This window comes from Gymnogyps californianus, chromosome 2 (genome assembly GCF_018139145.2).
Source record: "Gymnogyps californianus isolate 813 chromosome 2, ASM1813914v2, whole genome shotgun sequence".
NCBI classification, from domain to species: Eukaryota; Metazoa; Chordata; class Aves; order Accipitriformes; family Cathartidae; genus Gymnogyps; species Gymnogyps californianus.
The window spans coordinates 37,774,910-37,910,169 of NC_059472.1; the positions used below are offsets into that span (position 1 = coordinate 37,774,910).

At 39.9% G+C, this 135,260-nt stretch overlaps 4 protein-coding genes, 1 long non-coding RNA gene and 1 other non-coding gene across 15 annotated transcripts; 4 read left to right on the top strand and 2 right to left on the bottom strand.

Annotated features, from left to right (window-relative positions):
• The first annotated feature begins 263 nt into the window (after positions 1 to 263).
• Positions 264 to 14,571, top strand: PPP1R42 (protein phosphatase 1 regulatory subunit 42). Its single transcript, XM_050892555.1, has 7 exons — positions 264 to 392; positions 2,626 to 2,792; positions 3,247 to 3,385; positions 5,560 to 5,676; positions 11,603 to 11,720; positions 13,032 to 13,160; positions 14,429 to 14,571. The coding sequence occupies exons 1-7, from the start codon at positions 264 to 266 to the stop codon at positions 14,569 to 14,571; spliced, it is 942 nt and encodes a 313-aa protein (XP_050748512.1).
• A 12,145-nt stretch (positions 14,572 to 26,716) lies between these two features.
• On the top strand, positions 26,717 to 35,528 carry TCF24 (transcription factor 24). Of its 2 annotated transcripts, none has more exons than XM_050892034.1 (5): positions 26,717 to 26,756; positions 29,296 to 29,381; positions 30,380 to 30,471; positions 31,397 to 31,807; positions 34,448 to 35,528. In XM_050892034.1, the coding sequence occupies exons 4-5, from the start codon at positions 31,424 to 31,426 to the stop codon at positions 34,559 to 34,561; spliced, it is 498 nt and encodes a 165-aa protein (XP_050747991.1). In that variant the 5' UTR covers positions 26,717 to 26,756; positions 29,296 to 29,381; positions 30,380 to 30,471; positions 31,397 to 31,423; the 3' UTR covers positions 34,562 to 35,528. The 2 variants fall into 2 exon arrangements, with proteins under 2 accessions (XP_050747991.1, XP_050747990.1); XM_050892033.1 differs by having other exon boundaries at positions 34,753 to 35,528.
• A 3,252-nt stretch (positions 35,529 to 38,780) lies between these two features.
• LOC127013727 (uncharacterized) lies at positions 38,781 to 42,285 on the top strand. The gene is made up of 4 exons (XR_007766111.1): positions 38,781 to 38,858; positions 40,286 to 40,403; positions 41,239 to 41,344; positions 41,890 to 42,285. It is a non-coding gene; the product is annotated as an uncharacterized LOC127013727 (long non-coding RNA).
• On the top strand, positions 41,722 to 41,800 carry LOC127013900 (small nucleolar RNA SNORD87). The gene has a single exon (XR_007766142.1). It is a non-coding gene; the product is annotated as a small nucleolar RNA SNORD87 (small nucleolar RNA).
• A 1,002-nt stretch (positions 42,286 to 43,287) lies between the features above and the next one.
• On the bottom strand, positions 43,288 to 52,842 carry MCMDC2 (minichromosome maintenance domain containing 2). Its single transcript, XM_050892713.1, is given in 15 exon segments — positions 43,288 to 43,500; positions 44,004 to 44,113; positions 44,672 to 44,814; positions 45,371 to 45,547; positions 45,934 to 46,014; positions 46,016 to 46,101; positions 46,369 to 46,574; positions 48,339 to 48,570; positions 49,079 to 49,207; positions 50,455 to 50,562; positions 50,729 to 50,851; positions 51,839 to 52,034; positions 52,368 to 52,427; positions 52,523 to 52,653; positions 52,743 to 52,842. Coding segments are annotated over 15 exon segments (2,049 nt in total). The 3' UTR covers positions 43,288 to 43,333.
• A 3,947-nt stretch (positions 52,843 to 56,789) lies between these two features.
• Positions 56,790 to 119,031, bottom strand: SGK3 (serum/glucocorticoid regulated kinase family member 3). Of its 9 annotated transcripts, none has more exons than XM_050891538.1 (17): positions 118,973 to 119,031; positions 86,093 to 86,298; positions 81,164 to 81,247; positions 79,138 to 79,210; positions 76,197 to 76,272; positions 70,766 to 70,853; positions 68,812 to 68,861; positions 67,416 to 67,473; positions 66,523 to 66,606; positions 66,294 to 66,425; positions 64,121 to 64,233; positions 63,868 to 63,904; positions 63,668 to 63,754; positions 61,429 to 61,524; positions 60,422 to 60,577; positions 59,224 to 59,313; positions 56,790 to 58,187 (listed from the first exon to the last, which is right to left on the bottom strand). In XM_050891538.1, exons 2-17 carry the CDS (start codon positions 86,168 to 86,170, stop codon positions 58,017 to 58,019), a joined length of 1,473 nt encoding a protein of 490 aa, XP_050747495.1. In that variant the 5' UTR covers positions 86,171 to 86,298; positions 118,973 to 119,031; the 3' UTR covers positions 56,790 to 58,016. The 9 variants fall into 9 exon arrangements, with proteins under 9 accessions (XP_050747495.1, XP_050747497.1, XP_050747498.1 ...); XM_050891540.1 differs by lacking the exon at positions 118,973 to 119,031 and adding an exon at positions 94,073 to 94,104; XM_050891541.1 differs by lacking the exon at positions 118,973 to 119,031 and adding an exon at positions 93,868 to 93,908.
• Positions 119,032 to 135,260: the final 16,229 nt, after the last annotated feature.

Sequence of the window (135,260 nt, forward strand, 5' to 3'; positions counted from 1 at the left end):
ACACTAAAAGTTTGAAAAAATTACAGCAAAAAAGGGGTAGGTTTTTATACGCAGCAAAGACTTTACATAAATGTGTAAAAAAGGGAATTGGTGGGGAAACACCAGATTTGAAGTACACATGTAAGCTTTGTTGAAGATCTGGGGTACAAGTAGTATAACATTTTCCTTTTTTGTTTTTAAGGCATTTTATAAAACTACTTACAAAAGCACATGGAATACACTATTAAAAGAAGCGGTAGAGCAGTTTGGCCTATTACAGAATTATGGTTCGACTAACAGTGGACCTAATTGCTAAAAGCATCAGTCACAAGAATCGCAATGAAGAGGACTTTGGACAGTATCTGCGAAAAATAACTCATCTGAAATTATCAGATAAAAATATAGATGCAATTGTAAGATTTATTTTTCTTTATTCCTTTTAACCTGGCTACTCAAATGTTTTGTAGTTACTGTTATGATGAGTTGTTTATAGTTGGGGAGACAAACAAGCAAAGCCAAGTTTCTATTATATAACAGCTATATTATGTTTTAAACACATATTGATTTGCAATTAAGCCTTAATAATAAATCTGTTTGGAAACATGCTTCAGCATTCACTGCTGTTATTGTGTGGAACACTGCTTGTACGTAAAAGTGTTTAAGTGGATTTTAAATGCGTGGCATTTGAAATGTGAAAATTGTCCTTCAGGTGTAACTTTTCATATAAAATATCAAAGCGGGTGACTGTAACTCCAACAGTCTGCAGGGTTTCTTATTATCGAGCTGACACTTTTTTCTTTATGTGGCAAAAATCTTGTTGAAGTATTTTACTTACCTGAAACTGTGGAAATATATATCATCTGTGTAGCAGACAAGAAGGATATTATCAGTATACTAGTTTTGCCATTATTAATTAAAATAGAAAATCTCTGTAAGCAATTACACAAGAGAGATGAACTGAAGTGTTAAAGTGAAGTATTTTTTGCAGTATTTCACAGAACTATTATGGAAATCTGCAGCTCTAAAAAAAAAAAAAATCTAAACAATTTGCTATTTTGATGATTTCGTACAGTTGCTACATTGTAAAGGAGCTTTCAGGAAGTCACCAGAATGGAAGTGATAACTCCACTTGCTTACCCCTTTAGCCACTTAAGAAAAAGAATATTTCAAATTAATCATTTAGACCTGACATTTTTCCTATAGAATATAGCCAGGCTGTTGCCATTGAATCAGTAGGTGTAGGGCTTTGACAGCAGTGCTCTAGCCCTGTTGAAATCTAGCTATAGTGTTCTTGGAGACTTTAGGTCTGAGGTTAAAAAACAAAGTTCATATTTTCAGCAACAGTTTGTTTTTTTATTTAAAGACTTGTATTTATTGATGGTTACCTTCATAAAAATGCAAACTGTGGAATAGAAGAAAATGTAAGGAACTAGTAATTTTGCAGATCAGATTTTATTTTTTTTTAAAGGAAGTAGTAAGGATATTACATACTATTAAGTGCAACACTTATTCTCATTAATGCCATATTTTTTCTAGTCTTGGGAATTTTACAGAGTTGTTAACTTGCAGCACAATCTTTTCAATCTATCTGTGATTTATTCCTTAGATTTCAGAGGAAGTCTGAGAAAGGAAAGGGGAGTTCAGGAACAGGATATAAGCCAAGTGAGGTTAACAAATTTGGACTGGTGTAGCGGCCTTTTCAAATTAGTCAGGTTAAAATCTACTTTTCTTTTTTTTTTAAATTGCTCCCTGGGGCTTATTAATTTAAAAAATAATCCATAACCTTTTCATTTTCAAAGACTAAACCTGCAAACTTAACCCAGTCCTCCTTCCTTTGAGTTTCATAATAGGAAATTTATACAGGTTTCAGTAAGTCCTGAGTTAATTCAAATCCCCTCAAGATACTGAGCACATTTTGAAATTGCTGAACCCTGAACAACTGAATTGTTGTGTATGGTGGATTTCTACTTTAAAAGTGTGATTTCAGTCAAGAAGATTGAATAGCTTGTTCTATGTGAACATGCAAGCAAATGGGTTTATTCAGCCCACTCCTAGGAATGTGCACAGCCATAGTGAGTTACTAATTTATCAGTCCATTTGATTAGGACTGGTTCATCAGATGCCATAGAGAAGTTTTACAGAAACCCTCATAAGAACATGTGACCTTTTAGTTATTTAAGAGGAATACATTCAAAGAAACTTGACATTTGAGTGGGATCTTAGACTCGGAAGTGTATTAAAATACATTGAAGTGCAAGTTTTTGTATAAATCAGTATTCCTTTGCCAAGAACTGGTTTCCATTACATCACTGAGGTTTGATGGAGACAACTACACTAACAATTGTGCTTTTCTGAAATCTACCTGATGAAGGCAGGGATGGGAATGAAGTCACACAGGACGTGGTGTACTTGCTGATGATGGCTGTAGCCCTCAGCTTCTGTACGGCAGAATAGTAATGACAGATTTCAGTCTTAAATCTGATGATTACTAACTCAGTTTTTCTAGGAAAAATAGTTGTTAAAAGTGTTAAAGGTGAAAATGTATAAATCATGCAGCAGAACTTAATTACAAAAACAATCAACAGCTTCCAGAAGCAGGCAGTGAGTGAACTCTATGTAGCATTAATTTGTTATTGTTTATTTCAGGGTGACCTCTCCTTGTGTAAAAATCTTAGAGTTCTATATTTATATGATAACCAAATCAGTCAAATCCAGAACTTGGACTTTGCTTCAAATATAACGCACCTTTACCTTCAGAACAATTGTATTTCATGTATAGAAAATCTATCATCGCTGAAAAACCTTGAAAAACTGTAAGTTGAAAGTAATGGATTTATTTTACTAGTAAAAGAACAATTATTACACTAACAAATTAAAAAATTATGTAGCCATTAAGGTCCTTTCAGCTCTTAAATTTTGCTTTTCAAATAAAAGTAATTGCTTATGATTTTTTTGATGAAGCGTTTTATGAGATAAGTAATGACATATCATCTTAACATAGTTATTTGCATTTAAATTATTTTTTTTTCAGCCATTTAATTAATAATAATAATAATAATAAATAATAGCAATATATAAAACCGCTAAAAAAAAATTGGATCTGTTAGCTGTATGTTCTACTCGCATGCTAGGTTATTTACTTTTTCTACTATAATTTCCAGGTATTTTTCAATAATACTTACAAAAATATTTTTTTAATATATTGAGGCCTTGTGTTTGCTTTTACTTTCAAAGCATATTAAATCTATTTTGTGGTCTATTCTGCAGGTATTTGGGGGGCAACTGCATCACTGTAGTAGAGGGTTTGGATAAAATAGAAGAAATAAGGGAGCTACATATTGAAAGTCAACATCTCCCTCTTGGTGAAAAGCTTCTGTTTGATCCAAGATCTCTTAGGTCCCTGGCAGTAAGTACATTTTGAGAATTTCAATGAGCTGTTAATCAGTAGATCAGTATTTTTAAGGGAAGTGATTAGGTCTTGATCACTGTGTGTTTTCCTTTTCTGCCAATTGGTGACATTCTTTCAAATTCTACCAAGGGACCCCCACCCCAATTCTCATATAAGCAAGGAGTCCAGCAGATTCTACTTCTTCATTTATTTTTCTATGAAGGATGCAAATGAGAATAAAGAGAGAGAGAGGAACTAAGGAAATGTGTGGATGCCCTATACGAACAGAATGTGAATAAACTAAAAAAGGGGTAGAAATTTATCACTGTTAGTTATCTTAGTCTACTTAGTTTGTAGTGAATTAGTTTATTGGTATTTCTCTGATTTGATTGATACATTAGTTTATTTACTGCCTTTTGTAGTTCTCTAGAGAATGCAATGGCAAAAAAAGGTGCAAACAGCTTTTTTTTCTAGATATTAAGAGCAACACAATCAAAAGCATTCAGTTTTAGTTCTGCAATTTTTCTATGTTGTGGTATGTCAAATTTCAGGAAAGTCAGCTTTTGAAGTTTTTTTTCAACATGTTAATTGCTCAGTAAACATCAAATGTATTGTTGAAGTGGTTAAAAAAATAGACTTTATTTACTAATGGATGTAGTTCTATACTAAAAAATTCATCTTGCTGTATCTCCCAAAGTGTAGTTTGGGCTTGGTGAGCTTTTTTTGTGAAGATGAAGAACTCACTGAAAAGTGAGTTCTTTTGTTCATGTGTATATCATAAACATTTGACCTAGCTCTAATTCTTTCTGTTTTGAGATTAAGTAATCCAAGACATGCATTGCCATTTTCCTTTAATAGAAATAAGCCATTCCTGTGAGAGCACTTTTACTTTGTTCCTTCTATATTGGAGAAATGATGAAAGCAGAGGGAGGTTATATAGCTATAATCTTTCCAGGATGATAAATCATATACTTTAGTGTTTTTCAGCATCCCAGCCTAGAGTCATTAGCATTTTGTTCTTCATGGCTTTTATTTAAGGTCTTTTGGTGTGGGTTTTGGGTTTTTTTGTTTTGTAAGAAACACTTTGCATTCTTGACCATGTAACATCTTTGTGGAAGCTACATGTAAAAACATTCTGTTTTTATCCTTCGAGTGCTAGGTGTTTGGTCCCTCTTTAAGACAACAGTTCTTATATCATCTTTTTCTATCTCTTTCTGGCTTTTAATGCTGTCAGAGATGAAAGAGCCAAAAACGTGGGACCATGTAGCTCTCTGTGTTCCACAAGCAAATGTTTTTATGATGACAATATCATGAATCTTTTGACTGAGGAGATTAAGTTTATGCACTGTGTGTATCAGGATGATACTGGTAATTTCTGCCTGCAATGTAGATCTTGGTCAGATTTTAGAAGGGGGTTACATTTCCTGTATACACTGCTGAAATAGACATTTTCTAACTAATGGTAAATCCCATATCTGGTAGAATTCTAAACTCACTGGATTAGATGTCCTTTTTAATCTTCTGGAGATGTAAGCTTCTTGTTCCTTTTATGTGAAACTACATTAAGTATTTCCTAAGACAAATATGTGAAACACATTTACTTTTTATCTAGAATGTAAAGATCTCTCTAGCTACTGTCTGTTAGAAAAGGCAAAGTGCATTATGTGACTCACTAGTGTTCCAAAGAAGGGGCAAGGAATAGAGGTATGTATACTGAGAGGTTTGTAGGATCAAGCCTGAAAGAAAAACAGCATAGTCCAGCTGTTAAATGAGACTACATGGGTATCAGATATGGATTTCAGCTCTATGCAGTTCAGATGTAACCTTGGAAAAGGCAGTCAATTTCTGTGTCTGTTTCATATTTCAAATGTAGAGTTAGCAGCACTTGCAGAACTCTGTAAAGCATTTGAACATGTTTAGAGAAAAACAAAAATTCTATTTACTAAGAATATCCTGAAATAATTGAGAAATAATCTTACTTTGGTTTGACTTCAAAACCAAAATAAACAGCATTTTAGGACAAGATGGAAAGCCGACATAAAACAATGTGTGAGGTATATGGTAGTTGTATTTGCATGTTTATGCTTCATATGCTTGTTCTTCCTTTAAGAGAATTTTCTGTAAGAATTTACAGCTTGACTCATGCATGGTGTGAAAAAAATAATTTTCTTTTTCTGCTTTTCTTCCTCCAGAAATCTTTGTCTGTGTTGAATATCAGCAATAACAACATTGATGAATTAGAAGAACTGGCAGTTTTGGAAAATCTTTCTTATCTTACAGCAGTTGACAATCAACTTCAGCATATGAAGGTATTAAAATAAATATCTGTTCTATTTAGTATGGGTGATAAGAAATTAGTCAAATTCATCTTTATCACTAAATAGATGAGTAAAAATAAACTTTACTTCTAGTTACTGAACCTCTGACTTTCCAAGCGTGCTGTCTTTTCCCATCCAAAAATCTTGTTGAGATTAAAAATGGAGAACCATTTATCTAGGATGTCCAAATGTCCTTTAATCCTATATAAAGTGGCAATTGTGCGTGCCTCTGTCAACTGAGTAGTAAATGCATGGAAGTTATAACTATCATATAATATGTAAAAAATGTAGAGTTAGTGTGTATGTTTTGGCCATCTGAGTGACTATCAGTGGCTTAATTTGCAAAGATGACGTGGCCATTGTTTCTTAATTAACTTGCAATATTTTACTATATTACAGTTTTTAATTCTCTATTTTAACGTAAATAAAAGCCGCTTCTTGGATATCACAACACCTGGCTGATTTTGCAGCCGTTCTAATATCAAAATGACTTTTTGACTAGTGTTGCTGGAGTAGCATAAGAAGTATTTGTCATGAAAGAATACATTGAATTTCTTTCATAAATTTCTGCTGAGGAAAGACATGTCTTCATAAGCAAGAGCTCTAACTTCCACAGTAGCAGCTAAAACAAAAGAAATAAAAGTATTTTTGCTCTTCCTTTTGCAGTAGTGAATGTGGTTCAAACAGAATGTTCTAGACTTAGAATTTCCAGCTTATCTTCTCAAAAAGGAACAGGAGTATTGGCTTTGTCACTTGTCATTATTTTTATAAGTTATGATGTCTTCTACTTCTTGACATAAAGAGCAGTTAAATAATTTTAGTGTCGTGCTAGTAACTGAATATCAAATTTATGTTGAACAGTATGCTGACACCATCATTGCATGGTGGAGGCATGGAACAAACTTTATAAATTACTTAATAAACACTGTTTTCATTTAATATAAACCATAGACATTAATGTTCTGCTTTTTTTGAAACTTATATTTTTATTAATAAATACTAAAATGAATTGGCTTAAATCATAACCCAAATCACCAGGACAAAGCCTTGATTAAAATAAAACCTTTCATTACTGGTTTGCGTATACATTCTATTTCCTTAGAAAAGTTAACTTTCATTGGTTAGTAATTATTAAAATAACTATTCTTATTACTTCTTAGAACACTTAATATCTTTTACATTAAATTTGGCAGTTCTGTTTACTAATGAGGATATTCCAGTGTTCTGTGTGCATAATCTATCAATTATCTAGGTCGATATACTTTATTTGGACTCTTAATTTTTTACATTTTAATATTAAAAAATGCTGAATGATGCAATTCTTTTTTACTAGAGGATTATTAATGTATTGTATTTCAAACTGTGTTTCTGGCTGGCAGTTGTGATTGAATTCATATTGAAATACAATTCATGTAGGCTTTTGCCGGGTAATTAAAACCATATTGAATGTGTTGGTTACATCAATATAACAGTAAGCTTTTTTAAATAGGTAGTCTCTCCAAAGCTTCCCTTTTGAAAAGGATTCCTTTTCTAAATAAAACATATTACAGTGATTTCTTTTAATTGTCTTTTTTCTTTTTTATAAATACAAAAGACTTCAGTTGTGATGATCTTAAAAGAATATTGTCTTAGCCAAAGAACCAATTATTTTTAAGAATGAGGATGCCAGTTCAGGGACAGTGTTTTCAGTGTCTCAGAGGAACAAACAGTATCTTCTGTAACAGAATAAGGAGAGGACAAAAAGACTGCATTATTCAGTAACTGTGTATATATTATTTAATCATTATTAAATTTCATTATTTCATCATCAGGAAGACCAGAGTTAATATTTACCCAAATCAATTAGACATTTAGATTTCCATGTTACACAGTCACAGCTTTTGAAAAATTATGTAGTTAGCTTTTGAGTTAGCTGCTGCTGCTGCTATCAGTTACACTTGGATCAAGCTCTGGTAAATTTTGAAAGTGACTGTCCTGTGTGTTTTCTAAACAATCTCCAAGTTTTGAAAATATGGAGCAGGTAGGGTATTTCTATTCATATCTTTGCAGACCTGTAAAATTAATGACCATATTGAATGTGTCTAACATATAGTGTAATGCAGCTGGATATCCAACTTTCCAGCTACAATTACTGTGTTTTAGAGATTACATTTTAGTAGGTGCTACTTATCACTAATATAAATTCCTATTTAAATTTAAAAAAACCCTGTTGAAAAAGCAGTAGGCCATGCAACGTATTAAAAAGAAAAGTGAGTTTTAGCTTTTTTTGAGAAGCTTTAACTTACAGTGAACATCTAGCAGGAGAACAATCTTATACATCCATTAATGGTTTAAAAAAAGAGTAGCTGAGGGAAGTTTTGAGTATGTTTCAATTTTTTTGCAACCCTGAATTTCATGATTCCATGGCTTATATTATTCTACAACTGTGATTGATAGCTGAAAGGATTTTAGGGGTTATACAATTGTACTACATATACTTAATTGTTTCTGCTGGCTGAACTTGTTACACGCAGCAAAGGCTCTTTCATTCCCACACAAGCTGCCTCCATTCTCCTCCCTCTTGCCCCTCTGTTTTCAAAACTCTGATGTATACCTCTTTTTCATGCCAAAAGCTCTATGATGTCCCCTGTTTTCCCATTCCTGCTTCCCCATCAATGCCATCAAGAACATCCCCAGGAATGTCTGGCATTGATCAGAGACTGTGGCAGTGCTGCATGACAGAGAAGTGTCGGAGAGCTCTGCACCCACCTCTGCTTCACCTGGTGGGAAGAGAAGCTGTAGAGGAGCCATACATGTCTGAGCAGGGCTGGTCAACAGCAGTGATCCGTGTAGCAGAGGTAGATGGCAGCAGGAATTATACGGAATCTTTGCAAAAGAGGAAATGTGAAAGGCATAAGAAATGCATGAAATACAATCTTCTCATGTAGACTTTTCTCACTTTTGTATATTTAGTATAATTAATTTATATCTAAACATTTATCTCAGTTTTTTCACGTTATTATGAAAACCCATGCTCCCTCGCTTTTCAACAATGCCATGTTGATTTCAGCGTAGCTGAAAATTAGGGCTAGTAAATTCAAGCACTTAAGGTTCTGGCTAATTCAGGGCATTGTTAGCATAATTAACAGACATCAAGGCATATGACCTTGTTTCACATGACTGAAGTTTATATAATGCAGTCTGAACACTAGACAGAACAAAATTAAGTAATTTTTCTCAATTCATGCAAAATAACTTACTATGACTAGCTACCATGTGTAAAAAGCATGGCTTAGGTCAGTTATCAAGAATATAATTGATTTTAATAGAATTGGCTTTTCTTGGTTTTCTATTGCTTGCTACTTCATTTATTTATCATATTGAGCTTCTGTTTTACTTTAGTCAGGTTCACAAAGACTTCTAGGCTGCAGTGTATTTGGGTTGGAATACTAAGGGAATTTTTAAAAAACACTATTCCTATTAAAAAAAATCCAGAACTATTCCTGTTTACAAAAAGCCATAACATTATTTATTTATTAATTACATTAGTTTTGGGAAGATTATGACTTGTGTGAGTATTTGGATAGATAGAGAAAATATAGCTAGAAATACCTATAAAAATCTGTATTTCCTAAGTCTTTAATTTATTCAACCTCTGCCCAGTATTGATTATGACAAGAGGATATCACAAAAGATGAATTCATTCTCTTCAGAATTGAGTCAGGAACAAGAGAAAAATTATAGATTTTCTCAAATAGATTATGACAGGTAATCAAAATGGTGACAAATTGCTGTCTGTAGATGTAGTTAGGGCAGCTGGACTAGACGTTTCCGATAAAAACTGGAGCATACTGGTCAAATACCAATTCTTAAATGGCCATCGTTAATTGGTAAGAATGTTATTGCCAGCACTACAGCTGCCTACTAAGGCGCTTGCCCTTCCCCCTCTCCCCCCTCCCCCAGCTCGATGGAATATAATTTGCTCGTCAGTATTTTGTAGCAGACCTCAAAGTGATAGCATGACATGATCATTTATCAAACGGAGACTGCCCAGAAGAGTGTCTGGTCCCTTTAGTACAGCTTATTGAAAGGCTGGGAAGTGAAAGCACTTTATTAGAGACAGGAAGGCAATGAACAACTAGAGCGTATCGAAAGGGTAATCATATTTCAGCACAGGATTAGTGTGCTCTTAGATAAACATACACTGGAGTAAGCATGTTCTGGGTCATTTATCAAGTAAGTAACAGCTAACAAAAATCTACAGGACTCTTTGTATACATTCATCAAAGTTAAACTGTATACATTTTATTTCAGTAATAGACAATTTTGTGTTGCAAAACTATTCAAAGAATTTTTTCTAGTGAAATCTAGAACACATTACAGATTTCAATGACAATGCCTGAATGCTCAGGTAAGAATAAATAAATACACTTGCTAAATGCTATTTATTTTTTAATAAGCATAGCCTAAAATATTTTTCCCCTGAATTGTTGTGTTTGTGATTAAGTGTTAGCACCTAAACTGTGGGGGTTATCATACTGCTATTCTGATACATGCTGATAAAGCTTTGCTGTGTAACTTTATGAGATTTATCAACATTTCTTCATGTGGACTGGTCCTCAGAGTTTCTTGCATTGTTTTATCAGTCTTGCTCCTCACAGAACCAGACTTTTGCTCTCTATTTTTCTAAAAAGACGTTATAATCACTGGATAACAATAGATGATAGATGATATCACCGTCATCATCGATAGACGAAAAATGATATGGTTTGGAGGCGTGAGGCTGTGCTGCCACTTCCTCTTCCATGTGATTTTTCTAAACTTGTATTATATAACCCATAGAATATTCCCAGGAGGATTTTCTACCAAGGGAGTAGAGCCTGCAAAACCAGAATTCTCCCTGTCTGTGTTACCCAGGTGATTTTCTAAATTTGAAGGAGCTAAGAGATATCTACATTGCTAGATACTTCATTATTGGCATCAAGCTACAAAATTCTACATTTAGAATCTGTTACATCATGATTAATAGGTTTTTTCCAAATTATTACAACTGTAGAACATAAATTCTCTCTCCTCTTGTATTCATACAGATTGTTTTGAATCCCTCCTTAAGCTTTTCACACATATAAGGAAGCCTGTCAAGAACGACACTTAAGTCAAATTTTGAAAAAAAGTATTTCAGAAAGCAGGGTATCTGAGTAGAAAGGACCAATCTGCTAAGCATTGCATCCTTTTAACTTGAATTTACTGTATTTAAAGGCAGAAGAAGTTTTATCTAGGTCATACTGCCCTTGGGTAACCAGACAGAAACCCCGATGGAGAAAGGTATTTCTCAAAAATTTCACTGTTTGGGCCAATACTATAACTGACCACCCACAGTTATGTAGGGGGGGGATTACTGTTTCTCCTGTAAAATACAGTTTTACATATATATAAAGAGAGAGGCAGTCTACTGTGGTTTGCATGATTTTTAGCTTTTTTTAGTCTATTCTTTCTCTGTAAAGTATTTATTCTTCCACAAATTTTTCAAAATCTAATCAGACACTGATACTCTAAGGGCTCTGTGAGACCATGGGGATGCATTAACAGACATTACATATCATACAAATTTTTTGGCTGGTAATTCCTCAGCTTTAGGTGCTTATAAGTGAGATTGTAGTGGTGATTTTCCATAGCTGGCATTACTGTATCCTTAAAATTGCTGAGTTTTCCCACTGCATCACCATTTCTTCTGTGCAATTATGATATACTCAGGGAACGCTATGCACCGCTATTTGAAAATGCACATTCTTAATGTGCATATTAATACATGAATAGTCTCATTGAAGTTATTTCTGTGAGCAGGATTTGGGCCTGGCTGAACAAATGATATTACTATTGAATTTTACTCTGGAGGGGGAAAAATAATCACAATGTTCTGGTCTTGTATCAATTGCAGGATTTGGAGGTTGTATTAAACAAATGGACAAAGCTACGCAGAATGGATCTTACAGGAAACCCCATCTGCCACAAACCAAAGTACAGGGACAGGATTGTAGTACAGTCACGAACTTTAGGTAAAAAACAAAACCAATAGCCAGCCCCAAAACTCACCCATAACCCTCACTGTTTTAGAAAATAACTGATACATTAATCGTTCTTGAATTGCACTATGTATTTTTACAGTTACTGCCATAGATATTTATGTCAAATGATAAATTTTTAATTTATGTACAGGTAATGTAGCTAAAACTGCTTATGTAATCAGCTGCACAAACCATGTTGCTTAGCTTTTGCTATTAGTAGTAGTAATCATTCATTTTATAATAGATGATTGATGAGATTATTACAAGACAATAAGACTTTTTTGTGTTCGTATTCCAGATGTTGTGAAACTGATTTTCAAAGATAAGTTTAGTCTACTCCCCTATCAGCCTGTAGTAGTTGCTTAGGTGTTTTAGTTGTACAGTTACAGTTGTACAGGTCATACCTTACCATGTTTGAATTTATTATGTAACATTTGTCCTTAAACTTAAAAGCAGTTTACACTTATGTTATGAATGTATTTGTTGATCTTAACCTTACTGTGATGTAGTTTACATTATTATTTTGAGATAATTTTAGCATAAAAGGAAGGAACTTAGTCTTCTATATGTAAGTATTCATACTGTAGAAACAAGTAAAAAATATCTGCTCATTTTTTACTTTTTAGGGTAAAGGTGGCGATTATCTTAAAAGTTGTAATTACAGAACTTGTTTTTCTTTTTTCTGAGAGTACAAAATATTGGCCGTTAAGAAAAAGCCTATCATCTGCACAATGAAAATAACAGTGCCTTAGGACAGTTCTAACACAACCTAAATTTGTGGCCAAATGTAGTATTTCATTTGGTCTGACTCAAAAATGGAGATGCAACCAAGGAAACATAGACCTTAAGCTTTACGGCACCTAAGTGAGTAAAGTTAACCTTAAAGAGCCAAATCTGTCTGTCTGTCTTCATGATCAGTAGGATTCCTTGATTGCTAAGACATGCAGTTTCTCTCTCTCAACCTGAATTTCTGCATCTATGTATATCTTGTGTAAGAGCATAGCTTTTCTTCAGAACTTTCTATAAGGTGTTCCACATTAAATGAATGTGAAATATATATATTTCCCTTGAAAGTTATAAAAATAATAGATGCTTTCTTCTGTAATTAAGATGTGTCAACTCACTCTTGTAGCTTGAATATGAAGGTCAAGCTGTATTGGGTATTTTTTTTACCAAAAGACTAAAAAGAGCAAAAAAGATTTGAAGAAAGCAAATACAGAACCAGTACACATTACATACAGCTTTATACAGCATTTTAGTTAACTTTGGGTATCACAGAAAATGTTCTCTTCTCTTTGACAGAATCCCTTGATGGGAAAGAAATTAAAGAAATGGAAAGACAGTTCCTAATGAATTGGAAAGCCTCCAAAGCTGCCAGGAAAAAAAACAAAGAAAGAATGACAAATGAACATGCAGCCTATCTACATTTTTGTAAGCAAACTAATCAATTACTTCATGCTTATTTGCTATATTATAGAAACAATACAATAGCAGCTAACAGTAAATATACTAAGAATGAGACTTGTACTGGTGGTGAGACCAAAACACAGGAGTAGAAATTTAACTTTTCCAATATAAAATTTAATTTTAGCAATAGTTCATGTGGTGATTTTTTCCTCCCATCCCAATCTCTCAGAATTATGGAAAGTTGTAGCTAGTACATTTTGAATGTTTGTAAATACTCATGATTACTTTCCGTATTAAAAAAAAAGAGAAAGTGTTGGGCATTCTAGAATAAATATGCATGAAATACATCAGACTTTTAAAATCTATTTGTTGGTACTTATTTGATCTGTCTAAATTGCCAGTCCTTTTAAAGGCCTTCACAAGATATGTGTCTAGCAGAAGTTTTAAACTTGGAAAGGAAAAAAAAAAAGTCTTGGAGAAAAAAAAGCCTTAAACCTAAAAGAAAAGGCAATATGTTTGTGAAGTGGGAAAACAAATCAGTTTTGAAACTCAAGCAAAACCTGAAATAAACTTCAAGTTTTTAAAAAAATGGTGGGGTGGGGGTTGTTGTTGTTATAGAGTTGACTGCAGATTAAAACATAAATGACTTAACAGCATGTCTTGGCATCTTGCAGGATTTGGAAACAGACATTAGACTTCAAATTACTCAAAATAGTTTGCATGACCATATTTATAAAATAGAATTGGTGGCAGTTACACTGTTGCTTTCAGAAGATAAACTGTGATATGTAACTTGGGGGAGACAGCATGTTCTTTATAGCCATACTATCTCAAATTATGAATTCATGAAATCTCATGAAGATCAGTTATTTTTTAAGACATGAAGTGAAAAGCACTCAGCCTGTCAGCCTCAGCCCCAAGAAAGTTGCAGCCTGCTCAGTGTTTGGAAGCCATATGTGAATGGCAATGGTTCTGAAATATTCAGTTTTCTGCATAACTACTGATATAAGGAGGTGCTATGTAATTGAATTTACTCCCTTTCAAATAACTCCACCTGAATGGGAATACCTGCTTTAATATTCACCTTCATCAGTGTTTGCAGCGCTTTCCATAACTTCATACAAAGTTTTCCATTCTCAATTATCAAATTTGAGGCTTTTTACCTTAAGGCTTATTACACTGTTTTCTATGACAAGATATATTGGAACCTGTGATCAATCATACTGAATATTAAAATAGATATGCTTTGACTTGGGATATTGAATTAATCCTTTTTTCTTTGTTTTCTGCAGCTGACTTTGAAACACCTTATCCTATTCTTCCCTTTCACTACAGTCACTCTGTGAAAGAAAAAACAAATTTTTTAGTTTTGTCTGAGATGCACAAAGTTAAAAGAAAACCTCTGCCAAGAATCCTGGAAAAAAAAAAAAGATGAAAACTCAGGTACGTTCCTCAGACATCTTCCTCTTAGTTCCGTTGGTTATTGCTTGTACAGCTCGTACTGAATCAGTTGGAAAATGAGTACGTGAAGGTAGAATTTCATCTGAAATCAGTTTCAGGGTTTTTTAACCATGTTGTATTTATTGTCTTTATTTCTTTGAAAGACAGGATAATAGATTTCAGTTTCTGGTTATAAATCAGTAGGCTAGCTAATAGTAATAACTTTACTCCAGTATTACTAGTTTCTGTCATATGCATTTGATTGTAATCTTCCACAAAGGTAAAATAATATCAAAGTTAATTCTTGGAATTACAGTTACTGTCAACAACATTGGTGAAGGTTGATCCCGTGCACGCAGTAGTATGCAGAAGGAGAAACAATCACTTTCCATCGTTATAGCTTACTTCTAATAGACATGTTCCAGTGTATTATATACTTAATTAGCATTTTCCTGTAGCATCAGCTCAAGACCATCAGGATAATCAAGAAAGAAAATCTGACGTATATGTATTCCTTACTCACATAAGCAGCCTTGTGAACTCTAATGCAACTGTTTGTGGAAATAAAACCTGCTCATAGGGATTTGCAGTTTGGGACCTACAGTTTTTCCAGTTTTACCTGTAGTAATAGTTTAGTTCAGCATTTGGGACCTAATATCACTCCTTCCAGATTTTTAATGCTACTTTTGAGCTAACTGTTTTATTATTTATCAGCTGTACTGGCCAACAAAAAAATCATCATTTATGCAATGCTGTAGATAAAATAAATTAATAAATTCAACTGACACAGGTATTCTTTTGTAACTAAATTACTAAATGTAGTGTTTTATTTTACATTCCAGTCAGAATTTATTAGTATGTTTGAATATTTAACTGAGCAACATTTAATACTATTTTATTCTTGACAGCTTACCACTTTCCATTCCCTTAGTTTTGTTCCTACTGATTATTTGTTCTGATTAAAAATAGCTGCCTTTCCTCTGAGAAGGGAAGAAGAATTACAAATCACAGAGCTGCTCTCTTCCAACATTTCATTTTTGTTCTTCATATGACAACAGATATATTCCAGCCTAAAAAGAAACTAAACTCGTCATATATGTGCCCATTCTTGAATTTTTTTCCTGCCGCAGAACGCACATAGCAGCGGAGAAGTTTAAAAACAAGAACTGCAGGAACAATGCACTAGTTATCACAAAATAGTACTACTACACGATTATTTTCCAGTGAATAGTCCAGGCTTGTGAAATTTAGAGGGGTACAGGCTAATACTCATGCCATACAAACATGCATGTTTTTTCTTTTAATTCCATTGTAAAATGAGTTTGTCCACATGCTCAGTGTTCTGTCAGCTTGCATTTCATCTTTATTAGCATTCTGTCTTTTAGGCCAGGCTGAATAAAACTACACTTTTCATTTACCGTTCCCCTTAGTCCTAATAAAGGATGGAACGTGTGTACAGCACCTCCCAGAAAGTTATTTTCTTCAGTGTAAGAACTTCTGCTATCTCCTTTGAGATAAAGCATTCTGATTCTACTCTACTATGTTAAAAAGCTGTCCAATTGTTGAGCTTCTCTGCTTGACAAAAATTTTCCCAGTATTAAAAAGCTGGAGTACAATCCTGGCCCTGTTGAAATCCTTTTTGACCCTAGAAAGGCAAAGATTGCATCTTCCATACTTGATTGGAATAAAATGTCTATATTTGTATTAATTTACATTTGCAAATTAAACAATTTGAGTGATTTTTTAAAATTTTTTTTAACTATTAGTCTAGAAGATTTTACTCTGATTCACATAAAGGTTAGAATACACTACAGTCAGCTGACATGCATTTAATATTTTCAAAAAACTTGTAAGTGGGACTTTTATCCTGGATGCTGAAGGTTGCTGTACATTACAATTTCATGTGTAATCATTGATCTTGAGATGTATTCTAATCTTGTTACTAGTGGAATTCCATGGAAACCAAGGAGTCTTGGGAATTAATTAAATGTTTGTGAATTCTTTTAAATGGTTTTTTGGGGAAAAAAAAAACCTCAAAATACAGAAATATTCATTCTCAGAGTATACGCAGATATGAAATAATGACATCACAGTATTACCTTGCCAGATCCAGTAATTAGGGATATGCATAAATGTGCCCACATGTAAAACGAGGAAATTTTGTCAAACTGAACGAATACTTGTATTGTTTAATTGAAATTCAGTACTGGACCAAAGAAATTAGTGAATTTTAATCCTACTGTCTGTGTTAGTCAAATAAATTATTCCAACAGATGTTTCCTCTTTTCCTGTACATGCTAGGTGATGTTTGACCTTGGCAACTGAAAAACAGGCATTAAATACCTTTTTAACCTACACCGAAGATCCACTGAGCATTACATACGGCTTGAACAATGAAAAAAGCCAGTTATTACCAGATTACTGAAATATGTCATTAATCTTTCTTTTTTGATGATATAAAAACAATAGCAATTTTATATTGGATTTTAAGTTAGTTTTGAACATTTAGAGAGAATTATGGATATTGGCAGAAAGTAATTAAAAGAAAACAAATCACTTAACTATTTTAAAGATACCTAATACCTTCCAATGGGATACGCTATTATTAATTTTCCCTGAGTAGAGAAGTTGTTGAAATTTTGATGTTGTAAACTTACCCTGTAACCAGCAGTTTCTGCCCACATTTCCTTACTCATGGAATTCAATATTGTAGTAGGTATTCGTAGCAATATCATAGCAATTCAGAATTTGGTGGGAAAGTCACCTTTTGTCTCTCCAGTGCATGTTATGTGATTAGCAATATGGTAATATCCTTAAATGGTATAGTCAGCATATAGTAAGTACAGTGGACTGTGCCAACTAATCATAAGCCGCTCTCCTAGCCACTGTGCACATCCTGCAGAGTTCAAGTTCTAGTTCAAATGGAAGGCACTTGCAGTGAGCAATGTTAGTTCTCCCTCTTCTTAGCTCTTCAGCAGGTGCTCTTATCAACATTGTATTTATTGATTTATTTATTTATTAGATATTTATAAACACCTTGAGTTGAGGTGATTTGTGTGGTCTGAAATCTACATAGAGTAATGTATATTTGATAACAGGTAAGAATGTACATGTTCTGCATGTATACTGGGCTTTTGTTTATGTGAGCCTAGCTGGCATTATAATAAATAGAATTATTAAGGCGTATTATATGACAGTTTTTTGGGGAGGGCTGATACTGAGATTATAATGAATGTATACCCAAAACATAACATTTACAATCATATGCTTATTTCATTTTACAGAATATAGTTCTCTTATTTGAGAGGGCAGTGGGGGAATATGTTACCTCCAGGTAACCTAAATCTTATTCTCTTACTGAATATCAGTTTCAGCAAACCTCTGAAAATTCAAAAATAAAAAATATTTTCAGCCTTGCAAGGAAAAGAAGAAATACAGAGTTAAGATACAAACCAGAACAGTTGCAGCTGTGCACCCTAGAGCTGGTTTTAGCTACTGAATAGCCTACAAGCACTCCAACTGTATTCAGAATTAGGTGCATTAAATATTTGGAGATACCAGCTGGAGCACTTCGGCAGAGCTGAGAGCGTGTTTTGAACAGACCTGGAGTGCCTTTGCCAGCAGCTATAGCCCATCTCACTGCCTTTCCTTGGTGATGACGTTGAAGGAAAAATGTAAATGTCTCCTCAGTGAGGTCTAGAAAGTATCAATCAGCAATTAGTGATGAAGGCTGTGGAAGAGAAATGGAAGGAATTTACTTGCCGTTGAATTATTCAGCCATGATAGAGGATATGAAAGGAGTCACTGTAATGCTAGATAAAGTGTAAGGATAAAGAGGTGAAGTGAAGTTCTGAAATGAAATAGTGTTGCTGAAGCAGAGCCATTTGAATGGAGGTCAGGTATTAGCAGTTTCTGGTTACTGTGGCCCATGTAAGGTTTCAGCAGGCAATTCAGCCCATTTAGTGGTTGGTTCCCTTTTTTCTGCAGGATATGCACTACCTGCAAAGGTGAGTGGAAGTGCTTTTGTAGGACCATAATTAACATTACAGTAACGTGTGCCTTCATGGTATTTTCTGTATCCATGTTTACAGCCTTGCTGAATGTGGTGCTGAATGATTCTGCCCATGATAATTCATAATCTGCTTAGAAGGAAAAATGTAACTCTGTCATTACAAACATGCAAGATGACATACAAATGGCATTATCTTCTGTCTAAACTTAAATTTCAGTAGTGGTAATTAAAAAAAAAAAAAAAGTCGTTTTAATATATGCCAAATCTCTAGTACTTAACACTGCCACATCATTCAGCATCCTAAAGACAGTGATAAGAGGCATCCCTTTTTGGCCATGCTCATGCCTCCCACTCCAGTTCTCTGTGCTGTTGGCTGTGCCCAAAACTGGGAAAGAGAAAGGATCTAAAATACATGAACAGAACACGTGCACTGATAGACCCACTGTGCCCTTGAAAAGAAGAAATGTTTTTTCAAATCACTGAGAGAGAGTGCGCATCTCCTGATGAGCAGATTGCCAGCTAGACCACACGTACTCCTACATGTCTGGATGACCAGATATCATATAGACAAATTCTTGTCGGGAGGTATATGCCTGCTGATTGGCAAGCTGGCAGGAGCACATTTGCTTGCATTAGTCTGCTACCTCTTCCAGGAGATACGTGCTATTTCCTAGACCTTTAGAAGACCAAATGGCACGTCCAACTTGTCAGCCAGTAGTAGGTCAAAAAATTACCGGGGCACATCTGGGTCTGCAGGCTGTAATACACTTTCAAGAACATTGAAACACAGACTGTTTGAAACCTTCTACATAAAATACATGACTATTTAGAATCATTTAGGTTGGAAAAGACCCTTAAGATCATCAAGTCCAACCATAGGTCAATAACATTTTAAACAGAATGCATATAGAGAGACAGCTATTCAGTGACTTCAGAGTGAGTTGCATCACGTAAATGGCTCCATCAAAATTGTATCAGGAATGAAGTACTACTTTAGGATGGTACAATAAACAAAAAGCAAACCCAAATCTTTGCATATCTGTTTTTCAGGTGTTACATGTTCACTATAATAGTTATTAAATAAATGAAACAGACTTTTTCCCTATCCTTAGATCTTTGTTGTCAGTACTTTTAGACTACTGTTGAGATAAAACCTCAAAACTTCATAACATTTTTAGTCTGTTGCGTTAGCATTGCACATTTTTTGTTGCGTAACTAATTTACAAAATTATAAAAATCACTTTGTTAATTTGATTCATACTTTGTGGATATAAAAGTAAAGAAATAATGCTGTGTTTTCAGGTTTTTGAAACAGATATCTCCATGGGAGATTTAAAAAGTAATTTGAGGTTAAAATAAAGACTGCTACTTGAATAGGGATATATAAATAAATTCCGTAATAACTTCAGTATAACCCTGGAAGCTATTCAGTTGAAGTCAGTTCCAATAAACTAATTTACTGCAATGATATAAACACTGTTTCAATATTTGCCTTCCTGTATCCTATCACACATTGTGTAGGCATGCTCCCATATCTGAAAAGTTGAAAGCAGCTGCTTTAACAAACTGGAGGTCAAACGCAATCTTTTTGCCCTCATCTAGCAAGATGAGATGCTACATTTTGGAGGACAGCATTACAACCACTAGTTACTTAGTAACAGCTATACCTCCTCAAATTCATTTCCAGCACCCTGGGATGCATCCCATCCAGTTGCAAAGACTTGGATATGTCAGATTTGCCTTAGTGGTTCCTAACTCGATGATCATTTACTGTGGGTAGTATTTCTTCCCACCAAAAACTGCTCCTGGGACCTAGGAGGTGTGAGACCAGGCCTTGCCAGTAAAGATTCTGACGCTTTCAGAGCAATCCGCAGTACTGTTGTAGCTTTTTGCTGTGTTAGAATTACCAAAAGGGAAAAAAATAAGGCATCAGTGCCTGAACACGTCCCCCTGCTACTGCTCTGACCATAATCAGAATATATAGATAGATACATAAGCTTTGTAATCACTGTGTACACACACAGTGTTTGAGTTACTGATCTAAAGTTCACATTTGAACTTTAGATCAGTAACCAATGAAAAATTCCTATTTTTCTTAAATGTCACATTAAAAATAGTGCAAGGTGTAAGTTAATTGAACGCCATATTATTTCTTTATATATGCAGGTATAAAGCAGTGCATAGAACTGCCTGTGATACAGCTATAAAAGCCATATGATCCAAAAGTTCTGAGACTGGGGCAGAAAGGGAAAAAAATAGCCAAAAAATTGAGTCAGTGTTTAAGATGTGCCCATTGATTTTTCAGGATGAGGATTCAGACGCGTGATCTGTTAATATGGGAAAGTATGTGACTGTAATTCAGAGTGTAACTGATAAAAATCAGGGGATCTGAACAGCTCTTCCTTGTTTTTCTTACAATTTTTTATCTTGGTGTATTGTGCAAAGTACCTATCCTGACTAACAGAGCTCTGAGGGGAATCAATTAATATGTGAACCTGCTTAAATCATAATCATAAATGTGTATATTTTGTGTAAATATACACATGTGTAAACTGTAAATCATAAATGTTATCTATTGTGACTGTAACAAATAAATTTTACTTTGCTAGGAAAAAAAAACCCCAGTGAGTTTTTACTTTGTCATGTGGCCTTGAAGGGTTCTAGGAGTTCACTGCTAAAAAAATATGTATTTGAACCTTACCTCTTCAATCAAATAACACTGTAACCAGAGACTACAGAAATGACTAACTACATCTTTCTGTTCTCTTAATTCTAAGCAGAATTAATTGCTGCATCAAAACCAAGATAAACAGAGCCAGCTGTGAAATGATCCATGTAATAGACTAATACTTTAATTCAAAAAGAGGTTTGGAGCAATAAGATCTTCCTTTCTTGGAGAGTTAATATATTAGACTGTCATAGTAATCACTAATTACATGTCCAGTAAAGTTGGGTATAATCAGTTACACATAGTTTGTAGAAAAATGTTCTGGAATAAAAGACTGAGTCTTGCCTGATTTCATTTATATGAGAAATTGCTTTGATTATTACTAAGATTTTGTTTCTTAGGGAACTTGAAAATTATCAGTATTTGATACAAATTTATGTGGAAAAAATTGTTAACTATCACCATTTTTGTGTGTGGAAAAAGTCAGTCAATTTTGTAATAAAGGAATGTATAATAGCCCAAATGGTCAGGTTATGTCAATTCAGATTAGTCTGGCCCCAGGTTTGGCACTGGGGAAAAAATAGGGAAAAAAAAATTACTGCATCAGTCGATATCCTCGCAATAGGTGAAGACCTTTTTTTTCCGTCTGCAGCTTTTGATAACACTGCTTATAAATTTTGTAGAAATGTTGTGTGGTCCTGGGAAGCGTTAATGAAGACAGGAGCAATGGGGGCTTTGGTGTGGTTCTGACATGAAGATCTCATCTGTCTTCTCCGATCTCGCTGATGTAGGTTAAGGAGGAATCTGAAGTAACGGCAGAAGTAAGTTGAATTCTAAAAGCCAGAAGTTACAGGATGTGAAGATTTGGCCATTATTGGATTTATTTTTTCTTCCCTCAGAGCTTACAAAGAAAGGTACTGGCGTCTCTTTGGATATGTTATCTGCGTCTTTGTAATCTCAAAACCAGACAAAATGAAGTATGTTGAACTTAACACTGCCTTTTAAGAGCATTCAGAAAAATAAGGGGACTGCCTATTTATTTAGAAGCAACGCTTTGTATTAAAAGCATGTAAAAACATGAGCACGTGGTAGGCTAACCTGGGTGCCTAGTTCTTAATTTCCTCAAGAAAGGAGTTGTTTTTAACCAGTGTCTTACCTAGTTTGTGACCTGAATACCTGAGCAGCTGCTTCTTTCCATATATGATACTCTTAGCAATTACGCAGAGGCATGCTTGTAGTCTCTTACTTCAAGAAGAACGGAGCTATTAGCACCTGATTTTTGAGAAGATCTGTAGTCCTAAAAAATAATGTCCATCACTTGGGTTTTTCCAAGTTCTGGTGAATAATGTAGAATAGTTAGGAAAGAAGGCACAAGAAGATTAATGATGCCTGTGCTGATTAATTTTTGGATTGGGAGTATTACACATTAATTTTACTTCAGATTCTGTTTTAAGTAACTGGGACTTGAGTTTGGCTGCTTTGCATTAGTTTGAATAATTAAATGAATGCTCAAGACTTCTGATATAGGAAAATTCCAAACGTACAGATAAGGAAAAGAAAGCCCAGATTGTAAATTGCCCCTGGAATGAAACCTTTCCTAATGGAGTTTCTCTGTATGAATGTCAGCTCAGCATCTTATGCTTGAGACCGTCTCTGAAATAAGAAAGGAATTTCTCCTGAATAAGGAAATCAGGATCTGTCTTTTTGCATTCAACGTTTTGTGTATTTTGTTGCCATTTATATTTTATTGCCCTTTGATGAAGATAATTCAAATAAATTTAACTCCTGCATGCATTCTCCCCTTGAATAACAAGATCTTTATCTTTATTATAAAGAAACAGATTTCCAAAACCAGTGAGTGGTACTATAACCCTGACGTGCCGCTTGCTTCTGTTAAAGTCATTTGCCTTCAAAATAAGAAAATACAAAACAATAAATAAAGCTCTTATGTGTAGCTGTCGTTATTAGTCCATTACTGAAATTAGTATTAACCGAGCATGATACTTCTTGTTTTAGCTGTCGTCATCAATGATATTCAGGTCAAGGAAGACAGAAAAGCATACATTAAAAAAAGTTGCTTCTTGTTTAGGCAATTCCCAGAGAAGAATGTCAATACTTTCGGTGAGCATGTTTAAAGTCGCAGCTGCTGGATTACCGACTCAACGCAGCGCGTGAGGAAGTCACCTCCTGATCTTTATAGCATGGCGTTACCTTTCCACCTTATACTTCCCTCTGCCTTACACACACCCATTTAAAAACATTTAATGGCTTTTTAGTATTTCTCAATGCGGGTTATGCTGTGTAAGCCATCTAGAGCGTGACTTATTTTTCATAGCTTCCGAGTATTTCTGGCTTAAAGATTTTGGTTTCTTGTACATTAAATAAAATACTTAAGACCTGAATGAATTATTCCCTGTACAACGTGGGCCATGGGGTTTCACACAGAGAACGCTGCAGCCAAGCAACTCACGTCTAGCTAAAGCAAACCCCTGTCGAAGTCTTCCATGGGTGAAACAGCAAAGTGGGTCTCACTCTCTCTGGATCTGATCTCCCTCTTACTTTCTATATTCTGTAATAGCTTGCCTACATCCCAGCTGCATACGTGTATGCTCAGTCCCATTCTGTGGCCTGCTCTAAACCCCTGCATTTTAAGTCTGTGATTCCCCTTGAGTGCAATCATTCGCGCTGTCATTTGAGGCATAAATATTCACACCTCTCCAGCTCCAGCAAAGCCAGCCCTTACGCTGCTCAGCTCCCGCTCTGCTCACTCGCGCTGGCTGCCAACGCTGCGCTTCTCGCATGGCTGCTAGCAAGGGAAAACCGTGAGCCACATCTCCGGGGGTTCTCATCCTTCACCCCGGTTTTCCTTTCTCTTTTCTCAGAGTGAGAACAGCCGAGCTAATGGAGACCCTTCCAAATTGGACATCTTTCTTGCGATCTACAACGGAATAGTTTAGAAGTATTTCCTTAAATATCTGTAGGTGTGAAATGGAATTGTGGTGGGATCTCAGTATCTCTGAGTCTTTAGAAAAACTCCTTAATATTATGCTCTAACACTTACACACACACACACTAGAATGAAGCCCTTCTGATACGTATTTTAGACATATTTTAAAAGTAATTATTACTGAGAAAAGCGGATGCTTCTTGGTGGTAGCTGGGAGAATGGAATACTGAACTCACTTAAGCTTCATTTTTGCAACTTGCCTCTGAAAATTTTGTGTTTTCTTAAAAGAAACATTTATTTTAAAATACTTGTATTTATGACTGGATGGAAAAATCTAGAGAGGATGATTTTAAAGGGGGGGTAAGAGATAGCATTTGAATTTTTTGACTGTTTTATGGTTAGTGAAAATGTTCACAAAAATTGTAATTCAAAATGGAATTTTGATTCAGACAACATTTTTGGAAGCTAAACTACTTTGATCAGCAAATTTGGAAGGAGAGATGAAATTGAAAACATTTGTCCTATTTTCTTTTTCAATGTTAAAATCTGTCTTACAGCATACTGGAGGGGCACTGATGTGTTCTCGTATTCCACTATTAAGAAGCAGCTCTACCTTTAGTAATTTAGAAAAATACAATCAAAATTATTTTGCTACACTGTTATATAACATGTTTGACATAACTGCTGAATACGCTGTAGTCCTACAGTGCACTAACAACACGGCATTTGAAGCAAGGAAAAAAAGTATTTAATTGGAAATTTTCAAAATATTTGTTTGGGTTTGGAATGCACTCCCATTATGAAATGTTGAGATTTCCCCAGGAAGCAGAAGTTCTGAACTTTAACCTATTTTGACTCTCCCGTGGCTGTGTCCCGCCTTTGAGTTGCTCGCAAGCTACAGCTGGAATCAGTGGGACCTGACCAGATAAGGCCCGGGTGTGGCTTTGCACCGTAACTGTTTTACTCGGACGAGCGACATTTCTGCTTGTCCGTCAGCAGTACCAATATCCACGCTTCACCTTAGCAGCAGACAAACATACTCGTTAAGTCCTTATACAGCAATGGGAATGGGAGAAAACGAACAAATTAGAAAGAAACACCATGAATGTTCATGCTGAATTGTAGCTGTAAAACCAGAAAATAATTTGACGTGAAGGGAGCACAGTGTGCCTGGAAAAACATCGCTCTGTCTCTGGTAGAACTTTTTCTTACCTAAATCACACTGGAAATCTGGCTCTTCTGTGACTCTGGCGTTTCTCAGATTTGAAATACACTGTGGAAGGTAAGGCAGGAAAGTAATTCTCAGACATTTATCTGGGAAAGAAGAAGAAGAAACAGCTGCAGCAGCTTGTTATGGTTTTAGACTTAAGTAGTGGGTTGATACAAGAAATCACTGGGTCTCTTCGCGGTTACAACAGAGGAGGAGTCTTGTGGTGGGAGAAAGTCTTGACAGGGCAAAGAGCAACTACCTCTGCCTTTACATCTGTTGTTTGTTGGGGTTTTTTTATAAATATATATCTAATGCACCTCTTCTTTGCTAACAGTGTTAGCGGCCAGGGCGGTCTCTCCAAACCCCGCTCACGGATCTCACTATGCAGTCTCTCTAACCGCACTCTGCAGCAAGCTGGATTTGGAGTTGTCAAAAGACGGTAATGGGGGTTCCACCACTTCTCTTCCAACTCCTTCCTCTGGCTTTCCTGCACTGAGGCTGAATGAACACAGTGTGTGTCAATGGGAAAGTCAAAAAGTACATGGTTTTGCATCATTAATTACATTAGAGCGGAGAAGAAGAGCACAGCACTCATGATCTGCTAATTTAGGGTGGCTGGGAAGTCTCAGGCAGTTAGGACACCTACCGTTAAGTCCTGTGTCTGTCGTTGACCCATATTAACATGGCTGAGGGTCCGGTAGTCTAGTTAGAAGTCCTATTTGAGTAGACATTTCTTGGGCAGGCAGACCTAGGACACCTCCTTGGGGTATGGGAGAGCTGATCCCCAGACTTGCGTGCTGGACCCAGTCAGCGCACGTTTGGCAATTAGAGAATGAAAGAGGAGCCGCAGGGGAACCGGGGCTGGAAGGCAAGTCTCCCTGCTCCCCGGGGAGTCCGGCATCGGTTCTCCCGTATCACGCCACGGCGTCAGCGAGGGTGTTTTCAGTGCAAGTTTAAGGATGTGTTCAAGACCTGCTTGTTTGAGCCCCGGAGGCTGACTGAGCAGAGATGTGTCTGTTGAGTGAATTTCTAAGAGGCTTCAGCTGCAGAAAGTTTTCGGCAATGCTCACTTGCGCTGGAGGCAGACCTGGAAACCTCGGGGCTGAAGCGTGGGCCGGGATGCGAGGCTGGCTCGGCAGGGCTGCTTGGGGGTGCCTCCACCGCCCTCCAGGGAGCCGCAGCCTTCGTTCTTCTGGGCACCAGGAGGCTGAAGGATGGTCCGTGGTGCAGGTGAAGCCCATAATCATGGCCTTGTAAATACTGACAGAGTAGCTTTTGTCAGAGTAACTCCTGATGGAAGAAGGGAAACCCCTGCTGAGGCAGCCAGCCAGCGCCAGGCAAAGGTAACTGTTGAGGCACAGTTTCGGTTTTAGTAATTAAATTAATCTCCCTTAAAACAGCCCGATAGCATCCCTTGCCATCCAGCCCTCTCCACCTTGGCGGAGGCGGCTCCGCGGGGCTGCGGCTACCAGCCCGAGGGCAGAAAGGCCGGCGGGGCCTCGGCGGGGCGGCTGGGGCCGGGCTGGGGCTGGGGCAGAGGCAGGGGCTGGGGCTGGGGCTGCTGCCCGCGGGCAGCTCCTGCTCGTCCCCCTCAGCGCGGTTGTGAAATACTCGGGCCAGAGCGTTTTGCTGGGACGGGCTCGCCCGCTTCGTGCCGCCCCCGAGGGCCAGCGGCTGCGGCGGCCGCGCACCGGGCGCTGCCAGCCCGGGCGGCCGGGACCGGGGCCGGGGCCGGGCAGCGGCGGAGGCTGCAGCAGCCCCGCCGGCGGGGGCTGAAGGCAGGTGCCCGGCGCCCCCCGCCGGGTCCTCACCGGGCTCGTCCCTCCCGCCCCTAAATCATCCTTTCCCGGGACTTCCAAATTATCGCTAAAGATTAAGTCCTTAATTTTCTTGGCTGCAAAACCGGTAACGAATCGCTTAGACTTTGTTTTTCTACTGCGCCCGGGGTTTGATTTATTGTGTCCCTGTTATCGCACAATCAGGCTTCGTTCAAAATGTTTTTCTGGGCTAATTCTATACCCCCGGTATTTATTTTGACTGTCCCTTCTCATTAACGTTACTAATTTTTAATTGCTCCCCGTTCACTTTTTAAATCACCCCTCTGCCCGCCCGGTCGCGCCTCATCCCGTTCGTGTTTCCACCCCGCGTTTGGACCCACGCGTGGGGGTCCGTTCCCCCACGAGAGGTGCCCGGGCAGCCGCAACCCGCTCCCCCCGCGGCTGCGGGACGGTGCCTCGCCCGGGGGGGACCGCCGCCCCAGCCCCGGGAACTTCTGCGAGCCAGAGAAGCGGCGACGGAGCGGAGAGAAAGGATTTGCTTTTAACAAACCATCGCCCGAGCTCCCAGCCTAGCGATTAAATTACTCTCCTCCAGCAAAACCGTTACTTTATCCTAAGAAAAACAGCGGGTACCGGGCGAGCGGCAGCGCGGCACGGCAGCCTCCCGCCGCCCCCCGGGCCCCGCACGGACCTGGCGCCCCCCCCCCCCGCCCCCGGGCGCTGCCGGTGCCGGGGACGGGGGGCGGGGAGCGTGAGGCGATGCCGCCCCCCGACAGCTCCGTGATTAATGACCCACCCGCCCGGGAAGGGGCGGTCGCTGCCGCCCGGGCTGGCGGGGGGGGGAGCCCGGCAGCCAGGTACGACCCAGCCCCGCCGCACCCACCGGCCGCCCCGTCTTATAAGCGGGGCCGGTCGGGACGGGACGGGAGGCGCTGGGAGGGGGCTGCGGCGGGCAGACCCGCTCCGGGCGGGAACGGTAAGTTCATCCCCGGTAGGGGACCGCGGAATCCCTTCTGGTCGCGGCGTCGGATCGCCCCAAGGCCGCGGGGAGCCGGGTTCGCCCGCCGGGGGTGCGGGACGGGGAGGCAGCAGCCGCGGTCGCGCCTCTGCGCAGCCGGCGAGGGTTCCCGCAGCCTCCCCGGGCCGGCGGTGCGGGTTAGCGCCTGAGCTGCCTCCGCACACGAACGGGCCAGTTCCTAGGTCACTGCTCCGGAGAAAGTGTTCTCGTTAACTGTTGCCGGAGTTACGCGAAGGGCAAGGTCTTTTTAAAAACGATGCAAAATAATATAGAGTCACTATATTTTTTTCCCCCAAGGAACAACTGAAAAGGCTGCGAAGGAGTTTATCTAAGGTTTCCACCTATTTCTTTTCAGTTTGCGTACTCTGCTCTGGCGTTTTCGATCTTTTCCTTGTCCATGTGGGCAGGTTGCCTTCATCGCCATTTCATTCACGCGGAATGTAGGACTAAAATAAGTATTATGCTGTTTTCTTTGGTAAACTAATTAGATTTCAAACCGATTAGGTCTTTGTAATGTCATCTAAAAACACGAATGCATCTGCCCGCATTAGAAATACTGCAACAGAAATGCTTTAGAAACAATATAAATACTTTGACTTACTTTCACACCCCCATTTCCAGGTCTCTGCACGCCAGGCAGCAGGTGGGTGTTTGCAAAAATTATTGCAGTTCTCTTAAACCTCTTTCTTGTAAAATTTTAAAGGCGATTACATGGAAACTAACTGTTGCCTAGAGGCATTTTTTTTTTACTTTAGTTTTCAGCAACAGGTTTTTGGACCACGAGGTTCGGGCGACTCCTCGGTTTACAGAGAGCGCAGCACCCAGAGCGCGCATCCGGATCGCAATGGTGTGAAGAGCGACGCTGCCCAGCCCCAGCGCGTAATGAACGCGACCTTGGCGCGGGAACCACCATGTTTTGGCTGCACGCATGTACATACCTACAGTAGATCCTGTGTTTCTGTGTAGCGGATTTTCCCGGGCCATTCGCTGTATGTGTTTGATGGGGAAATCTGACAGGGAAGAAATCAATTCAGAGGGAAATCTCTCATTTCCACAGCTAAAATTTTGCCATTTTTTTTCCCGTAGGCCCAGGATTTCATCCGATGTAGGCGTGAAGCTCCTAAAACAGAAACTCCTACTTCAAGGGGCACCCAAGGAAATGAGGTTTTTAGGTACGTGCATTTCTACGTCCTGTATGTCGCGCAAAGTCATTCTAGTTCTAAATCTGGTTATATACCAACACAGCAAAATCAAAAGTGCGTGTAAACCTGCCTTAGTCCTGTGTTTCAGTAGATGAGCAGGTATTTATACTAACCCAGTCTGTCTGTATCCTTGGGTAATTCGGACTTTTCCAGTCATCAGTGAAGGCTTCCTCGTTTCAGTGGGATTTGGATGGGATGGCAAATGAGAAATCCTGCTGATAGACGTAAAACGATAGACTCTGCTGGTTTTCTTGATTGTCTTGACTCTGCAGTAGCAATAATGATGATTTTTTTGCCACTAAAACGCATCCCGAGCTGACTGTGCCTTAACACAGTGAGAAAATACCGAGGAAAAAAGCACACGGGAGTTTTTTTTTATTTTAAGTGAAAGGAAATAGCCAATTTAAGGACCATTTTTCAGCCCTCACTCAAGACAAGCTCATGTAGACTTAATGTGAGTTTTATTTTATGTTGGTCATAAATATCACAATAAAAAAGAATATTTTTTTTTCTTTGGTTTACAGTTATAACGCACACAGAGTATTTCACAAATAATTTCAGTTCAAACTGTACTACTATTTAAGAGAACATTACCTGATTAGAAGAGAATACTAGCCAGATTAACAGCAAATTAATCACAATAAAACACCCGAAATAATAATGTCTTCTAAAAACCATCAAATTAGAGAATTGCAAAAAGGATGCTTTAGAAATCTTTCCTATTCTCTGCCAGAAATCTTTGACTTGGTTGTCTTGGGTTTTTTGCCATTATCAGCAGCAATTACAGAGGGACATCAGTGGGACTTCAGCGTGTGGTTGAAATGCTTTACAAAATCAAGGCCTAATTTTTGTAAATTTAGATCTTCAGTCATTTACGTGCATCAATTTTATTTAATTTTTTTTAAAATTACATAGCATTTGAATGAAATTAAAAGTGTTAATAATTTGTTCTTGCCCTTGTTGTCTAGCCGGGCCATCACAGAAACAGCCGCTCCCAACACGTGAAAGCCAGGATCTGAGAGACCTGGAAGGGCTGCTTGACTGAGGACAACAGGATCAGGTATTATTCTAGCTAAGAAGTGCTGCACTTTGGGGAATATTGATTGAATTGCATTTTACCGCGGAATTGAATGAATTAAAGGACTGTGAGTTTCATTACAGGCAGAGCTGACTGACCGTCTCTTTTGAAAGTTGGGAAAAGACCTTGTGGTCATTACTTTCAGCTTTGCTCAAAAGTAGTTTTTTGCTGTTGTTTTCAAAAGGTTCTCTTGCCCCCCAATGGGCAAAATACAGCTTACAAGATTCTTTTAAAGTTTGAAAATGTAGAAGATGATAAAGGATAAGCACGGAAATTTTTGAGTAACGTTAGGGGTGGGAGGACAGGAGAAGTCGGTTCCTGATCCTTTAAAATCGTGGACCAAGTTTCGCCCTTCAAAAACTCGGTACCATGCTCTGTGGCTCCACTCACCGCTGCATCCGAAAATGGGATTTTTCTTTCTGTGATCCCTGGAGCACTGATCACCTGTAGGACTGTTGATAAAATGATTGCAGCTAAATAGAAAATACACAGACAGTCCCACATCCCAAATTATACAGATAATATGTTTACAAAATCGCATTTAGCCTAATTTTTAGTTGGTTGTAAATGGAAACCACTGTGGCAGTGCCGCTCAGCGTTGCCTGTTGGGTTTTCTCAGAAGTGATCTCTGGTCTACGAGTGACTCAAAAAATTTGCTCCATGCAATACTGTCCAAAAAAACCCCCATTAAATACCAATCTCTGTGAAGAGTTTAACTTCTCTTTCTGTACCTGTGTGTGATATCAAATTTATAAGCAGCGAGCGGAAAAGCAGCTCGCACAGCTGCATCCCGGCTTTCCCTGGCACGGGCAGCACTTGCATTTCTGAGAATCTTTGTTTTTAGGAACGCGTTCGCTTCGGCGCAGCGCGGCGCCTGGCTTTAGAGAGGTGCTCTTGTTGGTTGCAGGACCCTCCCTGCCAGGGGAAGTCACCAATGGACTGTGGACACTTAGCTGAGAGCAGCGAGGAGATCTCCAGCCCGGGTGCAGAGCCCGATTCCCTGCTGCCTTCTGCTGCCGGCAGCAATTCCTGCCTGCCCTCGGCGGCTGGGCAGCGGGCTGGGGCACCTCCTGGCAGACCCGCCGCCGCTAATGCCGCTCGAGAGCGCAGTCGGGTTCAAACCCTGCGCCATGCCTTCCTCGAGCTGCAGAAGACTCTCCCCTCTGTGCCGCCTGACACCAAGCTCTCCAAGCTGGATGTTCTCCTCCTGGCCACCACCTATATCGCACACCTCACTCGCAGCCTTCAGGATGAGGAAGAGTCACCGGGAGAGGGCTTGGGTACCCTCCGAGGGGATGGATACCTCCACCCTGTCAAGGTAGGAGAGCTGAGGAGCAGCTACCACCTACTCTCGGTGGAGAAGTAAATTAGTGTTGAAGATACTTAGATGAAACTAATGATTTGAAGCTTATTTACCTTGCTAGAGTTAATACATGAAAAGACTGCCTAGACTTAACGATGCATCTAGGTGCTAGGGGCCTGAGGGAAACGTCCTGGAGCTCACTGGCTTCGTCCCTCCAGCTTCAGGGCCTTCGCACAAAACCATGAATTATAGCGTAGGTCCAAACCTAGTGGGACTTGGTCCCTTGGAAGTGAAGGCGGAGGGCAGCACCAGAGGAGTACCAGCACCTCCTCGGTCCCCGCCTGGAAACCTTGGTGATCCCCCACCAAACCCGTCAGAACCGGCTGTAGCGGATGTACGTGGTTGAGGTGATGCGCTGTCCCATGGCGGCGACCCCAGCCACGGCTGGGCCTGCTTTGGCTCTCCTGCCAAGGCAGCCGAAGGATGAAAGGTGACGTTAATTACTGGCCACGTGTTAATTCCTTCTATGAAAGTGCTTTTCTGGTGCATTTACTTTGTCTAGTTGGTGCATTTACTTTGTCTTCCCTTCATCAAAAAAAAAAAAAAAAAATCATGGTGATGCAGAGGGGACGTGAACGGGGAACTGCTCTTGGAGGGGACCTGGGGCTGGAAACTGTTTTCCAGTGCATGGCTCAGTGACTGACGGGACTCAAATACCGCAGGGTATTTTCTTTGGCTCTGGTCTCAGGGAGTGAGTTAGAGCACTGAGGTGTTTTTCTTTCTTTTTTCTTTTTTTTTTTTTTTCTTTAAGAGTCTGATGAATTCAGAATGATTTAATTAAGATTAATTTGTGAAGTAATCTCTAATTCCTATAAAGTGACTAATTCACAGAGGGTTTCTTGTTCACAGTGTTGGTCGCTGTAAAAAGCATGATGTGAATGTAGGCTTCTGAGGCCATTTAGATGATTAGCAGGCTCATTAAGAAAGCAAAACCTTTAAATCAATTAGAAGATGGCTATAATTTAAGAAAAAAAATACTGTGATGTATTTCAAAGTAAGTTCTAAGTAGCTTCTGTTAGTTTCCTTGGTCAGAGTGAAAGGACACGGGTCTCTTACGGTACTCTTTATCAGCTGCCAACTATTACTGGCAGAAAAATACTTTTAAATAGCTATTACAGCAGTTAAATGATCCAGATGCACATTTGCCCGGCTACTGGAATACAGCAATACTGGATTCATCTAGCAATTACTTTTTGTAATCTTATTTATATGCCATTTACCTGTATTTAGTTTTGTAAAGATTCTATGAGTCTAACTGATCGTTCTAATATTCCTGGTAGTAAATGAATTTTCTAGTTGGCACTAGAACAGAAGTGTCACAGACAAATCATAGTACGTGCTTCAAAAGAAATCCCAAAGTGCAGGATATGAGACAACCAGTACAGATAAGGACTTTAACTACACTCATATATCAAGTACAGTAAATACAAATAGTGAGGTAAGTAAAATATCCAAGTACAGTTGTGTGTACATGGAACAAAAAATACGGTTAATCACTTTAAACTCAGATGTCTTATTGGTGACAAATTCATAACATCACTCTTGAAATAAAAATACTGAATGACCTTGTATGGTCTTTCCAAGTGAGAATATGCTGCTGCTTTATGTATGTCTTTAAATGGAAGAGCTGAGATTTAACTGCAGTATTAAGCCCCTCTAGTTTTTAGAGCTCTCCCTTGTTACACACAGCAAAGGCGCCAGCCCGTTCCCAAAAGTGTCTTAAAAAAATTGTATTCTTTTGGAACAGCATGCTGGCTGTGTTTCAGGTATTTCTGCATCCGATGTGTGTGACAAGTTGTCTTTTCAAACATCCACCTCTCTAATACTGAAGTCAGCACATCACACTGGAGCTGAATGCTTCCTCTCCAGAGAAGGGCACCCAGCGGCAGTCGCCCTTGCTGCAGGGCCGTTTGCAGGAAGGAACTTGCTCGGGTTAAGAAACTCGAGCTATAAGAATAAATATTTAACACCGATGTAACTGATGATTCCAATAGTCAATGACTGGAAAGATGAATTGTCTCATCTGAAATCATTGGAGCTGACAAAGAACAAGAAGTTGTCGATGCTGAAGACCGCCAAGGAGCAATTATATTAAATTCCCTTTCACACGCAGTTTTTAGCAGCCCCTGTGCTGCGGTCGGTATTGTGGGGGCTGGCCGGCACGAATGGGTGTGCACACAGGGCTGCAGTCTCTGCCGGCGTTGGTGTGTCCCCATGGCATCCCTGGCACCGTAGAGAGGAATGCTTTGTTTTATTCTGCCAGCAGAGCATCTACTATACAAATTGTGGTACGATGACTGATCAGCGTGGCCTCCTCCTGTCTGTTGGGTCACGGGGAGGGGGGGGAAGTGGGGGGGGGGGAGCTGTGCCTTGCAATTAATTACCAAAGAAAATATCCGGGCTGAAGTTCCCTTACCCAGCTTCTAGCGACCGTTTCCAACACATGACGAAACGGGAACTTTCTGGTGATAGCAACAGTTTCCCATTTTCTCGTATTGTGATTTCATCAACATGTAAAGCTTCGCTGAGAGCTGCGTTCAGACTGCCAAGATCCCGCGGGGTATCTCAGGGCTGTGCTTGTCTCTTCTCTTGCAGAAGTGGCCAATGCGTTCCAGGTTGTACATTGGAGCTACAGGACAGTTTTTGACTCACTCGGCACAAGCAGACAGCGCAAACCAAGGAGAAACATCAACAACTTCACAAATCTGATCTCCCTCCCTCCTCGCTTTTAAAAAATTTGTTATTTATTACACCATATTATATATATTTAAGTTAAAAAATAGTATCTACAGACAAACTACAATTCCTGAAATACGGTTTGTAGAGGAGAAGGAATTCATTCTTAAATGTAGTCAATACCTCATGAAGTTAATGTGATGTATCATTGGTTTCTGTCATAGAGGACATCATTGCTGGGATCTGAGCTGGGGGATGAGGAGGCGGCGACTGCAGCCAGCACCCGCAGGAGAGGCAGCCGCAAAGGCAGAGCCGCCAGCAGAATAGGTAACCTCATCCCCTCCGGGACAAGCGGTGAATAGGTACGCTGTGGAAAAGGGGGAGGAGGAGCGATGCGGTACCGGCTGAGCACGGTGCGGTACCGGCTGGGGCGAAAAGCAAAGGGCAAGTCTAAAAACAGCAGTCGTCATCCCGCGTGCGCTTTCTTCGCTGCATGAAGCCGATGGCAGAAATCCCACTGACCGCGGCTTCATCCTTCGGATAATCATCTTAAATGTATGTAGCTATTCCTGAAAATGTGGATGCATGTTCACCTCAAGTAAAAACGTGCTGAAATCTATCCTGCGTACACACAGCGCTACGTACAAGAGACACAAGCTGCTCTGTACGTTAAGTATTGCTTGTACTGATCCATACGATTGTGTTGCATGTTATGGGGTTTAAAAAGTGTTTCAGTGTTACCGCAGTACAACTACTTGCCTGCTCAGGATTCATTTATCTTGTCTGTTAGCGGGTTCATGCATTGAAGCAAACGAGCCCCAAGAGTTGGCTTGTTCATGGCACATTTTTCACTTAAACGTCTTCTGTGCTGAGGCGAGAAAAGTTGACACTAAATGCAGAAAAGCCATCTGATGTGTCTGTTCTGTAAAACACTGTACTTCTCACGTAGTTTGTTATTGCTGAGGTAAACATTTTATTAAATATTATTCAGTGGACATTATGTATTTATTGAGTTGCAAAATCTGTATCAGTTTCTCATTGTACAGGACGGATAGTTTCTAATAGTAATATTCTGCATTTATAGTAACTTCTTTCTGAAGACTTCACAGTTTAAGTTTTAAAATGACATTTAGGAAAAAGGAAAACAAAAATACTAGCAAGAACCTTTATTTAAAAAAAAATCACTTTATTGCTTTCAATCTTGAGTCAAACTTGTGACGTCTTTCAGAGGTGCTGAGCATGTCATTGCAAGTTGAGCATCCAGTGTCACAGAAAATCAGGCCTCCAGTATAAGAAAGAGTCATTTAGAAAGAGCTGGACAAACCATCTAGGATACACGAGAGATGTAAAGTATGGTAAAATCTGGAGGTCTCCATCACCCCTGCAGCACTCTGAGCTTTTAACAAGATTATTCTTTTAAATAGTAAACATACGTTAAATATTTTAAATACATTTAATATATATATATTTATTTAGGCATATATTTCTTATTTACAATTGTAAGTGGTTTATTAAAAGATGATAATTACGTAGCTAGAGCACCATTCAACACAGGAGCTACTGCATTTTGTGAAAAGATACGTACAAAAGGGCAGTTTTGCATAGACAAGTATCTACTCATAAATAAGAGTCTGACTTTTTAAAGAACTGTACTTACTTCCCATAGTAGTAAAAAGTGGGTTGGCACAACCTCTTATTATTGGGACAGCTATTTGTATTTGGAGTTATTAATGAGGAGATATGAAGGAGTTGTAAAGGTGATGATAGTTAAGTAAGATGAAAGAGTGACAGAACAGTGAGGGTGCCCAGGGGTACTTTGCTGTACAAGATGAGGGCGTAAGACACAGATGACACTTCAGACTGATAAAATGCCAAGCAGCAACACAGAAGCACAGAGAATTCAGACTAGTTTTGTATGCAACTGAGATCTAAATGAATGGCATCAGGTCAGGGAAAAAACCGGCAAGTGAAATCTCAGCCAGAAGTCAATGTCAAACCTTGAGCTGCCGCTGTGTAGCAGCAGTCTGATAATAAAAACAAAACGCGTATGAATCCTGCATACAAAATGGCGTGGGGAAAACACAAAATGTGATGATGTTTTGCATCAATTGCATGCTCTTACCTAGCACAGAGGTGCTGGTTACTTCACAGGCTCTTAAATGATACACCTGGAAGGGACAGAATTCAAGAAAGAAAAAAAAAAAAGGAAAAAAAAATGACACTCCCTCAGTTTTTAAAGGCTTCTTCCCTTAAATGTAATTGAAAGATTCTGACTGTTATCCATGAAGTAAGCAAGAAAAAGGGATAGGAACGAGGGTTAAAAACATGGAAAGTTAGGAATGGATAGCATGGAGAAGACATCTCTACTCAGACTTTTACAACGATAAAGGTGGAGTATTACAAGGCTCAGAAGACAGCCAGAGAAATGGAGCAGCAAGCACCGGAGCTGATTTGTACCCACAGCGTTTGCAGAAATTGTGGCCACAGACAGGACGATGCAAAGACCTCAGCAGCATTTTATAGACGTATTAAAGGACAGTAAGACTGTGCAGAATTACAGCAGCGTTTTTTTACTTGAGAAGAACTCCCGATATTTATGAGTTGGGATTTTTTTTCTGACACAGATTATTCTGCATCAGCTGCAAATTTTTTATGCCTCTTTTTCCAGAACCAAGACACCAGGTTAGGCAACCCGCTTCCTTCAACCAGTGCAAGAGCTCCTGCCTTCCAGAAACTTACACTAGGATCAAAACAGATCCTCTGAACCTGTTTGCTTCAAACCTGATGTTTGGATCGAATGTTACATTTCTTAGGAACAGTTCGTATCCTTGTATACTGAAATATAACAGTTTGGCATTTGGCACTGGAAATATGCATGTGCTTAGGAATAAAATTCTACAGTGTTCACACATTGCTATCAAAAGGAACTGTTTTTCATGGAATAACTTAAAGATCTTAGCAAACCTCAGTTATTGTCATCACAGCTTTTCCTTCAGAGGGGTGAGACCAGTAAACACACGGCCATATGCAAATAACCTGCCTATGCAAAACCTGGTACATACAGATCTTCTTTTTTTCCTCATACACACAGCTGTAATTACAATACTGTGCCCTCCAGTCATATCTTGCTTTCTCTTAACACATACCCTGCCAATCACTCCTTTTTCCCTTTAGGGAAACCTTTAGGACAAAGTATTCATTGTGCTTACGTAAACTGAAGAATGACACCACCAAAAAGATGAATTTTCCATGGCTTTGACTTCTAAAAGACTGACTGTTCAGTGACAACGGAAGCATTTTAAGGTTGAAACACGGGGTTTTATTAGGAATACTGTTGTATATATGACACACCAGAAAGAAAGTGAACGTGCTTCCATCTCACATCGTCTGGTTCACTTTCTTAACGTACCTGGAATAAACTCTTCCATTTTCCCAGTGAAACCGCGGCCCCACTAACTGTCGCACAAACGCAGACTTGCCCGTTCGCTGCCAGCTCCCCGGAACCCGAGCCGGCACAGGCGGGTGCCGCAGGAGGCGGCAGGCCCCAGGCCCACGCCCGCGCCTCCCGCCAGCGGCGGCACCACAGCGCAGCCGCTCCGCGCTCCAGTGGAGCCACTGGCTGAGGAGCCACTGCGGATTTCCCGCTGCCTAAGCCACACGCCGGTCCTCCGGCCCAAATCCCAGCGAAAGCACCGTTACAGCGGCTGTTACGGGATTCCCGCGGCTGCCGGTCCAAGCGGACCAGGCCGCCCCTCAGGGCTCCCAGGGCCGGTGACGAGGGCTGCCGCGGCGGCCTGAGGGGAGGAAGCCAAGGCGCAGGGACACGTGTGCCGCCGCCCGCGGGCCTGGCACCGCGGGGCTGCGAGGACACAGCCAGGACGGGCGCCCGACCCCCCCTGCCTCCGCGCCGGCCTCCGAGATGCTGCCGCCACGCCGGGCACCGCGACCGAGGACCGGCACCGGCACCGGCACCGCCAACCCCGCTGCCCCAGCCCACGCGTGCGCATGCGCCCGCATGCCACGCCCAAGGTCTCGACAGGCACCGCCCCGCCGGAAAGTGCCGCGGTGCCGCGCGCCTTCCCCGCCCCCGGCGCGCGGCGTATTTAACGGGATCCCGCCGGGGGCTCGTTCTTTCCGCGCGCCCTGCGGCCCTGAGGAGCGGGGCGGGGCGGGCGGCACCAGAGCGGCGGCGCCGCCGCACCCCGCCCGGGGCTTGGGGTGTGGGGGGGGCGGCTCAGGCCGGCGTGCCGCGGGACCCGGCCTGCGTTTGCGGTGGCCGTGCTGTGGGAGCCCCTCTCAGCGGGCGCTCGTCGGTGAAGCTCCCGGGAAGGTGAGGGGCGCCCGAGCGGCTCCCGGCAGCGTCTGGCGGCGGGGTCGGTTCGCCGTCTGCGCGGTGCCGCGGGTAGTCCGCCGCGCGGGCTGGCCCGGTGGCGGGGGCTGCCGGTAGCAGCGTGGCTTGCCAGCTGTTCCGTCCGTGCCTCCGCTATCGGAGCGGTAGCTTGGGCCGCCGAGTCTAATCCCGCTGCGCCGGGGCGGCCATGCGGGCTCTGCGGCAGCGGCACGCCGCTGGCTTGCTTCCCGGGGGGCGTCGGGAGTGGCCGGGCCCCCCGGGCTGTGACTTGCTGCCGCTGCCTCCTTGGAGCAGCTCCTCAGCTCATGAGTCCAAGCACATGCTCGTCTAAACAGTAGAGTGATTTCTGATTTTTTTTTTCTTTCTAGAGGAATTAGAAATATCCCCTATTGTTTAATGTATGAAATCCAGTTCTGACAATTCAAAAAAATGAATATAATCTCCGGAATTAAAAGGATGGACTGCTGGCACTGTTTTCTAGACAGCATAAGCCATCACTTGGCAGACAAGTGATTGTCACGCTGTTGTCATTGCGTCTTGGTTTCGGTTGCCAGGCGTTGTGGCAGCGTGCTAACAACTGGCTTAGTCTGGATGCTGGGGTTGTTTAGTTCAAGCTGACACTCACTACCCATGCAGGCTTTCCAGGGACCTGCGTATGTCTTGTGAGAGTAAGGCGGACCTAATTAGTATGTGCCGCTCCACTGGCAAGCTGCGGTAGTTACCTTGAGTTATCTCTTGATTCATCAGGTCTTCAAAGGAGTGACAGATTGGACATCCAAAGAGACTTGGTTTTGCTGAGAAATCATTTTTATTGGCAAACGCATGTCCTAATTCTAAAGATAAATTACCTTTTTTTTCCTTCGGGGAATTTGGCAAGTGGTGCATGGTGACCCTGACCGTGCCCTTTTTGGGTTGTAAACATGGATCCAAAATGGTGAGTTCTGGCAGGGACAGGACCCCAGGGGTCTCGGCAGTCTCTGCGGTAATGCTCTCCTGCCAGGACTGTGGCACGAGTGCTGACCTTAATTCAACCGATGGGAGAACATGTCACCAAGTTCTCTGGAGCGTGGCACGTGAACTAGGGTAAAAGGCCATACCCTGCTGGGGTACTCCTCTCCCCAGTGACAGCTGTTTGTTAGGAGCAGCGTAGTAGTCCTGCAATCAGTCATTCTTCATACTGGAACTTGTTTTAGGTAAAATGGTCATGCCTCTGTTTGACCTTGATCTCGGCTGATGCCGACTGTAGTTTTCTCCCCAGGGATAAAGCCAGTAATGAGGTTGCCCAGTAGACTGGTATTTCTTCGACTGGCTTACTTTCCCCAAGGAAGTGTTGATGCTTTCTGCTACTGGCTCAGCACTGGAGTTCTCTGAATCAAAACATCTTTTATTTCTTTTCATTGTTTTAGGCAGCAAGTGAAGTTAAGAGATGAGTTTGTTACTGGCTTTGGGAATCTTCAGTCTGGACTCTGCCATGCTGTTACCTTGCAAGCAGGAAGACGTCACGTGAATTCTGGAGCTACAGAAGTAATTATTTCTTACTGTACTTAAAAATGTTGAGGAAAGCCTCCTGAAATCTAGAGTTCTGAAGCTGTTTTATGGCTTGTAAATTCTCTTACCAATGGAACAAGGAGGAATCTGATTGCATGTAGGGTTAAGAGCCTGAAATTCTAGCAAAAGCTATTATGACAGCTATAAAACCTGTAAGACTTGCTCCCCAGAACAAAGCAGGTGCAATCCAAGAATCCTGAAGGAATCAGAGGGGAGAGGTTTGTAATAGCATCAGAGAATCTAGTTTTTAACTGGGGAGAGAAACAAGACTGCTGCTTTGAAGAATTAACAGATGCTAGTTGGAAGCAAGAGACTAAAGTAAAGAACTGTGTGTTCAAATCACCATCCCTGCTGGCACTTAACCATATCAGTCTGTTGGAACACATTCCAAAGGGAAAGGCGACCATGGCAGTAAACTTTACCTCTAGAAAGATACTTGGCGCCTGGGGCTTGAATGTAACAACACGGAGGGACCTGCATTTTTGTGCCCAAAGAGAGCTTTTTTCTCTTGTTCCTGGCTATACTGAATCCATTCTGTGCTTAACAGTTAAAAACAAGGTACTACTTCAGTTTGTAGAAGTGCATCTCTTGAGACAAACTTAACAAATCCCCTTGTGTTTGATGCCTGGAAAAAAATTACACCACTCTTATCACAGACAGGAAACTGCTGGCATAATGATGATGACCCTTTGCCGTTTACCCAACTGAATTTTGTGATGAGCAATGTTGTATCTGATGGGCCAGCTAATTAGTAGGATTTTTCCAGTTTGATTTGCTACCATCATTTCTGACGTTATTTATTCTTTTAAAGGTGCTGTGACATCAGATGACCTTCTCCACTGTCTTCGAGCCTTGTGTATGCACATACAGCCAACAGTAGACTCCATCCGCTTCTAGAAGTATGGGTGTTTAAGAAGGTAAGTTGCTTTTTTACTGGGATACTACAATACTCAGGCTCCAGTAAGCTGTACGGCTAGCTGGTGAAGGCCTGTGCTGGCCATGTTTGCTGCTGTCTGGAGCTGTGCTGGCTTATATCAGCTGCAGGTGTGGCCTGTTAGTCAAGGACACTTTTGGACTACTGACTTGATTTTGCTGTCCTTTACTTGTGGTACTGCTACTAGTCTTCTAATTTTTGCTTAAAACATCACGGGAGAAACTGAGGAGAGGTAAGGATAAAAAGTTGTGCTCTTTTTGCAGAAAATTTTTTTCTAAGGATATATATTCCTTAATATGGCTTGTCAAAAAGAGTGATTTATAAAAGAATTCTATTTAAGTCTATTCTAGAAGTAATTTTGCTGGCATAATGATGAAATCTTTGCCGTTTACCCATCTGACTGTGTTTTGATGTGTATCTTTCAATCTGAAATGCCAGTAAAGTTAATAACTTTGTATAAGATTGATTAAGGGTACAGAAAACTGACTAACTTATTTTGAAATTTTTTTTTGTTTGTTTTGTTGTTAGCTTGAAAACAGCAGCCTGAAATGTGGAGTTCTAATGCACTTGGAAATGCTTTCATGGCCCTTCCTGCTCCTCAGAAATACTGCTGGATTCAAAAGTAAGGCAGGGGAGTAGCTGTTTAGTGAAAATGTGTTGAATAATCCTTGAATGAAGTTCAAGTGAGAGTGTCACTCCAGAAAGGGAAGTGGCCTTGTGGATACTCTTAGGACTTAATATGAATATTTAAGTGTACCAAATAAATTGATGAAAACTGAATAAATCAAGGGTCAAAACATGTAGGAATACTTGCATTATCTTGTCTAAATGAGAGTGTTTACAACGTTAGTAGCAGCAGCTTTTCTGCTTATCTCCGAGGCAATGTGTGTATGAATAAAAATCTTGGATTTCTGTTTTCAGTGACTGTAGTTTTTTTGTTGAGGCTATGTGAGCAGTAGCACCATGACCCTGCTGGATGACATCCTGGGTAGGAGTCACACCAAGCCTTCGGTATTCAGCTTGTCCAGATTTGACAGGAAGTCTGTACAATTTTTCTGCTGCCTTTTTTTTTTTTTAACATAGACCTCTTGGATGTAAAACTTGTTCAGTATTATGTCTACTGTTATATCCTTACTAGAAAGATAAGATACAGGGAAGTCCGTAGTTGGAGAAGCATACTGTATCTCAGACACCTCATTTTCTACCACACCATTCTTTACACTTGTTTTTGCAGTGAGGTAGAGTTGAACTCATTGAGCTGCCTACCTACCAGGTCATCTAACTTTTTTTTTTTTCCACTTTCCAGTAGGGTTCTACTATCCCCTGCAGTCTATATAAAGTAATGTGGAAATACTGGGTTGTTTTTTTTTTTTTTTCAGATTGCAGGAGCACACTGGTATCCTGGTCTAATACTATGTTGCTGTAATGTAAAACTAAGACATAGAACGTCAAGCAGTATGGTGATACTTTTATACATTTTAAAATATACAGAGCATGAGTAATTTAAGAAAGCTGGCTTACACTAGGAAAATAGAGTTTTAATGTACTTAAAACTACTTAACCCTCATTGGGTGATACATTTGAAAAGAAGCAACTAGAAACTGCAGAGAGTTCATGTAGTTGAAACGAAACATTAGATTCTGAACGCCTGGTTTTATTCTTAGTTGTAGTCTTATTAAAACCCCTGCTTTACTCCTCACTTAACTGTGGATGAACAGTGGTAGCCAGGAAGAGAAGTTCAGGTTGTGGCTTTATTCTGAAGCCATGGCCTCCCAGGATGAAGACAGCACTCCGGCCTTCAGACAATACTGTCACAAAACTTGTAGTTAAATCTTGTCAGCTATGCTTGATTCCTTAGCAAAATAGCACTGAACTGTCTTACAAAAATATTAAAGACTTTATTAGTTGTATACTTCTAACTGCAGTCTCTCAAAAAGCTAAAGCTTCAGGCTTTACTTACAGAGTGGAGTTTTCACTCTTCGTTAGTGTTAATGTGAATTCCTGGGCTGTATGCACCAATAAACTTCAGCAGTTGATGGTGACACTGCATGAGGTAACTATCTCTCTGTTGCAGGGAGTTTTCATCACTGAGGTCAAATGGAAATACAGGATTTGGTGCTATGCATAATGCAGACTTGCCTAAGCAAAGAAGAAATCAAGACATGCTAAAAGACTTGATAACCTTTTGCCAGGACTTTGAAGGAAAAAAAGCTGACACACAAGATTGCATTACTAAGTAATCTGTATGTTACCATTTTTAAGTGTTACATCATAATTCTTGTCTCACTGCCAAATTTGTGTGTGAACAAATGTCACTGATGCTAGATAAACAAACCCCAAAACCCCAACCCTTGTCTTCTCTTTCCCCGGGGAGGGAAATCTTAACCTGGACCAATGCCTCAAATAAGCCAGCATAAAGGATGGAGGCTTGGCGCTGGCCTGTGGCACGTACAGCACTGAGACTCTTTGTGGGAAAGTCAACTGAAAGACTTTTCTGATATCAGTCTTCAACAGTGGAAATCCTGGACTTCGATTTGAAATGAACTAACTGTTATTGCAATCAACTGATGCAAACTTTTTTTCAAACTGACAAAATATGAAAATGATGTACCCAAGACTAAGGACTGAGTTGCATTATTTACCGTGTTTTAGGGTAAGAGATGATTCAAGTAACAAGATGGCAATCAGTGCATCTTCCTCAAGTACTTTCTTTCTTAAACTTAGTTTAGTATGAGCCTTAGACAGTGAAATCCTAAGAGATGAATATAAGCATGTCAGAAATAAAAAATGTTGCAGACATGCATACAGTATGTATTGCCCTGTTTCAAGCACTTCTGTAAATTGAAAGTTAACACTGGAGTGTTTTTTTTCCATCCTTAAGCTGTGTAAACGTCCCACAAATACTGGGCAGTTATACTTGTCACTGACAGTCAAAGTACGTATTATTATGCATGACGTGCTATGAAAGCAGTGGACCTTGGCATGTTACCTATTGTTAATACTTTTTTTTGCTTGCATAATACAAAGCTGTGATAATTTAAATCCCATTGTTGTTTTTCTAGAGAGCTTTAATAGTGATAATTGTTTCTTAAATCACTGGTTTTTGCCTGGCAAAGTTCTTTAAACGTTTTTTTGCAACATCAATATATAAAATAAATGGTATTCATAAATGGTAAGTAAGATTATGCTTGAACTTTTCAAAGCTTAAGAGTCTTGTCTAGATTTTTATTTAACAAGCTCTTGAACAGGTTAGCACAATTTCTATTTGGAAGGTAGATGCGTTTCCTTTACTATGGAAAGTAGGACATACAGAATTTTTAGTGCAGATGCTGATAATGTTGATCCATGAATAGAATCTCTTCTCACTCTGCGACTTGCAAGATAGTAGCCCTGAATGAGGTTTTCTGCTTCTGAACTCAGTTCAACATGAAGATTCTTAGCAAAAAAAATAAACTAGAGAGAGGGTATACATTTTGAATATTTAACTGGAAAATGAAGAATTTACATTTTTCACACCTTTTAAGATACCAGTGGTATGGTAATATAGTTTGGACAAATATTCTACCAATAGTTTTTATAAAGACAGCTGTGTTGTGCCTTGCTATGCATAAGGGTAGGTCTCAGATACTAAACAGAACCATCTGATAATTATACTAGAGCTGTCGACAGTTTATTTAGAATGGAGTATTAATTTTTACTACTGATTGTAAATTGTTCTGGTCAAAAGTAGGTATTGGAGATCTGTTCTCCTATGAGTGTTAACCTAGTATGTTTTTGAGAAACAAGATCAAACTGAATTTATTATGCTGGCCCTTTTGAAGAACTGAAGCAAATTTTATCAGTGATCCTACTAGTGCTAGTGGAAATATGGGGGGAAGGGGTAGAAAGTGAGTATTAACAGGTTTAAAAACAAGCAATGTGAATACGCAGGCAAAACCTTCTGATTCCAGAAACAGTACGATATTCCCAAGCTTAATGCATTTCTAAATTACTGGATAATATCTGTTACCTCCTCATAATCCTGCATTCTGAACTGCTGTGAGACTTTGTACAGCATGGCTTCCGGATTAATGGCTTTTTTCAAGATATGATGTGCAAGAGGAGAAGATAGTCGACACGAAGGAAACTCATTGTATATCAAAAGCCCAAAAATATCTAGAAGGTTAGGTGGAATCAAACTCACGTCCTAAAGAGAAGACCCAGAGAAAGAACACAATTACTTTATTTTGGCCTTTTAACTTGTAGAAACATCGCAGTTTTTTCAGTCTGAAATGTTCAATATCCATATATACTGACTCTTACAAGATTATCTAATGAATTACCTATAATACATGCAGTAAAATGTTGTTTCAATAGTAGTTGTCAAAAGCTATTCTGAGTAAAATAAATGATATCTACTTTTGGGAAAGCTAGCTCACTTTAGAAGATACTTGATTTAAAGTCACTTAACTTGTGACTTTCAGGGAAATACTAACAAATTTGATTGTTTTCATTATTTTGTAAGTTGAAATAACCATAAACATAAATGACTGCTATAGTACAGTTACTGTCATAACAAGGCATGTGCTTTACCATCTGTCCAATTAAGAAGTTATCCTTTTGTATATGTTTCTTTGAGGAAGAATCCACATCTACAAAAGACCAAAAATTGGTTCTGAACTGAAATAGTAACTTGTTGGTCAGCCTCTTCTCCATACTTCTTCCCAGGAATGAATACTGTTGTCGTTCTGCTCTCCAGCACTAGGATAGGACAAAATATGTCAGTTACGTAATTGATCTTGTTTAACTATAAATTCTAGTCTCACACACACTATCTGAAACCAGTCACAATTATGTATTTCACTGAATTGTCATGATCAATGGATCTCTGTAGTGTAGCAGACTCATTAAAAATAGCTTACAGATTTTTTCAGCATTTGAGGGCCATAAGCTAGGGAACAAACTTAGCCATGAATTTGCATGTTTGTTTTGTTCTGTCCCCTCATTTGTTAGTAGGTGTGAGATTACCGGACTGTAGAAGTTCAAGTTTATCCTTTTTATATGAAGATAAGTCTCCTATGTAACAGATACCACCCTTAGCCAGCACAGCACTGCAAGCTTGAATATTAGCACTTCCAGTTCCGTGTTTATCTTTGGACACAGAAGGAAAAATTTCACTAGAAGGTGGGTGTCGTATGCCACGAGGCAGAAGACATATGCTGTAATTCAGAAGCCTAGAGGATTAAATAATTCTGTCAGTCATAAATTGTTAAATTATTGTTCAGATTTTCAAAACTTAAAACAACTTAATACTGTACTTAATACTTTATAATGGTATTTAATATATATTAAGACTCACTTAGGAAACAAAAAAAAACCCTTAACATAAAACCAGTGTCAAAACTAAATGTTTAAAGTAACTTTGAATACAAAGGTAGAAGTCCAAGACTTCTCTCCAACAGCTGCCAACAGGACTGTGTTTCTTATGGATTTAACATGAGGCAAATCATGGTTTGCAACAGAAGTAATTCCTAGGAAGTCAAAGAAGTCTCATAATTTAACCCCATATTGTTAACTCCTATTCCTATTCTAGAGAAACTTTTCCAGTGATTTAAAAGGGGAGAGGATTAGTAATCCTGGCCATCTGGGAAAATGAAAAGGCTGGGAACTTGCAAGCTCTGCCTGCCTGGGCTGTACACCTCCCCCACTCCCCCAATTCTTTTTGAGAAAGCAGGTATAGAATTTCTTTTTCATCCCCTGTACTATGTTCCTTGGCACAAAGAGGTTGCAAATTGTCTGTCTGGTTCCACAATCAAAGGCTCCTAATGATTTTAAGATGTCAGAGCATGATTTATCCTACTATTAATAACTGGGAGAAAATTATTAATTAAAGTTAATAAGTATTAGTAAATAGGCTATCATACCAATAGAAATATGATGTAGGAAATGCCTACTTTGACAGGCTGCTGACAATAAAATACTATGTGCACATGCAAGACAGTACAAATGACAGTACTGACCAAGACTTACAGTGTGCAACTGTTTTAATATTAACCAGATGTTTTGATTCTCAAAACACTCTGAGCTCCTATGAAATCTTACTCTTAACCTGGGGAAAAAAAATCCCGCAGCCCACATTTTTTTCAAGTTTGAACTAATTTCTACAGCTAAATTTTGAAATGGTTAAAGTATTTCTTTCCACAACAAAGTACACTGATGAATTTGTTGAAGAACTCTCAAATGAAAATAAAATTCATGCCACTTTCAAAGATCTTTTTCAAAAATAAAAAGCCCTGTTTTGAGTTGGGGAAGAAAAAAGTGCTTTTGTTTAAATTACTGTAAATTTAAAGCTAAGCATATTGTACTTTTCTGCAGTGTACGTGAAATTGTGTTAACAGTTTATACTTGCGTGAAGGGGTAAATACATAAAATGCATAAATACAGAAGATTCTGTTAAAGGCAACAACAGCTGGATTTACGTGCTGTTGTGTACGTGTAAAGATGTACATGACTTTTGATACCTTATCAGTATAGTTTTTATGAAAAAGTGATAAAAATGTAAGTATCTATTTACACACTGCTTATTAACTGAAAATGCTGATAGCTGGGAAGTGGTGATGAAAAGGCTTAAAGTGACACAAGATTTGAAAAGTAGAGCCCTTTGCTTTTATCATTACCAGCTTCTGTGACAGTCTTCAGTTTTTATTTTAGAAGAATGTTTTGTTTGAGGTCTGCTAAACAATGCTAGTGTTAAAATCGTACTGAGATAATTACGAGAGTATTAAGGGGTTTTATTAGTGAAGTTCTGATCTAGATTTATCACTCTAAATAAATAAAAATGTCCCAGGGATAAAAATTGGGTATTTTTATTAAGTTGGAGCCCTGTATATTCTTTTAAAATATAGTTTCTAGCTTTTCATGTAAGATCAATTGTATTATCTTTAAAAATACTCATGTTTTTAATTCCAATTTATGTGAAAAATAAGGAATCTCTTTACCTATCAATTACTAGCGTGTCGCTTGTCACAATCAACAGATCCAGATAATCTGCATTTTCTTTTTCACATGTCTGTACTAGACTCAGCAATATTGCGAGTTTAAGAGTATTGTAAGTGCCTGGTGGAACAACTTGAGAAGCAAAGATATTGGCAAGGATGGCAGTAAACCTCCAGCATGAACTTGAAGTCAGTGAGAGCAGATACTTAAAATTGTCACTGATGAAAGAAGGAGCTAATGAAAACAAAGTACAGGTTAACAAACGCTTGAGAAAGTTATGCAGATATATTAGAACAAATCACCATTCTAGTCTTGATACAAAACTTACAAAGAATGAATACGTTTACGTATTAAGCACAAATTCAGAATGTAAACATCTATTAATTTTACTACTAAAACGGTAGCAGACATGATCTGCTAAAACTGATGGAATAAGAAAGGAATAACAAACAGAAATATCAGGTTCATTTAATGTATGACTTCAAAGTACCTTCCAACGGATAGAAGTTGGAAAGAGAAGTTGAAGAACTGCAGTAAGTAATTATGTAGTTTCCCAATGCATGGAAAACAGGCAAAAGAAGATATTCTCAAATAACAGTAAGCATACATTTCAGACTGTAAGAGGAAAGTCCCAGAGTGGTTTCATAATCTGGATGTCTAGATAATACTGTACCAATTCTCAAGATTTTGTTCTAGAAGGTTTTCCAACCTTTTTAGTCAATTTTTAATGGAATTTTCTTACCATTTGGTTTACAGAGCTGTACACTATTGACTTCTATACATGCTGTAGCTTGTAAGCCATTTTGTACACAAGCTGGAATTCCTATAATCTTGTAGTGGTTTCCTATTTTCATTTTATTTGCCAGTTCATCTAGAAATTAAAAAAAGGGGAGGAGGGGAGGGGGGGCAGAAATCCACCTTTTAAAGACATGGTCAGAAAACTTCTCCACATTCTGAACAGTTCGATTTTATGATGTAATTGCAGAAAACAACAGTTGGGTGCCAGGTTCACCATAATAGACTAGAATAAAATGAGGCATGCAATTCTAATTAATTAGTGCAAAAGGTAAGGAAGGCACACTGGGTGAGGAAAAGTAGATTCCTGATAAAGAAAATGGATGATTCATTTTGTTCTGCATTTAAAAGAAAATGAACAGTTGTTTGCAAGTATGCGTTCCTACTGTGAAACTTGTGGTGACACCATTATCAGTTACTGTCCTATAAAATGTCAGAGAAAAAACACACAATAAAAAGGAGATCCAAACTAAACAGATTGCAAAAAGACACACAAATAGCTTTGGGAACATTCGTATTTCTCTGCATGTTTAAAAAAAAAAAAAAAAACAACCCACATTTATTTTTTGGAAATGAGTTAGGTCCAACCAAATATGAATCGCAGCTGTGAGACCCTGTCTAACCTCATTGATCACTGAAGCCAGTGGAAATTTAATGCATGCATAACTCACAGTATCTCACCCATAGATTGTTTTATAATTTTATTATTGTTACTAGTTTTTTCTATTTAGTTTTGAAACCACCATATAATTCCATAGACTTTTGGAATGGTGGGGTGGTGTTTTTTTGGTTTTGTTTTGGTTTGGTTTTTTTTTTTTAAGGCAATTAATGGAAGTACATTGGTGAGTTGTGGTTTTAGTTGGATATTCACATTAGAAATCATTTAATGTTTGCAGTGGAAGACAGTGGTAGTAGAAGTCAAAAATCCTGATGGAATGCGGAAAACAGCTAGATTGAGGAAGGATGTTAAAAATGCATGAAGTTAGTACAAAACAGCATGACCAAAGGAAGTAGAAAGGAGGAAAAAAACCAAGCTACAGTTAGAATGCAATACTGCAGAGCTGGCCAGGGGATTTTATTTAAATGAAGGTATAAAAGTGAACACAACAGTTTTGCCACGTGCACTCTTCAATCACTTGTGTATAGTGTTTAGTCACCTAGATAATTTTATGTATTTTCCCCCCCTAGTTTTATTGAAAAGCTGCAATATAAATTATGAATTTCACCATTTTATCCAGAGAAATGGACCTATAAGGAAAATGCAAGGGATTACTACAGTTCAATTCTAAAACATTTTTGACAAAACTCCAAAATTCAGCTTACCTCTCAAGAAAACTGTAAATGTCTGAATCCTAAAATGTGATTTATCATTGCAATATCCTTTCAAAGCATTAAGAACTTTTGCATCAATCATTTCAACTACTTGTTTATCTTTCAAAATAAAGGCAAAGAAAAGGTTAGTTTTCTTGAAAACAGTACAACTTTTTTAGATGACTGGTGTATTTTGGGGCTTTTTCCACTTAACCATTTTGTTTACTTACTGTGTAACAGACATAGGAAAGTAACAGATCTAAAAATAAAACTACATAGATCCTACCACCAAGTACTCTAAATTTCATGTCTTCCTGCAGCGGCGAAGAACACAAACTACATAGAAAATCATTCCTCACTGTGGCAGATTCTGTAGCTCCGGGCAGATGCACCCTTATGTACCTAAACCCTAAAAAAAAAAAAAAAAAAAAAAAAAATAATTACCAAACATTTCAAATGAGGGCATGGCTTTCATTTTCTATTTCCCACTAAGAAGAGAAGTGATTAAAATACTGGACAGTGAAATTACAAATTTATCATGTGTTTCTTCAGGTCAGCATACGTTCACATACTATGGTTTCACTGAAGTGAGCTGTATAATTTATTGCAGGTTGACCACAAGATGGCAGAATTTCCTATGGCACATTCCCAAGCAGAACAGCTTGGCCTGGCTTTCTGAGCAGCAGGAGCAGGCCACTGCTGCTTCTGCCCTGCGTGGAAATGACATGGCATATGGATATTTGTTATTACAGGTACGTGCCCTCATAAAGACATCATTATGATTTATTCTGCAGTCTCCTAACATTGGGATTTCGCTTCTCTTTTATAATTCTATCGTCTCTGTTACAGGAAGAAGCAGACAAAACAGCCTTAAAAGTACTTCAGGCCTAATCCTGCAATGATACGAGCAGTTCACTATTATTATTCAAAGTAGTAGTTCTACAGAAGTCAGCTACTCGTTAAAGCAAACTTGTTCTATGCTAGAAGCTTTTGCCAGTCACTTAAGCATACTGTTTTGCAGTATTTTTATATAAACAGAAATACAGTTTCCAAGGGGGAAAAAAAAAAGTATTCTACTAGTTTAGCTTTTTTCCTTTCAGATAATTTATTAAATTATATTGGCGACATATCTTTTCTCATATAAACTATCTTCAGCATTAGGAAAATGGATTGCTGGCATAGCTATGCTCCCAAAACATTTAATAATGCTGAGCAACCACTGGCAAGGTCCACTGCTTTCAATTAATAAAAATCATGCTGTGCTCATTACAAAATGTCTGCATAATAAGACTGCATAGGAAAATGCCTTTTTCATGCTAGGTTTTTAATCTCTGTTAAATTATCAAAATTAAAAAGCTTTTGAAATAGTACTGATTTTTTTTTTTTTTTTAACTACCTTCAGAAAATGGACAGGTTTCCTCAGTACAAAGAAATCTTGCTCCTTGTGTATATTTTGTTATAGTTCCCATTGCAATCGCTATTCCTTCAGACATATAAAATCTTTGAGATGTGTAATTAAAGGGAAACGCAGAAAGACTCAGAACATAACTTGGTAAAGGTGGCAAATGTGTTGGTTTCAGCAGTATACTAATCTAACAAGAGATACAATTACATTAATACCGTAAAAATATTTTTTTATTTAAAACTGCTTTACTTACATGGACAAAGACACAATGTGATATATAGCTATTAGAAAAAAATTTCAGAAACGCATGAAGTGTAAGAGTAATTAGGTTTCATAATAAATTATCTCAAAATTCTTGTAATGTGGTTTGGTGAGACTTCCAGCTATTTTTAATTACAAATAATACTACAACCAAAGGGAAAATGAAAACTGAAAAGTTAATACAAAAATAATATTTGTTAATACTTCATCATACTTAAAAGATTTAAGATCTAAATGGAGGAAAACAATGCAGACTCACCTGGGCCTCTGTCTGCAATTGTTCAATTAATGATAATGTCTTAATAGCTATGAAACATACCTGTGATTGAAAAATAACTTCATTTTAGAAGGGAAAATCTAGTTAAATGTAGAAGATGTATTTTTGTCTACTCTTGTCTATAAATATATACTTACTGACTGAAAAATCTGTGCAGCTTGTATGGGATTATGAAGAATGTAGTTTCCAAGAGTTGCATCTAATTCAGCAATATCAGAAGGATTTATTGAAATAATGAAACGATAAACAGCATAATTTTGTTTTGAGTCTGTAGGAGCAAAAAGTACCTTAAATAAAAATCACAGAGATTTGTGTAACATTACGTATCAATTCCACAGAATATCTATTGAGTAATACCATTATATTTTTTGCAATCGTGCATGAATTTCTGAAGGCCACCACTTCTGTCAAGGTAAACAAGGGCAATTTCCCTCATTTTCTGTATTTCATGATGCATCTTCCAAGAAAGATCTTTGCATTCTTTATCAAAATGTTGGAATAAACTGTGAAGAAATGATGTTAGAACTGGCCATGCTATGATAGTAATAAAGGTATGTATTAATAAAGCCATACAAAATTAAAATAAATAGTCTCTTTTGCAAGCTATGCAATTCTTTAAGGATTTTTAAAATACCACCATTCAATGGAAAGTTCTTTCCAATGGCTGAAGCATACTACATTCCCAAAGTAAGTTCCTGAAGAATGCTCTAGTGTTGTCTCAGTGAATTATTTCACTGCCCAATTCCCTAACCCATGAAATTAAAGCTTGCATTTAATTTAACCTCCCCTATATATTTTATAGGTATAATCAGCCTATCAAAAGTAAGACTTAAATATCTCCCTTATCTGAGAAGTCTGTCATAGCTATTAAAAGTGTGAAACCGGGCAATATCTTTTCCCTTTTTTCAATCTGACTTTCCTACTCCGCTGTTACCTCTTGTAGCACCCACTTAAGGTGTTGATCTTGCAAACCCTTATTTCCATCCATGTACACGAAAGACAAAACTTTCACAACTACAGTTTTGGTTTGGAGGCTGACCATGCTCTTCAGTGCTGTTCTCATTGTGTATTATCCACATCTATGCATTTTTTTTTTTAAAGTAAAATCTTGTACCATGAAGCACTACTTTGCTGAATTTAGAGGGAGAATTACTAAGGCCAGAATATGGTATTTTGTATATACATATCTGTTTTACCGTCTTACAGATTTTCTTCTACAAAGTGTCCTTTATCCTCTTGGTAGATGACCAATATGAAACGCCACTTAAACCTTCAAAAATACTTAGCTACCTAGTAAAGGACAAGACACAGAATTACGGGGCTGACAAGGAAGCAAAGCTCACAGCATATGAAAGACCCCCTGTAGGAGTTCACAGGACTGGGTTCGGGAGGACAAACAGATCAACATCTGAGAGAGGAGTAACTGGATACCAGTGCAACACTAGTGTGGCAGCAGTGTAAACCCTGTCGTCTGAGAATGGTATGCTGTGGGCTGGTAGCGGTGTTTAGTGGCCTGAAGTATCAAATTTTAAGCACAAGTTGAAAGAGAATTTATAGTAGGGATTTTTTTTGTTTTCCAGTTTCTTTAGGATTACTCCTACACGATTACTGCTCCATCCCTTACAGTCTTCAGCAAGAAGAGATGAAAAAACACACACACACACACACAGATCCACCATATCTCCCTGGACCCTGTGTCCCCTGGGCTAGAAGGAAAGGACACCAAACACAACTAGGAAGGACTAAGCCATGGCCCAGGTCATTGTGCACTAAACACTGTCATTGCCATAGCTTCAAAAAATAGTCTGATGAGTCCCACTACCGGTGTGACCATGTTCATCAGTGCCCCCCACAGCCAGCTAACCCCACTCAGCTGCACTCCAGCGTGTAACACGGCACAATGCCCAAAGCCACCCCCCTGGCTTCAAGCTCCTGCCATCAGCACCCCTTCCTCACAACCCCAGGCAGTTGTGAAAAATATTCTCCAGGCTTCCTATGCCCCCTTCTTCAGCACTGCTGTATCGGCAGCAATGGGCAGTGAGGGTGACCAGGCTGCTCACACCACAGCAGGGAGAGAGGCCACGACGCTTTCTCCCTACGAGGGCGCTGGTGTGCCCGCAGGAGAGAGGAACGGCACCATTTACGAGGCGGTAGCGAGGGCCTCCACAGCCGCTGGACGGGGCTACCGGTGCCGCTCCCTCACCGCCTCAGCCGGTACCCGCCGCCGCCCCTTGGCGGGCTCGGTGACAGCCGCGAGCCAGCGACGCTGCGCGGCCCCGGCGGGAAAAGCGGCACAGCTCCCCCTCCGCCTGCCCCACCGGGCTCAGCCTCTCAAGGACGCCACTACCAGGCCCGCGAAGCTCAGCACCAGTGCTGAAACAACTCCTTCCCCCCCACCCCCCCGAGTAAAGACAAAACCCAATCCCACCCGTTACCGACAGCTGCACAAGGACATCAGCCGCCACTTCTTAGAGACGACTGCCCAATTAAGCAACACAGCTACTGTGGGGTGCACTGCCTTCACTTTACTGTGGCTGCAGTCCTACGCAGGTCACTAGAAAACGGTCATGTACTGACAGCATAGTTAAGTACTAAAAGACAACATATCTGTAAAAACATTTTCTTTCATTAATAAATATTGCATATTTAGCTGCTGCCTTTAGCATGCCAGCTGTCTGCAAACTTACCTCCTAGGACAGCACCTGTAAACTCTCTTTTTCTGTTGTATTTCAGTTCATGCTTTTACAACTGCCATGCATTTCAGTCAGTCCATCTTCTTGTCTCTCTCTCCTCCCAGGCCAAAAGACCAGAGAGCACAGAGCCAGCACCGTTCCTTTGCTTCCACAGCACCAGGAGAGAAGGCCTACTCCTCACAAGGTTCAGCTGCATCTCCCTGGAAGGAGACGAACAATCTCCTTTCACTGCGGACAGGCAAAAACCCCTGCATTACCCACAAAAAGACAATTTTTCCCTCCCTTTATTACGTATCTGCCAAAACAGGAAGGGAGTACCACAGGTGGTTCCTGTGTAGGTTCTTCGACAATCTCCTATCTCTGCTTTAACACAACTACTGCTTCAGATTTCACTTTTCAGCTCAGCATTGGGTGAAGGGGCTACTACACTCTGAACCTAGCTGTCTGTCTTTGAAAACTATCCTCATGAAATGCAGAGAGATGCAGAACAAGAGCACTAGACGCAGAAGTATTGTGAGACTTTACTGCCTGATGTTCTGTACAGAGTCTGTTACCTTTAGAAGTCCTGATCTGACCGAGGCACTTCGCAACACTTCTGCAACAGCAGAAGAAACAAAGTGAACTTAAATATTGCAAGTGATAATGTTTAACACATTCACACTTCGCCAAAAAGGCAGAGCCTGCTGAAGGAAAAAACTTAATAAGCAATTATTAAGCTGCTCTCCCAGAAATAACTTCAACTACCACTGCCATTTTTTTTTTAATTAAAAAAAAAAAAAAAAAAAGAAAGAACCCCCAAGTTTGTGACAAAAAAAAAGAAAAACCAAAAGCCCTCATCCAGTCAGGCAGCTAGGTATAGACATCTTGGAAATACAAGACAAAGAAACTAAAAGGGGTGCTAGCTCCCACAGCAACAACTTCCAAATATCCCCTCTCCTTCCCATCTCTCTACAGTATTGTACTTCCTTGCCATAAAGAGGAGGTAGTTACAGTAGCCCACAATAATTTCAGGAGTACACAGAGTAAAAAATTCAGTATGAGAATGGATACTTCCTTTCTTACAATCAATTTCTGCTTTCCTGTCCATCAGAAAGATATATTTAAAAAAAAAGGGGGGGGGGGTTAAGGCTGTTGCTTCTAAATTATTATAAAAACTGCAAGAACAGGATTCATGTAGTTCTCAGTTGTTCTGAACAGCTATTTCCAAACCTCTCAAAATTTCAGAGCAGCACTATGGAAAATGAGTGCCAAGCCACCACTCCGCTCCCACAAATGATACAGTTCCTTCCTCCCTTCCATGCCGATGTCAATTCTTGCTTCTTTTACCCAACTACTCCTTCCAACACCTCATGTAGCAACTGCTCAGCATCACTTAAGCACTACGCAGGATATACTCGTTGAGATAAGCAAGGAATTCTGTTTTAGTTTCCACTTGTCTAATGTTTCATTGTTGACACAACATTAATTTCAAAGGAATTATGATTTGATACACTTTTCCCCAATGTTCTCAATTTTTAACTGATCTTGATGCAATATAGACAGCATTTCTCTTAGCTAGTTCTTATTTTGTCAAAAATGAGATGATTTAGATATTGAAATTTATCCAACATTTAACTCTGGCTACTCATCAGTGTCTTATCAGACTTCCCTCAAATCAAGGCATTTAACTGAATGTATTTATGAACAAAAAAACCACAGAACATTTTTGAAGTAACAGACAAAAATAAGTTGTTATTTACAAGTAATATATATAATAAAACTACTACCATGATAGGCCTTTATACACTGTAACTGCAGTCAATTGTTGCATTAAAAAAATTTCCTTAAACAGAAATTGTTCAGAATTTTCAGTTTGTCCATACACGTGTATGTTATGAGAAATACAATAGTTTTTCACATTTTTAAAATTATCAGCGTAATTTACATTTTTTCCCCCTAATATCAAGTGAAGACTTAAAAATGGTGCAAACTGGAACACAAAGACAAGTAGCTATGAATGCTGAAATACAATCAATTTGGAACATATTAGTGTTTCAAACTATAAATCCGTGAGCAAAATCCCTAATATTTGGCATGATCCCTTCACCACCCACCCCCAAAAGGTCAAAGCAAGATAGCCTTTTAAAGTAACAGTGATTATTGCGTATTTTATCTTTGGAAAAGCAGAGTTTTAACCAAAAATATTTTTAATGTAGTTCAAATACAGACGTATTTATCTCGGGGAGGAAAGAAAAGTAGAACACATGATCAGTAATGTTACCAAGTCAATCCAGTTAATTTGTTCCATCCTTGCTTTGAGCAATCCCCCATACCTCAGATAATCCAGTTGAGCGAATGGGTATTTCAGCAAGCACAAGAGCAACAAACCAGTTTTACACGACCAACTTTTCATTCTGCAGAAGTCCTTTAAGAATCTTGGTCTTAACTTATATTAACCCCTCATTTAAGTGCTGACAGGTAAATTAACATATATTTCAAACTGATATAACAGGGAAAACATTTACCTTTTTTAAACCAGGATATACAAAAGACAATTTGCATAGTTACAATTCAAGCACAAAGTCACTGTAAATAGGTACAAAACCATTTATAAATTTACTAAATTTGCTGCTGTTTGTGCCAGCCAAATCTTAGATAGGTATGAATGTAAACTTGAAGGGATTGAGGAGAACAGTCAGTGTTTTTGCTTAAAAAATATGTAGAGAACGCTTTTTAAAGGTTTTAAAAAATATTTTCTGCAGCAGGAACAAACAGTTCAACCCCCAAAGAAAGCCATCCAAAATGCCCAAATTCCTCCTATACAGCAGAGAAAGTTTGTTCATAGGTTTCAAACCTACATACAAAACGAGGCACTAGTTATGCTATTTTGGAATGTGTCCATAACCCTAACATTTCAGTTCACCCGAAGACTTCCAAGACACTGTTGGCTTCTAACTTCCTAGGAAAACATATCTTCACAAGGTGGTGCGTAAGAAAATCCAACAAATGCATCATCTGCCTCTAGGACACTGGCATTAACAATGCTATAATCAGAAGAAACGCAAACTGAGTATGGGACCATTTCTTCTGTAAACACTGCATCAAAATTCCCAATATCATCTGGTCCAACCTAGAAAACAGAAAGATCTATCAGTTGTCATATTAATACTGTGTTTTAAACTTATGCTTGTCCTTTAGATTTCAAATTTAACTCTTGAGGCTATCTATTTTATGTCTTTCTTTCCTATTTAAGTACAGGAAATTTAAGGAAGCACACCACAGCATCCCTGAAAACAGCTATTAAAAGCGTGCTTGTTTCTTTTAGGCTGGAGTTCAGGCCAAGGCCTACACACCTTTATGATCTGATAAAGTAAGAAATATGAAGAGATGTCTCTTTCTTAAATGACCCCCCCCCTTCCAAAAAACAAACCCCAAACCAACAAAACAAAAAACAACTCCAAAAAACCAAACCCACCAACCCCGCCCCCCCCAACCAAATCCCAAACCACACCAAATTCTCTTCTTCTCCCTTTTCCATCCGTAATACTTTAAGTGTTAAATTCTAGCAATGGTACTGTTATTATGATAGATCAGCTTCCCAGTAACACACCTAAGAACTAAAGCATATTAATATTTAGTCACAGAGAGAACAGACAAGACGACAGCTAAGGCTTCTTCACCAAACAGACAGACTCAATAAAAGGTGATGCTCTGATGTGACTTTAGGAGGGACTTCCTCCCCACCGTCCTGCCCCCTCCCTCCTGAGTTTTTGCACAAGCAGTCACAGGTTGACAGAGTTTAAACTGATGGGAGGATAAAGAAAAGCTGCAACTAAGGCTTAGTAACTACAAAAAAAGCAGGAAATCAGTTTTTTGGAAAGTCTTGCAATAAAGAGGCTATCTGTATTTTCTTCTTTGGTCTTCAGACCCCAGAAAAATTGACGGTACTTTGACAGGAATGAGCAGAGGAAACAGTGATATGTCAAACTGAGCTTTAAGTAAAAAAAGACAGTATCACTGCTCAAGAGTGTGACTGCTCAAAAGGCCAGTCAGCATTGGGAGGTTCCCATTCTTCACCATTCTGAAACAAACATTCTTTGCAAATAGATGAACCCTCAAAGGCAGAAATTTGGCAGGTATGAACTAAAACAGCACCAGGCACCTACCACATTAGGATTAAATGGTGGCGGAATCTTCTTCTGAAGAAGGTCTGTCCAGCTGAGAGATTCAAAGAACGGGTGCTTTTGAATTTCAAGCTGCAGTAAGGAATAAAGATTTTAGATAGTCCAGAAATCCATCCTGTGCATCATAGTAAATACTACTTCAGACTGCATGCACATAAGGAAATCAAATCCTTCAGCAGTTTATTTATTCACAGTTTACTTTGCAATAAAAGCTGTAGTTGGTAAAAACAGCAATTAAAATTTGTTAGCCTGCCTCTACAAACTGGTTTCCTTTTAAGATCACATTTTCTGCTTTTAAGCCTTAAAATCAACCACCTTGAAGTCTACCACAGAGCAAGAATGTTTTCTGTTAGTATCTCCGCTCCTGCCTTAAAGTTTTGTTTTTGTAAAGCAGATCATTGTCTGAGAAGCAGCTGCTTCAACAACTCTGCAATATGCTTACTAGTTATGAAGCAGCAAACAGCTATGCTAAATGCTACTACTATCCTTTCCTCTTGCTCCACACTGTGAGAAAGTATGATGTCATAGTCTAAATGCTCTGCTACAAGGTCAACAGACTACCTAACGTTAAGGCTGCAAACAGAAGACCATGAAGATCTCACAATTAATGGATGGAAGAAGTCCTTTTAGATCATTCCTCATCGCACAGTTCTGAAGACATCTATACTTTCTCACATCATCTTCTTGCAAACAAAGTTTTTGTTGTTACACTGGGAAAACATTTGCCATGATTTTAAGGCTAAAAACAAGAGCTGCTGTTTGCATGGTACTAGTGTTCCTCTTTATCTGAAGACTGTTTTTCCTGTAGTTAGTTAAACTGACATTACCGTAAAATAGCCTTTTCTTCTGATTATTTCCCCGTTTCACTACGAACAGTGAAACCTACCTTAGTACACCTTAGTGACTACTACACCAGGAATTGTGTTTCCTTTGCTGGCAGGTACAGCAGCAATCAAGCTCAAAATATTTATATCCCACAACAATCATCTCTCTCCTATCCCCAACAACTTTCAGGCATTGACCACACTGGTGTCTTTAATGAAGAAATAAAAAGGAGGAAAACAGACACAGACGTAACAGAGCAATCTCTATCTCCAACTATTAAACTTGTGTTGTGCACATAAATTTGGTGATGTCCCTTTAAATGAAGTAAGGCTTGATAAATTAGGACATTACATACAAAATCTTCCCTTGCTCCGAGTCTGCTTTGCCGATCTTTCTCCAAAAGTTCTTCCAGAATAGACCAGGCTGTAAGACTGATTCCTGGGCGCAAGACTAGGGGTTTATGAAGAATATTCTCATACATCTCAGCAACATCACGGCAGTAAAAAGGAGGCTAAAAAATAAAAGTTATACATGAATTTGAAGCCACAGGCAACATTTTGTTTCATGTGTATGAACATTAAATGATTCTATAAGAAATACAAACTGCTAGCAGTGAAGAAGAAATCTACCTCTTCTTATACACTGCTAACTTCTAATTCAGTCATCACCATTGCCAGATCTTTACACTCGATAGCTTCCCCACCCACCTCCTCTTCTCCTAACATGTTCTCACACTCATAAGTAGCCATAGATGCCATCCAGCTTCAAAGCTCCCATTGAACTTGCCTGAAAAGAACATGAGAGTGGAAAAACAAATCTATCTCCCTATTTAAGGTCCTATGGGAGGAGATAACACTCAAGAAAACTAACAGAACAGATTGTTACTGGAGTAATTACATATGACTATAAGAAGCATAGTAAGATTTTTTTGTTGTTCAAATGCTGCCATCAAGAAGTGGAAAAGCTAGGAGAAAACCTGGGATACTGAAGTAAAAAAAAGTCTTTTGATTTTATTTATGCCAGTATTTGGCAAAATTTTACTTATAAGTTGTTTTTTTTTAATTGCGTATTATCACTGTTGATTCAGTTTACTCTCACATTCCCTCAAAGTGGGCAATGTGTCTTGTCTTCATTGGAGTTGATGTCCAGCAGTTCACTAGAAAGCAAAATTTTAGACATCAAGAGGCAATGCAAAATCCAAAAGAGAAAACCAGGTGCTATGTTAAGACAAACTGCTCATCCATTTAAGTGGAGAATTTCAGTATTTTGCAAAAGTTAGCATCTTTAACAACACTCCAGGGTTACTTCACATAAAGGAGAAGAGGGGAGGCAACTCCTGCCCCCCACATGTTAAGTACATACCAGCCCATAAAGCATTTCATAAAGAACTGCACCAAGGCACCACCAGTCTACTGTGTTGTCATAGGGCTGCTTTTTAATGACTTCTGGTGCAAGATACTAAAATAAAAAAAAAATAAATAAAGAAGTATTTTAGAGCATTAGGCTAGCAAGAATAAAACCTAGGTTTAAATCACATCACAGTAAACACCTTCAGGAAAAGTTGCTTCATAGCAATTGTAAGACTGCTAAGTATTTATCTTGTCCTTCAACAAACCTAGCAAATACTTTGTCACCATCTGGTCATTTACCAAGTAGGACAGCTGTTCTCCCAACTGAAACAATACTTCCCACACACTATTGTTTTGCCAAACTACTTTGCCACCTCTATTATGAAACTTGTTTTAAATTTCAGATAGGTTGCTGCACTGTTGCAGAGGCAACATCTCTCAGCAAGCTGGCTATTAGCCATGCCTACTCTACCATCCTAACTAAGCCTGTACGCTTCCCATCCAGTACATAAAAATGAAAGGAGAATATATTAATTCTGCCTCAAATCTACCATTATTGAGAAATTTTATGACCTGTATTAAGTTTCACCGTAAATCTTGATGAGGGCTTGAGTTGTGAGTTGCTAAATTAGAGATTCTTGTCAAATAGGTATCACTTGACTGATTTGTAATAAACATCTGATACCATCAAACGCTGAATGACAATGCTAACTGGTTTCCATCTGCCTTGCAAGAAATCTACTCAGCATCTTGGAGCTTACTAATACTACAGCACAAGGACAGCCACTTCATAATATGAGACTATTCTTTGTGAAAATGTAATATAAAATTACTATGGCTGGATCATCATCTCAGTCCTCATCTACAGCACACACAGTTTCTAACCTCTCAAGAGGATGCTCACTTCTATCATTCTAGTATCCAAATTATGAAATTTAATTTACAAATAGATGATAGCATTGTCAGACGAGGCACAGACTGAAACTCACAGTTTAGTTAGATCAGTATTTCTCAAACTTTCTGTACGTGTGAGTGCCCTGTAACTCATCTGTCTATAGATGACCCTGCAAAAGCATGAAAAGCAGCTGAAGTATTTTGAACTCAACTACTTAAACTTTTTCTAATCTTTCACAACCTCCTTTGAGCTTTTTAGCTGTTGGAATTCACCAAGTCATTCAACTCAGTGTTTAGAAACACTGAGAAGATCATTACACTTTTAGCAGGATTATGAAAGATTTGAATCTAAATCTTGGATTAGAAAGGCTAATACACAACTGCTATGTTTAGTCTTGATATTATTAAGAACTCCTATGAAACAACAGCATTAGCATCCTCTTATGTTGCAATTCATGCAAGTCCAAGGTAAGTGTGAAGACTAAGCCTCTGAACACGAGAAAAAAACCCCCACAGATTTTCTCAAATAGATCCAGAGCTACCAGTGTTCTATATATTGTCCTTTGAACTTTCCAAAATATTCAACAAATATTGTTTCAGCTCACATTTACCACTCAGCTTTACAGATTCCTCCTCTGATCGTAACTAGGATAAGTTGTCACATGTTGGCACCTGCCTTTTTTTTTTTTTTTGCATTCAAATGTTTCAGCTAAATACTACTCCTCACTCATCCTTCACTGCCTTCAAAGGCCTCTTCTGTAATTTAAAGTATGTTTATCAAATTATCAAAGCCACTAATCCTGGCATTTCAGTGAATCCCTCATATGTGTTCAAGACTTCCAGATTCTAAGTTTTCCAGTGTAGTTTTTTCAGTAGAAAGACAACCGAGTTCAATAAACTCGGTCAGCAAGTTCAAAGTTTCATGCATATGCAAAATTTGCTCTAGATTCACAGGTATTAAGTCCCTATAAACTCACTAAAAATCAGTGGCAGGATATGGTAAGTAGATTCATATTGGCAAATCTGTTGCAGCTGTTACACAAGCCAACTGTCCTGTGTCTAGCCAGCAGTTAGGAGACATGGGAGGAAACAATGTTTGAAAAGGGCTGGAAAAAGGGAGGAAGAGATGAGTTATGGGGATGTGGGTAGTAAGCAGAAGACACTGTGTATTAGTGAAAAGGACAACGAACAGATCTGCAGGAAGCTTGTCTTTGGTTTGGTTTCATGGAAGAGCTTGTTAAAAGAATGCAAATCTCCAACTACAAAACAGAATATTTGATCTTCCAGTTACACTAAGATTAATAACAGTCATCAGTCATTAATTACTAGCCAAAAAGCCATGAAAGTTGTCAACATACTTCTGGTGTCCCACAAAAAGTTGCAGTGGTATCAGAACTTGCAATCCCTTCTTTACAAAGTCCAAAGTCTGTCAACACAACATGACCCTGTTTAAGAAAGAGTGGTATTTTAAAAACAGAACATGCTCAACATGTGGATACACATAAGTGTCAATTTTGTGAGAGAACACAGAAAACCAAAAATAATGTTGCATACTTACAAGTGAATCTAGGAGAATGTTTTCTGGCTTTAAATCCCTATTTAAGAAAAAATAATCGTATTAATTCAAAACAGCAGTCACTAACACAAGAGCTTCAGAGGCAAGGACTTTTATTCTTCACCTGAAAGGTTCAAGTTTTGGTAAAATTGTTATGTTCAAGTTTCCCATAAGATTATTTCATGCAGTGGTTTTTGTTCAGTAATTTGTCCTATTTTGAACTTCTGCAGGACAAAGATACATTTCAGAAACTTACCTGTACACTATATTTATGGAGTGTAAGTAGCCCAGTGCACTGGCTATTTCAGCAGCATAAAATCTGGCTCTGTGCTCAGGAAAGGAACGTTCTCTTTGTAAGTGAAAGAACAGCTGTAAATACGCAAATAGTAAATAAGAACATTATACACAAAAAACCAGGTTAATAACATGTAATTTTAACAGTAAAAAGTAATTTTATTTAGCTGTCCACTTTTGTTTTTAAAAAACGCAAAATGAAATAAAATTGGTCTTGCTGCATGACTTTGTCATTCCTCTACTCTCTTCCTTTCTTCTCTTTTGTAGCTCAGAAATGGATAGGTAACTCCAACACATAAGGACATTCCCCTAAAACCAAGACTAGTCAAAAGGAACTAGAGTAAACCACTAAGCTGTGAACAGAAGTTGGCAAGATTAATCATGCAAGATAGCCTCCTAACAATATAACCTGGTGTCAAATAACTAATCTTCCATTTCTGTATATGCTTGCATTCAAAGTTTTGTATGTAAGTATTTATAGAATTGTATTCTGAAATCACCTAGATGTAGATCACTTTGGGAGATGTATATTCCAAGCTGATCCTCAAATTCTCTCAACTACAGAGAGCTGTCTGGCTTCAAATAGTTTGAGCAGATACGGAAGTCTAGCCAAAGATTAAATCATAAACACATAAATTAAACTATACTACCCATTCAACTTCTGAAGACTTTAAGAAAACAGAAATTTTCTGTTTTCTGCCTACAAAGTTTGGGGAAAAATAAAAAGCCATCAGAGCTTTCCAAGCACTTCATTCAAATGTGAAAGCTGTTTTGAACTGTATTTTAGTTGGCCTGGAAGAATGCCAAACTAAATTGTGGCCAGGAACTCAAGAGTAGAGCAAACCAGGAGTTTGCTAATACAGTCTAAATAAGAGGACAGTACATTAGACAAGAGAAAGGCCCATCTTGCCCCAACTCTGACACTTAAAGGGGTCAGAACACCACCTCTAGGAGCATCATAAATACTGATAGTAGGCCACATGAATATGAGCTAATGTATACCCCAGTTCATCTCATCCTCATTTATTCAGTAGACTTTATACTTGTCTGTGTATATCCAGCTGCAGCAACATAATAGGAAACCTTGAGATATGCTGAAACAAACTATTTAAATTCTACCCCTTCTCCTGTGCTCTTTCAGCTACCAGAGTTTTATCATCTACAACAATATCCTATCTCATCCTTCTTTCCTGTTCTGCTTTAAGCACCTGCAAGACCTTCTGAAATGTGTACATTTTACACAAATAAATTACCAAATCGAACACACAGCAAGTGACAAGACATACAGCTGCTCTTTAAAGCATGTATGTTGGATAGTTCCGTTCATACGTTAATTTTTCACTACACTGTTTTCTTCAATCACAACTAATTTCCTAGATAGGTCCAGGTATTGTTAGTCTACAAGAGCCTTGATTTTCCACAAAACCTTTTGAAGAAACGGAAGCAACATTTTATACCCTTCTCATGTGTATTGGCTATTCAATCAGTTTATACATGAGTTTCTTGAGCACTCCTGGAAGTACTGGATACTTCGAAAAGCAACAGGTCCCTAGCTGAAGACAAACTGCTCCAGAACATCTTATTTAAACAGACTTTCTCCATTTCTTTCACAAGTTTTCCCCCAAGTTACTTAATGGGTCTTCAGATTCAATAGCACCGCCTCAAGAAAAAGAATCCCAGGGATAAGGCTATTTGGCAATAAGTAATTACACCATGCAAAGCTAGAGAACCATCCCAAAGTTCCCAATATCAATGTAGTAAATTCAGTTGCCAGTTTCCTTCCTTCCGCTTTCGAAATACTCGTGTCTCAGCTAATGCAGATGCAAGAGGAAAAGACAGTTTTACATGGTGAAAAATGTCAACATAAGATTAATTCGTAATAAAGGTAAATTTATGTAACTGTAAAATACAGTATTTGTATCTGACAACCGTGAATAAACTTGGAATTAAACGTGTCGATAAGAAGAGGAACAGGGTCTGTATAGCTACAGAAGTCTGCAGTAACAGCAGATAATAATAGGATTTTCAAAACTGGGAGAATGCTGATCACAGCCCGTTGCAAAGGATGATTTTGTTCCTCCCACCTAGAATTAGCAGAATAGAGAGACTCAAATCCAAACACAACTACCACATACCTCTCCTCCATTAACAAAATCCAGGACAAAGTAAAGCTTTTCCGTTGTTTGGAATGAGTAATGTAATCCAACCAAAAATGGATGTTTCACATTTTTCAAAAGCACATTACGTTCAGCCATAATATGTTTTTGCTGTAAGGAAGTAAAAGATCAATAAGTAAACAGGAATGATTTTGTAATTAAGGGGAAAAGGAAGGGAGGTGGGTGGAGAAAGAATATTTCTCTTCACCTCTTTCCTATTAAGAACAATTTTTTTCTGCAGCACTTTGACAGCATAGTATTTCCCGTCCAGTTTTCGTTTTGCAAGAAGAACCTGTGAAATTCAAAACAAATAAAGAAATGTGATTGTTGCAGTTCACATTTTATTAGTAATAATTTCATAATTTCAGCATAACTGGAGAGTATTCATGCTATTTTTTCACAATACAGTTTCTTTGCTTCTAATACAGTCAGTCAGCAATATAATTACCAATAGAGTGAGCTTACAGTTCAGTAAAAATCTGTCATGATAGTGGTATCATGGAAAACGGAATTATAACATTTATTTTCCATGACCTGCTGAATCTCTATCAAGATCAATTTCAGCTGTTTTTCTGAGTTTTAAAGATAATTTAATGAAAAACAACAACTTGAAAAATAACCTGAAAACAAAGATTTCAAGAGGGATTCTCTGTTGCATCTTTGCAGAATATCAATATTTAAGTCACTTTTCAATGGGCTGTTGCTCACGCTGCTCCACAGCGTTAGCGGTTTGATAAAACAGTCCATGCCAACAAAGGGAAATGCATGATTTGTACTCCAGCTGCTGCATAAGCACAGGGGTACCTCCCTTCCTCTCTGGGGAATACGGAGGATCCCTATTGCTCTTAACGAGAACGGGAAACGCTCCCTTTTGTTACTCCCAACAAGTGACCAAGGCAGCCAACAACTACCACACCAGGGAAAAAAATGGCAGGGCTATAAAGAAGCAGCAAGAGGGATCCAATACGACAGTTTATATGCCACCCTAGACTGCTACCACTTCCAAAACCTCTGGCCAAGTCTCTAGCCAACAGTCACTATGCATAAGATACCAGCTAGCATCCTTGCACCAGGATAAGACACAGTAAGAAGAAAGCTCACCTTGCCAAAGCTGCCTTTCCCAATAACTTTCAGGAAATCAAAGTCTGTTGGTTTAGCACTGAAAGATATTTAGCAAGGAGACAGGTCATCTGGGTAGAAATTCCAAGCTTTATAGCTGTACAGCAGTCTAGTGTAGCACTTGAGTTGTAACGTGAGAATAACGGTCTGCTAGCACCCTCCTTTATTCTTCATTCCACCCAACACCTAGACTTCTGCAGACCTTCCCTCGGAGGCAATGACTCCTCTTCATTTTGCAATTCCATTTTCCTCCAGGGAAAATGTTCAAGTTGCATCCTTTGAGTTTATTTTATAAGTTTAAGGTTAAGATGTAAAGGAGGAGCAAGACTGTTCTTTTATTTTCCATAGTCTAGTTTCTTGTAACTTTTAAGTCTCCATTTCCCCATGACTTTTCCTGGAGCTTATTTCTCATTTCCAGAGGGCCAAATGGATTGTCAAGCTTACATGAGGGAAGGAAGGAAGGACCAAGTTTGTTATCTAGTCTCTCTTTGCTTATCCCATCCTTCCCTCCATCCATTCCTCCCTCATTATAAATTACAGCGAGAGGAGGGAGGCCCTAACACCCTCCTCTTCTGTGTGTGTATGTATGAATTCACTGTCAGTTTTTCCACTTCCCACATCACCACTCCTTTCAGTTTTTCCCAGGATTCCCTTACTTTTTCCTAAATACAATTCAGAGATATTTTTGTCAGCAGAACAATTATCCACGTTTTCAAATTCCAAAACAAGTTACATCACCATACACCTCTCCATTTATTGCCCCTGAAGGGAAGTACTCTTAAATTTCATTTCTTACTGCAATCTATTAAGTATTTCCTCCTGTTAGCCCAGGACAAATCTGTGAGGAAAGCAAAACCAAAATAGCAGTCTTCTCCTAGATGAGAAAAGCACAGATTCACACAGAACTGAGAACAGAAACTCTACAGAAGACACCAAACAGAGAAGCAAGTTATGACTGCAGTAACTAGGTTTGTAGTATCAACAAGGCAAGCTTCTCCTTTGCCATGCATTAAAACAAACTTGTTTTCAGAAACTGTTCACATTCTTAACAGTTGTGGGACCACTCCAAAGACAGAGAGGTCATCTCTGCTATAGCATCCTTAAGTAAAAGGATAGCAGACTAACAAAATCTGAAGGTGAAAAGGAAAAAAAGTTTTTAAAATGGTTGTTTATTTAGCACAGGATTCAATGTTTTGCTTCCTCCTGAGCAGTGCAAATCAACAAATAAAGGCATATATCCAAAGAATTTTTCATACTATTAACAATTACACTCAGTCTAACTTTTCAGGTTTTACAATTAATTTTAATAAAATTTCATTAAAATGAAAATTTTACATTAAATTGAATTACATTTTAATTCAATTTAATTGAAACCTACTGAGGATTTCCAGATGGTCCCAAGTTGATATTCTGTGAGGTAGAGTTTAACTGTTGGGAGACAAAGAGGTTTATTTTTAACACTTTTTTTAAAATTCTCTTTTATATTTCAACCAATATTGATTTCAAAATACTAATTTGCTCAATCCGTACCTTTACACTTGTACATTAGATTTTTAAAGGGATCTAACATCCAGATTGTGAACTTTGTAAGTTGAAATATCTGGCCATCATCACCTTGTCACAAATTATTTCTACACACATCACATTCAAGGATGAAGGTAATAAAACAATTGTGTCCAGACACAGAGGACAAGATTAGGAATGAAAATTTAAGAGCGGTTCAACAAGCAACTTGCTCCTCATCCAGAACTTAACCCTTTCTGTATTTGCTCTAGAAATGTATTTTCTACCTCTTATTCTAAATTTTCCAAGATCCCACCAATAAAATAATTTTAAACCCACACTGTTTATGCAAGAATAATTAATGCTTTTAAAAAAACAAAAGTGAACATTCTCCCCGCCCCAATAAAAACATTACCAACCTTCTCTATTCTGACATTAAAGGTTAACTAACTTAATTCCAGGAATGACATGAATCTTACACAGCCAGACAGAATTTGTAAATTACAGGGAGAGGAGGAAGCCACTATCATTAGGTAATTTTCGCCACTTTGTTTTTGATTAAAAAAAGCAGTATTTGTACCCTCATTGTGGTTTTGGACTTTATCAGAGAAGGATAAACTGCATTCAAATACAAGTTACCTGGGGGACAGGCTACCAAGCATCACAAAACCAGTACTCCTACAGAAGCAGAGGATGCCCTGACAGCAGCGCTGGATGCTACTATTCACTAATAAAAGCCAATCACACAATGGTACTGGACAGTTTTAAAAAAGCTACTATATAAAAGATTTTTTTCTTTTTTGAAGGCTTGTTTTTGTTCCTTATCGTTCAGCTTCATCATTTACAGTAACTATGAGAAGGTGAATTTTCTATCAAAAAGTATGGTCCAGGCCACTATGCATTAGCTCTCTTCCTATTTTGGAATTTGTTGTGGCATGACACATCATTAATTTTCCACAGAAGGTTTAGATCATTCCACATTACTTAAAATACCTTTCAAAGGAAGAGGAAACTGGTATTTTAAGCTGTATGCTCACAGTGCTGTCAAACACTTAAAAAACCCCAAAAAGCAAGCAGCAAAACCCAGCATCTTTGGAAATGAAACTTTCAGAAAACACTAGATCTGCTGTGGATCACACACAAACCAAAATGACAACTCTTACATCTTTAACAGGGGCTGAATAAGAAGAGAAGTACTAAGATCACATCTGTATGCCAAGAAGCCAGCCATAGAGAAAACAAGCTTAAATATGGCACTTCTGCCTTCCTAGAAATACTCCTTTTTTCAAACGGCACTGTTTCTGAAGGCTGTGAACTAATTTTCAGACAAAAGAGGCTTCAGACCTCACACAGTGTTATATGTGAAATGAAATCAAATCCATCCTTGCTCCTGAGTGACTTCTAGAAAGACTGCATTTTTTTCACCCTGAGAGAACTGTGTTTCTCCCCCTTTTAAAAAAACAACACACAAGCAAACAAAAAGACAATTAAACATTCAATCTCCCCTGCTCCTTGCCAGATGTTCTTAGCAAGAATCTTTGAAGAGATTGCAAAAACTGCGACAGCTAAGCTATGACTAAAGCTGTGTTTCTTTAACCCGTATAGCAAGTGCGGAAGAAGCAAGACAAAGCTAGCAATCACTTTTACCCCTCTCTGCAGTTCACATCTGACAGAAAAATATCTTACAGCCCACAGTGGAACAGATTTATTTAAAAGAGCATGGAGGGGATTTATTGCAAAACCAACCAGTAATTTTCAGTAAACAATATACCTAAGATTGCCCTCAAGTAGCTAAAATTTAAAAGACTCTTCTACTTCTATTTTATTACCTTCCGACTGCTCCTTTCATCCTCATCTTCAGATGGATCTGACTGGTGTTTTGGGTTATCCATCTGAAGAAATGCTCTGACATCTGGGCTAGAAACACAGTTAACTTCATTAGCACACCGATAATCTGCATGATTTTCAGCCATAACCATAGGAAGCACAGGATTAAACAGCAGCATACAGAGGAGTTACTCATCACAAAGTTTTATATTTAAGTTCTGGTAATTAAGGACTGTGTAGAAGAAATGCTTTTATAGCAACATAACTCAACTGCTGAATGTGTTACATACAGTACCTAAAATTTTCCACTTGCAAAAACCTGACATTTTAAAGTATATGTACGTGAAGACTTCATAAGGAAGTGCTCTGCAGAACTGCACTAAAAGGTAATTATTAGAAGAAAGCATGAGTTCTAACTGGCTAGCAACCACCAGGAAACCAACTTTCTTTCAAAAACCTGAAGAGTTTAAAACCATTTTTAGTTTTCCAAAATTTATGAAATAGTCCAACACAATACAGAATGAAATACACAGTCTGTATCCCAGAGAGAGACGCATGTCCCAAGAGATACATGGTAATAACGTTCCTGTCCCCATTCGCTTTGAAGTGGAAGATGGTGATTTTGTACTCAGAATGCATTCTGGCTGGGTACTGTCAAGACAACATGAAGAAATCCTTCCAGTCCGCTGCAGGACACAAACGCTATTCTTCAGGAACCGGCAAGAGAGACTACAGGCTTCCCACAGTACCTAAGGAGATGCATTTTAACTTCAGCATTGGTTTCTAGCTTCTGTCTTGGTAGGGGCTGGGGGAGGAGGACTGGGAGAAAGGAGAGGAGAATTCCGAGAACTCGCTCCCAGGAAGCAAGGCTTACCCAACAGTAAGTTCAAAGGAATTAACATCCTTCTTAACCACAGCATAGTGAGAGAGTAAAGAATAATGTAATACAAGTGAGGCAAAATTAATTCCTAAACAAATGGGTATCACATATAGCCTATATACCATTTAAAGAGATGACCTGAATCTTTCAAGTTCCTTCAGTTCGCTAAAAGGCAGCCTGCTTATCAAGGAAGAAATCTTACCTAAGTTTCAGAGATAAGGTTCTTCAAGAAGGTCTCAGGGCAGCCACTGACAGCAAACTCTGCATGAGCCATTCAGTACAAGAAAAGCACTAACGTACCATGGAGCTGCTCTTTTATCTTATCCCTAGTATATCTAAACAAGGGTAGTTTTATACAAGAAGCAGATACACTTGCTTGGCTATTTTCAATCCATTTCACCCTCCACACTTCTGTAAAGTGAGGATCAGAAGTAAGAGATAATCTGTTTCTGACATTTCTCCAGCTCCTGTATTTCATATTGGCATTACTGAACCTAACTCATGTCCTATGCTATCTGAGGCTCCAAGTCTCCATTGCTTACATTCTGTATTCCTAAACCCTATTTGAAATCTGTTCCAGTTACCTTCAGCCTTTCAGGTTTAAAGTACAGCAATAAGACTGTTCACACAACTTCCCACCATCATTTCAGTTTAATTCTTCCCATCTTATATGAACTCCAAATTCTGATCTATTTCAGGGTCTGTCTTGAATCCTGAATCCCAGGAAGACAAAAATCACTGTGGTTTGACTATTGTAGTAATATTGGTTCATGATGCAACAATTTAAGTTTCAGAATCTCTGGATATCATAAAATCAAGAATAAAAAGCTATGGTTAATGCTTTTCACAAGACAGAACAACAGAACCAGACCTTAATTACCTTTCAGCGTTAATTATTCTGGACAACTGGCCGATTAAATAGAGCATGTTGTAATGCATCTCAAATAGTTACTATAGTAACTTTGTCCATGACTGAATTCACAGCAGGACAAAAATTTAAAAAAAAATCCGTTCACAATAAACGGCTGCTGTACAGTTGCATGGTATTCAACAATCTCCGCAATACATGGCGGCCAGAAGCATAACTGATCAATGTTACATTGTTCACATTTGTAATTTTAAAAGCACTGCAAAGAAGTAGTGATTAAAAAGTTTAATGTACCTATTTCTTAGCCAAGATTGCAGCAAGTTATGCAAAATGCTATATAGATTGGTAGGACTTCTATGCTGTATTAGCTCACATGTATTAACTCCATGTATTTTAAAATACACTGAAACTATTCCTAAAATAACCTCACATACGAAATTAAAAGGATCAAGAAAACAGTTTAAAAAGGGATGCTCGATATACATTGTACATATACTACCAGCAAAAGTTGTTTTTTTCTGGATTTTTATGATTGACTGGATAAATTTAGTTTATGGATTATCTCTGAAATCCACAAAGGGACGTCAAGCTCCGCCTAAATATGGTTCCTTCTGTGACACTCGTTCTGCACTAGCCTTCCTGCAGAAACATACGAAGCCACAGAAAAATTTTGGACACACCCAGAAGTATGAACAAGCCCAAAAAGCCACACAAATTTTGAAGCAAAACAGTAAAATTAATTGCCAGTGACAGAACCTTAATGTTTAAGACACACTTCATTTAAATAATGGTGCCCAGCTCTTCCCTCTTCTCCACACACTTTAAAAAAAGAAAAAAAACCCCAAAACTGCTATCTTTCTTACAGAAAGCAAAGGCTCAAAAAGCCATAATGTACAGTAACATTTCAAAAGAGCACAACTAATGTAATGCAAGGTTTGCTTTCCCCAACATGGACTGCAAGATCTTACAATCCAGGGGTTTCACATTCATTTTTACATTAAGCAGATTTTTAAAATCGGAAAAATCTAGTCACTCTGATTTTCTTCTAGGAAACAAATGCAGACCCCCGCTCCTCACTTAAAGAACTGATAACTCACTTCCCCACAGAGGTTGTGGGGGTATTGTCATCCTTGGGTTCTTCAAGTGTTATGCAAATGTTCTCATTTTCATTAAGGAGCTACTTTGGACTATTTAAAAATAACTACATTACATCTTTAATGCATCCTCTATTATACATTTGGATTCAAACAGATTTTCCTTGGACATGTTCTGACAGACAATTAAATGCATTAATTTTTCAGTGAAGACCTACATTTGAGGGGGCGAGCAGTCCAATTTGAACAGTTGCTCAGTGACGTAGGGGGCCTCACAGTGCTCACAAGTAACAAACTCCCAGCTCCTATTCGGGACATCAGTCAGCAAGGGGGACGCGTTATCAGATCTCTATCCCTTCTGGCTTTTTTTTTTTTTTTGGTGCCTTCCCATCCAGAAACGAGGACATCATCATGAACCATCCTTAAGCTTTTAGTGAAACAGTTTTCCTAGGCAGGACTTAAAAATTTGACATCCTGATACTGGTTTTAATGCTTAAAAGATGTAATGGAAGGTGGACTTCCTTAAAATTCTGTGAGAATGCATAACCCCCTAAGTCTTCCTTGTACATTACTAACTTTACATGTTATTTTACCTAATATCAAATTTAATTAGCACATTAAAACAAAACAGTCTAAGAAAGCAAGGATGTGGACTATCTTGTGAACACTCAGTCACCACATATTCCTTGAGTAGTTTATAGCAGATTTTACAAAAAACCACCAACCAACCAAGGCCATAAAGTTTTCGTATTTCTTCACTAATAACATTCATTGGCACATAGAAAAGGTGACAGATTATGTCATTATTAATATGATTTGTTACAATGGAGCACTGCAAAAAGTAAAAGCTCACTCCAGAAAAACAAAGTACCTTGCAGTTATTTAAAGAAAAACACCACAGAAGTTACTATAAAGTTAAATGCTTTTGCACTGAGTTGTGAATTAAAAGCTTGCTTTTTCTCCCACTGTTACTTTAAGGGCAGGGAGGAGGAGAACAGCAGAAGACAAACTTCAGTCTCTATTTTTATTGTAGAACTATGCCTAATAACCTTTTTATTTAACACACTTTCAATAGCACCAAAACACTTTCTAAGACCTATTTCTTAATACCGGTTTAAGTTATTTTTAACAGATCAGACATGCTAAGTGCCACGTTAAAGAACACAGATTCAGCTACAGATGCATTTGAGCGTAAAACAATTTTAAAAGCTCACAAAAATTTAAGAAGGCAAGTGGATTTGAGGTTTGGCTTTTTTTTTTTTTTAAGCACACAATTTTGTGATGTGCATAAAAAAAGAGTACCATTTTACCTTTGGAGAACAAATATAGTATGTTTTGAGACAAAATATTTGGTACTTGGACATACTGACAACCAAACAGGGGAGGAAATTGTGCTAAATAAAACCAGTGTCCTTTCCTAATGTAACAAAACAGATTAGCTTTCAATTATTAGTTATTTTAAGGTGCTTTCTATTCTTTCCCAGAGAAGAACACTACTACGACCACAAGCCTCACAGTATTTGTTCTAGTGGAAAACCATTCCACTGTAAAGACTTTGTTTTGAAATTTTTTCCACTTATCACAAGGAAGTAAATATAAAATACTCCTTTTTTCCAAAGAAGAAAGGAAGTACATATTTCAGGTTAACAGGACATTAAATAGTTCATTTGTTGGGAAAAAAAAAATCATCTGACTGCACACTGCAAACTGCAGCAATATTCTGTCAGAGTTGTTTTTTTTTCCTGTGGGAAATGGGCAGTTTCACAGGTTGTACAGATAGGCTAATTAAACAAAGCATATGTATTAAAGATATTTACTCAACACTAAAGCCATACATAGAGCTTTACCGTTTTACTAGTTCAAGCAACATAGAAAGCTGCATGGATTTAGTTTAAACTGATTAGGTATAGATTTAAACTGAAAGAAAAATGCAGTTTACCCCCCAAACCAGTTCACACACAGAAGCACTATCCTCTAGATTTCACTGGAGCTGACTGCATATCACCATCTCTCATTCATCACCGTCCCACTGATGGAGGTTAACACACCTGCAGTTCTTCTGACAGAGGAGTTAATGTGCAAGCTTATTTATTTGCTTTAGGCAGGTCAGCTTGGTTATCCCAAACCACCTAAGCAAGCTGATTAAGCTACCTCGTTAACATGCTTAAAACAAGTTCTGGAGTACACACATGAACCGCTCTAACAAAAGGATGCAGGCAGTGACTTACTCCCAGCAACACAGTAGCGACTGACAGCAGAGGTCTCAAACAGTACAGCCATCAGCAAAAACCCACCTGCCCTACAGCAACAGAGTTTACACTGGAATCTGCACCCCTTGAATTAAGATCAGTTAATTGCCTGCAAGTTTATTTGTAGATCAGTTTTCAGAAAACAAAAACATTTTTATACTGTTCATCAGTCTGTAGATGTTTCCTGAAGGAATGAACAGCCATATTAAAGTTTATATATTATACTTAAGAGCACTGAACAGGTAAAATACATTTTCTGGTTAGAAGTACTTAATTTGCAATTTTGTATTTCACATCTCCTGTATTAAATAGTCCTTATAAAATAGAAATGAAACTACTTACTGGTTGCATAGCTCTGGCTGTCTAACTAAATTTTGAATGAATTCATTCAGTCCTGCTCTTCTCTGTTTAATAAAATCTGGGGGGGAAGGGAAAAAAAAAAAAAAAAAAAAAGATTTATTACAATGATCAGTCCGCTTGCAAAAAAGACATTTTCAAATTTAGGTTTTTTTAGGACTTAAAACAGCAGTTAAAGAAAGATTGGTTCACCACTGGTTCAGAACAGGATTGCTTCTACATATGAAAATCACAAGCTTAAAACATTCAAGTGAGGTGAGAGAACAAATTCCAGTTTCTCTGCAACACTGCTTGAAAATGTAGAAAGCCAGGTGGATTAAAAGTGCACTGAAGCGCTTCAAGAACAGTGTGTAACCACAGTAGGCTACCCTGTGCAGCCTTTGTTGCACGAGTGAGCCCTTCAGGACCTGATTCCACTCAAAACCCCCCCCCACAGGCAAAACTTGACATCAGTTGCACAAGTCAAGTTTTTACACAAACAGTCCCACCAAGCAGCATATTTCCATAATATATGTATGGCAGCGGGAAAGTTGCACAATTCATCCCACCAGCAGGCACTCAGATATAACCATTAAAGATAACTAAATAAAATGCTTTCCTTTCAGTTTCGCACATCGTCTCTAACGTAAAAAAAAAAAAAATCCTCAGAATCTCCAAAGCTTAATCACCCTCATCCAAAGCTTAAGACACGTAACTTTTCTTTAGCAATATGGAAAGATACACAAGGGATTTGAAATAGAAAGAGAGCTCTAACATGAAATAAAGTGTAAAACAGAATAATCTTGTCTTCCGTTACTCATATCAACAATAATTTGTATGGAAAAAGAGTATTTAACTTGACTATTAACTTCTAAGGCATTCCAATGACACTGTCACATATAGATTACTGACAACTATTAAAATTTTAAATTAAAATTAAATTTCAATTAAAAGCTGTATTTCAAATATTAAGGAAAATGTTCATATTGTTTCAGGGATATAATCCCTAACCCCTTGTTACGGTATTTAATAATCCCAAATTACTGACATCAAACAGGAAGGTAAATTTGCATAAAGATGTTACAGGAGTCACCAACATCAGCAGTTTCAGTATGGTGGATATACAATGCCATCAGCCACTCTAAGCCTACAGAGCTATCCATGTTGTTGAAGATAAAACACCTGCATCATGTCAGCTCAGATGTATTCTGTGATCTTCTAGTTCTGTATTCTGACTGGTTTCTATGATTTCCCTCTGCGCCATTTCTGAAGTTAAAACAAGATTAATTTTGAAATAACCTAAGTGACAATAAAAATGGAGCGTTTAGTTGACAATGTATTTCATGACAGTATTTTTGGTAGATTTTGGGAAAAGGGATATATAAGTTTCACTCTACTGCACTCCAGTGCAACAGTACAATGCTGCATACCCAAGCATGGATTTACAGAATTAAAATACCTTTTCAACATTTGCAAAATATGCAACTTATTTCAGAAGCCAGCAGAAACATTACATCAAAGCTTCAATAAATCACTGTTAAGATAAAGAATTATTTAAATGAGCATCAAGGCTCCATCTCCACCCTGCCCCCCAGCAAGAAACATCTTGAGAACTATTTAGTTTCTCATGCTTCAAGGATTTCAGCATAGTTCACAGAAATTTAAAACAAGTCTGAGGACTTTGTTTTACATATATAGTTTTAATCAAGTTTTAGGGTTCCCCCCCCATTTAAACTCCAGTTTCCTAAATTTGACTCCAAGAAATCCACCTGTACATTTGGCTGTACAGCAGACTAGACTGCATGACATTACTAGGTCTTCAGCCAGCTCTGAAAACCCCAAGGTCAGAGGAAAGGAAAGAAACCAAAACAAAACAAGAAGTCCCTGTACACACATTACATGTAGAACTTTTGGCAATCATTTACATCTTCATCAGAAGAGGACATCAGAGCTTGGATACTTGCATTTGATTATTTTAATAAAAAATAAAAGGGAGTTTCACATCAGGAATGTGATGGTTAACTGTAACTGCCAAAAATTAATTTGTTTGAAAGAACTAACTCAAAACAATACATCCCAAAAGTTCAACACCTTTGGATCCATTTGTTCTTCAGCAAAGTAGAAAATGAAATGCTTGAAACGCAGGAGGAGGTGAAACTACAAACACAGTCTGATCAGATCAGCAAGCCAGGGGAGGGTGGGAGGTTCCCAATGACTGTGAGGAAAACCCTTAAGTAAAAATAGCCTGAAAGAAGGGTATAAACACACAGAGCAAAGGCCAGGGCTTCTCCTTTGCCTTTTTATTTATTCATCGGTGGTGCCACCTAGGTTAATTCAATGTGCTTTACAAGTGATTTTTCATTAGTATTTTGATGTGGACAGAGCAAGCTTAATTGGGACCTATGACTGCTAACTGGATCACATCACGTTCACATCAGACAGGCTTCTGTAAGTGGAACAACAACAGGAAGAGGTTCATTTTCATCTAAACTGTACAAGGAAGCACATTTAGATACAGAGAGTTTAAAAGCCTTCAAAGATAAATCCTTTAGTTATTTCACTTTTCGGGGGGGAAGTCACACAAAGGAAGTTTAAAATTTACTAGGCATATATTTAGAAGAGTCTAGGTTTTGGCTTTTGCTTTTATAGAAGAGAGATTACACCTGACAGTTCAGAATCTCTCACAATCCTGAATATGGGAGGGTTGGGAGGAGCTATAGCCTTCAGCACAAGAGAGGCACTGGGCCACTAAGCAATGTTCACGATCACAAGGTAGAATACCTACCTACGCTAGTTCCTGTTCTTGACTGAAGCATGACTAAACTTTGGTTTAGTCACTGTTTTGAGGACTGGTGTAAAACTCATCTAAGATAGCTTCTTGTAGGCTGGAATAGATCAATTTTCATATAAAGAAACTGACAAAATGAGTAACAAGATGATAACTTACCAGGATCAAAATTATCTCCAAATATTCTTTTAGCTGGAATCTTCAGGTTCATGGTGGGAAATTGCTTCTTCAGCTGAAAAGAAAACACATACAATTGGACTGTGCTTAGACATCAAAGTACCTAGAAATAATTGCATTTTGTTTGTTTTCTGACAAACAGTTTGAACATCTGATTATTAGTAATTCTGCTCCTCTCCGCCATCTTCTCTACTCATACACTCAGGGGAAAAAAACAAACCCAAAACAATTGGTATTCAGCTTGTTTGCACCAGTCATACCCTTTTAAATTCAAAGGCCATCTCACTTTAGAAAGCTATGGACTATGGCAGCTATCTTCTGCAAATTGCCAAAACGATTTTCCACTTGCCCCAGATTAAAAAACGTTGGCTACAATTTCAATATTGGTTTTATTCTCCTCTTTACTTCCTTCCTCCAATTCTCTCTCTCTCCTGGGTGTGTTTTTTTTCTTGCTTGCTTGCACAGGCATGTATGCATGAGGTTTAAGACGGGTTGGGGATACAGGCCTCTGGGTTTTGCCCAAACAACATTCTTAAAGCTTTTAGAAACCACAGGTGGTCTACCCCCAAGTCAAAACTGTAAATAGATGAACAGCCAGTTTTACAATGCTGCATTTGATGATCTGATTATATTCTACACTCAATAAACTGACCAGAAGATCTTATACAACAGCACTGAATTTATCAAAAAAAAAACCTGACATGAGCCAAGCCCTGATTACATTTGCTTCATCTTCAAGCACTCCGGAAGAGCAATCTTACTCTCACCCTCTTTAAGAGAGTAGTTTTCTAATACAGTAGCTGGCAATTCTTCTTTCCTTAGAAATAATCAGTACCTCTTCCAGTTAGCAGCACAAGTTCTTTTTGGTGTACTATACTATATGAATTACACTGAGTAGACACTGGACTAAATGTCCTCCTGGTTATGCTTCCCCAGGACCTCCACCTCTATGCACATTAGAAAGACCAGTGCTGAACAAACTTCAGCAGAGCAATGCTAATCTGAACAGCAAGAGCATGTGGCAAAGGGAACAGGATCACCAACAGTCACTCTGCAGGTATGGAAAAGGGGATACTTTGTTTTCACACTGCCTGCAAGTCTATCCCAAGATGCAGGCAAAGCATAGCATGGTGTACCCAGGCTGACTTCAGCTCAGCCCTTCTAAGACAGCTCCAAGCTCACTGCCTACATTTGTATACTACCGCCACATAAATCCATGCTCAGTGAGACCGAAGGAAGAAGAGCCCGACTACTTCCCATAGGGGCAATGGAAGGGAAATGGAGGCACAGACAGCTGGTAATCTTTTCTTATGGCGATCACAAAGGAATTATTTCTTCCTTTGTTAAAGCAAAGATTGTGGGCTTTAAACATGAAGAACTGGAGAAAAGTATGGACACAGGACACCTAATAGACTGCACATCTGGGCAAGTATTTGCCCCACTTGACCACTATGTAAAAGGGGCAAAATCGCCTTCAGCAACTAAGTATGGATTTCTTGGGTTCGTTGCTAGAAGAGGCCTATTTTGTTTGGACCACTGCCACAAAATTTGGCTATGAAACTGCAGGTAGGAATTGCCATGACTGACTTACCAGGAAGTTTATATTAAGAAACAAGGATTTGTTCATTGCTTTCAGTACTTCAAAGTAAAACACTTATTTTAAGAGAAATTTATCTATCTAGATGTTTTAAGTTTTGCAGTGATTTTTACCATCACGAACAAATGCACACTTCAGATGTTTTGACAACCAGTAAATTGGAAGTTTCTCTCATTATACTATGATCCAAGCAACAATAAAAAAACCTGAAAAATAAGTGGATTTTGAGTTTGAAATTCAGACAAACCAAAGTTTAAAAACCCCACCCTGTCATTTTCTTTAAACAGGCTCCGATGGTTATTGAATGTTGACTCAAACTACTCAAGAGGGAATTAACTCAAACCATAACACTGCAAACAAGTGTTACCCCATGCTATTCTGGCATGATTTCATAGCTTGCCTTTTGCTTACCGTATTGTAGAGTTTATCAAACTCTGCATACCGTCTGAAGACAAACCATTCACTTCGGCCAACTGAGACCAACACTTTGTAAACCTGTAGTAACAAACATAAAGTTATTGCCAACAGCAAAGTTTAATAAAACCTCCCAGGTTTAATCCTGTGGTGGAAATAAGGGCAGATTGTTAAGTGTATTGTGTAAACGTACTTGTTGAGCTATATATTTCTTACAGCTAAGTCACACAGACACCAACACAAATGATTAAAAGAACAATTAGAAGAGTCTGGTATTTTACAGAATTTTTTTAAACACCAGGTAAGCAGAAACTAACACCAAAGCTGATTTACTGGAGTTTCATAAATTAGTTCATATCCAACAAGAACACCTGGCCATCAGATAGTTGTCTATAAAAATTTGCTATGAAATATGTTAACAACTTGATAATCCATAATAAAGACTAGTATTAAGGAAGTAAAGCATTTGAACACCGAAGATTGCCTTCACCAAAAGCTAAAGAGAAAGCACATATGGAAGGCAGTTATAAAGATAACTGTTCCTTGCAACATCTTGAATACATATTATAGTCAGGATCCTGGCAGATGACACAATTGTTCAGGGGGGAAAAAACGCTGCTATGGCCGAAATACAGCACAGATTACATAATATGCAGCACTGGGATCAAGGGAGGCGTAGCTGGAAACTGCTGCACAGTTCTGGCCATTCAAATCCCATGGCAGCAGAGGACTCCTGTAACTAGACAGTCAATCCCTGGCTTCATAAATCTGGTTGACAGCTGAGTGTCCAGCAGGCTTCTCCTGTCTCTTATGCAACTAGCTGACCTCCCTTCTCCACCCTCCTGTACTTCCAGAAGGAGCCTGGCTATTCCTTCAGGGGAGAGGATGGGCACAGCAAGGAAATGAGTGCAGAAAGCTACTAATTCCTGATGTAGAAAACTGGATCAATGCCCCAGTCTCCCTTCTGTCCTGCAACGGCAGCTTACCTCTCCTTAACTCCCTCAGTGAAAGTGGTAGCCACCACCATCAGTTCCTTAGCCTGAGATCTGCATTCATGCTGCGTTAACTGCTCAAATAAGCTGCTTTCAGTCTTCCCTGGGGAACACAGGAGGCTGGATAGAAGCATCCAGTCAGATGCTGATGAGACTCTTCTTAGAAAACTATCTTTCCCTTATACTGCTAAACAAGCGTTAGCATAAAACCTAGCTACACACCTTCTAGAGCCTCCCTAGACTGTAAACAGCAAAAGCTTCAGCTGCAAAGACTTAAGTACTGTCCTCCTGAACTGGATCGCTGTGTAAGATACCAAGTCCTGCAAATAATGTTCAAACACACAACATCTTCACTCCCCATGAATGCATGGCAGATCAATGCCAACAAGCTTAAGAAGCAGGCCATGGGCAACTTCTTAAATTAGCAAGGCAAAATGCACAGCCTGCAAAGTGCACAGGCAAGCATAACTTAGGATACAAGATGATATTCACCTCCTTGGCAACCTCAAAATTAAAACAGTTTTGTTCTCGGAGTAGCTAGCTGTAGAACTGACACAGTCAACATTTTTTACATGAGAGAGCATAAAAAAAACGTATGAGGTCATCCAGTTCACACCATCACCAAAGCTCCTGCATACCCAACAAAGGAGAAACTGCAAATTCAATAGTTACGGAAGCACTGAATGGTAGAACACATACGATATCTACAAAGAATCTGGTAAACCCCCAAAAAATAACATGTCTTTGGGCCGTATTACTACTCTCAGCTACACCTATGTAATGATTTAGAGAGATGTGCAATGCCTCTTTCTAGAAAGGCGGAGGGGACGAATCTAGCCTTACTTAGATAATAACCTTTTCAAATCTAATTACTCCTAAACCAAAACTAGTCTTAGAAAACTCCTAAAACACAGATAAGATGTATCCACACCTTGTAATATGTGGATAAATAAAGCAAAGCTTTGAGAACGGAAAAAGGAAGAAAGAGAAACAGAATTCCTGAAAACATCACAATCATCACCACAAACTATCTTCCCAGATACAGACAGGATAGGGTCCAGCTATTTCTGGATGTGACACATTACTTCACAAAAGAAGTCACTGAAATTAAAAGGCATCAACTCTGTTTTGGTAGCTCATGCTCCTGGATTAGATATTCAATTTGTATTAAACAAAGATAAGTAAAAAGGCAGGCTGTTTTCCAATTTCAAGAGAGCAAGCATTGAGAAAGTAAAGAAACTATTAAGTGTCAACAAAATAAAAAAACAACTCCACAATTTCCACAGGACTGGGGATTAGTATTATACATCACAGGTCTGAGACAAAGTTTCCAGATTTAATCAAACAGCACCCTTGAAAGAGATTTTTTAATAAGCCTTTTTATGATGGGGTGTGAAGGGAGACAAGAACAGGTCAGAAGAGAAAATTAAGCCTCAAACATCAAACAGCATAGGGATAAAAGTGAGAAATCCAAAACAAAGCTATTTGGCAAAACAGGCAAAAGAATGGCCCACTATGCAGCAAGGACAGAATACTAATTAATATAGCCTAGAGATGGTCCAAAACAAGCAAGTATTTTGCTCTTTTTATGAAGAAAGTGAATGCTGAATCTTCAGGAAAAGGCAGGACAGTGAAATAGAGTGGATATAAATAGAGGCTGGTTACCATGAATTAAGTGGACGCAAAAAAGCTTCCCTGCCAGAATGCCCGAAAAATTCAAACATGCAATTATTTGTCACTAAAAAAATATTTGTAGTAAATGTATCAAATGTATGCAGTGTTTAACAAAAACAAATCAAATATTCAATAAAAGGTTATGAAAATGCTCAGGAGGAATTAAGAGTTCATTTCCAAAGACAAAACTGAGAAGCTTGACGTATTTATCAGAATGAGGACTGCACAGAGACATGATTGTTTTTAAAAATGCTTCATCAGGGCAAGTGCGAGGGGAAAAAGAAGAGCTAGTAAAAGCTAAGTTGCACATACTTGTCTTGTTTCCATGCCAGCCTTAAGTGAGCCACTGTAAGGTTTGAGCTGGAATTCATAGTTTCTATTCAGACCAGTAAGATTCTACAACAGTCTCAGAAGCAGTAGCGACACATACTATAAGCAACAGTAAGGTGAAGATTATACAAAATAGTCACCTGAAGTCTTTGCTAGCCTTCATCACTTCAACCTTTCCTTTCACCCTAAGGTTCTTACTGCTCTTCATGGAAATAGCACTAACATTGCTACCAGAAACAGCTATACCTACCACAAATTTGTTAAGAACTGTTTCCCTGCACACCCCTCTCTCACTCCCTGCCAAAAGCAGTACCGATGGGCTCCAGTCATTACAACACGGCTACAGAAGAGGAAACACAGTAAAAGCACTGACAGACACATGCTGGAATTCACAGTTCCTACCATGAAGTTTAGTATGACCCCCATTTCTGTTATCAAATCCTAAAATATATGCGATAATACTCAAAAGCTTGGTTGTGAAAAGCAGTTCTTGTCAAGCTGCTAATTATTCCCTGATGCAGAAAGCAGAAGCCACCATGACAAAGTGTACCTCCACACAGTGCAAGCTGGGTTGGATTCCTTTCCCCCCCCTCAACCTGCAACTTCTGATGTTTCCTACTCTCACCTGTGCAGCTTTCTAAAGGGCATGCCCAAAGAAAGTGCCTTTAAGTTGCTAAGGTTGTCACACAGATCTTTAGGTAAAATGACCTGGAAATCACAACACTAGTATGTACCACACTGGCACATTTTAACAGCAGAACTGCCAGCATTGAGACAATAAAACAAATCTGTTTTGCTCAAGTTTAGACTTCCATGAAGTTTTTCCTGCTCATTTGAGTTTCACATGCATGCAGCAGTTTAAAGTATTAATAAAGTTCCCTTTCGCTTGTTCCCTTTACCAGCACACTCCTTCCCCAAATTACATCTTGATACACTTGTAGAATCAAACAGCATTATTATTCTCTGAGGAAGACAGGTGAAGAGGAAAGGCAGATATATAACTCAAAGTAAATCTCTGTTTTGTTGTATTCTTCAGACAGCGACTCAGTCTAAGGGTGTTTGCATTCCACATCTGAAGAGTGACTAATTCACTAAAAAAAAAAAAAAAAAAAAAAAAAAAAAAAAAAAAAAAAAAGGCAGCTTAGAGGAAGTTGCACAAGAGAAATGAAATAGTTTGAGCTTTTTAAAGGAAGTATTATGATGCTGTCTTTACATCCTAGCATACATATAAGCAGAACAAAAATCCATGCCACACTGTTTTTCAGTATGCAATGCAAAGAGTTTCCCTACAGAATGGGACGACTTTACTTCCAGAAAGCAAGTCAAATTTGGAGGCCAAAAAAGGAAGAGGGAGGGGAATGACAAGGAGTGGAAATGGGAACAGGATAGGAAAAAAACTCATAGGCATTAGAATCAGAAAACAGGAAGGAAGACAGAAAAAAGGTCTTTCAAAAATTTTTTTCTTTTACACAAAAAATTATAAAAGTATAATAGACTATCTACGAAAAAACTGGCAAGTTAAAAAAACACCCAACCAAAAACAAAACTACACTTTTACTCCTTTACAAAATAAATTTTTCACAAAAAATCATATAGGATGCCAAATCTTAATCTGATTTGGTACCAAAATGTTATCCCTGCATTTGGACACTTACGTATTTTATATGAGAAAATGCTGCTATTTGGGGGTAAAAATACCAGAAGTTTGTAAAGCCGAATTCTTTTTGCAGAAAGCGACACAGTTAAACACTGTAAAACATTCACAACTTCTCACCCTGGACTATGGCCAGTACTCACAAGAGCAAGTGAACAGATTTCCATAAACCTGTTGAAAATAATACCAAGCTTACCAGTAAAAAAAGAAAGTAGCACTTCTAGGCACTAATAGCCTACGCATTTGCCTACAGTGCTTACACTCTTACATACTTACAGTGAATCTTTTTTTCTTCTCTCTGTGTTCATCAGAGCTGGGAATGCTAACACTTGGGCAGCTTTCTTTGAGATCCATTGTATGCGTTCTTTTGACAAATTTGTTACAGGACCCTGCTTTGGGTGTTGCAATCAGAAGGTATCTTCAACGGTATTGATCCAAGATACGCAGCTTTTCTTGAGAAAATGTGAATTCCATCATGTAATCTTAAAGTGAACATAAAAGGAAAATTAAGTACAGGAACACTTAACTCACAGTGCTAAAACCTGTGTGACAAGAACTTTTCTTGGCAGGAAATGCACTTTAATATGCACATATACAGCCATAATCATTCCAATTTTGCAAACTGTTTCATGCTTGTGGTCCTTTGTTGTTTCACTGAAATCACTCACGTTCTCTAAGGACACAAGTGCACCCAAAAAATCACTGGGTTGTGCAGACATCCTGGAAATAGATTTGGGCCCACTACAGACAATACTTTGAAGGAACAAAGATAGAGCACAGAGAAATAATTAAAGATGACAACCTGGTATCAGACATCTGAGAAAAGCCACTAACATGTACATTCAGAACAGTTTGTTTCAAAAACAAAGGTTTTCAACTGCATGAGTCTGTACCAGAGGGCATTTCAGATTTGTCAGAACACGCTGAGTGTATTTAATTATCACATCAGAGATGAAAGACAACATGAGAAAAAGTAATTTTTCATGTGAATTTTAGAGAGGGACACAAGTAGCATCATGTGTCTGTCTGAATATTCACCTTCTCTGCTCCCTCTTCTCCCATACTTGACATACTTTATGTTTAGCAGAACAGTAAGGTCATCCATTCCCTTCAGTAGAACAGTTAGCTTCCTTGCAGAACTTGAGAAGGGCACAAGACAAGAGAGAGGATAAAGCCATCAAAAAGGCAGAATTTAGTATTAACTAGATGCCTCTTCACTCACTGAGGGACAGTAATCTCCACACCTGCCTTGAGCACAAACAAATTGTTTACTGGACCCCACTGCAAACAACAGGAACTTCAGCACTGCGTAAGAGCAGCCGAAATTAATGCTATGTAGCTACAACCCTCTGTTCAGGCCTGCACGGCCATCTGAAGTGTTTTAGTGAATGCAGCTCAGTTTTTAGAACATACTGTGTCTGACCAACTTACAAACATGAGAAAAATTTTTTAGGAAGAGGAGACCTCAGTTCTCTTCAAAAACACCCAGAGGAAAAAGGAGCGCCCAGTTCAACATTTAACTCCCTATTTTCTTAAAACACGGAAGTATGAAAGTGAACTGTATACTTCATACCATAAATTTCCAAAAAGCACAAACTAATCCAATGCAATTCTGCTATTAGAGAGACACCCATATTTATGTTGGCATGAAGGCCAAAGCCCCTGGAATCCAGTGAAAAGATTTGTTCTTGATATCCAACTAGTCTCAGTCAGTTGACTATTTTTCTTGTTCTCAAAAGCCAGATCATCTCTCTGGTTCAAACTTCGTGTTATTATTCCTCCTGTAGCCATTTAACATTAAGTAATTTTCAAAGATCTGGTGACTTTAAACATAAAGGAGTGTTTGAAACCACTGTAATCACAGCTAAGTGATAGACCATCCATACTGCAACATATTCAGAGAACTATTTTTAGTTACATCTGCATTTACCTTAATTTGTTCCTACTTCACTGATTAGGTAATTACAGGGTTGAGCAGGGTTAAGCTCTGCTGCCGCCGCCGCCCCCCCCCCCCCCTTAATTGACTATAACACAGCTCATCCAAGCCAGTTACATAGCCTTTGAGTTCAAATTGGTTTCTCTTTTCCTTTGGCAAGGCACTGTTAAAAGCTTTATTACAACAAGGCATAGTTCCCATTTTCCACAATTTTACACTGGCGTGGGATTAAGACTGTTCTTCACCCATTGCCACACACTAAAATTAAGATCTAAAGATTAACTGTGCTCTTCTCCATCATAAGAGGTCCACTAAAATAGTCAATAGGCACCACTTTCAGTAAGTGTTTTGCTAAGCTTAGACTTTACTAAGCACTTATGTCAATCTTTAGCCACTTCAGGTCCAGCGCCAGAAACTGCGAGCAAGTCCCTGTGTTCATGTGTCTTCCTGCTCATCACAGAAAAACAAGTAAAGCTTTAAAATGGATTAGGTGTTCCCTGACTAATATCACTCACCGTCTTTCTCCTCTTGTAAACTGACATTCATTACAAAGATTCCTAACATGCTTGCACTCATTCTCACAATATAGGCTGTACTTCTCTCTTCCCTTTCATTTTTTATTCTTGGTGTCATAGTTTTAAATATCAGTACAGGAGCAGTATGGATTAAAAGCTGTAGTCCAAAGAGTATCACTTGGAAGACTGAACTTTATTCTAGATCTGAAGTTGAAAGATCTACGGAAAACAAAACGAGGAAGTGTCACCCAGATTAATTCAGGAAGAGTTTATTCATCTTACTGGGGAGAAGAAGAAGAAATCATCCGAGAAGCTGAAACTGCAATGTTCGTATTTCTTTCTTCAGGCTGCCTGGAAGATCACTGGCTGTGATTATTTTCCTTTCCCTGAGGCACCTCCTCTGAGTTGTGCCTGGGTCACCAACACTAAACTGAACTGACAAACTTGGAAGAAATGCATGTTCAGTTTGCCACTAAGCTCCAGAGGACCAGAGCTTTCTTTCAATTTCTATTTGCCATGAGCATATCAGCTCTTGAGAGCTTCTTATATCTGAACTGTAGGTCCTGACTGTAGAAACAGGGATAGATTTGCCTTAATCTTTGCCGTGCTGTAATTTAGGAACACAGCTGTAGTTTTAGCAGCAGGTAAAACCACTAATGCTGTGGTAACTACATGAAGAAATAACGGAGAGCAAACAGTAGAGATGTATTTCCATCCACAGCTTCAAAAGTGCAAGCTGCAGTGTCTTGAGGGTTGCCAGATACAAGTGAATTTAACAGACACTGTCAGTTGAGAAGTCTCTGCCTCTGGTTATAGCTTTTCCTGTAACTAAGAATAAGTAGCCCCTGGCCTCAACTTTGGTAACAGGTGGAAAGAAGAAGGAACTTTAGAAAACCAGGTAGCAAAATAAATCCCCTTAAATCATACTTGGGCACTAGTGAAAGAGCATGCAGATAACGCAAAACAGGTTAACACTGAAACCAGTGTTGTCCCGAAAAAGTTAAAGCTTTTAAGTCGCTACAGCATCTAGACCTGGAACAGGGGAAGGCACAGACAAATGCGTTAGAGGAGAACAGAAGTCACGCATCCTCCTGGCAAAGTTTCAAGACTATCAACAGCTACACCATCCATTCTCTCCATGGTGGCTGTCAAAAGGCAAGGAGTATTTTCACCGTTTCCTGCAGGAAGCTGCAACAATGTCAAATTTCAGGCTGACCCTTGCCTCTGGTGAAGTAAGAGCATGGCAATAACAGAACCCTGACACTATCAGAACATATATAGATCTACTATACCCACAAATGAATAATTTTTTGAATGCCTTACAATAAAATATTTTGTGCAACCTCATGATAGCTACATGCAACAGGCAAACATGACGTAGTTTAGTGATACATGGCAACCTGCTTTTACTCCTTTCTACATAAGCTAGGCTCAAACTGTATCAGAAAAGGTTTCTTAAGTTTAATCAGATTATTTTATTCTGTACTGAAACATTTTCTTTTCTTTTTTTAAATGATAATGGCCTGAAGACGATACCATTGTCCAACCAAAGACCCTTGTTCTGGGTGCTCACGAGTCAATCTCTGTCAACAATGTTCAAAACTAGATTAGGAAGCTGTGTACTCACCTGCTGCCTCTCCAGCTGTACCCAAATTGCCTTAAATGCCTCTAAGGCCAGTGCAAATCAGCTATCATACTCAACTCTGAGTAATACAAGGGAAGCGGGGACAAGCACAGTAAAAAAACCCCAAAAGACAGTCTCCCTGCAAGCACGCTTGGAAGAATCACCAGGATCCATACTCACCCATTAGAACAGAATGGGCATTTCCCTACACACTAATCGTCCACCTAGAAAGACTTACTCTAGAACTGAGTCACCAGTAAAACCAGCTGCTGAAAATCCCACCTGAGTGTGATTCCAATTATTGAAGGAACTTGCATATGCAGAAACAGAAAGCAAGATACAGGAGACAGTCCTATTATTCGCCATAAACATTACTCTATTTCCTCTTACTTTAGAGAAAGTATCATCTTTGGCATACTTTTCATCACTTCCTCAGTCTTCTCCACAAATATCCTGATGACTCAACGTATCACTGGACATTACACAATCTTTGAGAAAGCCCAGAAAGTCAACTTTTTCTCAACTGCTGTATGATGAAATAGAGTGTTCCACTCTCTTGTTACCAGACAAGCAGCTGACGCACAGAAAATGGGAGACAAGACAGCCAGAATCCAATGCAACAGAAACATAGGATGAGCAGAGCCAGGGACTGTAGAAGTCACATGCTTCAGAAAGAGTCAAAAGCAAAACACGGATCGCTATCTGTAAAGAGAGACGGATGGCCAGAAGCTGTTGCATAACTAGGTTCTGAAAAAAACAGGTTTCACATAAGCCATCCTTTTAAATACCACATACATATGATTTTTAATACAGGAACACTAAACACCAGTGCAGACCTCTAGAAATATTCCAGCTACAGAAGAAGGAGAGCACTAACCAAAACACTCTGGCCAAGCCTTGGCTTATCTCCACACTCCCTTCTAACTACAATTTGAGAGAAGAATTGAGAACCCAGCCACTGGTATAAAGGAAAAAGCCTGCTCCCTGTTTACACACCCACCCACCACCTTGCATTTTTAAAAATCTCCACCAGCATCACTATGGAAAGCGAACCACTACTCTGCAGCAATGTGGGCAAAGTCCAATTCAACGGATTCTTTCTACTTGTAGAAAAGGATAGCAGCTAAAGTGAAAACTCAACTGAGGGACAGAAATAAGTAATTCCTCTTTTTTTGTCTCTATCAAAATTACTTCAGAGAAGTCAGGCAAACATTTCCTTCCCATGATTCTACTGCACCCAAAAACATCCGTTGTGCCCCACCTCCCAAAATAAGCTCCAGTAAATTACTTTAACTGGTATATAACAAGATTCGTGGCTTGGACTGGATCTATTTGCATTCATGTTTATTACATGACAGAACACAGGTTCTTTGCTGTGATAAGCAAACCCTGAGTAATAAAATGGGTCTGAAGAACAAATACTGCCAGTAAGAGGCAGCTGTCTTTTAATCTTCAACACAGGTCCATAATAATTTCATCTTTAGCCTGTGTCCATAGTATCTGGGAAGGTCACCATGTGCCTCAGATGGTATGACTTACACAAACAGCAGAGCACATAAAAAAATCAAGTTTGCATTACACTTGCTACCTGCACGTTTCTTGGCATGCTTCCTCAGCCTTCCTACACACCAGGTCCAATTAAAGTTAAATGTAGATGCCTAAGGATAGCACAGACCAAAAGTTGTAGCAACAGCACTGTGAGCTACTTTCAAGTGGTCTTACAGACAGCTGATACCAGCCGCTTGCAACATAGTCAGTTCTACATAAGAGGGCAGTCAGACTTCAGTAAACACAAAGCAAATAATCCCAGCCTCATTTTGCCCCTCTTGATGAAAACTAAGCGAGAGAACTCCAAATTTCAATTCCAGATATATTGCCCATTTTTTTACATGACCTTCAACAAAAGTCACCAACTGTTCTCCCTCTGTTTCACTGCATAAATACAGGAGAATTCTGATCTATTTAAGATTGATGTTATTGCTAATGCATCGAACATGAAGAAAGTTACTGGATTTTATGTACTATAATTGGCAAAAGGGTAAAATCCATACAAAAGCATATATCTGGATTTTAAAATAATGAAATACGTAAATCCAAGCTACAGTTCATAATCCAGAAAACACACTTTTGAAGTCTGTGCTCTACAGAATTCACAGCTGCCTAGAACCATAAAGCTGCTGGATAATGAAAAGGCAACAACTTAAATACTGGAATATAAGAGGCAAGTGAGAGAAAGAGCCTTTAGCAATATCCAAATCGCATGCCCAGTGCACCACCACTTGATTCCTCATGTTATATCAGTGCAACTACAGCTAGCATTTTATGTCCATTCTTCAAGGACAGTTTACAAACTCCTGCAGGTAAGAGCATGTGTTGATCTCTCACATATTTCAGTGCTGCAGAGAGAATAAGAAGATGTTTCAATTCTATAAGGATTCAGAGAACAGTTGTTTATGCGTGTGTAACAGAACTTGGTGCAGTAACGTCAGATGTGGTGAGACTGTAATTTACAATCAAAGGTGGGAATCAAGGTTGGAAAGCAATTTTAACACAATTCATCATCATCACGTAACCACTAGTGACTACTTCTTCAGCTTTAAAATTGTCAAGGTTGTTAAAACAACCAGTACTTGTCACTGACACGTGCAAGTTAAATATGCTGTATTTCTGACCTAAACGAGTATCTGAAAATATCTTTTAAGAAATAGGCCAGTTTTCTAGCTTTAAGTTATTAGAAATACCACGCATGGAGACTACCTTGACAACATTAACAGTGAACTTTCCAAAATGTTTTCCAAAAGCTAGTAACATTTTTTCCTGAAGTCTAAAGTATCTTAAAGCCTTCAGGAAAACAATCCTCCATACACACCTTCCTTTTTTATCATTAGTTCATATTACAGTCATTGAAGAGATTGATGTACAGGTGAAGACAAAAAAAAAAAATCAGAACTATATTTAGGCAATCAGACTGAAACAACACTAACATTAGAAGAACCCAAAATGTAGTAACAGCAGCCTTTAAAAACACAGATTCATTCTGCATGAGTCTATAAACACATTTAATATATGTTTGAAAGGAGTTATAAAAAAGAAATTTAGCTACCAGAATACTGCAGCAAGTGATATTCACAGAAATCTTCAGTGCCAAGTAACTGGAAGAACCATAACGTTGTTCAAGTGACATTACTGTGTTGAAACAAAATGCAGTACCAGCACGAAAACGCATCTTAAGTTTAAAGGGGAATAAGAAATGAACATTCCATACTGCAAAATTACTGCACATCTAGAAGCAGAACAGTTACACCTTTAAAAGCTCCTAGAGGAGGAAAATTCACATAAATATTAAAAAAAGACGAGCTGTCAAAATAGCTTAAGCCTTAATACTTTACAACTGCCTTTTAATTAACCTCCACAAAATTAAATTCCTCAAGGGTACCTGAATCCCTGTGAGACAGCATTGCCTAAAAACCTTTAGTTTTTCAGGACAAGACCTCAGTAGTATTCTCCCTCAGGTTCGCTGCGCTCTTCCAAAACACCAGCTACGTATTGGAGAAAGAAGAGTAAATACCGTGCAGCTAACGCCCTCGGGCATACCCCTCGTCGAACGACTGCCAGAGAAGTGCAGTAAGTACAATGGACCCGCACCCACCTACCTACCCTACCTACCCACCTCACTCACAAGCGAGACCACCGGCTCCGCTGCACTTCGCGTACCTCGGGAACGAAACCACGCTGCTCACCTTCACCCCAACGACTATTTCTCGGCTCCCTTATTTCTAGGAAGTTACAAATTTCTCGCATTCCCGGTCCAGCGGCGCCGCGCGGCTGCCCTCGCCAGCGCCCGCCGCCGCCGCCGCTCCCCCGCGCGGCCATCTCCCGCCCGGCGGCGTCCCGCTGCCCCGCGCCCGCCCCCGGAACCCCGCAGGCTAACGCACACGCGGCCTCAACGGCGAAAAAAGGCGAAAGGCGGCTCCACCTCGGAGAGGAGGCCAGCGCCGCCGCGGGAACGGCACCCGGCAGGGCCGCAGGGCCCCCGCGCCGCGCCTCGCCTCACCGCAGCGCCGAGCGGCAACAGCCGCGCTACGCGGCCCCCGCCGAACTCCGCCGCGCGGCGCAGCGACGGCGGCGCACGCGGCTTCCCCCCCCACCCCACCCCACCCCGCGCCCGCCCACGCACGCACCCCGCACGTGCGGCCGTCGCTCCGGAGGGGGGCGGGTGGCGGGGGAGAGGAGCGAGAACAGCATGAGCTCCCGGTTAACTTCCTCCGAGGGACAATGAGCGCGGGGCCGAGCCCGCGAGCGGCGCGTGGAGGCGAGCGAGCCGCCCCGGCCCACCCAGGGGCGCGCCGGCGGGGCCAGCGCCCGGTCCGCGGCCGCCCTCCCGCGCCCCTCCGCCCCCGCGGCGCCAGGCTGCGGCCCGGGCGTGGCGCGGCCCCGGCTGCCCGCCTGCCAGCGCAGCCCGCCGGCCGGGCGCCGCCTCGACCCGCTGCCACCCCCCGGGCCCTCCGCGGGGCCCAGACCCCGTCTTGCCCCGGGCTGTCGGCCGGAGCCGGGAGGCGAGGTTCCTCCCCCCCTCCCCCCCCCCCTTAATAAAAAACTTTTTAAAAAAGTAATTTTAAAAAAAAAGGTAAAAATTAATTAAAGTTCCCACTTTCCCCCGTCCCGGCCGCTAGGTTTCAGCCCCCCCCCCCCCCCCCCCCCCGCAGCCCCTGGGGGATGCTCCCGCTTCTGCTGGGCGGCGGCTCCCCACAGAAACGCCTGAAAATCAGCAGCGCCGAGGCAAAGCCGCCACTCTGGTAAAAATAATTAAAAAAAACCCTGCACACAAGAGGGGTTTCAGTTTAACCCTTCGGTGCGTTTAGGGGTGCCCACGGTCCACTGGCAAGGCCATCATTAAACCAACCAGCGGCTGTAATGAAAGCTCTCCCCCTTCCTCTGTATGTGCAGAAGGAATAACGCAGAAAAATGAGATAGGTTTGTATAATATCTAGCACTATTAAGGGAACTATTTCTGCACCCTCTGAAATTAGAGGGTAAGTTTCAATACCCCAGTTAAAATTCAACTAGACCCCTTAAAACAAAGTGTAACTTGGTAAGTTTTTCATGAGCAGATTGAGGCCATAAAACAGTTATAAAAATACAAATTCCAGAAAAAAGCTCTTTCAATGACAGTATCACTTCCGCTACATTTTGTTAACTAGATCTGAAAGTGCAGGACAGCCAGGAGCTAGCATGGATTCAGTTTAACAGAACAGACCACCGCACCCATTAAGTTAAAACCTTATGTTTATTGAGGATCTGCTACGGTCTCTAAACATGTATGTTCATCATTCAGACAAGGCTTAAGAGGCAAAGAATATCTAATGCAAACGGTAACACTCAGGATGAGGTAAAAGCCTATGCCATTTTAGCTTCCTCCCTATACATACCTGAAATGATTCTTGGGATTTCAACTGCCGTGTGAGCAAGGGTGAAAATACCATAGCCCGTTCCACTGTCTTAACTGATGTAACACCTAGGCGCTGCAAAAACCCCACAGGTTTTCATCAGGAAATTGTTCTATTGATTATGGAGAAGCCCCATGTTCTACAAGCACGTCTTCGTAAGATTTGTATTTGGGCCCGATGAGGCATGACAATGCTCATTTCAACAGCTGCAGGTATTGGCAAGTATCTGGCAAGTAGCGATTCGGGAGATCCTGTTTCTGAACACTCCTGCTGCAGAAGTATTCCTGCATAATACTACACTCATGTGTCAGACACTGACAGTCATCCAAGCACTCTCCAAAAACAAACCAGAGAAGCAGCCTGGCATTATTTAAAATACGTTAGTGTTTGGATTAGCGTGTTGTAACTGCGTACACACAAGCTACAAGTCACCTGGATCACAAGCTTCCATTTCAGTAGAGTCCGCGCAGGAAGAAATGAGGAATTTTCCCATCCTAACCTGCCCTTTCCCCATTTTGGAGTTTCATATTTTTGCGTAGGCACTGCTAGATCCAGAGGCTCTGCATCGTAGCAACAGCCTTCTCTTGCTTGTTCAGATCAGGCAAGGTATTTGCCTTACATTCACAGAGAGGTTTTAAATAAACTTTGTTAGCACTTCTCATCGTGAACCCCAGAGGAGAACGCTTTTGAACTTCAGTCAGTTAGAATAACTCACGGGCAAATAATTTAATCAGGTAATCTGTATTCAAGAGTTACTTTACTTTACAGTTGTTTAGCAGTGTTCATCTTCTGTCTGGTTGATAGTTTTCAGTTAATCATTCACTTGTCAGCAGATCAGTTGAATGGAGCCACTGGACTGATTTACAGTAAGTAGAAGGGCCTCAACCCAGGAAAGCAGAGATGGCCCTGGCCTAGAGATAATTTAACTCTGTCTACCTGGCCACACAGTCTAAGCCCTAAACCTTTGACTAAAGAGCAGCTATTTGTCCTTCCTCACAGTTAAAAACTCCCTGAAGACTAGGCTGTCAACCGATTAATTTTATGCAGTTCCTCTCACTCTTCTGGAGCTGTGCTCAATCTTAAATAATTAGAGAGCAGCAACGTGGTACGTATCCTTAAACTGTAATTTGCCTGAATGAATTCCACAGCATGTTCATCTGCCTAGTGCATCGTACTATGCAAAACACTGTTAAGGTCCTAAAATTTAAATAAATCCTAATTTGCAAATTTGCTTGATGAACTTTTAGAGGCTAATATTTTAATGTCAATGTGGATACCTGGTGGTTAACTGCATAGCACGCACAGAAACATACGGAACTCAACTTGCCGTTTAAGTGAAGTTAAAGGTCAGCATTTGCTCTGACATTTTTGTCCCCGGGAACTCCTTTGCATTCCCCATTTATGTTTCCTGGGCAAGTAATACACACAAAGAATCTCTCTTCCACTGCTTTGCAGCACTCCACTTTTCAAGAATGTTACAAATCCATGTACTGTGCTGTCATCCCAACTATTTAAAGTCTCCGCTGAAGAATACCAGTGACTGGGTGGCGGGGGTGGAAATGAAGAAAAAAGGGAAGAGAAATGAAGGACCCATCTCAACCCATTGCAAATGCAAGAGGTCACAGAAATGCAGGGTACCTTTAACATGTTTCTCCAAGCCCAGTATGAGCAGGTAGCAATAATCTGAACTATTAGGTTCCATTTTTACTGAAAATGTCCTTAAATTAGTATGAAAACCTTGTTCCTGACCAAAGATCAAAAGTCTAATTTTACAACATCAAGAGAACCATACAGACAAAAATACAGTACAAAAAACATTGTAAGACAAAGACAAGCAGGAATGCAGATGAATTGTTTAAACATAGCCAGGAGCTTTGCTAGTGAACACTGTTCCGTATGTATAGTCTGTGGTACTTTAGTATATTCAAATATTCACGCAACAAGCACAGCCCAAACCACTTGACAAGCGTAGTCCAATATTTTTAGTTACTGCTAAAACACAGTGGGTCAATTGAGTAACACCTCGAAATCATTTCCTCGCTGTCGGCTTCAAACACCACCACCACTGCTTTCCATTTCAGTCCCTGCACCTTCAAAGGAGTATCTTAGCCTATCACTTTTAACACCAAGCTCTCTAACCTACTCCTCATGCTCAGGGACAACACAACCTCCTGGGCCCAGAACAGACCATAATAGAGTCATCAGGTTTGGACACTAAGGTGAGATGGTGTTTGGAATCAAAAACTCTTCTGTGACAATATCTCGCATACCAGCAACTCCAGTTAAAACCAAATGCATATCTGTTTAAAACCCTCCAAAAGGCATTAACGTGGCACTGCAACAGATATGAAGTGATCTTTTAAATAATTATTGTTAGCCTTTAGCCTATAAAGCCCTAAACTTAGACTTCACTCAGGAAACAGCTGAAGGCCATTGTAGTTAACTTTGCACGTGCCGATTGTTTTAATCAAAGAACCCAACTCCAAGCAGGTTGTATCCACCTACACAGCACTGAGCAGTCTGAGGACATCACCGTTTGGAAAGCCTCAGGCTGCAATGGATGGGCCTCACAATGACGCAGGCACAGCAGCTCAGGGCAAATACTGTCTAACACCTGGGATTCCGGCAGCCACAAAGACCCCATAAAATGTATGAAGACAGATACGCCCTTTTCTATCAATTACTCTCATGCTGCTTCCCAGCCTCTTGTTTGGAGGCTAATTAATCCATGTTCATACCCCACTGCCTGCTTAGGAACAGGACTTTGAAGAGGCTTGGGAATGGGCCAGTTGGCACCAGGCATTCAGCACTGCAAAGCAGGACACCCAAGAGTCATGTACTGGCGAAAACAGCCTTCTGATAGACTTCCTGGACACATGAGATTACCAGAAAACATGGGCTACTGAGGACAAAATCAAGTAAGAGAAGACCCTCAGTGGGAAAGTGACCTAGCTGAAAGCCTGAGAGTTAAAATTATGGAAGAAACACCAGCTGGACAAGATTTAAACCTCACAATGCACGTGCAAGCAACAGCGTCACCAGGTAACTGTTCTTTACCAAAGCTGGTTTTGTAACACTTAATGCATGTATGCGTATTAATAGCTTTCATTTAACTCGTTTTCATAGTTGCATGCCTGTGCTTATTAGAGAAGTCTGAATAATGGTTCAGTTTTACATGAGCTGCGCAGGGGAAATGTTTTTTTCCCTACTTTGTTTTTGTACGCTAGATCAACTACAAAATGTCTTCAGACTACAGAGACAGTCTTTCAATTTGAAGGAATGAAATGAATACTTAAAAGACCAGTTCATTGCGAACATATACTTCAACCCCTTGTCCCAAACAAACCCATCAACCCACCTGAAACTACCACAAGCCACCTAAACAAGTACGACTGAAAGATTCAGTATTATCTCCTGACAAAGCATAAGAACTTGGCAAGTAAAAGGAGGCTTCCCAACCCTGAATGACATTCACAGTGAACTGACAGTTTTCCAGCACTCCAGATACAAAGATGACGATCTGTGTATTACAAGAAGAATGTCCTGGAGCACAGAGGCTCGTGAAGATCAAAAGCAGGATCTGCAACAACACTACATGGACTCACACTTAGCATAGCAAACACCACAAACGAAAATAATGGAAAACTATAGAAAAACTGTAATAAATTGCATCATTTCACAAACATCACAGAGTATGCATAACATGAACCAGAACAATGACAGCAGCACCACATCAAAGAAATTCTTCACAGAAGCTAAGAAGAAAACTGGTTTAAATCAATTGAAGCATATACTAAAGATGAACGCTAGTACACAAGCAAGCATTGTGCCAAAAGCAGGTGTCACAACAAATTAAGGAAAAATACATAAAGCTAAAAGATTAAAAAGGCGAGTTTATCCCTACCTAGGGGAACATGTATGCCAAACACGTTGTTGCGTACCTGGGAAATGAAGATTCCCTGCCAGTGCTCTTCAGAGCAATTATGGTTTTTGTTAAAAATACATAAAGCTTTCAGTCTATTTAGCAATGCATTTACATGCTGGGATGATGAAGCCAACAGCTGAGAGTTTCTCTGGGCAAGAATAACTGTAGTAAACAGCAAATACTCTCAGTCACATGGAAAAGTCCCACTAAGAAGGAGTTCAGTGGCACCTCTGTCTTAAGTGCGTTGACATTTACATTGGTCAACACTACAGCACATGTATCTGCGCTCTAAACATTGAGCAGACCTATATGGGACTTCCTAACATCTACAGTCTGGGCTGAATGGTAACTCTTACTTGTCTGCTGGGTATCCAGAGCTCCAAAACAAATGCAAACAGTTCAGGTTCTGTCCTGGTACCACCTCCAGGCAGAAGAGAGGAGGCATCTCTGGAGAAAATTAGATGTATGGCAGCTTTTACACACCCCATCTCAGTCCAAGCATAGCCCTCATTCCTCACACAATACCAGAGACTTTGCCTTGGGACGCCTCCCTTTCCCCTCACAAAGGCCACTTTCACACCCCAGATTTTCATAGAATCATAGAGTCATAGAATGGTTTGGGTTGGAAAGGACCTTAAAGATCATCTAGTTCCACCCCCCCTGCCATGGGCAGGGACACCTTCCACTAGACCAGGCTGCTCAAAGCCCCATCCAACCTGGCCTTGAACACTTCCAGGGAGGGGGCATCCACAACTTCATTTTACTCCACTTCAAAGAATTTTCATTCCCTGAGATGCAGGGATCTATATTCTGAGCTGCTTTCTTACAAGCCAGGGATTTCTGGCTCTACTTCATATACTTCATGTTCGGTTACGTCACATATGGTCTTTTACAAGGAGAAGGCATCTGTTTCAAGCAACAACTATGGACAAACTATGGACCTGGTGATCACCTCATTGTGGGGAAGTACTTGATATGCATAAGGATCTGGAGGTAGCAAATGGAGCACAGTGGGCTGAGTGGTGGTGGGGAGGAAACCTGAGTGATTCATTCCAGTAGAAAAGCTGTATGTACCTCAGACATAGCACAGACATCCCTCATCAGCTTGATATGAACGTATAATCCATACCATAACCAGCTTCACATTTTAACCAAAGACACGAGTATTAGAGAACACACAAACATGCAAACCAATTTACTGTCACAAGCATTAGACAGGCTTTTAAAAGATGGAAAACAAATTGAAAACATGAAGACAAATAAGGCCATGAGTTACCCTTTTTTCCTTTAATGCAAGAGTTCTGCTTGTTTACATTTCGTTATTACTTGAAGCCTCTGTATATTTTCACAAATGTATTTAAGAAAATTAATTCCTTTTGTACAACAATATGTTGTAACTAACAACCCCCTGGGTAATTTGATATAGGCAAGCAATTTTTGGTAGAAACTGCATAAATGCATGATGGAATTTCAAGATAAAAAAGCAGTATCAGGGAGTGAAATATCATATCTGCATTTTCAATACATGTATCTCTTATTTTCCTCACTTCATCCTCCTCAAGTTCTTTATTTCCCTCATGCATACACCAAAATGTATTATTATTGCCATATCAGTCATTTTGGTGTATTTTTTTCAGTTAGGGCAAGTTGAACAATGTATTTTGTTATAACGCAAACAACATAAGATTAGTTTCTAAAAATTACTTATCATGCAAGGCATTTAAAGCAAACGGTGAAGTGTACATGAACTGTCTGACAAAGCTCACTTCTGACCCAAACCCTGCTGTTTACATCCTGTTCACTTATCGGTGCAATAGCTGGCAGGGTTCCACCAGGAGACGTCATCCAACTATAGCCACGTCGGTAGGAGAAGCACCACTAACTGAGGGCACATGGACATACACCAGTATTCATTGCCCGCTGGGCCCAGATCTCTTTTTCCCTTCCACCTACCCTCACTCACTGCAAGTGTGCAGTCTGGAGCAGGTACCCAAGCGAAATCTCCACAAACTAGTTCAGCTACCAGAAGCAGAATAATAGTGTTAATGCTAAACTCCCCATAGCCTAATTTCCCTTAGTTTTCAGTTATCTTACAGATGCACAGCGTAGATACTGCCTCAAGCCACCTCCACTTGCTTACATGGAAGCATGGAAGATTTACATGGGTTCCAAGAATATGAGGAAAAAGAAGTTCATTGGACCTGACTTATCACCAAGTCCTAGAAGGGTGAATAGATATATAACAAAAGGACAAAGATAACTGGCTGCTTTATAGATATGTAGCAACATATGTGCTTGACATGTCAAATATACAGCTTGTTGGTATATGCTAACATGTTCTGGGACTAGTTTCAGCAGACGTGCATACAATACAGTAATAAATTACTGCACTGTTAAACATTGCGAAGCTGAAGTTATCCAATACAGCTCATAAAGTGTAAGCTGCTAAAAAACCTCCCAACTGATACTACTGTGAGACCTGCATTTTGCTCTTAACAAAGACTCTTCGGAATTCAGTTTATAAATACAGTTCTGTAAAACAGGTCAAGTATCTGAGTTTGCAGATCTGAGCAGTTTGTGCAGGAAGATATACCAAAGCTAAGCATAAAAGAAAAAAAGTTCTCTAAGTAGTAATTCGGTATGGATGTTTCTTTATTCAGCCTCCTGAATCCCAGCTACAGCACGTTCTCCTAGAATTGCAAATACAGGCTGGGGTGAACAAACATGCTTTGGTAAACAAGTGCTCTGGCACACAATGTTATGTAGGTGGGGTCTACCCAGAATGTCAAGAGTTCTTCCTGAAATTCTAGAGATGAGCAAGAACACAAGCACCATATTTGCATTTTCAAGCTATTTACTGGTATTCTATTCAAATTAAACTAAACAAGGGTGTTGGTTGGGGGGGGGGGGGGGGGGTGTCCCTCACAAAAGGCTCACAGCCTTTTTCCAAAGCCTAAGATCTACAGAATAGACCAGATTTGTGTTTGCTGTTCTGTTAATACTTCTAACACACTGTTTATGTCAAAAGACACATGCATTCCACTAGAGCACTGTTACGCACCAACCTGGAGTAGAAAAAAGGTAGCAACAATTAAAAAAAAACACTACCAAAGCAAGAAGCTGTACCTCCTAATCCAAAAATGACAGATTTAAGCAAAATGTTATAAGAGTTTATTCTTTGCTGTCCTTACTTTGTTTACTTGTTTATCTAGCCGTTTCCTCATGTTTGCCAGATGCCCAACCTATTCCTGACCCACAGAGAAGATGTATTTCCATCTACCAACTACAGAGTCTGGTTTTTGTTCTCCAAGCACAAATACTCTCATTTTCAGTCCTGGGAGCTGTGTGTCGGTGTTTTAAGTGTGTATGTGGGTCTGAACTATTACGTGAGTTTCAGCAATAGATTTATATAAAGATACATCCTGTCCTCTTGTATGAGGTAAAACCGAACAATACAGGATGTTGAAGAACAAGCAGGGACAGAGGACAGATGATCAACTTTTGGACTCTACTAAACTAAATTTTTCTTTAACATAACTTTCTTTTTATAACATGGCAATCTAGCAGAAGCCAGTTAGTGGAATATTGTAAATCTGAGTATGAAGCATAAGCAACAATTAAATAAATCCCTCTAATCTCGATATTAACTCAAGAGCACTGTTCCATTATGCAATTTTAAAAAGGAACATGGCAGTATTTAATCTTTCAGGTCAGCAATTTTTTGATGTTAGCTATTATGGTGTTGGGCGGTAAGGATCACAGGGAACAAGGAAAGATATTGTAGGCCACAGCATGGAACATGAATACTAAGTAGGAGAAGTTATCACAAAATTGTTTCTATTGATATTTAGCTTTGACGTACATACAGCCATTTTAAAGGGACAATAAGAAACAGATTATTTAAAAGACATGGTATTTTCTTGCAGTCATTGTTCAAATTAGTCAAATGTTTCATATGAAAATGTTCCTGCATACAAATCCAAGCTACTCTGTTTTCCTTCTATAAGGCATGAGATCAAGAATAAATCTTATTCCAACTACAGTTTTCTGCAACAATGCTGTACAAATTAAAGTAATATTTGTAGATGACAGCACAATTTTAAGCTTGCATAAGAACACAAAAGAGCAAAATGCCGAAGTTTTCTAATTGCATGGCAATCTTTGTGTCAACCCAATTCATTAAATGTTTTTTATAAATCTTTGAATTAAGCAAAGAAAAAATTTTGTTCTAGAAAGAAGATATAAAGCCATGAGAACTCAAGGTGTTGCACATCTCATGAACTGAACCACTTCATAAATATGTCGTTACTGCATTGGTAGTAAACTATGGGAGCTGTGCAGAATCTGTACAATGTTCAGGAAACTACCAATAAACCACCTCTGTTCGGGTGCAATTGCAACGGTGATAAGGATACCCAAACTGGAATATGCGCCACGCTAACAGATGCTAATGGGAGCGGTGTTGGAGGAGGGTGCTAGTATCTTCCACTCTTGGATTAAGTGATGAAAATTTAACTTCAGTCTGAAGAAGATACCATGCAAGCGTTCAAAAATCTCTCCGTGCCGCACTAGCTCTGTTTCCCCTCAGGTTTGGGATGAGTCACTAGCAGGTTTCTACACCAAATTGCTTCCGATTCAAATGTACCTTTCATTTATATAAAAAGTGTTGCAGTAACAGCCCTTCAAAATTCCCACTTCAGAAATAATGTTTCATCGTTCACCCTTATATAACTGCGGTTCTCCCAGGCCTACGCTGCTCAGTTTTTTTCTTTGTTTGCCACCAATTTACGCCTACCCGCGTGCAGTCGTTAGCACACCAGAACCGCAGGGAACGCCTGCACTGCTGGCACGGTCACCTGCCCTAGGGAGCCTGGGGTGGCAGGCAGATGTCCGGCCAAGGGGTCCTCACCACGTACCTCTGCTAAAATAAAGTCGGGGTAATTACGGATATTTTCATCCTTCACCCATCTGCCTCCACTGATTGATTCAGAAGCGTCTTCAAAATCAGAAGAAATAAGCACTGTTTATTTCTTACTCTTACAAGAATAATGCCTAATTTTGGAGAAGAGAAATGTGGAAGTACTGAGGAAAAAACCATTTTTTTACATAATTCTTTTAAAGTCAGAGCAAGCAAAATAGCTGTTTATAATGCTGACTTCTGGCTCCAGCATTCCTACATGCATAATAGCTCAATAAAGCTTTTCATATACATTTTATTGCATTCATTGTGAACCTGCACAGTTAAACTAGTACCACATTTTAAAATCTGGTTTATGGGAAGGATGTCTCAAGTCACACAAGCCAGAGCAGCTTAGCACTTTCATGATAATGAAGTGGGATAATGGAGTGACAGTAGGGTTTCTATCAACTAACAAAAGGACAGGCGGTCAGGGGAGACAAAAAGAGAGCAAAAAAACCATTACGCTAACACCAAAGAGAAAGATATTTTGGACATTTCACATAAATGCAAACTTGAAAGCATTAATATGCCTACCATGGTGGGCAGGTATAGAGTCAAACTATACCTGTGCAGATGCTAGAATTGTGGGAGTTTTAAAACAGGAAGGTGGTGGGATTAGTTATTTAATTTACATGGGATTATATGAAGTTTTGTTTTATCGCATGTCCGGGAAAGTTGAGAGTAGTCTCCATGACTTCCTGTAGTGTCTGGGGGAGGGGAGAGGAAAACATGCAGAACTCCCACTCCTTTACTTAATAACAAAAAAAAAAAAAAAAAAAAGATTGTATGGAGATTTTCCTTTGTAAGGCAAAAAAAACCCCAAAACAAGCGTATGTGGGGGCAAATTTACTATGTAGGAAAGTAAATCAGATACTAACAAAAAGTTATTTCAGAGAATACTTGTCAGTATCTTCTGAACACATAAATCGTGGAATTTGTCTTGCATTTCAAAAGTTTTCAAATACTGCTAGATAATCTGCCCAGACCTGAAAAGTTAAGCAGTCAATTTATTGAAGAGCCTTAAAAGGAAAACAGGTCTGACACTGGTCTGTGGTTAATTCTGTAGTATGCTGGCACAGAATGTATCACAAATTTGGAACGAAGTCAGATTAAAGAAAGAAACAAACAAAATCCCAGATATTGGCTAAGGAGAATAACTAAACAAATCAAGGTCTGAATCCCAATAAATAGATTAAGTAGTATTTTCTTTGCCAGTAGCAGCATTTTCTTGGCCAAGACTATTCAGCTTCCAATGAACAATAAATTAAGACCTGCTACACTGTAAAACATGAAAACAGCAATAAAAAAGTGCCTGCAACACAGACTCAAAGATACAACCAAGGCACACAGAAAGTTTTTTCAGTAGAACAAGGAAGAGATCTTAAGTCTTCCAAACTCCCAGTGCGTCTTACTCATTATCCCACAGTGGTGGAAGATTACTTGCAAAGGACAGCCTTTTTACTCAGCTAGGAAAAAATATACTACTAACTTTCTTCTAAAAGCACCCCGCCCTAATTCTCTAGTGGCACGTAACACTGGTTGCTCATCTGTGTAGAGCAACAGCAGAACTCCAGGTTACGTACAAATGTTTAGAAGACCACTCACCAACCCCAGCGAGATCGGAGCTCCCTAGGAGTATCTGGGTGCATGTGTCAATATGGTCAGTGAATTAGCTTGCTAAAACAAATCTCTAATTGCGTAGGGCATAGGAAGGGCTGCAAATAAATTATCATCAAAATCACAGTAAGTCTTATTGGGCTGGAGATGTTGGTGCAAGTGGGAGAAAAGGAGACAGAAGCCTAAAAAAGCATTTTGTGATCAGGACAAACTGGCAGAGCTTTGCCTACTTACTTATTATATTAAACCCCAAATAGCGTTTTATTTTGGGCACCTCCTTCATGAGCACAGAAGAAAGGTTGCAGGCAGTTGCACACACTCCACAAACAACAATATCAAATAGTAGGCAATGAAAAATATATCTTCCCATTTTTGTTGGATCATCTTTCTTGTTTACCTTCACTGGGAGGATCATGTCTGTCTACCATGTTACATCCTGCCTCTCCACTTCCCTGTTCTCTGTAACCCGGCCTCACCGGAGGAAATCCACAGGGTTTCAACCCTGAAGAGGTGCAGCTCTTGGCTCACAACCCCTCTCTTCCTGCTCTCTCCACACTCGAATGCCACTGTCACCCACTCTGTTCAGGATCCTTTTCACGCTGCAGCTGTGACTTGTCTTACCTCACCAGCTAGGAATAAAACCCGGAGCACAGCTCTTTGGAAGAGAGGTCATCTTTATTAATTTTGTGCAAGACATCTAGCATAACGGGGACTTGATGCAGCTTCGAGTGCCTAGTGGCTGCCAATGACCAAGATAACCACGTAAATTTATACATACAGATATGTATTATTGCACACACCTCCATTAGTGTGCTCAATGGACTACACAGTAATCCTTTAAAGTTTCAAAATCTTTCTATTCCTAGCTCTTCAGACCCTGGTCAGGACAACCAGATCCCTTTCTTTTGAAAGAGCAGCAGCACATGTCGCAGCTTTAATTCAAAGGAAATGCTGCATGGACTGGCTTCCCGTAGCAGGGTGGGAGCACTCTTTCTGCCTTTTTCACTCACCCTGGATTTGAAGAAAGCCAACGGCAAGCTTTTAGCATCATTGGTGTCACCAAGGGTGAATGTGCAAAGGCTCCGTTCTCTCTCCGGAGTGGAACGCAGTACAGCATTCCCCTTTCAAATCAGCACGGGGAGGCATTTACAGTTAATTGCCGAGGTCACTCAAGTCACACAACTGTTCATTCTGATGAAGTGGTTCTGTTAAAATTTTTTACTTTCATTGCTGTAACAAGCAGTGGAAATAAATCCATGGTTGGAATGAGTTTGGATCCAGCATCTGACCTTTGTACAGTATCAACAACTTGTGGAACAAAATCTGGACCCACCACGGATGGGCTCAGGTTACAGACCAGAAATGGAGACGGGGTTAGACTAGATGATCTTTAAGGTCCCTTCCAACCCAAACCATTCTGTGATTCTGTGATTCTGTAAATCTGAAAGCACGCCCCGTCTTTATTTTTTAAACTGATGTTTCCCGCTATGGTAGATCCACTGGCACTGGGCACAATGACAGACAACGTGCGGTAGGCAGTCAGCAGAGTCTGAAGTGTTGCAAGAACAAGCCATTTGCACTAACAGGGCTAATCAGTTTAAATGACAACGAAGCCATTAAAAACCATCTAGCAGCACCAGGGTTATTTGTTTGATATCTCAAATCTACACATCAAACAGCTAGCAACTTGGAAATAAAACAGAAAAGCCTGAAATGGGACTCTAAAACACATGGTATCTTCATAGCCACATGGTGTAAGGAGCAAAGGCCTGTGAATTGACATGAAGCTTTATTGTTGTTTAGACTCACACTTATTTCAAAATTAGCAATTTTTTAATTAAAAAATGGAGAAAATACAGAAGGCAGCAGATCCTTTGGATTTGCTTCTAGACAAATGGACAGCAACCAGCTCAGAAGACAAGCTGACTAAACCTCATGAAATGGGAGGAGAGGGCGCTCATAAATCTAGTGAAGACAAATGTGAACACACTCAGGTAGAGAGAAGACCTCACAAGAGACATTACTAAGAGGAGAGACAAGAAAGCAGCAGCAGTTCCTCCAAGAAACAATACAACAGGATAATCTGAGCTTGTGCCCTGTAAAAATAAACAGCAGAAGTTGTAGCACAAGATTTATTTGTCAAGACAGACATAGAATGTGAAAACACAGTCAAATTGCTAGCAATAAGTATAAAATCTGCATAAGTACACAGGTATGAGAATCAGCATGGTTAAGATAGAATTATAATGCAAATAAAAAAAACTGGCTAGCAACAAAAAAAATCCTTATTATCAATATGTTTATAGCTTAAGAGCAAGAAAAAACTTGCTGCCCTAGTCAACACAGAAAAAAACTGATGAAAGATGACATCCAGAAGGCTATCATGTTTAGGACATCAGTCTTCACCAACAGGGTCAAATGCAAGCAATGATTAGCATAAATAATAGCAATGACAGGTAAGATTTCAGGGGGAAGGGGGAGTAGAGAGAGAGAATGTGAATGAAAGTGTGTGCACGTGTACATGATGGAAAAAAATGAACAAGTAAACAAAACAAAGCAACAAAAAACAGCATGTAAGAGTATTAGAGACCCAATGAGTCAGCTTAACTTCAAATTCCTGGGGAAAATAATCCAGAACAAACTAATTAGCAGCACCTGGAAGATAATCTTAACTAGTAGCCAAAAAGAGATTTGTTAAATCACATTGCTAACTTCCTTTGACAGGCCTTCCAGATAGGTAGGAGAGAAACCACAGATGTCACATCTTTCCTTTAGTAATGCTTTGAAACTGCCACGAGATATTTTAACAATCAGACTACAGATGCAGGAAGAATAAATATTAGTTCAGCATGTGAGAAACAAAGGTTAAATATATCATCATCAGGATAGAGTAGTGATCTGGAAGGACGGAGTGAAATGTAGCAGGTTATGTACAAGATACCGCCCAGAGGCAGGAAACATCAAATATAGAAATACAGGATGGGAAACAACAAGGCAGCAGACTGCAGCAGGTCACAAGAGACAAATACCATGCTACTGTAAGAAAGACAAACATTGCTATGAGATATAAAATAAAAATAGTGTTGGACTGCAAAGCCTGAGCATGATCTGCTGAACTCAAAACAATCCTACTTTACTCTGTTCATGTCTGAATACCTAGGAAAGATGTGGACCCACCAGAGAGGGTCTAGGGAACGGTAATGAGAACGCAAAGTAGTCTAGAAAATGTGACTTATGGGGAGGTGGGATGGACAAGCTAGTTGTTAGTACAGGGGGGAAAAAAACCCCTGGGGATAGCTGTTACATTGGAAGACTACTACAAAGAGAAGGGAATTGTCTCTTCAGTCAGCTATGGATAGGACAAGTCCTAATGAGCTTAAAATGAGCACAGGAAAGGTTCAGGTTAAACACTGGAGGAGGGGAGACAAGAACATTAAAAAAAATAATGGAAGGGTATTGAAGCACTGGAAAAGATTCCACCAGGAAAGAGCTTTAAAAACAGCTGAGGCAAACACTTCTTCATAAAAGACAGACTGCACCTTTGGGGCAGAGACAGTTAAGACCTCTTGAGACTAAGACTTTACGGCTCGGAGCAATGTTCTAGGAAAGAGAAGGTGGCAAACATGAAGTGAGGGGAAGGAAAAGTGGTTTGAAAGCACAGAGAGGAGAAGCACTGAGGGAAGTCAAGTGACAGGCAGGAAACTGAGAAAGATGAAAAATGAAACTGCCATTTGCAGGGAGAGTCATGTCAGAGGTGTGTTAGGCTTTCATGAGCAACTACTTAAAAGGTTGCACCTGAAGTCAAGAGAAAAGGTAGGCTCCAGGTGCTTGCATCTGCCCTTGCTGTAGTTTTTGTTCCAAAGTCTACCTTAGCAAGTAACGCACTGCAAGAAAAGCACATCCACAGAGAGAAAAACAGTTGACGTTGAGGATGCAGCATCCACACTACCCATGTTGGCGTGGCAGGATTTGCACGTTTTGCTTCAAGCCAGCTCTAGCCTGGTCCTGTGGGCAGGACACCCATTTGTGGTCGGTAGGTGTTAAAAGCACTCCTGCAGAACATCTTCCAGTCTGACTTCATCTGAAAGGAATCCAGCTCATGTTCCCCAAGATCACCCAGCAAAGTGAACCAAAATGTGGTGAGGGACGTACTTCAAAAGCAGGCTCCTGAACTGAACTAATACGGTCACACAGACTCACCCTAAGCCAAACCAGAGGAATCCAGGGACCAACAGTGGCATCCATATGGCAGAGAGCAAAGCAGGACAGGTCAACCGCAGCAGACCACAACAACACTGCTTGCCTCAACTGTTAGACAGATCTAAATACTTTGCAGCAACAAGCATGACTGAAGTGACAGCGTTAAGTGTCTAGGCACCAGGCACTGACTGTTTCAAGACAGCATATTGACCATTTTAACTGACATCTGATGTGACATATGGACATCTTTGGTAGGTCTGTAAATAAACGTTACCAAACCATCACAATGTTTTCATTTAACAACTGCATTTGCTTTAAAATAACATTGCTAATAATCTGTCTTTTCTTTCTTTCTTTTCTTTAAATGAGGACCTATGTCTAGGGACTTTTTGACTCATAAATTAAAATAGCAGAACCAAAACAAAAGGCCAAGCACCCAAGCCATCAATCTTTTCCAGCTGCTGAGTCATAATGCAGTAAGCAAGACAAAGAACGTTCGATTTTCTCATTGCCAGTTCCTAATTTCTTATCAACATATTTTCATTTCATGATGCAACTTTCTTTTCCTAAAGAAGGGTCAAATTGTGCACAAGTCTGTGTGTGCGTGCCTGTTTAAATTCTGAGCTGCAAGGCCATCCTCTGCTCCTTATGAGGCCATTGCTCTGTAGCTTCTGAAATATTCGGCACCTTCGGATTCCTTGTCAAGGACTGTTTTGTTTCTTACTCTGTGCACATTACGCATCCAACATGGTTCCCTGAATAATTATCTGGGCTTTGACTGGGTGGTTGATGATAAAATTTCTTTTGGGTCACTGCAAGTGATGCTCCTATGTAAAACAGCAAACTGATTTTTGCACATGTTGACAAGTTTACAGTTTCATTTCTGAGTAAAACCCTGTAAGCGTTATGAGATTCCTCCTTCCACCTCTATTTTAATTCTTTATAAACAAACACACATGAAACATGGGGAAAAAAACCACAAACAACCTCAACTAATATCAACAAATACAATTAAAATGTTTGCACCGAAATTCTAGATACCTTTTAATACATGAGAGAAGCTACACAATTTTGGTTTTATTCCCAGATTATTAAAAAATGGGAAAAATGGCTGAGGGCATTAAACATAAGAATATCTTAACTGAGGATCCTAGCTAGCTCGTCTTGCAGAGCTTTGTTTGCAAGACAGGCATTATTTATACATTCTGGTGAAGTACTCCACAAGTTTAACATTTTAAGGCGGTTTATGAATTTCTAATAGCCTCTGTCAATTCACATAAAATGTGTTTAAACACCCAGATGCTATGACCAAAACCAAATGAATCATAAATTTGAAGTTCATCTGAACTGGTGAGGTTAAGTCAAGCTTCTAGTTTAAATTTACATTGCCTTGGATGTGTAAATTAACATCCAAGCAGCAAAACTTACTTTTAATTGGCTTGGACAGTAGATGAACTCTTTCCTTTTCAGTCTGCCTTCTGATTTTAATTGGGTAGAAAACTCCTGTAAATATTTTCTTCTTTCTCACCCCTTCTTCCCAAGGTTTTTTATAAACAAGTGAGGTATTGTTTAGCTGCTATGCACTATGTTTAGCTGCTATGCACTATACCCCACACACCCCAAACCAAAACAGAGAACAAGTATGCGTTCAGATTGCTACAGAGCACTCAGGTTTTTATACATTTTTTGATCACATACCGCAGAACAACTTGCATGCCTCCAAACAAATTGATCAGTGCAACTTATAGCATCTTTTTAGCTTTGCTTTTCATTATCTGTGTAAGGAGAGAAAAGTAGGCTTGGAAACTTCGGCAAATGAACCTAGAAAGATTCGCTCAGCGGTCTCCAAGTCTCTGGTCAACAGCTCTGTGCTGTTCAAAGCCCAAGTACAAGTGCATCACTGTTCTCTCATTTAAATGTAGAATAATTCTAGGATTCATGGCAATGCCAGCTTAAACTTAGCTCTAAAGAAATGCCTTTGTTTTCAAATAAATCAGTGCCTGGTTTTAGATAATTCTATAAAGAATCCTATTCATCCACCACATAACGTATTAGTTAACATGAAAAGAGCACCAGAGGCAGCCAACCTCTGAAAAATTCTGAAGAAAAGTGAAGTTAAACCAATCTATCTGGCATATGCCTTTAGAGTTACATATAATGTGCGTGGACACATACACAAGATGTAAAACCTCATTGGAAACAGCACAGTTTGTTCTTGACACAAACACTTTACACAAAGACAGTTGAAAATTTCGGAGCACATTGGCCACGCTCTCTTGCCAGAGCAATGTAATTGCTCGGGTTTTCTGTCACTGCTGCAAGTATCACATGATTTTCAAGGGACATCACCAAGGGACAGTTTTGGGGTCCCCTGACAGAGAAACTCCATATGTTTTCAATCATGGCTCTGAAAACAGAAGGATGGCAGGAAAGAGTTGTTAGACCCAACAATTCCAAAGACAGCAGATATTCTTTTACCAAGAGCTGATTTGGGAGGGTGAAATTTAGACATTTTAATATTCAAATGTTGCTCAGCTATTTCCATGCCAGTCTGAAAATCCAGAACCCCTCGTAAGAGCAATTGATCAAGCTAAATTAGTTATTTACAATAAATTTGCCGTGAGTACCAGGAGATTAGATTAACACCATTATATTCATTACTTAAATGAAACGCTTAAATGAAATAGGAGGGCCTACTATTTGAAAAAAAAAAATCATGAGGCAAACTGGATTCTAGGCTGTCAGCGTCTACTATGGCTCTAGATAACCCCCTTCTGTTTCATTTCTTACCTCTCATAAAACATTGCTATATACTCTTTAATGCTCCATTCTCTTTTTACTTACCTTTTACGAAAACATAGCTTTTTTCTTTTCTTTTTTTTCCTATAATATAATCAAGATGCACCATTACTACTGCAGCAAGGAAGCAGAAGTCTCCTAGTTCTTTGATGCACTTGTCTTCAGGCGTGTGACAGTCTGCGTACTTTTGCCAGGTAGCTTTTATTTCTGAACTGTTCTAAATTTTCTCCGTTTAGTAGTTTTTGGTAGCATTCCAAACTTGTAGACTTAATGCGTCTTGCTTTTGCAAGGTATGGTTAAATCCCATCCAAAGGGAGTACAAAAGTTATTTTTTTCTTTAATTACCTCCTATCCCTCTTCCATGCTCTTCCCAACGTTAAAGCAAAACACATACCATAAACTGGAAATCCCACAACGTTTAAGTAAAAGCATTCATTTTCTGAATGCTCAGTCCTTACTTATTTACTAAACTTAGTATGAAACATATTTAGGGCTTGATAGTGATCCCAGTTCATAAATACCTAACACTAAGATGCCAAAAAAAAAAAAGTCTAAAACCTAAACTATCATCATCTAAATACACAGTAGTTCTGTCAGAGTCCTGCAGACTGAGTACATTTGCATTTAAATACATACGTCCAACATTCCCGCACTTAAGCAGGAACTACACAGGGCACGGAAGAGGCCAGAAGACAGACGGTCAAGGGCTGCAGGACGTGCTCTAGGAGTTGAGTCGGAGGCAACTGGACTCACTCAGCCTTGAGAAGAGGAGGCTTCAGGGACACCTAACAGCAGCCTCCCAACGTCTCTGAGGTTACCAAGACAGAGACAGACTGTGCTGTGTTGCACTGCATGACAAGGGAAATCACTATGAGGATAATTGACCGCTAGGACAGGTTGCCCAGAGGGGCTGTGGAGCCTCTGCCTTTGGAGGTTTTCAAAACCCAGCTAGACAAAGCCCTGAGCAACCCTGTCTGAACTCAGGGCTAACCCTGTTTCAAGCAAGAGGTTGCACTCGACACCTCCCAAGGTTCCTTCTAACCGGAATAACTGCATGATTTAAGACATTTAGCCCTAAGCAGCACTTACCCCTTCAGCATATTTTCCTAGCTGAATGCAGAATGTCACTGTAATGCAGTGTTATATGCAACATCATAGGACAATAATCCTCACAAGTCCCCCAAACGGTTACAATTTCTCATTAAAGTATCAATTTGAGCAAAGATTAATGATGCAAAGCCCTGAAATAGCTATCAAGATAGTTTCTGAAAAATAAGAACTGTGCTTCCAACTGGTGCCTTGTTTTAACAGCAAACAGAAAAGTCATGAGATCTCAAAAACTGGCACACAGTTTGCATATATTTAGATCAGATTTTGCATCCTATATCATATTGGTAAATATAAATACTTGGGAGTGACTTCAATTCCACAGTTGTTCAATAAACACTCAAATATGAGGTATAACTCCATGGGGCACCGCAAATCTATTCTGACGCACCTGCTACATTAGCAACATTGAATTCAGAATCAGAGGCAAAGCCTTCCTTGGTCTGATGTCTGTTCCAAAATATTTTGCAATTAACAATACAATGAAAACATTTTAAATAGTTATGTTTCCTCAGTTATTTCACAACAGTGAACAAGAGATGGAGAAGCACCGTTAAAGAAAAACTAATTGCAAGAACTGGAAGAGACGGCAGCAGCAAAGCAGCATGCTGGTGCCGCACAAGCAGATGGAAATGTGTCGGTCTTGCTTCTCAGTGGAGGCAAAGGACCAGAAGTCGGTACCCCTTTGGTCTACTCCAAGAGAAATGTAACGGTCTGTAAAGTTATGCAACTTCTGCAGTGGCAGTATTTTGCAATGGTATTTGGCAAGGCACTTAGCACCAGCAGCTTGCCAGTCGCCCTCAGAATTTCAAACAAGACTGCCAAGAAATAAGATGTGATATCTGTTTGAATAAAGGAGCTTTGAAATAAATTTAGACACCAATCTGGCTTATCCACACTTCCCCCCGACCAGGTGCTTTCCTGCTCTAAAACAAAGAAACACTGTAGTTGCAAAGCAAAGCATTTCAAATATGAGGGAATGAGGAATTTCCTTCTCCTCTTCAGATGATGCTCGCAGGGTGTCTGAGAGACCCAAGTGAAAAGTTTACATGAAGATACAACCTTACTTCTTCCTTTGCTAAAGGCTAGGGAGGAAGACTCTCAACACAGAACTGGGTGAGGGAATGGAGTTACAGGTCAGGTCACAGACACTCAAATCTGTGGTATGGATCGGTTACAACAACACCTAAAAACCTGCATAATACAAAACTGCCAGGCTGACACCTATCGCCACACAGATACACCGCGTGAGAGAGGTGGCCCAGGATGGAGATTCTTGCACTGGAAATGGGGCTTTCTGGTAGGAAACACTGGACGCTCTCCCCACTTCAGCTTCAGAGCTTAAACTCCTAAGCCAGGACTACAAACAGCTGTCACCACCCACTCCAGATCTCAGATCCCATTCTTCTCCTGGTCCCAGTTTTCTCCTAGAGCAACTAGCTAAGTGTTGCTCCTCTCTTGAAACATGCAGGATGTCATGGAAATGCTCATCTCTGATAACAGCCTCATCGTCAGCAACCAAGCACTAGATCCCAGCCCTCCTCCCAGGGGAGCACACAAACTGCTGCAACAGAGTCAGGTTCTGGTGCTGCCTCATGTCAGCCTCGGGCAACCTGCTGCATCTTCCACGAGATGGCCCAGGTTAAACACAAGGGGAGAAGTGTGCCCTCCTACTCACTCATTTCAGCCGATGCAACAGCTGCAGAGATGGGGGAAGATGTGGGCTTGAACCCCTTGGGCACAGGGACCAGGAGCCCAGGTTTCAACTAGTAGAACACAGCCTACTCTTTAGACAAGTCCCACCACCACCAGCTCTCAGGGAAAGGTGAGCACTGGCTCCTCTTCTGGCTATGTTTTAAAAAGAAAGCCTATACAACGGTATTTCGAGACACAACCAATCCTATCAGCGTGTGTGTTTACAGTGTGCTTGCCAGGTGTCCTAATTTCTTCATCTCCTAAGGGCTTTGATGCTCAACTACAGCAGCTCTAGATAAGGCGCTTAACAACTTTCTGCTTAAAGAGGGAGCTCCAATACGTTTAAGACACTTTCAGAGTCAGGCAGACACTGTGTTAGGTGGTTTGGAAGACCTGGGGGGATAAATTCTGTTCGAGAACTAGGAACGCAAGCAGGAACCTGATTAACACATTTTAAAATGTTCTCACAGTATGCTGAAGCCCTTCAGTTCTACTTTGGAAAGCGTGTTTGCTTTGCAGATTATTTTAGCATATGGATACTACTTGAACTAGAACAAAATGAATTCTTCCATATAAACACTCAAAGTGCTAACTTCAAATAAAAACAACATATTGATTTACTACAGCTCAGTCTATATAAATACATAGCTTATTTATGCTAGTTTCTAGTTTCTCAGTGTACAGAAAAAAATAATTCATAGCAGTGTAAGTCTTCAATGACTTAGGAACATCCAAAAATGAAGTCACAAAACCAACCAAGAGTGACTTTCTTTTGGGAAGTGCCCACTCCTTAAAAACAACATTTTTCTAAATGACAAATTAGACAGACAAAAATAAATATTCATTTACAAATACAAATATGTGTAATCTGATCTCGATTTACATGCAGAAATGCAGGGCATTTGTGTATAAAATGGCTTGTAGCCGTGGGACAAAAATGCCCTAGTACTTGCATGCAAATTACAAAACCGAAACCATCTGGAAAATTATGTGGGATATAGGCAGGATAACCCAGGAGAGAGCTGATGTGTGGATGTGGCTGAAGGATCACAGCTTATTAGAAGCTTATCCTGTATGGATGGAATGGAAAATAAGATTTGACATACCCTCTTATACAGTGATGATTAACATGAACCTGCAATTAGCACGCATGGCATTATAAAATGACAGATGATTTCCATCATAAATCTTAGATCCCAGGGGAGACAAGAGTTGCTTTGCATCTACTTTTATTTGCTAATACCTGCGAAATTTTATTTAATATACTTTATTTTTGGGTCTCAGCATACCCTATTGAAATATCTTGTTGCTGGGTCAAATCAGCTTTGGAGGCTTGCAGCTACTCCTGCTAGCTAGGCTGAAACAATTCTGCATACTAAAAACCAGCAATCACTATTTTAAACACATGCCATTACAGTCAAATTATCCACCTACTTGTGGATTGACTTTAAACAAGTCAAAAAATGAACAGAGTAGTAATTTTAAAGTGCCCACATCTTAAAACTTGAACTACTAGCTCCCTGCAATACATTATTTTATAAGCAGAGTGGGCTAGGAACCGCCCAACTAATGTCCCCCATAGGTCCTTTGAAGACCTCTGTTCAATGAGACTTGAACATCCAGCTTTGTCAGGCTTCTTAGAAAGATACCTGTCCTTAAAGAATGAAAATGCAGAGAGCAATAGTAAAAAGCAACAACTACTATCAGTTGTTGATTATCAGAACGGAGATCCCCTCAGAACAACATAACCAATGAATTACAAGTCTTGCAGTATTCTGGATGCACCCTATGTATACACCAGTCTGCATAACTATCCTTCCCCTCAGGAAATGTTTAATCCTCTTTTAAGGTAACAATAGACACTGAATTTATTAGATTAGCATGAAAGAAATTAAATGCAAGGACTGTCAGCATCTGTTCTGAGTGTCCAATATAAATGTCAATGCTATTTCAATGTTCAGAGCACGTACCAAGGAGGCTGTAGCACTTACTAGAGAGAAATAGAGAGATCACTAACTTTTTTTTGCTGCCAACTACTGCATATTCCTGCTCTTCATACACTCCCAAAAATTAAGGGAAAGAGCCTGGCAGAATTCAGACAAAAAAACCAGCTCTGCGGGAGCACGTAAGTCTCAGCAAGGGGAAGCCAAGGAGCGCTGACCGATGCTCATGGAAGAACTGAGCCAAAGACACCCTGCAAATACAAAGTCAAGTAGGTGAATGTTGTAGGATACTCTTTCAAGCTCCACTATTTCTCCCCCTAATGCAAATCCTCCAAGTCAGAATTTTACCTTCCCTGTAAAAGATCTGTGCAGAAAGTACCAACACTTTGCAACTCCTTCTGCATGGGAGGAGAAACCATTATTTTAATTTTCTCCCTGCCTCCAAACTTCTCTCATATTGAAGGTGTTTAAAGGTGTAAAGAGGCAATTCCCGCCCTTGCCTCTCTGGCACAGAGACCACTAGAAAGAAAGACTGCAGACCTGAACTGCGTTAACTCCTTTTCCTCTGCAAGGCACAAAGCAAAGTGAACCAGGGTCTCCCCATCCTACTGGGGCACGGGGAAAGGGCTCTCTGGAAAAGGGCTCTTTCAGCTGCTCTAAATGTAAATGCCAAGCCATCCCTTCCCTCTTAAATGTCTGCTTCCAGCTTAGCATTACTGTCTACATGGAATTAAGTAGTGGAACTGAAATGGAGTTTGGTGGTGTCCGTCGTTGGAACCCAGAAATCAAATCCTCCCACACCCAGCCAGCCATGCAAAACTACACATACACACAGTAACGCATAAAAACATTAGGGCAGGAGTACTAGCAGGAGCAAGTAACACTGCTGGAGAAGGGTGGGAATAAAAAAAAGACGAGAGGAGAATGTGAAATGCAGAATGACTTTGCAACTTCTTTGCAAATACAATATCTAAAACTACACCAGCTGAAAAAAAAGCAGAAGTTTCTCCATGTTTGTTTGTTTATTCATCTGCGAGCACTTCGCCCCCAGTCCGTAACTGGATCCCTGCAACTGGAGCCGTACGCCCACGCGGATCAGCGTTTTCCTGCGTGAACAGTTTCAGTTCCACCCCCCCGCCCCGCAGAAGGCTAGGGAGGGCCACGCTGAACATACTCCACAGAAACGATGTAAGAAAAGCACGCGTGCATTTTCGGGCTGCAACAAAAGGGAGGCAAAACGCCCCGTGTCCCGTGTCCCGTCCCCGTGTCGTGTGTCCCCCCCCCCGGCCGCTGAACCCCCGTGGCTCCGGACGGCCCCTCTTTAAAACGCCCGACTGCCTGCCGTCTGCAAGCGGCCACCGGCACCCGGACCGCTGGACCCCGCGTACCTGCCTGCCTCCCTCCCGCCGGCCGGGGCGGGCCGGGGGCTGTCCGTCCGTCTGTCCGTCCGTCCGCCCGCTCGAGCGGCCTCTTCCTCCTCCCCGGCGGGGCGCGCGCTGCCTTCCCTGCCTTCCCTGCCGCGTCAGCCGCGCTCCTCCTGCCGCAGCCCCGGGCTGACGGGCTCCCGCCCGCGGCGGCTCCCCCCACCCGCCGCGCCGCGGGGGACGGGGCGGCCACGCGCGACCGCCGCCCTCCCCCCCGCCCTCCCGCCGGGGCCGGCGCGGCCGCTGTCGGTGTCGGTGTCGGTGTCGCCGCCGCCCGCGCCTCCCCCGCCGCCGGCCCGCGCCGACCAGCGCCCCCCGCGCGGCGGCGAGCGGCGCCCGCTGCGGGGTCAAGCGGGGACTCGCGGCCGGCGCCGGCCCCGGCCCCGGCCCGCTCCGCCCCGGCCCCCAGCGGCCTGCCCCGGCCCGGCCCCGGCCCGCTCCCGCGGAGGGCCCCGAGGCTGCAGCTGCCCGAGGGACGGGCACGGGCAGAGCTGCGCCTGCTGCCTGCGGAGCCCGCGGCTGCCGGCAAACACTGGGATACGGGATTCAAGGCCGGATTACCGGGCTCCTCCGGCCTCCAGTTAAACCGGCGGGTAATCCAGGGCGACGCGGTCTTCCCCACATCCAGCACAAACCGGGCAGCACGCGCTACGCCCCGGGAGCAGGTTTCGAGGGGGTGATAGTGCTCTGAAGCAGCTCCTGCGCTGCTAGCCCTTCGCAGAGACACACGACGAGTTATTCCTCGTCAGCCAAATACACATAGCCTACATAATACTGGGTCGCTCCGTCAACTGCAAAGCTGTCACGCCCTGGCACAGAAAGTGAAGATGGATTTTCGATGCCAGTATTTCATTCATCTGGCCAGCAAAAATGAAGTAATTGGGCTGGATGGAGGAAAGAGACATTGGAGACATTAGCTAGGGTGCAGAGGCATCCTCCCCCTTCTGTCTTCTAGGTATTATTTTGCCTTTTTTCTTCAATAGTCACTTTCAGTGCTCATTTCTCACAGCAGGATGTGGTAAAAATAGAGTTATCAGTTTGTCTCAAGCAACATTTGTTGTCTTTCTTCTGGCTGCTTCTTCCGTGCTTCCTGCCACACTTTCTTCTCCACATACTACCACAGGATGCAGCACAGAAAAACCCACCCCACCCTTAATTTGTGCAATCCTGCCTCAAAACACTTCTATGTATCAGATGCATGGTTCTGAGTCTGGCCGGCTGAGGTTCCCACGTGGGACACCTGAGAAGATGGTACCAGCTTGCAGGCTTCACAAAACAAGGAGAATTTCAGGAAGGCCTCAGAGATGGGACGTGAGACGAGGGAGGTTGTTCCAAGCACAGACGGGGCACAGGTGAAATTTTTGAGTGGCAAAAAGAGAAAGGCAAGAGACTACTGAAAAAGGCAACAGCTCTTGCATCCTGAGACGCAAGAAAGAAAACAGAGACTATAGTATGGGCAAAAGTGAATCCTAGACAAAGAGCCTAATCTGATGGTCTGGTATAGTTAATCTGATGTGCTAGTATATCTTAAACGAATGATCGCTACATTACAGTGTCCCTTCAATACAGTTTGAATAGTTCTTTCCTTCCCTGCTTCTAATTAAGCAAAGGAGTGAGATGAAAAGGTACAGCTAAAAGCCGCATCTTTGATGAAAGATAGGAATAAGCAGTTCTTGCCGAGATGGTATGATTTCATACAAGCTTCCTCTTTTACTCTCTTCATTTAAGGATTTTGCTAACACATTTTTAGTGGGAATGCTGTTATAGCCCATCATTACGCCCAGTCATTTGACTGCACCTATAATTCACTTCTGGTCTTGGTCTTTTCTTTAGCTTACCACCACTTGCTGGAATTGTACACTCGAGCTGCTACAAGAATTGCTGTTGTGTCGAACATTTCTCTTTCTGACTGGCAGCTTCTTTAAAACTGTGCTGATGGTCCAAAATACGAACTTGGAAAATTGCCACATTATTTAGATCATTTATCACAGAAAGCTGAAGTACACTTAAACATCATGGGGACTACTGATCTGTCAGCCTCACCTCTGTGCCTGGGAAGATCATGGAACAGATCCTCCTAGAAGCTATGCTAAGGCACATGGAGGACAGGGAGGTGATTCGAGACAGCCAGCATGGCTTCACCAAGGGCAAGTTCTGCCTGACCAACCTAGTGGCCTTCTATGATGGAGTAACTACATCAGCGGACAAGGGAAGAGCTACAGATGTCGTCTATCTGGACTTCTGTAAGGCCTTTGACACTGTCCCTCACAACATCCTTCTCTCTAAATTGGAGAGGTATGGATTTGATGGGTGGACTGTTCGGTGGATGAGGAATTGGTTGGATGGTCCCATCCAGAGGGTAGTGGTCAATGGCTCAATGTCCAGATGGACATCAGTGACAAGTGGTGTCCCTCAGGGGCACGTATTGGGGCCAGTACTGTTTAATATCTTCATCAATGACATAGACAGTGGGATCGAGTGCACTCTCTGCAAGTTTGCGGATGACACCAAGCTGAGTGGTGCGGTTGACATGCCTGAGGGATGGGATGCCATCCAGAGGGACCTGGACAAGCTTGAGAAGTGGGCCCTTGTGAACCTCATGAGGTCCAACAAGGCCGAGTGCAAGGTCCTGCACCTTGGTTGGGGCAACCCCCGGTATCAATACAGGCTGGGGGAATGAAGGGATTGAGAGCAGCCCTGCGGAGGACTTGGGGGTATTGGTGGATGAAAAGCTGGACATGAACCGGCAATGTGTGCTCGCAGCCCAGAAGGCCAACCGTATCCTGGGCTGCATAAAAAGAAGGGTGGCCAGCAGGTTGAGGGAGTTGATTCTGCCCCTCTACTCCGCTCTGGTGAGACCCCCCACCAGTCTGCAGTCTATGCAGATGATGGAGTATTGCATCAAGCTCTGGAGTCACCAGCACAGGAAAGACATGGACTTGTTGGAGCGGGTCCAGAGGAGGGCCACAAAAATGATCAGAGGGATGGAACGCCTCTCCTATGAGGAAAGGCTGAGAGAGTTGGGGTTGTTCAGCCTGGAGAAGAGAAGGCTCCAGGGAGACCTTATTGTGGCCTTTCAGTGCTTAAAGGGGGCTTATAAGAAAGATGGGGACAAACTTTTTAGCAGGGCCTGTTGCAGTAGGACAAGGGGTAATGGTTTTAAACTGAAAGAGGGTAGATTTAGATTGGACATAGGGAAGAGATTTTTTACAATGAGGGTAGCGAAGCACTGGAACAGGTTGCCTAGAGGGGTGGTAGATGCCCCATCCCTGGAAACACTCAAGGTCAGGTTGGACGGGGCTCTGAGCAACCTGCTCTAGTTGAAGATGTCCTTGCTTATTGTAGGGGAGGTTGGACTAGATGACCTATTTAAAGGTCCCTTCCAACCCAAACTATTCTATGATTCTATGATCATCGTAACCTTCTGTTTCTCTTAAGTCTTGCATACATTTAACATTACGTCCATGTGGGTGTCCTTGATGCATCTTCCATGTGTAATTGTTTAGAATACAGTCACACAGAAAACTATTTTCAGGACACCTTCCAAAAGGCAAATGCCCAGACAAAAAGGTTATGCAGTTTGACCCATTCAAGAGATCCACCCCTGTTATGCAGAAGTAATGCTAAAAAGTGACAAGAGATTCTTGCCACATTATATACTTGGGAGAAAGTGTTTGATTAACACAACTAAACCTTTCCTGTAAGACCTATATTTTCAGGAATTAATCTTTCAGTATTAGAACACTATTTCCGCATTGGATTAAGTTGGTAGAGACAAGACTGAATAACAGATGTATCCACTCTCTCCTTTCCCTTCTCTCCCAAAGAACCTGAATGAGGAAAAAGTCTTGGAAGGTTTTCTCCTGTATCAGAACAAAACCAAATACAGAACAAAAAATGTTCTTTTCCCCTCCCCAAAAAGGAAAGAGCTGTTCAACCCCAGAGCAGCCTATAAGCTGATGTATCATCACAACATTCTTGTACTTCTTAAACACTGGATAAAGTACCTAGGTTTGTTTGTGCTCATCCTATACTGGCACCAGGATTTCTACTTCCAAAGCTGTAACAAAGTACTCTTGTATTGTTTGTTCCTTGCCTGAAATTAAAAATTGTAAAAAGCATCTATTTTAAGTGAAACCCACCTCAGTTATCTAACAATAATATGCAACTCTTTCTAGAGTTTTCCTGCCACTGAAAAAGAACACAGAGCTAGCAGGAGGAAAAACAAAAGGACAGCCATAAACAGCGGCTTTTATCAGTTGAGGAGGCTGAACCACTGGAAGTCTCTTCTAGTCCTTTTTCTGCATGTGTGAAAACCACTATAAATCTTTCTTTGACCTGATAGAATCCAGTTTTCCTGCTTTACATGCAGTTTGACACAAACTAGGTGGCTTGAGAAAGACATGGTCCTCCTGCAAGTGATAGGTTGGCTTGCTGACAGCCTGGGAAAAAGTTTCCAGTCTGGACCACAACCTGCAGACGCAGCCGTGGCCCCTCCATGACATTGCTGTGGTGGTGGAGCCCCTGGGCGACCGTAAATTCACACTCTTTCCAAGTTCAGTTCTCTTACCAGAGTCTCTTCTGTGACTACTCAGGCTATTGCACTCCTGTGCAGCCACAGCACAAGGCCTAAATACCAGTGAGAATCTTAACCACCCCCCCTTCAATATAAGCAAATTTCACCTAAGGTGAAATCCTCTTAAAAAAAAAATGAACAAAGAAAAAAATTACTTGCCACTACAGTCAGCCTTTTCTTTTCTTCCATCGTAATTGCCCTGTAAGAACAGCATGTTTTCCTTTTGCTCTGGTATTCCGCTGCGAGGACATAAGTACACACTCAAGGTCCCTAATGCTACCTCATCCACAATAGGAAGCACTAAACCTAGAAAATCTTTAAAAGGTTGGTCTCAGTCCTGCTGCTGAACAAACAAAGCTAATAGATGTGCCTCATTTGTTCCGTCATCTGTTTGCTCCATCGTTTGTTTTCTTTTCTTACACATATCCTTGCAGACAGGTTGATTTGTTTAACTACACAGAGGTCAATGTCTGAATAGCTCACCTAGAAGCACCAGCAACACAGAAAGAGAAAATGGGAAAAAAACAGGTGATGATGACATGCTGCTTTTAAAGCATAACAAAACTCCTATCAGCATCAGCAGTCTGGTGCACAGACCAAGGTCAAAGTAAACCCTTTGTGCAGTAACTGAGTAGTTGTAGAGATGCCGTATTCTCCACCTTATTGTGAGAGACCAAATCACCAAGAAGGGGGGAAACATCTTTTGTGAGGTCACCATTACTTCTGCCTTCTTGCTATTCCTTCTTTCATTCTCTTTGCTTCACCGATTTGCATGTCTCCACCTTTCTTCCCTTTGCACTTCTTCCCCATAGCAACTCTGCCTCCATACATCCTACTTTTGCCTCCTCCCACATCAAGAAGCTGCGTAATAGTGCAGGCTGAACTTCAGAAGGGAAAATTGCAAAGACAAAGGGTTGTTAGCTGATGTAGACTGGTAGCGAGCTTTCTAGCACTATAGGCTATGAGCCAAAGTAGGGAGAAAAGAGATAGACTAAGGACAAGTGGAATAGAAGGTAAGAAAGTTTTAAAGTAGAGAGCAGAAAGTTATACAAGGTGATCTTTCACCTAGGATTGTCTGTTCAGCAGACCTGACAGTACACGCTCAGGCTAGTTAGATCCCCCACAACCACATACTAGCAAGGAAATAAATCAATGATTACGTATCATGAGAAAGGCTTGTTGTGACATGGCATTCATCTGCCACTAAATCCATGTTCATGAAGAGGTTCCTGTCTTCAGGCACACAAATTCCCATTTTTTCAGAGCAAGTTCCTGAAGGAATGATAAAGTTTTTCTTCAGCAGGCTAGCTAACTATTCATATTTCTAATAAGTGTAGAGCTTTACAAGGTATAGGTATTGAATTTACTTTCCTCCAGTAAGGTAGTATAACACTTAGCTGTTTTAGTGAACATTTGAAACATGGACTACAGCAATTAAGATGAAAGTTCAACACAAATGTTAAATAAAAAGAAACTTAAGTGCTTTATTGAGCTCCTGGAACTTGGTTGCCAAATCACATCTGGGGATCCCTAACTCCCATTGTGCCTCCAAGGAAAAATCATCTCCAAAGCATTGCCATTAGACTTTCATATCAATACCCAAACAGGTAGAAAAGAGTGGAGGTCACCCTTCTCATAGCTGCCATTTTAAGTTGGTTTCACTTGGTTATATTTCCAACACTGTTAGATGCTTTGAGTTTCGTACTTTAGTTTGTACTCATCGGTGTCATGAGTAAATCTAGATCAGATTTTGCAGCATTGGAGTCCACCATAGATGGATATTCAGGTGAGGTGCCCACCTCCGGAGTGTAAACAGAGACACGTTTTCCAAGTCTTAGTTGTTATTACATAATGGTCATTAGCAGTCTAATCCTGACACAAGGTGAATACCAGTGAATTGAGTAGGAAGAAGATACTGCCAAGTTTGTGGGTGATATTTCAGGACATGTAAGCACTGTTACTTAGCCCCTAACTAGGAGCAGCTTTCAATGCAGTAAGTACAGTTCCTTTCCTGAAATGGTGAGAGGTAAGCAGTTAAGCATGGGATCCTCCGTCTAGGTAGCTAGTAAACACACTTCATTTTGTCTCCCTCCTTCCAAAAAGTAAATTTGTTATTCTTTTATCATGTCCTCTTACTCAGCTGCTGTGGCATATTATGCTACTGTTAAACATTTCAATATGTTCTCTGTAAAGTTCAAGGTTAATTAGACCAGAAGGTTCACTGCCTTTCAGCTTTTGTTACCGGATACACTGTAAGGTTCATCCATTCACACCACAAAGCCTGTTTAATTTTGCATACAAAGCAGAGCCCATTTTTTGCATTCAGGATCCCTACTGCTATGAACTATTTGTCATATGAAACACCAGTCACGTTGGCTACAGCATCTAACAGTCAGCCTCTGCAAGCAGAATTAACTAAAATAATGGAAGACAGTATATTCTTTAAATCCGTAATAAACTTCTTTAAAAATAATAAAAACTATTTATCTTTATATTAAATAACAATTCTCAAACATCCAGCCAAGAACTAGAAGCTATTTCTCTACAAAAAGATGCAAGAAAAAAAGGCAGTATGGCATGTATTACAAGGGTGCTTACATAATTATTATATCTAGATACCTCCGAACGGAAAACAAAAGGATACAGCAAAGAAAACATGAGAAGACGTATAGTCATCTTACTCACTGCAACATGTAATAATTAAGCAGATGATAAGTTAAAGGCCCTAAGTAAAACCCTAAGTCTACTTTTGCTTCTTAAGATAGTTTTATAAAAGGGAATTGGGATTAAATCTTAGTGGTATAGGAAAAAAATACATCATGTGACATAACAATGAAAGTCTCCAAGAAGTTGAAATTGAATTAACTTACCAAAGTTTCAGTGTAAGAAAACATCCCACTTAGAAAATAGATTTATTTAATGAAGTGGGGTTTTTGTTTCTTCTCTCTTTTCATTTTCATTCCAGCTGTGGTTGCTGTTTTGGGGAACAAGAAAGTCCCTGCCTCAGATGTTTCCCATGAGTTATCAGGAAGTACCAAAGATGAGGCAACAGCTTTCCCAGAAATAAAATCTCAAAACCTACCACAAATTCATGGAAATGTTCTTATTTGTCTTAATATAGGAGTTGGGGTGTAAAGTCTTTAGAAGAAGAGAACAAGCCTTTTGAGTGGACAAGAGTAGAAGGCTGTAAGGAAGCTAAGTTACTCATTTCTAAGTGAAGTGAAGGGGTTAATAAAGTTTATATATGTGAAGTCTTTTTTATATATGCATAAAATGGAAGTGTTGTTGATTAATGCTCACTCTTCATTAACACAGGCACTCTTTTCAGCCCTGCTGATAGTGAGAGTACAACTTAAAAATTAAAATCTTTGTTTTCCTCCAGTTTTGTTGTTCTGCTTTCTCATCTTTACTGTCTTCTGTTCTATGAACTTTTCTGCACTGTAATGCAATACAGATGAAACCAGATTAAAGAAACCGATGAAATCTGTTCTGTAGGGTAAACTGGGAAAGACCTGAAGTTACTAATTTTTTTTTTAATAAACTCGCACACAGAAAATAAGCATAGTGAAATACAATGGGTGTACAACGAAAGGATAACTGAACTGGGCAAGTGAAGGAGAGATATCCATGTGACTAAGCCCTGGGGTCTGTCACGTGCTGTAACTCCATTCTAAAAGCATCTGTTTTGTAATCAACTCTTGCAGAGCTCCAGCAGGAAGAACAGAGTGAGTGTCCCACATGCGCTACCCAACTGGTACATGGATCTGCTCTCAGCAGAATATGTTTCAAACACCAGTAGCTATCTGCATCTGAGGTAGCTTCTTTGCTGGTGGGAACTGCTGGAAGTTTACGAGAAATCCTTTTGCACACATGATAGGAGATAGCTGCTCGCAAAAGGTCTATTTGGGAAGTGTCTGGAGTCCTAGGAAGCGACTGAGGCACAATATTTAAAGTAGGGATTAGATAAACCTAAACCAATGTTAAACCAGTGGTAAAAATGCCATGTTCTCCACTTCAGAATATTTTCAGATCCTATCTGTTTCTGAAGAGTTATTTGGGGAAACTATCCACTGTCTCTCCTACACCTAGACTTGAAAGGCAGAGTTTTGGGCGCAGTTACATATCCTTTAGTTTCTTCTCCATCTTATTCAGACATTTGTAGTAAAAATACCTGCCTGAGGCGTTCTTCCCGGGGTCTGGTATTGTGCAACAAGGAAGAGGGATTACTGGGACTCCCTTTCTGCGGGGCTGGGGTTTCCCACCCTGCCAAAGGCTGCTTATGTTGTGTCCCCATACCAGAGGTCCCACGTGCATCTCTTTCCCCCTCCACTACCCCATCGATTCACTGAATCTCTTTAGTCCCCCGATACTTTAATTCATTTTTCCTTCATGGAAGGGAATGCATCAGAGAGCCAGTGAAGTGCTTTGGAAGAGCTGAGTTGGGAATAACGCTCTTGGGAGGGTAACGGCTTCAGCCAAATGTTCTTTAATCTGTAGGTTGTTATAAAACTGGCTGAAACTCTCAGCTCTGCTAATCCACATACAAGAAGCTCTCAATCTCTTTCTAAAATTCTCATTTTGCTTTTTTCTAGTTTCCAACATAGTCAGCATGTTTTTGTTTGTCTTCATCAGGAACATTCCCCCAAATTTCACAGTTAACCTGGAGCGCTGGGCTGGCTGCTCGTGGTGTAAACAGGAGGTGAACAAAACTTAACTATCAGAGGGGTGGACTTAGCAGTCATAGACACAGAAAGATAGGAGAAGGCTGGGAGTAGAGCAGATTATTTATCATGAAGCAATATAATTTCTGACATATTTTTTCTCATATCCTCTAATTTTGTATCATCTTTCTTTACTGATATCTTGACCCTTACTTCCAGTCTGTGTCTGATACCAGCCTCAGTTACCTAGCTCTTGCATGCTTAGATGAGGAAATCCATTCTTTCTCTCACGTCTTTTTTTTTTTTTCTAGACCATGATTATTTTTTGTTCATCTAGCTTGGACTTTTCCCTGTTGGTTCACATGCTTCTTGAAATGAGGTACCAACGCACACTGTGCTTGCTGCAAGTTGCCATGTCAATCGTTTTGTCTTACCTGTGATACTCATGCTCTGAATCCTTTAAAAGGCTTTGCTTTTTCATAACAATATGACATGGCTGACTCACAATCAGTCTGTGATTCACTGTATGCCCTGATCCTTTCTGAAGAATGTTTCCAATAAATTTACTCCCTTATCTTGTGATTATAATATATATATCAGTATATATATATCAGTATTATATATGGTGATTTCTAATCCTATTTATTTCACCAGCGTGTCAAGATAATTTTGAACTATAAATTTCTCCCTCCAAGTGCTTGCAAGTCTTTCCAGCTTAGTATTACCCACAAGTTTAATAAGTATAATCTTGCATGTAATTAACGAACAGACTGAGGACAGATGCCTGCATAACCTCATTTCGATATGCTTTTCCAGTTTGGTAGTGACCAGCTGCTCTGCATATGCCGTGGTGACATTAAGTATGCTATAATCATGGCTTTTCTATCTAGCACAGCGGTATCCGATCGGCACGTTTTCTGCTAGATTGATTGTAAGGTGTAATGTGAGAGGATACCAAAACTCAGGAATGCCAAGATAAGACAGCTATCACTTCTTCTTATGTATGTGGCCTGCTCTCACTGAGAGAAAATAGGTTACCATACTGGGCTGGCATTGTCAACCATTCCTCATAGTAATAATGCCTTTGCAGAATGTCCTCCATATACTCCCTTAATTGTGTCTTACTTTCTGCTTTGGCATCGTTGGATTTTTTTTACCATATTGCTTTCTATTTGGTAATTTGATTTAGTTTTTTATGTTTGGTATGGTTCTTTTGAGTTTTGGGGTCAATGTCATTGTTTAACCAAGTGGATTTTTCTGCACTTTACTATTCCTTGGATTGGGATGGTTTGGGCACCTGTAACCTCTGATTTCTTCAGAATTATTTTTTATTTTGAAATGTTATCTAGCAATGTGGAGAGTTTCAAAGGTGTTTTATTAAAGTCCATTGTCTCTCTTTATCTCTCTTGTCATTTCATGAACAGTCGTGCAACTTCTTTGCTACTTTTGTTCACTCAGCTAGATTTGCTGAGATTCAAATCTAGAAAGCCTTCCCTATAGGATCCCTATAGGATTTACATCTTACAGAATCTCTCTCAAACTTTCTACCCGTTAGCCAACTTTCTCCCACTGTACCCATTTACCAGCAGATATCTGTTAATTTGAGTAGTGAACTTGGTGGTAATGAAGGACATTAATATGATTTTATTTGAAATCCTCCCCTTAAAATTATATCCCCTGAATCTTCCTTATGCAGTGCTCTATAGTATAGTCATACCATAGTGGGATCTTTCCTCTGTTTTCTCTTCATCCCCATTTTGTTGCTGTTATTTGAGCAGATCTCCTGATGAGTTCTGGACCTCAGAACAGGCACTCATGTTCTCGGTGTGCAAATCATGGTTCCCCGTCATTCTTCAGCGTGCTATTTTCTTCTATATCAATGTGTGTCTGGTGAGCTACCCTACCACGCTTGCTATGCTAATGAAATCTTAGTGCGTAAACAGAGCTCGTCCTGCTTATTTGCTCAGTAGTGTACAATCATCTAGGATGTTCAGCAGTTGGACCCTCTGCTTTTCTTTATTTGAATAGTCAGATAAAAGGCAGTAGAGTGACAAAGTAGTTGTGCCTTATAGCACTAGTGTATCATCCGTGTAGCATGGCAGTTCCTGGGATCGGTGGGAAGGTTCACTTGGTTAGCTTCTGCTGACACCTACTGCCAGAGCTGAATGCAGCAAAGTAACACAGGAGAAGGCTTTGACACTGTCCCACATGATTCATGGTATGTAGCTTTGGATTTGGACTACCAGTACTGTACTTACAGAGATAAATACCATCCGTAGTTTTATGGAAGTAAGAGTAATACAGATCAGAAATGGCAAAGTCTCCAGGAGCAATTTGGGTTTTTTTGATGCTGTTTTTCTTGTAAAATTAATGAAGGACAAGAGTGAATTGAAAGTCACTTCATGCATTTTCCATGATAGAAGCTAATGAGTTTATGGCTAGAAGTAAATACTTCTCAAAGGCAAAAAAGATGTAACTTTTTTTTTTTAAATACATGATACATCTTCATTGTTACTGTGAATGGTTTTACATCAGATTCAAGAAAAAGCTTCTCCTCAAAGCAATTCCTGCCCAGTAGTACGGACCTGTTTCTTTGTTTTCGCAAACCTCCTTTTCACTTATTTCAATACCTAGAAATCCATCCAGGACAAGGAAGTGTGGTAGAAGATCCCACTTACTGGAAGGTTGTTAGGTTTAGTGAACTGCAATGCATTCATGCACACAAGATCTGTAGTTTAGACCTTTTTAGGTGTATAAAGGACTAAGAACCTTCTGAGCTATCAGAAAACGAGAAACTATTATAACACCTGGCTACTGGTGGTAAGGGTGTTTGTGCATTTTGGAAGATGGGGTATTATGCTCAGTTGCTAAAGGACAGGGCAACAAACCCAGTCTGAAGGGTTCATCTAGTTTATATTTGAACTGTAATAACATCTAGGTTAAAACCCTCAGGAGAAAATCTGAGGACAGAGTGGCATTGTTTGTTTTTCTTTTTTTCAGCTCGCCGATCCACTCCCACCATTTCATATTTGTGTACCAGGTTCTCTCCTATGTCTTCAACTATGAAAAATACAGGCTCTCAACCTGTCAAATACTTCTAAATTTAAGCATAATCACAAGCCAGGCATCACTGCTATGCGTTCTCTGTAAGAAGCATTCACTGTCTTTGTCACCCATTTACATCCTTGACTTGGGAATTCTTCTGTACTGGAAATGGCTGTTCATTCTTCTCTACTAAACTGGGTATTTGCAGAGATAATTTCACTAAGGACCAGACAGTAAATCGGAACACTTAAATACATGTGAATGTCATATAGATTTAAGAAAACCTTTAACAGCTGCTGAGATCAGTGACTGTGCATACGCTGTGAACATACAAATCAATATGGCAGTGAGTGTGTTAGTTGCTCAACCTAATTTATTTTGAGGCATTTATCTTTTAGTGTAATGGGATTGTACCATTCCTTCAATTTGTATTTGACAGAGCACTATGGAAAGCAGATAAATATTCACAGTAATTGCCATTGAGAGTTCCATATAATCAGGTTACACATCTAAGCTAATAACACTTACATTCTCTTCTTTTTTAATGGTCTACTGCCCTAAAGATTGATTTGCTATTGACAGTTGCTGGACACTGACAGTCCTGATGAATCCATTTTGTTTGCTAGTTGTGTTGGCATCAACTCTCAAAGAGATATTCAGAATAAAAAATGTGGGGCCTTAATTTTGCAGAGGAGTTTGCATGTGAAATCAATTTAATTTGCTTGCAAGGTAGGGCCTCAGAACCAGATTTTGAGCCAAGAAATAAAAGGAAAGCATAGGTGAAAAAACCCAGTGTACCCATTGAGCAGCTTGTCTTGGATGCCAAGACTGTCCCTGCATGGGAGTCAGCTGTAGAGCTGTTCTTACCTGACAAGGCTCTACTTGAACAAACAATGGGAACATTGACTTTGCAGCAGCAAAGCCTTTGAGCAGGTTATTTGGATAGTTGTAATTAGTATTAGAACCTCTGCCCAATATTTCCCTTTTCATGTTGTTTTCCTAACGTGCTTCTGTTTTGCTAACACACATACCACATTTTGAGCAGCCCAAATTTGGTCTCGTGTAGGAACGACATCAATGTTAACAAAGTGCATCTATTAGTGATGTGAAATGCAGAACCTGTTGCAATGGCAGCAGTTCAAGCCCTGACTGTGAAAGCACTGAAGGAAAACAGGTTTTCATTTTGGAGATCATTGGAAGGCAGTAGAAGAGGGATATGAAAGTTATTCAGTTGGACGTATCCAGAATAAGAGTTACCAGTCCAGGTCCTCAAAATAAGCCAGATGCTGTTTTCTAACCACCACCGACTAACTATTAATTAACCCAAAGGTTTATGAAAGCTGAACTGAAGTTGCTCAGTGGTGATTCCTGTCCTTCCAGAACACTGTGCTCGGCTGTGCACTGCCTCTGAGGACAAGGACGTGAGGAGGCCTGTGACCAACACCCCTTCGGCATACCGCAGTAAGCGTGGTGGTTAGTACTCCGGCTTTTAATAATGCCTGCTCAAGTGAAGGGCAACAAAATATATGCAGTTCAGCAGCAGTTTGGACGTGAGTGCAGAATTGGTTTAATGAGAGCGATAAATACAAGAGTCCACGCTGCATGGAACTCGAAGCTGCTCTGTGCAGTGAAGCACGCACTGTTGTTGACTCCTTGTAGATAGCTGGCACTACTAATAGTACTTATGATATCGTAAGTACTATTCAGTTGGGGGCCTACTCATGCTTTTTAGACGCTAGGGTGTCATATCTAAATACAAAAAAGTTGCATTCATTGTGGGTTGTGCTGATACTGCTATTTTCCCTCTAGCTCACACTTGTGTTTTCTCTCTCCTCTTTCCCGAGTGTAAGGCTGAAATGTAGAGTGCTTTTAGGCCCAGGTCAGGCAAAACTGCCACTCTTGCAGGCTAGGCAGGATCAGCTCTGCCAGGGATTCAATGAAGATAACACCAGACTTTTAGCTATCCTTTCTCCATAATGCATGGTATGGAGAGCACGCTGAGCTGTAGCTGAAGGCAGATAATAACTTTCACTTCTTGACAAAATAGAGGATCTTCTAGTTTATCATGATCTGGTCTTCGGCACGCTGCACAAGCCTTTTGTTTCTGTTTAGCTGGAAACTTCTGTCATTGCTCTTCCAAAGAAACAAGTCCCTCTGAGAAATAATTGCTTTCACCTGGGAATGACCCATTTCCTGAGGGTGAATGACAAAAAAGAGAAGGAATAGCACTGGGTGAAGATCAAACTTAAAATTTTAGATCTTGCTTCCTGGGCCTGAAATGAATGCCTGGTATTTTGCCTGGCAATGCTCGGTTCTCATCACAAAGTTCAGATATATCCTGTTGCTGACAATTAATCACTCTTCTGACCCATTATAAATAGATTTAACTTTTTAATCAGTGTCATCTTCAAGTATGTGGTAGATTTGAAAGTCATCCTACTTTCCTGACTGTGATGTTGCTGTTCACATTGCCTGTGAATATAGTGTGGTTATTGCTGTGATCTCTGGTAGGACTCATTGCTATACTTCTGCAGGGTATCTACTAACAAGGCAGACACTGTATTTCCTGAATTTTCCTTTAAGGCTGCTTAAAGGTTTAGTTACTTGCATGACCTATATTCAGTGATATAACACAGAACTTCCTTATCCTGTTTGCCAGATACAGCATATAAAGCTTGTAAATAAATATGCATTTAATTTGCATAAATTATTAGCTTGCCAGAGAATTGTGATTTTTATCAAAGATTCTGTAATGAAAGTTTATTGTTGCAGAAATTGCTTGGGCAATCAATCATGATGATAAGTCTGCATATCACTGGAATACTTACAAATGTCATTCATTGAAAACATTCATGTTAATTAGGGTCAAGTCACCGTAAAAGATAGATTCCTCTATTGAATATCATTTATCAGTGAAATTAATGTAGGGAATAGGAAGGAGAAATGCTTTTGACTTTACAGTCATAGTTTATCAAGTGTTTTCATAAAAATGTCTGGCTAGAGAAGTAAACAAAACGTCAAAATTTCCGTCAGCTTTGACAGTAAAAGCTAATTATTTAACCAGGGTGCTACCTATTATTTACTACTAAGTACTATTAAACAATGACAGAAGAGTTTATTTCCCATGTGCAAAGAAGTGGATTGCTCCAGAGGCCGGCGATGTTACAGAAAATTCTTTGACATTCCTTCAAAACGCAGGCTGGGTTAGCACAGGATTGTCACCGTCCGATGCCCTGAATGGTGCCCATTCTCAGTAGCTGCCACACAGTTTCACCGCGGACAGAAGCTTCCCTATTTGCATTTTTACTGCGTTCCCGCTACTTATGAAGGGAAGACTAAGGAATGAATGGGCACAGACTGCTGATTTATCCCCAAGTACAAGGCACATTGGCAGGATTATGGAACTGGTGATGCCGCTACCTTACTGTCACACACATAAAAAAGAATTAGTAGCAGGCAAGAATGAAAATCTGTCTCATAATTTTCACCTTTTCCTCTTCAAACCTGTCCCAGATTTTGAAAGATCAGGTAAAAGATTATGCTGTAGAAGACATACATTTACACACACACATATATTTTCTATGCTTGACAAATTACTGTAACCGAGAGGGAATGAGCATGCACAGCTCTGCTGCCGTCACTGGAAGGTGGCAATGCTCAGTCTGTCACAGGGCCAGGCCTGGAGCCATTTTTTTCCTTAAGCCTGTGATAAAGCACACAAACAGAATTTTTCTGTGTGTATTAATCGTCTGAATCTTTATAATTTAGATGTCAGCTGCATAAATTACTTTTCATGGATTAATGAAAATGAAACATGTTCTTTGTATTGGAAAGTACAAGCAAAATACGTTCTCTATGATTTTTATTCTAATTTTAAGCCATTTGAGTGACTATAGAATAGGTAAGGCCTCGGGATGTAAATGCCAGGTGTTTGTTTGGTGAAATTGGGATGACGGAGGAGGGAGGAAGC

What these genes read in the sequence shown, in the direction of transcription:
- PPP1R42 (XM_050892555.1), top strand. Translation starts at nt 264, where the DNA reads ATGGTTCGACTAACAGTGGACCTAATTGCTAAAAGCATCAGTCACAAG. An exon ending in ATAAAAATATAGATGCAATT is followed by an intron (nt 393 to 2,625) that starts GTAAGATTTATT and finishes TGTTTATTTCAG; the next exon opens with GGTGACCTCTCCTTGTGTAA. An exon ending in GATCTCTTAGGTCCCTGGCA is followed by an intron (nt 3,386 to 5,559) that starts GTAAGTACATTT and finishes TTCTTCCTCCAG; the next exon opens with AAATCTTTGTCTGTGTTGAA.
- TCF24 (XM_050892033.1), top strand. Translation starts at nt 31,424, where the DNA reads ATGGACTGTGGACACTTAGCTGAGAGCAGCGAGGAGATCTCCAGCCCG. An exon ending in GATACCTCCACCCTGTCAAG is followed by an intron (nt 31,808 to 34,752) that starts GTAGGAGAGCTG and finishes TTTCTGTCATAG; the next exon opens with AGGACATCATTGCTGGGATC.
- SGK3 (XM_050891538.1), bottom strand. Translation starts at nt 86,170, where the DNA reads ATGGATCTCAAAGAAAGCTGCCCAAGTGTTAGCATTCCCAGCTCTGAT. An exon ending in TGGAGATAATTTTGATCCTG is followed by an intron (nt 76,273 to 79,137) that starts GTAAGTTATCAT and finishes CTTCCCCCCCAG; the next exon opens with ATTTTATTAAACAGAGAAGA. An exon ending in CAGCCAGAGCTATGCAACCA is followed by an intron (nt 70,854 to 76,196) that starts GTAAGTAGTTTC and finishes CTGTGTTTCTAG; the next exon opens with CCCAGATGTCAGAGCATTTC.